The 144179-nt window shown below is 36.7% G+C and overlaps 6 protein-coding genes and 3 long non-coding RNA genes across 14 annotated transcripts in view; 4 read left to right on the forward strand and 5 right to left on the reverse strand.

Moving 5' to 3' along the window:
- Positions 1-7297: 7297 nt before the first annotated feature.
- Positions 7298-9324, forward strand: LOC147509571 (uncharacterized). The gene is made up of 3 exons (XR_015216579.1): positions 7298-7617; positions 8418-8833; positions 8918-9324. It is a non-coding gene; the product is annotated as an uncharacterized LOC147509571 (long non-coding RNA).
- Positions 9325-12326: 3002 nt separating this feature from the next.
- Positions 12327-19627, reverse strand: LOC147509572 (cystinosin homolog). 2 transcript variants are annotated; one of them, XM_086601869.1, is made up of 10 exons: positions 19441-19627; positions 19034-19139; positions 15815-15946; positions 15659-15750; positions 15138-15198; positions 14372-14461; positions 13589-13631; positions 13328-13441; positions 13131-13180; positions 12327-12548 (listed from the first exon to the last, which is right to left on the reverse strand). In XM_086601869.1, the coding sequence occupies exons 2-10, from the start codon at positions 19082-19084 to the stop codon at positions 12507-12509; spliced, it is 675 nt and encodes a 224-aa protein (XP_086457995.1). In that variant the 5' UTR covers positions 19085-19139; positions 19441-19627; the 3' UTR covers positions 12327-12506. The 2 variants fall into 2 exon arrangements, with proteins under 2 accessions (XP_086457995.1, XP_086457996.1); XM_086601870.1 differs by lacking the exons at positions 12327-12548; positions 13131-13180 and adding an exon at positions 14150-14272 and having other exon boundaries at positions 13345-13441; positions 19034-19627.
- A 714-nt stretch (positions 19628-20341) lies between these two features.
- Positions 20342-28087, forward strand: LOC147509573 (uncharacterized). The gene is made up of 2 exons (XR_015218524.1): positions 20342-20873; positions 24162-28087. It is a non-coding gene; the product is annotated as an uncharacterized LOC147509573 (long non-coding RNA).
- A 14561-nt stretch (positions 28088-42648) lies between these two features.
- On the forward strand, positions 42649-48021 carry LOC147509574 (glutamate receptor 2.8-like). The gene is made up of 6 exons (XM_086601871.1): positions 42649-44406; positions 44739-45051; positions 45309-45715; positions 46050-46648; positions 46972-47437; positions 47528-48021. The coding sequence occupies exons 1-4, from the start codon at positions 43552-43554 to the stop codon at positions 46596-46598; spliced, it is 2124 nt and encodes a 707-aa protein (XP_086457997.1). The 5' UTR covers positions 42649-43551; the 3' UTR covers positions 46599-46648; positions 46972-47437; positions 47528-48021.
- A 1363-nt stretch (positions 48022-49384) lies between these two features.
- Positions 49385-53517, reverse strand: LOC147509575 (uncharacterized). Of its 4 annotated transcripts, XR_015218522.1 has the most exons (5): positions 51536-53517; positions 50876-51444; positions 50405-50658; positions 50023-50311; positions 49385-49933 (listed from the first exon to the last, which is right to left on the reverse strand). XR_015218522.1 is itself a non-coding variant. In XM_086601872.1 (3 exons), exons 2-3 carry the CDS (start codon positions 50954-50956, stop codon positions 50087-50089), a joined length of 777 nt encoding a protein of 258 aa, XP_086457998.1. In that variant the 5' UTR covers positions 50957-51444; positions 51536-53517; the 3' UTR covers positions 49952-50086. The 4 variants fall into 3 exon arrangements, 1 of the variants encoding a protein (XP_086457998.1); XR_015218521.1 differs by having other exon boundaries at positions 50405-51444; XM_086601872.1 differs by lacking the exon at positions 49385-49933 and having other exon boundaries at positions 49952-50311; positions 50405-51444.
- Positions 53518-57969: 4452 nt separating this feature from the next.
- EXO84B (exocyst complex component 84B) lies at positions 57970-66445 on the reverse strand. The gene is made up of 7 exons (XM_086601873.1): positions 66018-66445; positions 65852-65949; positions 64721-65765; positions 63562-64077; positions 61002-61190; positions 60772-60908; positions 57970-58535 (listed from the first exon to the last, which is right to left on the reverse strand). The coding sequence occupies exons 1-7, from the start codon at positions 66192-66194 to the stop codon at positions 58373-58375; spliced, it is 2325 nt and encodes a 774-aa protein (XP_086457999.1). The 5' UTR covers positions 66195-66445; the 3' UTR covers positions 57970-58372.
- Positions 66446-83121: 16676 nt separating this feature from the next.
- LOC147509577 (uncharacterized) lies at positions 83122-89539 on the reverse strand. The gene is made up of 3 exons (XR_015216580.1): positions 89316-89539; positions 89150-89222; positions 83122-83225 (listed from the first exon to the last, which is right to left on the reverse strand). It is a non-coding gene; the product is annotated as an uncharacterized LOC147509577 (long non-coding RNA).
- Positions 89540-96964: 7425 nt separating this feature from the next.
- LOC147509578 (uncharacterized) lies at positions 96965-97690 on the forward strand. Its single transcript, XM_086599235.1, has 2 exons — positions 96965-97068; positions 97164-97690. Exons 1-2 carry the CDS (start codon positions 96973-96975, stop codon positions 97536-97538), a joined length of 471 nt encoding a protein of 156 aa, XP_086455361.1. The 5' UTR covers positions 96965-96972; the 3' UTR covers positions 97539-97690.
- A 44503-nt stretch (positions 97691-142193) lies between these two features.
- Positions 142194-144179, reverse strand: part of CLC-C (chloride channel C) — a 10150-nt gene continuing 8164 nt past the window's right edge. For both annotated transcript variants that reach the window (XM_086601874.1, XM_086601876.1), the window contains exons 7-8: positions 142823-143951; positions 142194-142598 (exon numbers count right to left, since the gene is read on the reverse strand). In XM_086601874.1, the coding sequence (XP_086458000.1) occupies positions 142509-142598; positions 142823-143951 (1219 nt within the window). In that variant the 3' untranslated portion in view covers positions 142194-142508. The remainder of the gene's footprint in view (positions 142599-142822; positions 143952-144179) is intronic.

The raw sequence follows: 144179 nt of genomic DNA on the forward strand, positions 1-144179 counted from the left end.
ACGTGTATAAAAGACCTAAACACATAAAAAACAACAACTATTATTAATACACTAATAAAATTACATTTAGAAAATTAAAAAAAAATGAAATCAATGCCTACTCAATCATACCTCTCCCGTAGTAAAAATTTTATTGTATCACTTAAAATTGGTTGACAGTCCGTATCATTCGAGTTTGCAGAGGATCGGTTCCCGGATAGCGGCAAAGAATTCTACATATAGAAGAATAAAACAAGAGTTTCAAACAATTTGCATTTAGTTTCAAAGTCACAAAAAAAAACAAAAACAAAAAAAAAACTTTTAACTAAATTTAGTCCAAACGACCCAGCCATGTAATTTCATAGAGGGTCTAAATGACCCGGCCATGTAGTTCTATATTGTCCCCAAACGACCCGGCCATGTAGTTCTATAGTGTAACCAAACGACCCGGCCATGTCGTTCTATAGTGTTCTCAAACTACACCTCCATGTCGTTCTATAGTGTTCTCAAACTACACTGCCATGTCGTTCTATAGTGTTACCAAACGACCCGGCCATGTAGTTCTATAGTGTAACCAAACGACCCGGCCATGTCGTTCTATAGTGTTCTCAAACTACACCTCCATGTCGTTCTATAGTGTTCTCAAACTACACTGCCATGTCGTTCTATAGTGTTCCCAAACGACCCAGCCATGTCGTTTGGGCTCGGGTTTTGCATTCATTCAAGTGTTTTGCATCCATTCATTCATTCAATCAATCAAGTGTTTTGTATTCATTTTAATCAAGTGTTACCTCATTATTTAGGTTTGCACTTTGTCATCGACGATTTCTCGGCATCTCATTTGCTCGACTTGTTGCATCTTCAAATTCTTCACTTTGACCTTCAACATTTTGTTCCACTTTTTCACTTTCAACATATCTTCTATTTTCTCCTTCTCTAATTTGTTGTTCTTCTCTAATTTGTTGTTGTACCTCAAACATTACCTCAAATGCTTCTTCTTCATCTTCATATTTCATTTAGAGAAACTTAAGTATTCTAATATGTAGAGAAACTTGAGTATGTAGAAAAACTTGAGTATTATATGTAAACCCTAAACTCTAAACTGAGTGAATGAGTATTCTATATATATTTGAAATTTTGATATATTTCGAATAATTGAGTTAAATATATTTATAAACCCTAAACTCTAAACCCCCAAACTAGTTTATTATTCACAATTGAATAAAAAAAAAATGGAAAATAACAAGTTTAGATATAAAACAAATTATTATTTTAGATTTGGATAATTGAGTGAAATATGTTTGAAATTAATTTTTTTTATGTCGATACGAAATTTGTAAACCCTAAACCTTAACCCCAAACCCCAAACCCCAAACCCCCAAACTAGTTTATGATTCAAAATTTGAAAAGAAAATAAAAAATAATAAGTTTATAAATAAAACAAATTATTATTTTGAATAATTAAGTAAAATATGTTAGTACGAAATTTGTAAACAACTCTAAACTCTAAACCCCCAACCTAGTTTATGATTCACAATTTTAAAAATAAAATAAAAAATAACAAGTTTAGATATAAAACAAATTATTATTTCAAATAATTAAGTGAAATATGTTGGTACGAAATTTCTAAACCTTGAACCCTGAACTCTAAACCCCAAACTAGTTTATGATTCACAATTGAAAAAATAGTAATAATAACAAGTTTAGATATAAAACAAATTATTATTTTAGATTTTAGCATGTTTGATTACATGTTTTAACTTGGTTATAAAGATACTATGTCATAACAGATAAAGAGTGCAGAGTGCATGTAGTTTTATTGGTGTAATTGTGTTGTTTCTAACTCAATTTTTTAAATTGGATTTCAATTTTTCTAATTCAATTGGAATCGTTTGAGTGTATTTGAGTGCGTTTGAGTGCGTTTGGAATCGTTTGAGTGCATGTCCACGTCGTTTGAGTGTACACTCAAACTACGTGACCAAGTCGTTTGAGTGTACACTCAAACTACGTGACCATATCGTTTGAGTGTATACTCAAACTACATGGACAAGTCGTTTGAGTGTTACTCACACTAACACTCAAACTACGCGGCCATATCGTTTGAGTGTATACTCGAACGACTTGGTCATGTAGTTTGAGTATACACTTAAACTACATGACCATATCGTTTGAGTGTATACTTAAACTACATGACCAAGTCGTTTGAGTGTATACTCAAACTACATGGACAAGTCGTTTTAGTGTTACTCACACTAACATTCAAACTAAGTGGCCATATCGTTTGAGTGTATACTCAAACGACTTGGTCATGTAGTTTGAGTATGCACTCAAACGATATGGTCACGTAGTTTGATTGTTAGTGTGAGTAACAGTCAAAAGACTTGTCCATATCGTTTGAGTATACACTCAAATGAGTTGGCCATGTAGTTTGAGTGTAACTCAAACTCAAACTAACACTCAAACGATGTGGTCACGTAGTTTGAGTGTACACTCAAACGACGTGGCCATATCGTTTGTGTGTATACTCAAACGACTTGGCCAAGTCGTTTGAGTGTAAGCAAAAACGACCTGTAGGGTTCGTTTTGGCGATACCGGTTGAATTGGTTGTTGGGCTTAGGCTTTGATGGCCAACTTGTAATATGGCAAACTTGTAAAATTTCTTTTTTTTAGGGGTTGCCCAATCCAATTTGATGAGTGCCCAATGGAATCACCAAGGTTTTTTGTTCTTTTTCTTTTGTTTGATATTGTTAGGCGAACAGTTCACAAAAGTGGGCAAGAATTTGTTTTTTTTCCCGAATTATTGGAAAAGTTGACGTGTCAGTCTCAGAGAAAAAAGGGGGCTGACGTGTTTCAATGGGAGCATTCTCGACTGTTCAGTATTAATGGTCTTTGATAATAGCATTCCATTTTCAAGCTCTCTAAGTCTATCCACGTCGGTAAGGGGATTAGGAAAAAGTGGAGAAAAAAACTTCAATAATGTCTCCCACTCAGAATGGAAGGTTAACTAAACCCGCTCAAAAATCCCCATGACTATTCCCCAAAAAAAAAAAAAAAAACCCCATGACTAAAATTAAAAACAACCCTACATATTCTCTTCATACTCATTTATAAATATGGATCTGTCGGGACTGCACCTCAACCGCTCTTCGAACTTGGTAAGAGAAACTCTAAAAGAGTTTTTGTTTTTGTTTTGTTTTGTTTATTTTTCCCCATTCGGAAAGATCAGAAGTTCCACAAAGAAAATGAGTTTTTCTTGGGACGTTGTTTGGAGTTGGAGGAAAAAGGAGCTTGGTCTTAGCAAGAAGACCAAACGCTCATCGATTACATTAACGCTCACGGTGAAGGTTACTGGCGCTCACTACCTCAGCCCGCAGGTATCAATTTAAACAGATTGAAAAAAAAAAAACAGCCATTGCACGCACTGCTCGCTCTTAACTATTTGTCTCTGTGATTAAAATTATATAATTTTATTATTTAGGGATAGTAGTACATTTTCTCATTTAGTTTAATTTAATTTATTGTTCATATATTGTCTTGGTCAGGGTTACGTCGATGCCATAAAAGTTGTAGGTTGAGATGGATAAATTATTTAAGGCCGGACCTTAAACGCGAAAACTTCGTTGAAGATGAAGAAGACCTAATCATTAAGCTTCATGCACTCTTGGGCAATAGGTGCGACATCTTACAAATTACCAAATCGATCTAAGTTCATATATATGTGAGTGAACTTGCTTAGTATATTGATCCCTAATTTACAACACAAGATAGTGTATCATATTATTTGAGATATTATTTATTTTACGTACTGTGGGCTTGGTAATTGCATAAAAATGGGTATGCTTGGTTGGGGGGTATGCTTGGTTGGGTATTTTATTAGGATTTTGTTGCTAGATTGGGTATTCCAAAACATGTGTTGACGTCCATGTTATGCACTCATATCAGTATGCATCCCCTTATTCTCTTTCTTTTCAAATGATTAGTTGTAGATTTTGTTGTTTGGTCATTACCGCTTTAGTTTTGTTCCAATAAATTGTTAGGGTTTACAAATGAAATAGCGAAAAGCCAATTGAATCAGAAATGATTGAATTAAAAACATGGAATAGCATTATGTATTAGAGTTCAATTTCGACTTGGAGTTTTGTACTTTAAATTTAGTAGATGACCCAAGATAATTTTAACCATGCCCAGAAACAGAAACTTGCTCGGGTACTCGACCACTATACCTCTCCAAATCTTTATATATATATAATAGCAATCCCTTTTTCTCATCTCTGAGGGTGTCCACGTCAGCAAATTTTAAGTACCCAGGGGTTTTTACTCAAGCGAAATAAGGAGAAAAAAAAATGTCGATTTTGACTAATAACCCGATAAATCACGTAAAAAAAACACAAAAAAGATTCTTGACATTCCACAAAACTAAGTTAGTTATTTGTTGATCAACATCTTTTAAATCTCTCTCTCTCAAAATCTCTCTGAAGAAAAAGAATATAATGATCTAAAAAATGGCAGAAAAAAAAAGAAGGGTATGATTTTGTTTCTATTGACAGAGATTTGGGTACCATTGTTGTTGCTCAATTTCTGTGATGATTGATTGATTTGAGTACCATTGTTGTTGCTCAAAATTCCATTACTTTCTTTTTTCAGAGCAGTATTTGTTAACCAGTAGTGGTCATGCTTTCATCAACATCACTCGAACAACGAAATCTACATAAGCAAAAGGTACTTTCCCCCTTAATTTTAGCTTTAGTGGTGAAATTATTAATAATATGGTAACTTATTTTGAAGAAGTATCAGTTCCATTTGAATATTTCTGTTGGAAAGTGTAGAAAACTGTTTCGTATGATTTTCAGTTTGTTCAAGTTCATATCAGAATATCTCAAGCTTTACATTAGTATTATGATTTTTGGCTTATATTTAGTTGGTTTTGTATTTGATTTTTTTGGCTTATATTTGGTTGGTTTTGTATTTGATTGTTTTGGCTAGTTTCGTGGATGTTTAGGTGGTTAATTGGAGGTCTGATTTCTTTTGGATAAATGGTATTGTTAATAATTACATTTATAAATAATGTTTTAGTCATTGTGTTAGTCGTAAGCAGGAAACTTTTACCTAATATTAGTACCGTAAACGTCAATCTATGTTAAATGCTATTCAATGGAGTGCACTTATTCTTGCAAGCTAAGGGTTCCTTTGAAAGGGCAATGCATTTTGACAGTGTTTAACTTTTCGTACAGTGTACTTTTGTAGAGAGACTAATAGTTAATCTCACTATCAAATTGTACTTAGAGATAAAATTTGTGATGCTACTTATAAAGGGGGAATGCATATATAATCCCGTTGTAAGGCCTTGAGCCTATGATGATGATGTAATTATAACATCTTAGTATTTTTACCATTTTATTAACATGGTTCATGGGAGAGTAGAGCTCTCTTTCCAACTATTATTTGATTTTTGTTTGATACATAGATTCACAAGCTTGCCTTGAATTTTTTTAAAAAGAAAAAGCTCTCTACAGTGTACCATGGTACTCGAGCTTTTGTCATACTAACGTTGGCGCATGAAAGTATTTTGTTCTTTTGGAACTTAGTCACCCCATTTATATATCTGATGGTTAACCTTTATGATGTTGAATGTTTGTTGATAATTTGATTTTTGTTTGATTTATATATTCACAATCTTTGACAGCTTTTGATTGAAGAGTTTTATGTTCGGTAGCTAACAAAAATTGAGGATTCATTTCTATGATCGATTTCCAGGTTCTTGAGTTCAAGGATATCATTAACGTTGGTCGTACGCATACTCAAGATGCAATACTCTTACTCTTGGGCAAGAGTTCAGTTACTACTCTATGCGAGCGAGTAAGCATAATTTTTTGTTTGCAGTGTGAACATATTATATTTATTAGTATTCTTGGACATTGTATATGATAAGATATTGGTGTCTCCTCAAGCGCCATAACTTCATTTTTGTAAGAAACTGATAATAAAATTATTTCCAGGTAAGCTATGTGGGTGTCAATGTGTCATGTGTACTCTACCCCGGATGGTCAGAAACTCGATTTAAATATTTCGAGTTTTTTTTTCCTCTCCCCTTGTAGTGGCAGGGAATGCATGACATCTTTGTGCTAAGGTATGCACAATATCAACTCATTGTCAATTGCTTATAGTTTGATATTATTGTGGATTGGAATTTGAATTGTTAGGTTCAAAATGCCATTTTGGCATTAAGTCGTGACAACTTGGTTTAGTCTAGACAAACACTCACATGTTTTAAATAAATAAATTCAATCAAGCCACCCATGCTCTTCAAGGGAAGGGCAATCCTCGATTTTGCCAATGAGCTTCGCGAGAAGAAATCGAATCAAGGTTTCTTCATTCTCTTTGAACATATTTTTTCGTAAGTTCAACTAATATCTCAAAACCTAAATAAAATTATGTATTTTATATATTTGTTTTTGTTTCTTCATTCTCTTTGAATGGTTTTTGCATAAGTTTGTCACTTGATTTATTTTACTGATTTCGCACTTGTTTAAAACTTTCATGTGGCTATTTTATCATTGTATGCCATCAGAATGCTTCAAGAGTCATAGGGGCGGATGATATCCATTTTTCTAAGATATATTTTGTAGGTATATACTATCACTTTGCATTTTAATTTGATGTGCGTGTGTATTAAGATTCATAAGCTTGGATGATATGACTCTATTAAGCAGGTACAAGTGATTGTTCATTCAATTCACTATAGAGTTGAGACCAACCATTTTGAGAACGTGATTCATGGAAACTAACCTAGATTCCTAAGTAGATGACGTTACGCAAGAAAGCACCATAGGTGGTAGGTACACTCGAGTTTTCTTATTTGTCGTGGTTATAGTCTTATAGACATTGCTCAGGAATGGATTCATGTAGTCATGTTATTGCAATTTTGTAGTTGGCCAGTTTCTGAGTAGCTTAATCTTTGTACATTGTCTGTTAAATATGTTGGTTTAGTTTTGGAAAGAATTCATCCTGAAAACTATAAAGGCAACAAACACACCCTTAAGCAAAAACACTAACATTATTTATGAGAAGTTCTTTAATAAAATGGTCATATTATAGCAATATAGGTTTTAGTTGGTCATGCTTATGCTAGATTAATACTCCCAAGAAGCCACATCACCACCCCTTTTTTCTCTAATGTGGACACGTTAGCCCCCCTTTTTACTCTAATGTGGACACATCAGATTTAACAAAAGTTCGGTAGGAAAAAAGGAATTCCACTCCCTTTTGTATGCATAAAAAAAACAAAAAACGAAAAACTCAAAAAAGTCTATCATCCTTATTTCTCTTTTCTCCAAAGTAGTAACTCAAGAAACCCTTGATTTCAAATTACAAGAACAACAAAGCAAGAAGAGTAACACTCCAAAGTCAACAATCAACAACAAAACATAAGAGCAACAATCAACAATAAAACAAAACCCAACCTTCGTCAAACACTCCGAAGTCTCTCACAAAAAAAAAAAAAAAAAAAAACACACACACCCCCGATGGCGGCACCTCTCAAATCTCTCTGAAGAAGAAGTAGGATCTGAAAAATGGCTTTGGGGCCATATGTTGTTTTGTCTCACTATGCTACAAAAGTACACTAAACTTAATTATCAGGTATTAAATTTTCCTCTCTTTTTTTGTACCTCTACCTTTTTTGGGTGTTTAATTTATGACAAATTGAAATTGTGATTGGAATTTGGAAATGAGGATATCTATTTGGCTTTAGCATATATATATATATATATATATATATATATATATATATATATATATATATATATATATATATATTATTTAATTTCACAGTTTTTGGCTTATGGAGATTCATTTGAATTTGAGTGAGTAAAAAAATACGTAGACACTCCTGATTACAAAACTCAAAAAAGCACTAAAGAGTAGTGCTAACTCACCTGGATGCGCAAAAAAACAATAAAGCAAGGAATATATGGAGATCAATCAACCTCACCTTAGATTTCCTGGAATTAATGATTCCAATTGGATATTGAGGAAGCAATCCTTTCTAGAGAAATTTTTGAGAGAATAATTGTTAGGCACTTATACGTTATTCTTCCTACTTATTTTGGTACTTCATGTAAATTTTTCTTCTTCGTTCCTACTGATTTTGGTACTTGCATAAATCAATCTACTCAAATTCAAATTATTGTAGGCAAACAATATGCACTTTATATATATATATATATATATAGCAATCCCTTTGCGGGCTCATTGGGGTTGTCCACGTCAGCAGGGGGATTAAACAAAAAATAGGAGAGAAAAACTGCTGAACTAAGAGTCCCAATTAATTATGTTTTCTTTATATACCAAATTTCTTTTTTCAGGAGTCCCAATTAATTATTTTTTCTATTTTCTAATCTATACACTTCGAAACATCTAACGATTTCCTAATCTAACAGCTACACATTCGGTCAATCATCTGGCTTTGAATGACCTCTTCCAGTTATCGTGTACCAAGAAGGATATTGTCGATTATGATATTCAAGTTCAGATGGTTGAATTTATAATGAGCAAGTACGAGACCTTTTAACAGAAGAAGCATCGACAACAAAATATCATTTCTTTTTTGTTTTACTTTTCGTTCTCTTCACAATACAAATTATGATAGTTCAGCCCTACTATGTTTATTGGAGTCCTTAATGATTAACAAGTTAGAGATACGGAGCTGCACAAGCAATGGTGGTTTGAGCCTTCCTGACGCTAAGATGTATGTTGTAAAATCCTCGACAGATGTTCTAAGTTTAATAAAGCTAGGTGAATTGAACCCCTTTGTGAGCTCAATTGCAATGAACATACAAAGCAGTAGATCCCACAGGTATATACCTTTGGTTGTTTGCTTAGATTCTTGATAGATTATTTTTAAAGATGATAATGATGGACTATCCATTCTTACCTGCAGTATGTTGACTGTGCACGGGAATGGTAAAGATACTTCTAGAAGCATACAAGAAGTTGCCTACATCTGGTGGACCTTGTTGGGAGTGAGAGGGTGGATAAGTTTGAAGTTACAGGAGACAAGCATAAGGAAGCACAACATATAAATAAATCGCTCTCATGTTTGGGAGATGTGATCACAGCACTGGCTCAGAAGAACTCTCACATTCCCTACAGAAACAACAAACTTACTGGCTCAGAAGAACTCTCACATTCCTTACAGAAACAACAAACTTACGCAACTCTTACAAGGCTCTTTAGGTTGTAATGTGAAGTCACTGCCGAACTAAAAGTCCCAATTAATTATGTTTTTCTGTTTCCTAATCTATACACTTCGAAACAAAGAATAATAAGAGATTTTCCTATTAATTATTGCTCATCTTCTTATAGCTTCTTTCTTGAACTTCTAATGTTGATTATCCACTCGAGTTCTTCAATTTACAACTATTGTGCTGATTTCAAAAGTTTTCTTCCTAAGTGCATCGAACTAACCTCAAAAAATAATTAATAGGAAATCGGAGACTAGATGCAACCCTGCAATGAACTAACCTCAAAGAATAACTAAAGGGTAACTGGAAATAGGCGACTGGATGCAAATGCATCGAACTAATCTCAAAGAGTTATTAACGCAAAATTGGAAAATCAGATACAAATGCATTGAACCAACGTCAAAGAATATTAATGGGAAATCGGAAACTTGATATAGGAAATCAAAATATTAATTATTGAAGAAATCACAAAGAATAATTAACGGGAAATCAAAAATTGGATACAACATTACATTGAACTAACCTAAAAGAATGATTAATGGGAAATAAAAAACTTGATGGAAATGCATCGAACTAACCTCAAAGATAATTAGTGGAAAATCGGAAACTGGATGCAACTGCATGAATTAACGTCAAAGAAAAGTTAACGAGAAATCAGAAACTGGATAAAAATGCATTGAACTAACTTCAAAAAATAATTAACGGAAAATCGAAAGCTATATGCAACTGCATAAACTAACCTCAAATAAATAATTAACGGGAAATAAAAAACTAGATGCAAATGCATCAAACTATCCTCAAAGAATAATTATCGTGAAATTGGAAATTGGATCCAAATGAATTTAACTAACCTCAAAGAATAATTAACGGGAATTTAGAAATTAGATACAACTGCACTAAACCAAAGAATAATTATCATGACATCGGAAACTAGATGTAAATCCAAATAACTAACCTCAAAGAATAATTAATGGGAAATCGGAAACCGGATGCGAATGCATCGACTAACATCAAAGAATAATTAACTGGAAATCAGAAACTTGATGCAAATGCATTGAACAAACATTAAAAAATAATTAGTGGAACAAAAATTGAAAATTGGATGCAAATGTAACAAACTAACCTCAAAGAATAATTAACAGTAAATCGAAAACTGGATGCAACACTACAATGAACTAACCTCATAAAATAATTAATGGGAAATCGAAAACTGGATGTAACACTGCAATGAACTAACCTCAAAGAATAATTAATAGGAAATCAGGAACTAGATGCAAGTGCATTGAACTAACCTCAAAGAATAATTGACAGACAATCGGAAATTAGATAAAAATGCATTCAACAAACCTCAAAGAATAATTAACGGGAACTCAGAAACAGGATACAAATGCATCAAACTCGTCTCAAAGAATAATTAACGGGTAATTGGAAATAGCATCAAACTGTATCAAGCTAACCCAAAGAAAAATTAACATGAAATTGGAAAGTGGATGCAACTACATCAAACTAACATCAAAGAATAATTAACGGGATATTAAAAATTGGATGCAACACTGCATTGAACTAACCTTAAATAATAATTAACGATAAATCAGAAATTGGATGCAACTGCAAGGAACTAATTTTAAAGAATAATTAACAGGAAATCAGAAACTGGATGCAAATGAATGGAACTAACCTCAAGGAATAATTAACAGTAAATCGGAAACAAGATGCGCATGAAACTAATCTCAAAAAATTATTAAGGTGTAATCAAAAACTGGATGCGAATGCATCAAACTAACATCAAAGAATAATTAACTGAAAATTGAAAACTAGATGCAAATGCATTGAACTAACCTAAAAAATAATTAATAGGAAATTGGAAAACTGGATGCAAACGCATTAATCTAACCTAATAGAGTTATTAACGGGCAATCCAAAACTAGATGCAAATCCATGGAACTAACCTCAAAGAATAATTAACGAAAATTGGAAAACGAGAAATCAGAAACTGGATGTAACTGCATTGAACTAACCTCAAAGATTAATTAACAGGAAATCGAAAACTGGATACTAATGCAATGAACTAATCTAAAAAATTATTTAACGGAAAATCATAAATTAAATGCTAATGCATTGAACTAACCTCAAAACATCGTTGTGTTATGTGTAGTGGGAATGTCTTGACAAGTATATGATTGAGAATGACTTGCTATTCAAGTATATTCAATATGAATTTCGCCTCATTGGACATTCTCACAAAACTTTTATCAAACTTCTATTATTAAATAACAAAAAAAAGTCGAAAGGTTATATAAAAGTGTGTTATTATTATTATTATTATTTTTAGAGTGTGGTTTTCATGTTGTAAGAAATTTAGATGAGTGACCAATATAATATTAATATCTCATAAATAGATATTCATAGTTTAAATATTTTTTAGGATAATTTAATATAACAACATCCGTTTGTAGGACGGGTTCAAAAACTAGTGTCTTTAATAAGAAAAATAGCCTGATTAGTGTTCATATTGTCCATCTATTTTATTGTTCCACAACCCATCCAGTTTGACGACCTAAAATCCACTTCACCTCAACCAATGCATCATGAAGAGTGTTCCTCTACAACCCTCCATCATATTAACACATCAGAAAGAGGAAAACTACCTACAAAGTACTTTTGTTTAAAACTAGGGTATGCCCGTGCCTACGGCCCGTAAGGCGTCGACGTGCCTACGGCGCTACCCCGACACTCGATACACTCAATATTTTAACGTACGACATTACTTAGCTCATCGCGGTGACCGTAAACGTGACATAACATAACCATGAAGGCATGCACCACACGCATCTGCACCCCCCCTTCTTACGGCATAGATACGCACCTTAGGCGCCCCCGACACGCATCCGTCCCGTACTACACACGATATCGCGCGCCGGTGCCCCTGACTCGCGCATCCATACGTACCCGGCGGCGGTTTCGAAAAGACTTACAAACATGTTGGTATTACCATTGGATTGAAAAAATTTGGTAGTGGTTTTTCTCATGGAATGGGTTGCATAGAAAGTGATAGTGATGTATTTACAAGTTATATCAAATATACATAAGGAAGGAACAAATGAGTAGGGCAAATTCAGGCCATTGTATTACATTATTTGTAGTTTTACGCAAAAGAACCGATAAAGCTTTGATTAAGCCTCATTCATTTTCGGATTGCAAGGGTTGGGAGGACTTGATAAGTGGAGCTGTGCTTTCCCAATCAATCTCAGGAGAAACCTTCTCTTTCTTGGATGGATACAGAAATTAATGTTGGACAATGAATAGAAGGTCAAAGAAGATAGACACCTGCAAAAAGATCATCACACAAGCAAACAGTATAAGCTTGAGATGACATTTACTTTTCCGCTTTTTTCACAAATTTTATATTTTTTATATAGTTTCTTCAATATTAAAAGCACCCTTCTTACATAGAAATAGATGTTAAAACACGGTATCAATTTGTCAAATCAGGTGAGCCAAAAGCAACATTTTGGAAGGATGTGTAACTTCGTTTAACGAGGAAAGTGTATACACAAAATTACTAAGCAACAAAGGTGTGGACTCGATCACCGTCTTTTACAACATGGAATTCAGATTCACCCATTTCAATTCACAAAAAATAGTTTTCTTTTATCCACCGGTTCTTTCCTAGCTTTACCTATTGAATGCTATTTTTATCTTAAAACTAACCACAGATTATGTCGAAACTAACTCTCACCGCAGATGAGAATTAGGCAATTAGTAGCAAACATTCCACTATATGATATGGAGGGGGTGATATAAAATTGATTTGTGTTTACCACATGACAAACCATATTAGAACTCGTTTGTGAAAAGTTAGATAAATACATTGCAATCCAGTGAGTGTGAATGGAAAATTATGCATACCAAAGAAAGCAGAGTTTTCCCAATATTTCCATTAAAGTTTACCCATGAACCTGCAAAACAAAAAAAAAAATAAAAAAATAAAAAAAAAAAAAAAAAAAAAAAAATAAAATACAAACAAACAAACAAACATTATAGTGCATGAGCATTATAACACTTCCAAACTGTGATTGTTCTTAAAATAACATTGTGAAGCACACCTTGGTCTATGGACTGCATAGCCATCTGTCGGTAGTTTGTCATGCCTTCAAGTAAATCAAGTAATATGTTACCAATGCTCCATCCTATGGTGCTCTTTCGGGAAACATGATGGCCTAGATGTATGCACCGATATGTAAAAGAACAAACAACATGTAAACTATGTGGAAAGGTTGGAAGATCTAGCCAAAGAAGGTAATAATAGTGCAACATTTTTCCAAATTAAATTTAAAGAGAGAAAAGAAGCTAGAATCGTGTCAAACCTGGGGAATGTATTTGATGACTGTCATGAAGACTTGTATTGTACTGCAAGATCATAAAAATGAATATGATATAAGGACGTCGCAAAAAAATGGATATGTTAGCATTTAAAGCCTAGTATTTTCTTATATTTGTGTGAGAGAAGCTGAAACTAACTAAGGCCGTATAGTTTTTTCTTTCTTCTTCTCCAGACTTTCTTCTTGTTTCTCTTATTCAATAATATAATTTAATATTACTATATATAATGCTAAATAGATTTTAGATCGACTTTTCCCATTTTATTGAGAAGCAAAAAAAAGGGAAGTGCTAAAAACAGTAAGTGAAACACTAATCTTTGCAACATCTCACATGAAAAGATGTTCCAGTATTGAAAGTGTACAAGTCTGCAATAACTATCTACCCTCACTTTGTCAAACAGGAAAAGTAACTTGAGAGATTTGTGGTTCTGCATATCACATAACAACACAAACTATGTTCTTTTACAGTTTTCTATATTTCTTGTTACTAACTACTCTCCCCATTGGCTAACCTGTGATGAGAAACTCAATATCATGAAAACTTACTTAAACACTTAAATTAGCCAAAGCCAAGATTGGGTTGGCAAGGCCACGAACACAGACTGTGGCAAAAATCCACACAACACAAGAGATTGCAATACAAGTCATTGAGACCCGCTGGCTTCCGCGCTAAGCAATTGAAATGAAACTCCATCATATAAGAAAATCAATCAAATTTGAACTGAAAAAGAAAAGTTTAATATATATGATGAAGATAGCATCACTTACATCGTATATGAGAACTGGAATAAGGGTGATTCCTATGAGAAGAATTGCATGTATTGAGAAAGCTACGTCATTTGTAGCTACTGGAATCATCTGCAGCACACACACAACTCTGTCAGAATCTCTCAACAAAACTGATGCAAAATTACCATAAGTGTTTATAGCAAAACGAATAATTTGCTCCATGCGCATTCTGAGAAATGGAGTATAGTATAAACTCCCAAAATAAAAACCTTTGAGAACATGATATCCTTGACACAAAAAGCGTAACTTCACGCTTTGACAAACAATAATCGACCATAAAGAAAAATTTACCACATTATAAAGCATATGAAGTAGCTTGTCTTTTTTGCGATGAGGATCTTTTGGTTGAGGTGGGGACTCGTGTAACAAATGACCTAAAAACTAAATGTAAATCAAGAGAACTTCAAAAACTGGGAAAACATCGTCTTGGTCTACATTTGGGAGTACCATCACTCTCATCAATTCAGGGCTCGGCTACATGGACCGGTAACTTTAGGCCAAAGCACACTCTCCCCCAACATATTTTCATATTCAAGTGCCAACCATGGAACCAACAAATAAAACATACCCCAAATGTCTGGTGATCCAAGAAGGAAAAACGACTTTGGGAAATGAAAGAATAAATAAAAATGGGGAGCAAAAAGAGAATAGGAATTCAAGAGAGGAAGCACGCAACAACTATACCTAAATAATTTAACCAAGCACAAACAAACTGAAACAGTAAAGATTCAAGCGAGTGAACAACATAACCAAGTCGCAGACTCCAATGAGGAGAAAACACAATGCAAGGTTCCTGCCACCTTATTCTGCATACAATCATACATGCGTCAACATTTTGAGGTTAGATACAGTATGTCCCAAAGAGATAACCATCATAATATAAACTGAGTTTCATAATGGCCATTACAGTTGCGTTACAATCCACAATAGATTGCTTAATAAACTATTGAAACATGCCAATTTAAAAGAAATAAACATACTCGGATTTTGGTAAAAGTGGATAGAAAATAAAAAACATAGTTGAGTGAATTGTACACACCTAACTGATAAGGGAAGTGTGATGGAGATTACTACTATTATAAAGTTGCTGACAGAATGAATTGCAATGCAGGAAGAGTGACCAAAAATGAAAGTCAATAAATTTTTTTTTGGATTGTTGATTAATATAAGAGGAGACTAAGCAGTGTTCTTTCAAAGAAGTTCTACTCCAGCATCAGTAAATAACTATCTACTTAAAATTTCAAAAGTCCAGGAAATGGAACTCACAGGAAATCGATCGAATGAATTGCAAGAAATACATGAAGCTTCTTTGCTTTTATAAGCTCCACATGGCAGAATAACACATCACCAGAATAGAGCTGCAAAATCAACGACAAACTTTATAATTCCTCTCCATCAAAAGGTAAAACTTTAAAAGCGAACCTTGTAATAATTTCGATTGTAGTGTCCCTTCAAACAATTACATTTTCTTGGCATTGATTGCATAGCCATTCCGCACACTATGTTGGTGTAAGCTAGTAACTCTTCTGCCACTGTAGAGATCATAAATGGAGCCTACAAAATAAAAGTATGGGGGTATAGTCAGCATAATTAAGTTTTATTGTGAAACACGAGAGAATCCAAGCTTTTCTTTTAGCTCCAAAGGGAAAAAAACTCAGATAGTAAGTGACGTGTTTCTAACCACTTAAATCTTTAATTGTATGTTGAACTTTTAAATGTCTGCCCAAATATTCAATCAACAGCCAAATTTCAATTTAAATAATATAAATTTCTTTTGAAAACATTTATAATTAATAAATGTAGTAATAGATGAAGCAATTTACATGTGAATCAAGATACACAAAAGAAAATAGTGTACCTCCAAATTTGAAGATTTAAAAATAGCGTTGACTGCAATATTTTAGCGTAATTAGAATAGCCTTTAGATTAGCACACATACAAAACCCCATAGATGGGGAGGGAGCCGTACCAGTGATCTGCGATAGAAAGACTGGTTCTGCGGTGTTGAAGACGAAAGAGCAGGAAAGAAAATGATTCTTTCTTTTTTTTACCCTATTTTTTACCCTAAATTAGAGGAGAAGAGATACTCATGGAACCGATATTAGCTTAGAAATGCAGCACAACACCTAGATGAACTTGAAAGTGCCATGTCACAATTTGTGAAATATAATGACATCCATTGGATGCAGACCCTACGGCCCCCACACCATTGCTTTTTATTAGATAGATAAACATCTCACATGGAATTCTTGGTGACGACATTCCAAGCCTTTTTAACCACTTCCAAAGATCTCAAATGTAAACCACCTTCATATATAGGAAAAGCTAAACTAGAAATCGTCTGCATAGACTAAGTGTGTGACGGGGTACAACTTTTTCTAGTTTTGAAATAACCAATTCTTCCAAAACTAAAAATTCATTGAGACCGCGGCTCTAAATCTCTTCACTCAAACTCAAGATAAACCAGAAGGGAGATAAAGGGTCTCCTTGTCGAAGACCCCTCAATGACTGCTCATGTTGGATATTGGGCTTAAGAGCAAGTCCAATGGAAAGCTGCTATATTGAGCTGCTAAAAGATGTCACATAGGCCTTTTAGCTTGCCCAGCCAAATTTGGCACTCTAAAATAAAAAAAACCAATCCAATCATATTTTCTATTTTGAAGTGCTAAATGATACGAGACGACATAGTTTCTGCCATTCATCCATTATTTTGTAACTTAAGTTGAATTTTCTTTGGAAGGACGATACAGTTTATGCCATCCGTCGAAATTTAACACACGGACTTAATAAACTATGTCGTCCGTCTCCCGAACTTATTATAGTAGCTGCTAGCGAAAGTTTTAACTTTGGCTGGGCTTTTTACTCCTTCCAAATTTAAGACCTTTTTAGCAGCCCCATTAGAATGACATTTGTGTGTTTGGGGGTGCTATATTTGCCTTTAGCCACCCATATAGCCTCCATTGGACTTGCTGCTAAGAGATTTGTATATGGAATCGGTTTCAAAACTCATAATTTTAAATTCTGACTCAGCAAGTTGACTTGTGAAAACTTGTCACCCACAAAAGAGTGAAAAGACAGAAGTCTAAAAAATGACTTAATGGTTTTTCCAACGAAATTGCCGCCATGAATCCCATCAACTGAATGATGCGCAAAAAATTCCGACTTTCAGATATCATGTAAAAACGACACTGCATCTCGGAGATACTAAGCTTAGAAAATCATTAGATTCATGTAAAAATGAGTTTTTAACTAACTTTAACATCGGTTAACTACATCAACACTGGAAATTTTCAGAACCATACACCGAATAAAAAAGGAGATCTAAGGGGTTGTTTTTTTTTTTTTTTTAATTCAATATTCAGAACCTCTTAAACTTAAGTTTTAAGCATTCAGAGGCTCAAAACTTTTTTTTTTTAAGTAGTTTAAGCATTCAGTAGTACTTTCAACATTCAGCACCAAAGTTTCTCCTGAATGCTTGAATTCTAATATTTGAAACAATGAAGTCCTTTCTTGCCCTTTCTTAAGAACCCAATCTCAAGAACCCATCTACTTTCTTACCTTGACCTTTATGGCTTCAAAATAGGTTCTTCAAATTTTGATGTTGGTGTCACGGGTTTTTTTCATTTTTTTGGGTGAATGATATCCACTTTGTTAAAAATAAAATTACATATATATTTTCTGAAAGTAAACAAAATATAAAATAAACCGTTAAAATATATTTGTGAAAACATATTTTAAATAAACTTATTTATCATTTCTTTTCTTCGATAATCCATCTCCCCTCCTCAAATATAATATATATTTTGTTTTACAAGAAATCAAGTTAGTGTTTAAAATAGATAGCATGGGTAAAATTGTCCGAATAATTTATATTCAGCCTTCATAGCTAGGTTATTCTAACAGAAAACAAACATGTTTTTCAAAATTCAGCAATCAGCATTAAACATTCAGAGGATGTGTCATTTAGCATCCAACATTCAGTATTCAGAGGCTCAAAAAAACAAACGACCCCTAAGCGTCCAAAGTTGCTAGAAAAATATTTTCGAAAATTTTCGTTTTCAACCTTTTACGGCAATAACCCCACCAAAACTAGAGATCAAAACCAATCATCAACCATTGGATATGATCTTCAGATGATAGAGTATTGGAAATCTTAATTCTTTTATGTATGTAATTAGGATTAGATAATGGTATAGTTATAAATGTAGATTGTGACTAGACTGTCCATATCGATGATGTTGCCTAATTTTTTTTAGAAATAACTATCAACTTAGTAATCAACTTGTAGACATTTTTTTTTTCATTTAGTTTGACTTCTACTTTCAAAAAAGTTCAATTTGGTGATTCTATTAGTTTCAATTTAACATCTGTTAAAGTTTTTCTTATGTGGCATTTATATTTATCGAGTTGGAAATATTAGCACAAATCTCAAAAAAATCAAGGCCAATAGTTAACCCAGCAAGTACATAGCTTCATGACATACATCTAGCAACATATCAAAATGTAGATTCTCTTAGATGCATGAAAAAATGGGGTAAAAAAATATTCCCAGTGGACAATTGTTGATCAAAAGATGCAATTCTCACAGTATTCAACGACACCAATGAATAGATGGAATAAAGTCGACAAACAGTACCATACCAATGAATGTGATGCATCTTCTGAGAAAATGCTAGATTTCTTCGTGTTCATCTTGAATTGGCCGGCAAGAAATCAATGGGAACACCTTACTCTTTCACGAATCAATCTGAAAGGTAAGAATTTAATTGCTTCCAAAGAATAGATGAAAACCTGAAACTGCATTCTTACTTGGGTAGTTTAAGACTTTAAGGTCAATATCAGAGTTAATCATTCTATGAATTTCAAATTCCCCAAATTACACAACTAACACAATGAAAATACAAATAATCAAAAATGGGTGGGACAAACAAACAATAAAGTACAAGTATTAACAGCAACAAAGTATAGAATTAATTATTTGCAACAGAGAACCTAGAACAAAGTGAAGATATTGTTCAAACGAAGGTGATGGAGAATTATTGGCAAACCTCAAAGAAAGATAATGACTTGTTTGGTTTATTTTCATTAAACATTAAGGGGGGAGACGTCTGGGATGTTGAAAATGCGGCGAAGAAGAAGCACCCTTCAACTATAGATTTTTCGGTGGTTTAACTCACTGACAACCAAGTAATGAGTTTTTTCTACCTTAAGTCAATGATTCATTTGTGACCCAAACCTGAGAGGTTGAGATATGAAGATAATAAGACATTATTCAATGCTCCACGCTTTATGGATTACCATATTTTCTATTTTCTATTATTCAAGTTGGTATTTGGATCTTATTTTTTCTTAAAAAAATTAAAACTATTTTTCTAAAAAAATATTTATTCTATAAACAGTTTTTAAATAAATATATTTGGTTGTGATTTTTCTTGAAAAACTATTTTATCAAACCAATAGATTTCCCACGATATTTCTTGACATATTTCAGCATTTAGTACTAAAACATCGTGGCAGTTCATTTGTCTTAAGCCACCAAAGTGAAAAACCCTAAAAAAACAGTTACAAGTTTTTGTGTTATTTATCCTAAAAACATGTTTTTGTTTTGGGTGAAAAACTATTTTTTTAGGAAAATGGAGACTAAATATATTTATTTTTTCAAAAAACTTTTTTTCACTGATAAATATTTATTGACAATAAATAAATAGGATCTTAGTTGGCTTCACACCTTATTATTTCAAATTGGTTGAAATATAATATCAATGCCACTTAAGAAAACAATTGACGCCTGTTAAATTCTAAAGGACAGAATCACCAAATTGAAAGTAAATGAAAATCAATCACCAAATCCAAAAAAGTGGACAAGTTGGACCACTAAGTCGATGGTTAGTTCTTTTGTTTACGTATCAGAATGGAGATTAAACTCGCTCGAGGACAATATTCCAGCAATCTATGATCAAACACCATTGAACTGTTGACTTGGAGAAACTCGAGGACAATATTCCAACAATCTATAATCAAACACCATTGAATTGTTGACTCGGAGAAACTTGGACTGCCACACATTAATGTCTAGATGATTGCCTGCCACCCATTAATTTCTAGTAAGTACTAGAAACTTATGAATTAATTCACTCCTCACAGGGAGAAGGGCTCTACACGTATGAACAAACCTTTATCAAGCTAAAGCATTGACGACCAACATCTTCTGTTCCAATGAAGAAGATAACAGACTATCCTTCACTTTCTTCTTCTATTATCTTTGTGTTAGTATTAGCGTGTGCAATCAAAAGTATAACTAGTGAGATGTCAAGTGTAGATGTAGGGGTGATTCTGAATTTGGATACATGGGTAGGAAAGATGAGCCAAAGCTGCATATCTATGGCGCTCTATGATTACTACTCGATTCGCAATTACACTAGAAAGTTGGTTCTTCATACCCGAGACTCCAACAGTGACATAGTAGGTGCCGCTTCAGCAGGTACGTAAAATTTAACACTGTAACAGTTAAGACCTCCTTGCTATATTGTTTTTCTTTCGTATTTTGAACATGTGGCATTAGGCTTAGCTTGTAACCAGAAAATTTAGAGTACCAAGACAATCCTGACTAGACTAGGGGTGTGTTTCGGTGATATGTTGCGCCGAATCCAATCCGAATCGATCCCATTTTTTTTCCTGAAGTTTCGGAAATCGGATGAAAATCAGAATTCGGAAAAAATTGGGAAATTCCGAAATCAGACAATTCAAATGAAAAATCGGATAATTGGGATAAAAATTAGAAATGATTGAAAATTCAAATATTTTAATATTAAATCTATTTTATAACTTATACAATAAATACTAATTCTAGGGTTTTTAGTTTGATTGTACTATATATTGATTAATTAATACAAGTTAATCGATTGTAAATGAGCAAAAAAATGGGGTTACATTAAAACAATTCTAATTACATTATAATTTTAGATATATTGTATGTAATTCCAAATAATAATTCAATAAAATTGGGTATAATTTGGCAAAATCGGATCATATATGCTTTGGCGGATTCGGATAAAAAAATCAAAATTTCATAAATCATCCGAAGCCAATCCAAATTTAAATCAAATTTTCAGTAATCGGATTTTCGGAAATCAGACGAGTAATATTGATGCCAAATCCGAAAAAAATTCAGACTGAAATTCAAAAAAATCAAAATTTGGATAAAAAGTGGCACCCTTAATCTTGACCATTACAAAATGGTTTTGAGAAGTTCACAAGATCCAAAAGTTTTGGTTTCATTCTTTTGATAGGAAATTGTTTGAAATGTTTTTTTTTTTATTATTATTATTTTTTTTTTTTTACGGTTAAGTGGGATTACAGCATCCCTAGCTTTCATTAATAAATCTCTGATACACAGTACCTAGTCCATCCTCCATTACAATTGTGTTAAGTTTTTCATCAAAAGGAGGATAGAACATCAACACATAACTAGAACTGTTACATTCATTCAAGTACAGGGAGACTAAGTAATCAGCAGCCTTATTAGTCTCCTTATAAACATGTTTGAATTTAACATAATCAAAAGCAGGAACCAAATGAAATATGGATTCTAACACATTCATACAAAATCGGGGAGGTTCCTCCATTCTCTTGATCGCTTCTGCTATAGTTTGAAATGGCTGTTACGTTGTAGTTTTTGCTATAGTTTTGATTCCAAACGCCACAGTATGAATTCAACTAAGAGTTAAGTTCTTAAAGTTATGTTTGTCTTCTATGTTTTTCCTAACTTCTATAATCACTAAAATGTGGCATTATATTGCAAAGAAACGTTAAAAAAACGAGGCCTTTTTTTCCTAAATCCCGTCTATAATCACCACTCAAAAAATTCAGGGTATATTGCAAAGAAATACAATAGAAAAAAAAACACACACACACACAATTTTTATTATAAATTAAGAGCCAAATATCAAGTCGCAAATCAAAGGAAAACGACGAGAACATAACCAAATGAACATCAAAACTATAAGTAAATAAGAAAATAGATTCATATTCAAAAAATAATAATTCAAGTTTCACATATACAAAAAAAAGAACTATGAGTATGAGATGATTAACCGTTAAGAACTCAAAGAGTGAAATAGACAAATGGTTAAATTTGAAATTGGTGAAATAGAATAAGTGAGAGCGAGAATAAATGAGAGAAGTGCAATATCAAAAAATTTAACTAAGAGAAGAAGAAGAAAAAAAAAAAAAAGGCATAGAATGTGGAGATTCTTTCACTAAACGTGGGATTTTGATAAGATGAGAATAGATATTGATATGAAATATTTACTTGATTAATTTCTACAGATTACACAATGATATATATAGAGTTTACAAGTGAGAGAATCACTCTAATTAAGGGTGTGCATAAAACCGGCCTAACCGACAAAATCGGCCGAACCGAACCGGTCGGTTTTGGGTCGGTTATGTTTATGAGTCGGTTTGGTTTAGTTAAATATATTTGTAAACCGATAAAGTCAGTTCGGTCGGTGGTTTAGTCCCAAACCCGACCCTCTATATATAATATATATATTTAATTGATTTAATTTAAAAATATGTAAAAACTGGTCGGTTCGGGTCGGTTAACATCGGATAAATCGTAACCCAATCGGTTTGGTTCAGGTATCGGTTCAACTGAAAATTAGTTCGGTTCGGTTTGGTTAGTATAACACAGCCGGTTCGGTTCAGTTCCATAAAAATATAAACTGATAGGGTCTATTCAGTTTTCGATTTAGACTCAAACCCGATCCGTGCACACCCATAATTCTAAGTGATTCCTAAATCTATGGGATTGATGTCAATCCATATATATTGTTACTATACACGTGAGTGTTACTATGTTAGGCGGGAAGAAATCCATAAACAATCTGTACAAACGGTGGGTACAGTCCATTGTAAGGGAGACACTGAAGGTAATGGCGTGCGCCCCATTACTTCTATCACTCCCCTTCAAGTTGGAGAGTGAATGTCAAGAACACCCAACTTGTGAATTAATCTTAGGAAGGCGTCCTTGCTGAGAGGTTTAGTGAATGTGCTAGCAACCTGATTTGAGGATGGAATGAAGTTAGGAGCTAAGATAATAATTTGGCTTGTATCTTTTCGCGTAGAAAATGATAGTCCAATTCGATATGCTTCGTTCTTTCATGGAAAATCAGATTTTGAGAGATATGAAGGGATGCTTGATTGTCGCAGAACATGGTCATTAAAGATGAGTGAGATATGCCTTATAAGTCATTCAGAAGATACTTCAACCATTGAAGTTCACAGGCAAGGATCGTCATTGATTTATTAGAGCCATAGATATTAGTGAATAGAGAATAAACAAATTTGGACTGAGTGAACCTTGCGGTGATAAGGGTGATACAGAGTTTGGAAAACCATTGCCGACAAGCTTGCTCGAGTCTATATAAGGACTTATTGAGGCGACATACCCTGTGCTCCCCCTGTTTGGCGAATCAGATCATGTTAGAGAGCCATTGTCTAATATAAGGACTTTCAAAAATCACTCTTTTACTCATGTCAGAAAGCCATTGTCTTTGTTCCTCTTGTCGACGTCTTTTTTTTTTTTTTTTGGAATCTACAATAATTCTCTTGACAATCTGTTGAACATACATTTGTTCTTCAGCAACTCTTTGTACATACATCTGTTCTTTAGCAATTATTTGTGCATAAATTTGTTGTTGTCTAATACTTTCTTGACAATGAAATTCATAATCTTGAAGTGCTTAAAAATATTTTTTATGAGCAGCTTGTAAACGAGACAACTTGTAAGAACAATCAAGACAGTCTTTTCCATGCCATAAACGAGCATAGTAATCATGGTGAGGAGATTTATAATACTCAAAATCAATATCTAGAAGATCGTTTTGTAACTCACATATTTATGTTTTGATAGCACAAATCTGAGCATGAAGTTGTTGTGGATTTAAGTGAGAAATTTTCATACATTTGTTTTTCTTCAAAATTCGGAATTTTGTTAAAATCTGATAGGCTGGATGAACATTAAAGTATTTATCTCTAGAAAATTCCAAACGAGAAATTGTCAGTTGCTTTGGAAAGTAGATTCCATAAGCTTCGTAATGATATATAACACACAATCTAAATCCCAGTATTGCGATATGTAGAAGCTCAGCAAGATGGCATTGTTTCTAGTCTATTTTTCAGTACCTTTGTTTTTTGGGTGGTGGTGGTGGTTTAATGAAAACAATGGTGGGTAAAGATCGTTGGTGGTAGGGTGATGGGGGGTGGAAGGTGAAAAATGTGGATGGCAAAAATCAAACCTAAAGATGTGGAGGTTGCACTATAGTTGGTGTGTTGGAATTGATTGAAAATTCCTACCTTTGCCTTATTGTTGTGATCTTCAATGAGGAAAGATTGTATTAACACTATGGGTGGTGAGACACAAATCATTCAATAAAAATCTTCAATCCAAGGATACTAGTATTTATTACGTCCTAGGAACATTCTTCAACTTCAAACTGGATATCAACCCTAAAACACCGTTAGAATCTGATACCAATTGACGTAGCGGAAGTGATATAAATTGTTCATTAGAACACAAAAGAGATAAATTAAAACATAAGTTTATTGATAATATTGAAGAGTTGATTACAACTTTCGTCTATGGAGCTCTTTATATAGAGAACTCCATCAAATCATCTTAGAAACCTACTGAAACAATAAAAAAAAACACTTTCCTAATCTATCTAAATCATAATATGAACCTTCTAAGACTATTAGAACTCATAAACTAGACTTCTAGACACTTCTAAATTGTACTTAAATAATAAAAGAGAAAATAATTAACTTGTTTTTAGTAAATTTGGATTACTAAAAACAATTAGACAATAATCATAGACTCTATGTTCTACATCAGTTCCAAGCAGCATCAATAACATGTTTACAAGTATTATCATGCAACCACATATCAAAAAACTTAAAAGGCCTAAGGAGCTTCTCTTCTCTACAACTAAGATTTATAAGAGACAGATGATCAGAAGTGACATGGGCCATTGTTCTAACATGAACATAAGGAAAAAAGTCAACCAATCTGGATTGGCTAAAACACGATCTAGCTAGCCTTTCAAGAATATGGTAATTAGGTTTTCTGTTATTACTCAAAGTGAATTTGGGGCCCTTATAACCCAAATCCACAATACCTAAATCACTAATCAACTCATTAAACTCTATCATGTTTTTAGTAAATCTACTTCTACCACCAATCTTTTCAGTAAGATAAGTTATAGCATTAAAATCTCCAAACATGCACAATGACCTGGAACCAAGGGAGCAAAATCATGCAATTCATCCCAAACTTTGAGACATTGGTGAGAAACAAGGTTACCGTACACAAACAGAAAAAACCCATACTTATGAAGAAAAGTAGTTAGAAAATTTATATGTCAATTTGTTCTGAAAAGCCCAAAAGATTTCCAGGTCCACTCCATCCTTCCAAAGGATAGCCAGACCACCACTAAACCCCATGACCGGAACAACAAAGCAACCAGTAAACTTAATAGCTCTATTTAAGCAACTAATACTATCACTACTAGCCTTTGTTTCTAAGAAACACATAACATCAATATCGTACTTCCCAATTATGTCTTTTAGTTGTTGAATTATCTTGGTGGTACCGATCCCTCGACAATTCTAGTTGTGTATCATCATGGAGACGAAGGCGGCTGTGTTGGGACAGCCATCGCGAACCTTTCAACTGAACCTTGTGAGCCAGAACCGTTTGTGTTTGAACCATGATAACCACTTGACCTTAATCAGAGCTTTGATAATCCAACCTACTAATTAAGTTCTTGTTGCCATAGTCTTTCATTCCTAGCCACTTGTTCCCCAAACTCTAACATTCGTGTCACAGATGATTGAACAAAAGAGTCGTCATAATCTAGGGGAGGAGGCCGTGTAATACTATCTTCAGAAGTAGAATCTGCCAGTTCCAGAGCATTGTTATGCCATTGTTGGTGTTGATATGGAACTATAGGGCATTTCTAACTTTTCCATTCCCTTCATTAGAATCACTAGAGATGGAGATGATTGGTGCATTTCTAGGAATGAGTTTGTGGCTCTTTCCTTTCCTCCTCATTTCTTCAGCATAGATCTTTGTTATTTTAGATCTATTCTTTGTATTTCTCACTCCTTCCCAGCAGTAGTTCCTCATCATCAAATCTGTCAGCCATATATCTGAAGAATTTGAAGCAGCGTTCCTCTTATTATTGTGATCAGGTTTATCCAAAGAAAATCCCACTTTAGTGTTTGAGTTAACTGGTCTTGTATAGGGGGCAGACTGTGAGATAGGCCTACGGGTTTTCCTCGAGTTTCTTGCAACCAATTGTTTGTAAGCTTTTCCATGCTTTTTTATTAGAACTACGTGTTGACAGTGTGTGGTCTGATCAACCAAGGAATCCGTTTCACTTTGCTTCCCATGAGTTCCAACGCAAGTAGTGAATGAGGTTAAGTGGTGTTATGTTTCCAAAGAAGCATGAGTTGGGGAATATGGTATCAATCTGGTGTTTCCTTGAGAATCCGGATCACTATTGGAGAAAGAAGTAACTAGATGGGCTTAACAGAGCAACTCTGAAGGTAACTGTTTTGATGCCCACCTTAGAAAGGTTAGTCTTTGTTTGGGCCATATTTGTGTTCCTATTATGTGGCCTAGTGTTAGATCCTAACCCTGAACCTGATGTTACCTGTCTGCTTGGCCCACTCATACATGGGCCCTCATATCTGTGTCCAACTGCAGTTCCAGATCCATGTGTGTTAAGAACCAGGTCCACAATCATCTAAACTGCTCTATTTTTCAACCGATACTGTTTATGTTTCTGAACGTGTTGTTAACCGGTTTATAATGCCCGTATTTAAAATAAGTATTTATTTATTAATTAATTAATTTAATTATTTATTTAAAATTCACTAGATTGGATTTGGGATATGTGGGCCTGATTTTTGGGCCCGAGTCTGTATTGGGCTTAAGTTTCGAACCCAAGTATATATTCATATTTTTCTAGAGAATAGGGTTTAGAGATAAAAATAAATAAATAAATAAAAAAAAATGGAGGCGGAGATAAAAGCTCGTTGGCTAGAGCGTTGGAACGCGACGATTCGGACTAGAAGGAATTTGTCGAGCTGTTAATTAAGGTGGGTAATTATGTTTTTCTTTTTCATAAAAACTAGAGTTTTAGAATAAAACATTTACTGTCATAGTTTTGTTCTCGCTCAGTTTCTGTTTTTCCTATATGTCGGGGGTTATATGTTTGATGGTTGGGTGGGTGTTGTCGGAAGACTTGAAGAAGTCGTTAATGGAGGCCCGAACCTCCTCCTTTGTCCTATAAATGTGTCTTGTAAATTTTTGAATTGAAATACTGTGATACTGTGGGGGGTTGATACATTCTGTTGAAGCTTTGACAAAAAGCTTGAAGACTCGTCAATGGAGGTCGAGTTTTCTGTACGTGGTGAATGAGGTAAGGAATCAAGTTTTTTGTATAGTATAGTGTTGGGTTTTGCTGGGGATCAAAACCCAACTGTTTCGATGGGTAGTAAGGTGCTGTTGAAGCTTGGAGTTCCATTAATGGCGTCAAAACTCGATGTTGGAGGAGTGATGGAATTTCAATTGGGTGGCATCGACAGTTTGGGTTTTTCAGGAGGAGTCAAACCGATATGATAAAATTGGAGGAGGAGGAGAAATAAGGTGGTGGCTGGTGGTGGAAGTGGCGCTGGTGCGCTAGTGCGCTGGTGGAGGTGAGGGGAATCGAGTTGGAGGGTATCGAAATGTTGGGTTTTTATGGGGTTGCATAACCGAGTTGGTTCGGTTTGGGTTGGAGTGCCGGTGAGTGGTGGATGGTGGCTGGAAGTGGTGGAGGAGAGAGCTGCTGGAGGGAGAAGACGACCTGTTTGGTCAGTTGGGTTTGGGCTTGGGTTGGTTTCTTTGGGCCCGATGTTATTTTGTTTCGGTTGGGCTGGTTTTGTTTAAGTTGTTTGGGCCAACATTTCATTTGTTTTCTTTGGGCCGGAAATTAGATTGTTTTGTTTGGGCCCGGTTTAGTTTAAGTTGTTGGGCCAGTTTAGTTTAATTATTTGGGGCAAGTCCATAGGACTTAACATAGATCCAAATTGGGTCTTTAAATATTTAGACTTTTGGGTTCTAAGGTTTGGGTTTGGGTTTGGGCTTGGCTAGTTGGGTCCGAACCATTACCTTAGTCATGAGCCCATGATCCATGCACCTTGACTTTAGCCATGAACCAGGGCTATGACCCTGAACCTGTTGAACATGGAAACGACAGTTTGACTTTGACAATGACATGTTGACTTTGACTTTGACCGTTGACTCTTGACCATTGACCGTTGACTGTAGAATGTTGATTTTTCCAGATTTTCACATATTTAAGAATATGGACAAATATAGTAATAAAATATTGTCGAAAATTGTATAACTTTGTTTGTTATTATCTAATTAAGATTTGGTGTGAGTAGTGTGTAAATTATATTAATATTGGCACGTAATTAGAAGAGAATTCTTATAAGACTTAGATATATATGTTTTTATGAGAATTAAATTATATACAGACTTAGATTCATGGACTTTAGTATTAGGCTTTGATGGTGTATTGAGTTCACATAAATATATGGAACGAATACATTACATGATTGATTATTATTATGAGTTACTACTTAAATGAATTGTAGTATGTATGAAGGCTTGATTCCATATGGTGTAGTGCAATATATAATGGGCATGTGAAATAATAAGTTTCGAGATTTGATATAGAGATATTTGGATATCGTGCAATGAATAGTATTAGCACGTGATAATGGGGGTTGTATTATAACGAGAAACGTTGAGCTTCAATACAATTAAGTATACTGGCATGAGATAGAATAAGAATTATTCTGGGATATAAATGTATGACACCGAATAAATTACGAACAAAAATCCTAGAACCCAAGCTACCATAACTCATGTGATTTGGCCCTAGTGATGGTATGTGATGTGATTGGCCTTTTGGCGTTTGATGAATCTGAATGGCCCCGGTAAGTAATCATCTACTACAACAAATATAACATATGACATCACTAATTTTACATCACTTTCAGTGAGTGATGTCATCTAAAAACTATGACATCACTTTTCTTAGCATGTGATGTAATAATTATCACATTTTTTAATATCATCACTTATTTTAGAAACTGATGTAATAGAGTTATACAACATCATTTTAATAAGTGATGTCAAATGATAAATGATGTAATAACACTTTTTTACGCCATTAGCTGTGTCACTTATAAAGTGATGTAATATCTATGTGTTCAACATCACTTTAAAGGTGTTGTCACTCACCATGTCACTTATAAAATGATGTAATATCTATGTATTCAACATCACTTTAAAAGTGACTTTGCCAAGTTTTCAAAATCACTTATAATGTGACTTCCAAAAATGTTATTATTAACATATCTCTTCTTAATTAAATTAATTAGTTAGAAAAAGACCATGTAAAAAAAATTAGGCTAAACAGAAATGAAACATCGATGCTTGGCTTGCTAGACTAGCTACCCTTAAACAAAAATAGAAAATAAAAACCTCTTGACTCTTTTCTTGCACCAAAAAATAGCCCAACCCAAAACAAACCGAAAAACTGGTTATGCTCTTCATCCGATTTCAATCCGACCTCCAACTTCAAACCGACCAATCGAGCCTTCTTCCTTCAATTAAGCACTAATACAAGTTCCATATTTTGTTTCCATAGTTATTGTATTACTTGGATATGCTCCAAAGATTTTCACCGATTGCTTTTGCAAAAGGAGTCCTTCACAATCTTAGAAGCAATTGCAAAGTCGAGTTTTCACACCCGCATTCACATTGATTTTTGTTTCTGAAATCGGGGCCAAGACATTTTTATTGTGCATTGTTAGCTATCGCAAATGAGAAAGGGCTATCTTGTTAAGAATATGAAAGCTTCTCAAAGCTTATGACTATCTTGTCCGGTAATTAATTGGAAGAATATATATTTCATTCGGTTCTGCCGCAGTTTGAGATAACTTTACCTCTTGGTGAATATGCTTTCGCAACTCTTCTTATGTTCTTTGGTCTCAAATCATTAAAACCGTGTGGGATCTGACGAAAATGTCGTTAAGGTTGATGAAAAAGCCCCGAACTTGGAGAATATGTTGAAGGTGAGGAACTTGTGAAGAAAAAGATGGCAAAGTGGCTAACAAATCCACTTGAAATCATATGGAAGTCTTTCAACCTTGTGTTCTTTGCTGAATGAGGGACCGATCTATGTCCGCAACAATTTGTAGGTGTTGTGTTGTATAGTCTCCTTAGGGTGTGGCTAGCGAGATAATTGCAACTTTGTGGCTATTCCGGGAGGAGCGTTTCTTGCCGTTGATTGAGACACTTCCTTTAGAACAACGATTGGCCTCATACTTGCCTCGAGGTAGGATTGTTAAATTCAAATTCCTCAACGCGTTTAAAATTTTAATATGACTTCCCAAAATGCACACGGGGTGAGTTGGAAGGTTAATTTCAAGAAGTATGGCATGTGTCTATGTGCTACTAGGTTTTATTTATTCACTATTGTTGTGGATCGACCAAATGTGAGGACACATGGTTTTGGATTGTTGGGAGCTTGTTGCCCAACTTGACTCTAGTTAGTGTAGGGACCCAGAAGGACCCGTGACCGGATACTTTTTTTTTTTTTTTTTTGATGACTCGAGGATCCGTTGGAGTTGTTGCAGTCCTCCTTTTAACAACAAGTAGAAGCATTTACCTATGTGAGAATATTGTACTATTCTTTTTCATTAACCGGGAATTTCCTTATTGAATAATTAAGTTTGGACTAAGATACCAATCTTTTTTTTTAGGTCTTTGCATTAGATTTGTCTCAGGAATTGACCCAAGTAAATGTAAATAACGAGCAATCTTTGGTCTTCGAGTCGAGGAGTATTGACTGCAATTAGATTTTATTGTGGATATCAATTATTTTTCATTTCGCAATTCTTTTGTCCGTCCGTTTATTGCGCGTTTTTTGGACCAAATTTTTTTTTTTTTTTTTTTTTTTTTTTTTTTTTTTTTTAAATGTTTTCGATAGCTCGACACCCTGCATTGCCTTGGGTCTTTTGAACTGTTTATTAAAAGATACGCCGATATAACTTTTTATTTGGTCAAAGCTAAGTGTACTATCCTTCCTTGAGGCTCTAGACGATTCCACGAGGTGGTGGTCGCTATTCCAAATTAAAGGAGAGTCATCTATGCTTCCAGATTAATTGGAGCCTTTGTTTACATGGTCGAGATCCAGCCCCGGCGAGCGTGCACTTGGTGGCATTTATGGTGTTTTGAATAAGAAACGTGGGCATGTCTTTGAGAAGATGTAGAGGCCAGTACTCCATTATATAACATCAAAGTGTACTTGCCCGGTCATTGAGTAATTTGGGTTCTCCGGTCAACTTAGAGCTGCAACATCCGGACGTGCCTTCCTTCAAGATGTGTTTGATCAATGGGACATGATGTCCTCGATCCTTTGAGGTTTTTGCAGTGACTCTTTGTGTCGAGATTAAGTAGGAGGAAAGGGCTTGAAGGAGCAAATGACACCTCTCTCCGAATTGAGGACAAGTTATAAGGTGTTAATTATCAAGTTGGGGTTTTCCCATCGTACTTTTAGGGCACATCATGTGATATGTTCTTATTATGATTTTGACACTCTATTGACTACACACTTATGTTTATGACTTTCATTTTTAAGGTTTACTTGTGGTTATTTGGATTCGGTTATTTCAAGGTTTACCTCATAATTGTTTAAATGTGATTTTGAAGATAATTTCATTTTTATTTGATGATAAGTGACCAGGAAAATGGTATTATATTGAGATGATATTGCTAATTTTGTTTTTTTTTATTATTATATTTTTTTTATTAATTTATTTTTATTCTTTTGATAAATGGGACATCACTTTTAAAGTGATTTATAGAGTTATTTTACATCACTTTACAAGTAATTTGAAATCTGAATGGAAAGTGATGTTAAACGTTATAACATCACTTGTGGACATCGATTAAAAAGTGATGCAAAGTTATAATATCACTTGTGGACATCAATTAAAAAGTGATGTGAAGTAACATCACTTGTGGACATCGTTTAAAAAGTGATGTGGAAAACCCTGACTTTTCACGTCGCCACCATTCACATCACTCTCAAAAGTGATGTCTTATACTTTTGACATCACTTTTTAAGTGATGGGAAATGCCATTTATGTTGTAGTGAATGTGATTGGCCCTTCTGGTGTAAGTAATGTGATTGGCCCTTCTGGCGTTTCGGTGAATCTGAATGGCCCTTCTGGCATAGCCAAATAATGGCTTGATTATTCCGTTCGCAAAATTAGAACAAGATGCGCGATATTTTATGCCGTATAATGGCAGTACTTACATAATGACTTTCGTGTGAAGGTTACCTGGTGTGCGACATCCCGCTCAGGGTAGTTACGCACGGAGTGGTTCATTATGTGAGGCCGGGGAGACATGTAGATGTACATGTTCGGCGTTGGGAAGCGATTGTGGTAGCCAGGGAAACTAGGTAAAACATAGATACGACGTGATTTTAGGAACACACAAAGAAAGCCTTAATTAATATAATTATGGTAATATGTTGATTAATGATATATCTTTAGATAGATGATTGTATATGGTTTTGCGAGAAGGGTGGGTCAAACTAATTACTTGTGCAGAGACGACCCACTCTGTAATTGAGCATGAAATGCGGTAAGTATAGAATATGTTTGGCTAGTTATTAGTTTAGTTAGAACCTAAAGCGCCTCATGGAGGAACTAAATGCCTTTTTATTATGCGTATGGTTTGTTGTGTAGTTAGTGGGAAGTTAAGGCGCCTCAGTGGAGGAACTACCTGCTTTACTTATTGTAGTTAAGAATGTCGTATTAGTTGTTGGAAGTTAAGGCGCCTCGGGGGAGGAACTAACTGCCTTATGGATTGTGTATGTATATGTATAAGTATATGTTATATTTTAGAGCTACTCACACCAGCATTTTTATAATGCTGACCCGATTTGCATGTTTGCTTATCGGGTGTGTTCATTAAATAAACATAGTTAATAAGTCTTGACAGGTTTAGTGTTGAAGAAGGTTGGTTGTTTCTTGTGGTTTGCGTTAGCGTTGTATTTCAAGATAGGTTTTGTTTTCCCTTGAGGTGATATAGATTTTCAGTTGAGACAATGTTATTTGTATTCTCATTTGTAATTTTAAATAAAGAGTTATTGAAAAGAGATTTGTAATCTAATCTTATTTGTGAATTTTTGTAATGAAGAGGACTTTTGTTTAATTGAAATTTGTTATTGGTTTTTAATTATCCGCATATTTAAACTGTTTATGAGTTTTTGGGAGTTGAGAGTGCGTCACACCTCAAAGATCGAAGAGTCGGGAACAAATAATGTTTTCCGAGTCTTGTCTTGAGCTTGTTATCGGTGATCTATCTGGAGATACTTTGCTACCAAGTCCAGAAGCCAAAATTTCATCAAATCTTGGCTTCTGTGGCGTCCCCGATATGGTAATAGATTTCTTTCCTTTATATGCAATGCCATTGAAGAAAAGGTTAGCTCTCGCTGATCATGCTCGTGAAATTTGGCTTGATGTTCTTTACATTGAAGCATATCAGATCATGTATATATTGTGCTCTAATGCTACAAGTGTAGCTAGTGATCATGCCTAATAACTCCACACAAATAGCATAACACCTCCAACTTTTCATATTGAAATTTAACATAGAACATAGCTCTAGTTTCTAGATGTATCTCCAAGTCTTTTGTTAAGTGCTCCTTGATATCCATTTCTATTCTCACTCGCGCAACAGGTTTGTTGAAATCTGGGGAACATGACAAATCTTCAATGAGAACCGTCCCAAGTTCAGCACCAATCTTCTTAACATTGGCCTTATTGATTCTCTCTCTTAGCAGTCCCCAAATTTGGACCCAGAATTGCACAGTATCAAAATGATAATCTTCTATATCAACCACCTGTTTCCATTTCTTAGAGATAATCCACTGACCATTTTCAAGGACATGGTTATATTTTAATTTGCTTCCTCCTCAAATCTGAATTTGAGGTGTTCTTTGGAGATGAGCTCAAGGAGAATCTTACCCTGAGTTTGCCATGAGCGACGTAGGTCCTCCCCAATGTCAATAAGAATTAGCGGATGTCCTCCAAACATCTTGCCCATGACTGTGAATTTCTCAGTGATAACCTCTTCAACATTAAAACAAGGGTGAACTAGTATCCCCCCCCAATACACACAAAAAAAACACGATCAACCCAATTTGAGTTTTTTATTTTTTTTTTGTATTTAGGGGGGAGACCCTAATTTCCCATCTAGTGGGGGAAAATCCTAATTTGCTGGGGGGGGGGGGTTAATATTGGTTAACCCTTAAAACAATCTAGGACGACCGCTTAATTTTTAAATTGTGCATTTTTTTCTTGTAGCATATCTAGTTTGTTGTTATTAGAGGTCGAGGATTCTCCAATGAGAAGAGGGGTTCTTATAGCCATACTAGGTATTGAAACAAATAGAGGAGGAGGGAGAAGGTAGTGGAGACGAAATGAATCAAAGAGAAAAGTTGAGAGAGAAGCTCGGAGTTGGAAGTTTGAAGTAGATCTAGCAAGTGAGACTCGAAAAGAGTGAAGTACTTTAGAATTTAAAAGAGAAAAGAAGTAGTTCAGCTTGAGATTTAAATTTAAATTAGAAAGTAGACCCGTGCATACGCACCGGCTTTTTTAAAAACTTATTCAACAATCATAACTATACATATAAAAATTTTCTAACAAATTATGATTCTTGTTTTCATCGCTAACCCGTTTTAATTTCCTAACAAATTGTTTTAATCAAGTCTTAAAAACCAGTTTTAATTTCTCAACAAATTATTTTAATTAAATTTTAAAAACTCATTTTTTAATTGGATGAGGGATCCCGTTTTAATTTAGAAGTTTGATTCTCATTTTTAATAGGAGAAGGATTTATGTTTTAATTAGAAGTGTTGAGACTTTTCTTTTTTCAATAGGAAAAGAATTCACATTATAATAGGAGAAGGATTCCCATTTTAATTGGAGTTAATGACATGGAATTTTAAGAGAGCTAGAAAAATAACTTTGTGGGAGCTTTAATATATAGATTGATTTGAAATTCAAATTCAAAACTAGTGAGGGGGAAAAAGAGAGAGAAATTAAAGCTACTATAGCCCGCAGGAGAGGGCATCCAGTAAATATGGTCCTTAAATCAAAGTCTATGTCTTTTGGCAAATTAAAGAATACAATAACATAAGATTGTTGACTAAGATTAACTAGTCCACCTCAACAAAATATCAGGATTAACTAGTTCAAATCCTGATGAAATGAAATCATTATATTACACCGGAAAAACCTACAAAACCTCAAAGTCCTCTCAACAAAGCAATCTGACTTATGAGTTTGTGACTTATTTGAGGACCAGACAGCAGGATGAACAAAACTTATTGCTGAATAATTCCAATTCATTGCACTTTCTCCCATCATAGGAGTAGGAAACCATAAGAAATGCTATAAATTAGATCACTAATTTCTACTTCCCAATTCAATCACTCACAAGTCACACAATTCTGCAACTGAATGAAGATCCAAAGCTAGCACGAAGTTCCACCCTGCCATATTTCTTGGCACCAACCGACCACCAACCAAGCCGGCCATTTTTGGAACGAAAACTCTATCTTTTTAGATTTTTTTTGAAAAGTTTCTAGGGTTCAGGCAGAAACCTTTTTTTTTTTTTTTGGCAAAATGGGTAATTGTATTAATAGCAAAAGGAAAAAAAAAACATTTGTATCAGTTGAGTGTCTTGTGTAGACATCTCCAAATTTACACTAAGATTGAATCTCACTAGGTTACTACATGAATCTGTAGTACGTCTGGTTGTTTAGGCAGACCCCTACCTCTACCTGTAGCATGAAACAACAAAAGTTACATACTCCCTAAGAGTATGATCATTAAAGGGATCAAAGTCTCACAACAAAACACTAGGCTACTAGCCATACAATCATGAATCTCATGAATAGAAACCCACTTGGTCTGGGTATAGTACACGCAACAAAGAGAGCCTTCTATCGCCTCGCCCAAACATGAGTTTATCCCTCAAGACAAGATGATCCTTCCTAAGGTGCATTTGTACTTTCTCAAAATCATAGAAAAAGCACGCACATTCGCAACAACCATATGTTAAACCAAGAGTAACATTGATCTGAGATCTCTTTAATATAACCATCAAGTTTTTTACCTTTATATTTCGCCTTAGCCATTTGCTTCATCATAGCCGTAGTAGGATTCGTTATTTCACCAGGTGAGTGAGAGGCCACACTTGGAGATAGCTCTTTCGTTTGTTTCTTTGCTCACCGTAGGCAACTCCTCAAAAGTCGAGGAAGAAGAAACCGAAGAAGATCGAGGACTTCTCTCTTGACGACATAACTTCTTTCTCCTTCTTAAGTACAATCACTAGTTCTTGAGATTTGGTAATGTAGAGAAAACGATGTTTTTTTTTTCTATCTGGTGTGAAGGGCACGACCCGCGCTCAGTTTTCACTTGGGCAAGGCGCGACCTGCACTCATGAGGTTTTAACCTCCAGTGATTTAAGCGCGACCCGCGTTCCACTTTGCATAGTCGAGGCCGCGACCCGCGCTCATGAGTTATTTTAGCACGAATTTGCCCTTTTTCGGAAGTTTTATGAAATTGTATAAATATAGTTTTTTTCTATAGAAACCTAACTTTTCCAAAACCAAGAAAGAGAGAGATTATAAGAGAGCAATTCTTTGTGAGTTGAGTGTTCATTCTTTGTGAGTGGATTGAAAGACTTGTAATATGTTACTCTGGACATCTAGTAAAGCTTGGAACTCGCAGTGTGGAAGTAGACAAATTGCCGAACCATGATATATCTCATCTTGTGGTTTGTTCTTCTTTTACATTAATTATTTTACTTTATATGCTTGTTATTTGATATTAAGAAGTGTTGGGATATTGCTTGGAGGGTGTTGAAGTCTTGTCTAATAAGAAGGATTGATCCTTGTGTAGGATTGATCTATTGTAGTGGATAACGTTGTTTCGCAAGTGTTATATTCACAACAATTGGTATCAGAGCGTAGGTTTACGACCTAGGATTTTGATTTTAGTGCTCGAAATTTGTGTAAACAAGGTGTTCGATTAAATTCCGAAGTGAAATTATTTTTTGGTTATTGTGTGTAACTTGAAAAATGGCTCCCAAGATGTCAAACGCAAGGTTTGAAGTAGAGAAGTTTAATGAGAAGAATAACTTTGGGATTTGGCAAGCTCAAGTAAAGGACATCCTCATCCAACAAGGTTTGCACAAGGCTTTAAAGGGGACTAAATCTAAGGCGGCGAATATGAGTAATGATGATTGGGAAGAGTTCGATCTTCAGGCTTCTTCATTAATCCGGTTATGTCTTGCTAATGAGGTCATGTATAGTGTGATGGGAAAAAACACCGCTGCCGATATTTGGCTCAAACTAGAGTCTATATATATGACCAAGAGCATGATGAACAGGATGTACCTTAAGAAGTGTCTTTATTGGTACATGATGGTCGATGGTTCAACTATGCAAGAGCACGTTAGTGAGTTCTGTCGACGTCTAGCGGATTATTTGAATGTTGGTATGAAGATGGATGATGAAGATCAAGCGGCATGTTTGATATTCTCCTTGCCAGAAAGCTATGAACATCTAATGACTACATTTATGAACAGAGAAGTCATCGATCTTGACGAAGTTCAGAGTGCACTTCTTTCTTATGAGTTGATGAAGAAGACACGTGTAGAGAATAACATTGATGCAGGTCAGGAGTTAGTGGCAAGAGGAAATTCGTATGAACAGAATTCTACAAGTAATGAGAATTCTAGGTCCAAGTCAAAGAAGCCTTTAAACCATGTATAGTGCTACAATTGCAATGAAAAGGGGCATTACACAAGTAATTGCCCTCACCCGAAGAAAGAGAACAAAAGAGATGGTCAGAAGAAAGGTAAGGCAAAAATTGAGGCAAGTTATGCTTCAGGCTCTGAAGAGGATGAGTTCAGTCTCTGTGTGTCCACACAAGACTATATGACCGAAAGGTGGATTCTTGATTCCGGATGTTCCTATCATATGTGCCTGAATAGAAAGTGGTTTACTTCTTATGAGAGCATTGATGGTGGTTCCGTTTTGATGGGTAATGACGTTGCTTGTAAGACGGTAGGAATTGGAACTATACGGGTCAAGATGTATGATGGTGTAATAAGGACTTTAACCGATGTGAGACATGTTCCTGAGCTAAAGAAAAGTCTTATTTTTCTTGGTACCTTGGATTCCAAAGGCCACAAGTTTGTGGGCGAAAGTGGAGTCCTAAATACTATTAATGGCTCTTTAGTTGTTATGAAGGGGTCAAAACATGGAACCTTGTATACTACGATAGGTAGTAATGCGGTGATAGGCGATGTAGCAATGGGTGCATGTAGTAATGATTCCGAAAGTACACTAAGATATGGCATATGCGTTTAGGGTATATGAGTGAAAAGGGTTTGTCTGAGTTGTGCAAGCGAGGGTTCTTGAAGAATTTGAAGAAGCCAAGTATGGGGTTCTGTGAGCATTGCGTCTATGGGAAGCAATGCAGAGTCAAGTTCAAGTCAAGCAAGCACACGTACGACAACAGGCATCCTTGACTATGTGCATACAGATGTTTGGGGACCCTCCAGGGTGGCTTCAAAGGGAGGTAACCGCTATTATGTTTCATTCATTAATGATCATACTCGCTATGTGTGGGTGTATATGATGAAATCAAAAGATGAAGTGTTTGAGATATTTAAGAAGTGGAAGGCAAGGGTTGAGAATCACACAGATAGGAAGGTAAAGACATTATGGTATGACAATGGTACTGAGTATACCTATGGACCTTTCCAAGAGTTTTGTGCACAAGAGGGAATTTCCAGACACTTTACTGTCAGGGGCACGCCACAGTAGAATGGAATGGCAAAGATGATGAATAGAACCTTGCTTGAAAGAGCGAGATGTTTGTTGTCTAATGCCAGTCTAGGAAAAGAGTATTGGGTAGATGTAGTGTCCATGGCGTGTTACGTGTACAATAGGTCATCAGTACCAGCTATAGATTGCAGGACACCTTATGAGGTGTGGTCAAGTAACCCAGCTGATTATAGTATTTTGCGAGTGTTTAGATCGACAGCTTACTACCATGTGAGAGAAAGCAAACTAGATCCTAGAGCTAAGAAGGCCATATTCTTAGGCTTCACAAATGGGGTAAAGGGATATAGATTGTGGTGTCTAGAAGACCACAAGTTCCTAGTCAGCAGAGATGTTACCTTTGATGAGACTTCCGTGTTATCATTTAGTAAACCGGAAGTACCTGGGCAGAATGGTGAGTCTATAGAAGTTCAAGCTACTGAGCTTGAGTTGTCTGATGTAGCAGATGACTGGTTAGATCATGATGAGGTACCAAATCATGCAACCACACAGCAACAAGAAGAAGAGCAAGAGCATCCGCAACTTGTAGTGGCTGACCCTAGTCCAAAGAGACAAGTTAAAGAAGTACACAAGTATGGGCACGAGAAGCCGGTGAAACACTATGGTCAGGTGGATTTAGTGGCATATGCACTGAATATCGAAGATGATGAGCCAGATAGCTTCAAGGAAGCTGTCAAAGATGCTCATTACAAAGATTGGTTGGTAGCTATGCAAGCAGAGATGGAATCTCTTGATAAAAATCACATATGGGACCTAGTTTTATTGCCAAAGGGCAAAAGGACTATCGACAGTAAATGGGTGTTCAGAAAGAAAGAGGTCCTTCCTAAGTCCGACAGTACTGGGTACAAGGCAAGAGTTAACATTGTAGCAAAGGGTTTTTCACAGAAGGAAGGAGTCGACTACAATGAGGTATTTTCTCCGATGGTCAAGCATACGTCTATTCGTGTATTATTGAGTTTAGTTGCTCACTTCGACTTGGAGTTAGAGCAACTTGATGTGAAAACTGCTTTCTTGCATGGGGACTTGGAGGAAGAGATCTATATGAGACAACCTGAAGGGTTTGTCGTTGCTGAGAAAGAAGATCATGTATGCAAATTGAATCGGTCAATGTACGGGTTAAAGCAATCACCTTAACAATGGTACAAGCGCTTTGACACGTTCATGATGCAACATGAGTACACCCGAAGTAAGTATGATTGTTGTGTTTACTTTCATAGGCTTCGTGGTAATGACTTCATCTATCTCCTACTTTATGTGGATGACATGCTTATTGCTTCCAAAAACATGGTGGAGATAGACAAGTTGAAATCTCAACTTAGCTCTGAGTTTGAGATGAAAGACTTAGGTGGAGCCAAGAAGATACTGGGCATGGAGATTGACAGAGACAAGCAGAATCGATGGATAGTTGTATCTCAGAAGAAATACCTTCAGAAAGTCCTTTCGCGTTTTGGTATGGGGAATGCAAAGTCGTTTTCTACGCCTTTGGCTGGGCATTTTAGGCTTTCAGCTAAGTTCTCTCCTAGTTCGGTGGAGGAACAAAAGCATATGGCACATGTTCCTTATGCTAATGCAGTGGGCAATTTGATGTATGCTATGGTGTGCACACACCCAGACATTTCACAGGCCGTTAGTGTTGTAAGCAAGTATATGGCTAATCCTGGGAAGCAACATTGGGAGGTAGTGAAATAGGTATTAAGGTACTTGACGGGTACCTCGGGTACCTTGGATGTGGGATTAGTTTATGGTGGAGGCACTTGTTATGTCAGTGGATATGTGGATTCAGATTATGCAGGTGATCTAGATAGACGACGATCGACTACTAGTTATGTATTTATGATGCATGGTGCACCGGTTAGTTGGAGGTCTATGCTACAGGCTACAATTGCTCTATCTACTACCGGGCGAGTATATGGCAGCGGCGGTGCAAAAGAAAAGAGCCATTATGGCTTCGAGGTCTTCTGGATAATATGGGTATTGAGCAGAACAATGTTGCTTTGCATTGTGATAGTCAGAGTGCTATTCATTTGGCGAAAAACCAGGTTTATCATGCTCGGACCAAGCCTATTAATGCCCGTTATCACTTTATACGGGATGTCGTTGAGGATGGTGATGTTGCACTTGAGAAAGTGGACACCCATGACAATCCTGCTGATATGCTGACTAAGGTTGTCACCGGAGTTAAGTTCCAACACTGTTTGGACTTGCTCCAAATCCTACATGCTTGATAGAGCCCTTTTTGGGCATGGCCCTTAGGGGCGGATGGACTGCGAGTTTCTGGATGGATGTGTTCTTGCTTGATGTGTTCGGCTCGGTTTTATGTGTTAAAATCCTCACCGAGGTGGAGAATTGTAGAGAAAACGATGTTTTTTTTCTATCTGGTGTGAAGGGCGCGACCCGCGCTTAGTTTTCACTTGGGCAAGGTGCGACCCGTGCTCATGAGGTTTTGACCTCCAGTGATTTAAGTGCGACCCGCGCTCCACTTTGCCTAGTCGAGGGTGCGACCCGCGCTTCATGAGTTATTTCAGCACGAATTTGCCCTTTTTCGGAAGTTTTCTAAAATAGTATAAATATATGTTTTTTCTATAGAAACCTAACTTTTCCAAAACCAAGAAAGAGAGAGATTATAAGAGAGCAATTCTTTGTGAGTGGATTGAGAGACTTGTAATCTGTTACTCTGGACATCTAGTAAAGCTTGGAACTTGCAGTGTGGAAGTAGGCAAATTGCCGAACCATAATATATCTCGTCTTGTGGTTTGTTCTTCTTTTGCATTAATTGTTTTACTTTATATGCTTATTATTTGATATTGAGAAGTGTTGGGATATTGCTTGGAGGGTGTTAAAGTCTTGTCTAGTAAGAAGGATTGATCCTTGTGTAGAATTGATCTATTGTAGTGGGTAACGTTGTTTCCGCAGTGTTATATTCACAACAGGTAACTAGTCGAGTATCAATTTGTGTAGTCTTACGAGTTTTAGAAGAGGACTTATCTTTTCATATTTTCTAGGCCTAGCTTGTTCTTCATTGTGATGTGGCCAAATTCACTTTCCTGAGAGATCTCAGCAAAGATGAGCTTTTCTTCTTGCCTCTAATTGGTTTCTTGACTTTTTCTATATCACCAGGTAAGAAAAAGACAAACCAGTTTAGACTAGTATACTGCATGGCAGTGGGGAGTGAGCGGAGCTGCGGGGAGAGAGAGAGTTGGGTGAAGGAGAAAGGGTATTTGGGGCGAAGAAAAAATGAGAGAAGTTGAAGACAGACAAACAGAAACCAACCAACTTGGTTTTTGTCCGCATACCCCCCTTCTGCCAAGATCGTTCGCTCCGCTCACTCGAATATATGCGATCAAAGAGACTCACTCATTCACCCCTCCAAAGACCAAGTACTCAAATATGTTTTTCTTTCAAGTTACAAGTGAAGTTTATTTGCGGCAACATTGACATTTTATCCTATTGAAGTATAGAATTCATAGTGCTACTCTATTGTCACAAAACTGATGGCTTTACTTGATGTGTTGCTAGTCTGGTTTAACAGGTAGATTGGTAGAAACCTCTGTTCTTATAACAGGTTACTACCAATACAAATACAGTAAATCACAAAAACTAATTAAGTGGTTTCTTTGGTCATTGTACCAATAAAGAATGTTCAAGTGCAAGCCATCCTAGGACCTCAAACATCCTCCGAGGCCGTGTTTGTGGTTGATATCGGTAACAAAACTGAAGTGCCCATCATTTCTTTCTCAGCAACCAGTCCTTCCATCTCCTTCACCAAAACCTCATATTTCATCAGAACAACTCTAAATGATTCCACACAAGTGAAAGCTATTGCTGCAATTATTGAATACTTTGGATGGAGGGAAGTGGTCCCAATATATGAAGACACTGACTATGGAAAGGACATGATACCGTATCTAATTGATGCCATCCAAGATGTCAACTCACATGTTCCATACCGGAGTGTTTTATGTTCTTCACCAACTGATGTACAGATTCGCGGTGAACTGTACAAGTTGATGACCAAGCAGACCAGGGTTTTCGTGGTGCACATGAGGACATCGATCTCTTGGCTCACGCCTTTTTTCCATAGCAAATGAACTCAGAATGATGAGTAAAGGGTATGTGTGGATCATCACAGATGGGCTTACGGATCTCTTGAGTTCCATGAATAGCTCTATTGTTGAGTCAATGCAAGGTGTACTAGGAATAAAAGCTCATGTGCCAAGATCTGAAAAGGTTGACAACTTTAAAAGAAGTTGGAAACGAAATTTTTTTCAAAAATATTCTGACATTGACGAAGCTGAGCTGAATATAATTGGCCTATGGGCGTATGACAGTATCTGGGCATTGGCAACTGCTGTTGAGAGACTTAATACTGTCAGTCCTCGGTATAAGAAACTAGACAACGGAACAAACACTACAGACCTGGAAAATCTTGGGATCTCTGAAAACGGTCCTAAGCTTCGGGATTCAATCTTGCTAACCAAGTTTCAAGGGTTGAGTGGAGAATTCTGGCTCAAAGATGGACAATTGCAGTCATGGACTTTCAAAATAATCAATATAATTGGGAAAGGAGAAAGAGAAATCGGATTCTGGAGTCCAACACATGGACTTTCAGGGAACTCGGACTTGACAACGAAAACATCATCCCAGACTAATCTTGGAGCCATTATCTGGCCTGGTGAGACAACTGTGGTTCCAAAGGGTTGGGAGACGCCAGCAAGCGAGAAGAAGTTGAAGATTGGAGTTCCAATAAAAGATGGGTTTAGTAATTTTGTTAAAGTTGAAAAGGATCGAGAGACTAATGCCACATTGGCCACTGGGTTTTGCATAGATGTATTCAAGGCTGCGGTTGACTCAATGAAATATGCCCTACCCTATGAATTTGTACCTTTCGAGAAGGCAGACGGCGAGAGCGCGGGAGATTACAATGAACTTGTATACCAAGTCTATCTCCAGGTCAGTTAAAGTATCCGCAATCATCTGTTAATCTGGATATATAAGAGAATGGTTCGTTGGTCATATATCTAAGACACCTTGCACCTGCAAAGATTGTCGGACCCTCTTCTCCTCCATCCACACCTGGCAAGGTTCCTACATCATGAAATGTCAGTGACCATCTAACAATACAAGTTTTAGTACCTTTTCACTCAGAACGACCACATTACAATGCCGACCTTTAGTTTTTAATTCTTGAACTTTGCATTTTTCCTTCAGTTCTTGATCATTTACTTCTCTGAATTAAGCCGGAAGTATTTCTTTATTCTTACTACATTTTAACATATTCGCAGAAGTATGACGTGGTTGTGGGAGATGTAACAATTCTTGCCAACAGATCCAACTATGTGGATTTTACCGTGCCAATTACGGAATCCGGGGTATCAATTGTAGTGCCAGTCAAGGAAGATGTTAGGAAGAATGCGTGGATTTTCTTGAAGCCTCTAACCATGGAGCTCTGGTTAACAACTGGGGCATTTTTCATCTACACTGGCTTCGTGATCTGGGTTCTAGAGCATGGTATAAACAAAGATTTTAGAGGCAAACCTTCGCAACAAGTGGGCACGATCTTCTATTTCACCTTCTCGACGTTTGTGTTTGCCCATAGTAATTTCCTTCCTCATTTTCTTACACAAAATCTACCACTTTGCTGCGTTAAATAAACTAATTAATATATATGTCAACTCACACTCTACCACTTTTGGAATGATTTAGTGGTAGAAAATTAAATGTGATAACGCTTCCCTGACCAAAGAATTAACTATCTTTATATAGATTGAGAACCACTTGTATTGCAATCTCAAGTGTTGAGAACCCAGCTTATTTGATGAGAGTAAACGAATAATTTTGTTGCTATTTTGCAGAGGAAAGGATGATAAGCAACTTCGCAAGGTTTGTGATGATTATATGGGTTTTCGTAGTCCTCATTCTGACATCAAGTTATACGGCTAGCTTAACTTCATTGTTAACAGTACAGCAACTCCAACCCACCATCAAAGACATCAGCGATCTCAAAAAGACCGGAGATTATGTAGGTTATCTCTCAGGTTCCTTTGTTTACGAACTTGCTCAAAGCTTGGGCATTCATTCATCGAAGTTGAGGCCCTACCGCAATGTAGAAGCGTTCCACGAGGCTTTGTCAAAAGGAAGTCAAGATGGTGGAGTCTCCGCTATTATTGATGAGATCCCTTATATGAAGGTCCTCCTTGCAAAATACTGCACAAAATACAAGATGGTTGGACCAACACACAGGACTGCTGGCTTTGGCTTTGTAAGTAACCCTTTTACTCGTCGTTACCTGAGAGCAACTCTGTCACCTATTAGTAGGCAACATGAAACCACTAGATACGTCACTCTGCATATTTACAAACACCGTCTGTCATACCACTTATTGATTCCAACAATCATTAAGGGCTGAAATATAACTTATCAGTTGCATGTCCCATTACAGTAGCAGTATGTAATGGTAAATATAACTTATCAGCCACAATTATACTTTAGGAAGTAATGGTTGTCGGTTGTATCTCGACAATTTGCACTATTAAGTGTTAAAAACAACTCCATTTTTCTAACTTGACAATTTTGCTCCTAAACATTTTGCTCAGGTTTTTCCAAAGGGTTCTCCTCTAGTACCTGATATTTCGAGGGCTATCTTAAATGTGACAGAGGGAGACAAAATGGAGGCAATCAATCGCGAATGGTTTGGGCAGCAGGTTTCATGTCAAGAGCAAGGGACTACTACCTCCGAAAGCCTCTCCTTCGATAGCTTTAAGGGTCTCTTTATCATTTCCAGAGTTGCTTCTGCCACTGCTGTTCTCGTATCCATAATAATTTTCCTATATGAACATAGGAACATTATTACTTCTGAATGTTCTGTTTCCCAAAAAATTTCTGCTATGGCTGTCCAATTTGATAAGGAGAAAGATATATTTTCTAAAGGATCCAAGAAGATTGATTTTCTATGTGCAAGGACGACTGATGGAAGAGAAAGTTGTGTTGCAGAATGCAATGCAAGTACACCTCAAATACCAGCATCAAGTGTTTCTGTGCACGAAGATACAGTCTACTCCACAGAGGGAAGCATTCCCAGTACCAATCACTGCACACCAATTCAAGACCCCCCAGGTGTAATAGAGATAACTTCAGTAAACTGATTAGTTTATGTGATACCCTGCAATCTTTTTTTAGACTTACGTCCCCACCAGCTAGGGCAGGGATCGGGTCGGGTTCGGGTCGGATATGGCTATATCCGAATCCGAATCCGAATAGTTTTATAATATCCGAAACCGAATCCGAACCCGATTATATTCGAAATTTAATATCCAAACCGACCCGAACCCGTTATATCCGACTAACCCGATCGGATAACACTAAAAATTTAAAAAGCCCAAAAATATATCCGAATAGAACCCGAACCCGAACCGAATAAATAAACGGATACAAAAAGCAACCCGAACCCGAACTATTCGGATTCGGATCGGGTCGGGTTCGGGTCAAACCCGACCCGATTCCCTGCCCTACCACCAGCTTATTGAATTAGATTTCTGTCCCCAGTTCTTTGCATATTAGACTTACCCAATTTAACAGCTGACTCAACTGATTCCGTTTTGTGCATGTGTAAAGACACATATACCCCTGAGCAGGCAAAATGACGAATATGCTCATTGACTCTATCAAGACCAAAAGCTTGCAAATTGATAGGTGGCATCATCCCTCTCATTTAATCCAACGAACCAAAATATTTTCCCTAAATGACACCCGATACCTTTGCTAACTTGAATTGACCAAACTACCCTCAATCATTTTCCCTCATTTGCCACGTGTCAGCATCCTGTGAAGTGAAATCAACGGTTCATAATTTGGTTCAATAAGTTGGTTCATGCAGAATCAAACCGTTAGATTTTAACGTTAGGCTCTTCCCTCTATAAGTAGGAGAAGTTTCTCTTAAATGGAAATGGATGCAATTGACTCGTCCAAAGCACAAATGGAGAAGGTATTTCCTCAACTTTGTACCTTAATTCAGGTAATTCAGGTGGCAATGGAAAACTAATTAAAGTAGGAAAACTAATTGTTGAAATTTCAGGCTCGTGCTTGCTTCTCATGTGGAAAGCTTGATCATTGGTATGATAGATGCCCTTGGATTGGCTCTCCTTGCAAGAGATGCAATACAGTTCGTTTTGTGAAAACTTCACAACAACCTCATTCATGGGATCAAAAGTTTTTAAGTTGCCCAAAATGTCAAAGTTTTCAATGGATGAAGGATGCTCTGAAGGAGTCAATGCCCGAGCAAAAGCCTAGTCAGTTGTCTTCTCAAGTTGGGGGGAGCTCGTCTGTAGGGAGTTCTAATGGGAAGTCCAAAGTTTGTGTTCAAATTGAAGTGGATAATTTGTGTGAAGGATTTGAAGCACAAGTGACTGTGAAAGGGAGTTTAATCATCAGTAGTGTAGTTTGAAGTTCAATTTGAAGTTTGAAGGTGAAGTTGAAGTTGAAGTTGAAGTTGTAACTAACTGTTGTAACTTTCATGTTTGAAGTTGTAAGCTTCATGTTTGAAATCTAATTGAAAGAGTTGCAGTACTATTGTTGTTGTTCAAAACACTCTAAACAAAAAACACTTGAATCATTGAAGCAACATAGAACAGAGACTCTAAATAGAGACTCTAACATAGAACACAGACTCTAAACAGAGACTCTAACATAGAACAGAGACTCTCTAAACAGAGACTCTAACATAGAACACAGACTCTAAACAGAGACTCTAACATAGAACAAAGACTCTAACATTCAAACTACTTCAAACTAACACAAACATCAAACTTAGACACATAAAACAAATAGTACACTAGACCATGACACATTACACATTAGTCCTCTTGTTCTTGTTCTTCTTGTTGCTCATGCACACTCCAACTGCTGCTAATGCCAATACAATTTTTTTAGTTTCACGTGGTGGTGATTGTGATTGACCAAGTTGTGATGGTCCTGGAAGTGGAATGTGTAATCTTGCTGATTTCCTGGGTGAAGGAGAGGTTGATGCTGCTTGTGGTGGTGGTGGAGGGACTTGTTGTGGTTGTGGTGGTGGTGGTGGAGGGACTGCTGCTGGTTGTGGTGCTGGTGGAAGGACTGGTGTTGGTTGTGGTTTAGCTTTTGGAGCAAATTTCATATCGAATCCTTTTGCTGGTGATGGAGGAGCAAAACCTGGTGGAGGATATGGTGATGCTGCTTCTTCTGCTAGACATTGCCTTATGGTATCAGTCAACTCTAAATAACACATATTGTTGCAGACCTTGAAAGTCATTTGGCCCTCATTTTCCATGAACTCTAAAAACAGCCGCTTATCTTTCTTTTATTTTAACAATGCTTTGATCTGCTCAAAAGAATCATCAACTTTCTTTTTATCAAGCTGAATTTTTGCTATTCTTCCTACAACCATGACTTCCAACTGTTGCAACTTGAGATGAGAATAGAGTTGAGAGATGAGAATAGAGTTAAGAAATGAGAAAAAATTGATGTGAGATGTGTTGGGGGGTGTAGTCTGATTTTATAGAAAGTGAATAGGGTGTTTGGATGATTCACGAGGCATTGACTGAAATGAATCTGCTAATACAAGCCAGCCTAGTAAAATGAATCTGTCACCCTATGCATAGTCTAAACACTGCAAGTAAATATCTCACACTTGAATCACCAAAACTGCAGACATTTTCTGATTTTCTGCCACCCTATGCATAGTCTAAAAACAGGACATAAACTGCAAGTAAATATCTCATACTTGAATCACCAAAACTGCAAACATTTTCTTAATCAAATTTAACATAATATTTAATGCAATTTAAATAGAAAATACGCCATATAAATACTGCAAAAGAAATCACTGAAAAGAAATAGAACATTCTATATACACATTGCAAAAGAAATAGTCCAACTCTGTACACATATATTCCAAAAGAAATCTTTCCAAATTAAACCAGTTGTACATGAATATCAAAAGCAAATATTTTGGTACTTTGAAAGGAGCTATAACATATATTCATCCAAGTTTCTTTTTATCGGCTTCACAAGTGTTGGTGCTTTGATAGACAGGAGTTGTAACACTTGCTTGTGCTTTATTTCTTGTTGTTCCTTTCACAACTGCTGGTGCTTTGAAAGGAGCTGTAACACTTGCAAAAGTTGCTCTTGCTCCCTTCACAACTTGTCTTGTAGCAACTAGCACACTTGCACTATTCTTTTTTCCCTCTCCTTGCTTTCTAATCAAGTCACCCATAGTATGTCTGTGCTCTGGTGCTTTGAATAATGTTGGTCCATAGTTTTGGCTCTTTTTAGGGTGTTCATGTCTCACTAGTGCCACTCTTACTGGTTATGATATGGACTCACTTGGAGGAGCATTGCTTGGTGGTTCTGCTATGGACTCACTTGAGGAGCATCACTTCCACTTTGCAAACCACTCTGTTTTTTTGCCTTCCTAATGCCACCCTGTGTCTTTCTTACAATCTTTCTGCCAAGGTTTACAAAGTATAAACTAAGTAGTAAAAACATTTTAGTATAAACAAAGTAGCTGAACAAATATTAATAAACTTAACTTACTTTGCCCTATCCATGCAAGTGGACTCTCCTGTGACAGTTCTAGACCTTGTCCAAGGTTTAGGTTTCAATCTTGGTGGTTTATTCTTTGCATTGCTTGCATTATTTCTGATGCAAAAAGACCCTTACATGACCTTGCATTATGCCCTTCTCCTTTACATTTGCTACAAGTCATTTTCCTCTTTTTTTGCACATGACCATTCTCATTTTCATCCTTAGCACGCATTCTCTGCTTTTTAGGCCTTCCAATACCCCTCACCAAAGGAGGTGGTTTGACAAGTTTGGTTGGATCCTAAGAAAATTTAAGATTAATAAAAGATTAGTTACTACAATTTAGTGTAAATAACATAAGCATATTAAACCAGACAAATATATAAACACTTACAGGTTTAGGCCAGTCTTTGACATCTTTCATGGGTTTCACATTACTCATGTAAGCTAGGTTATACTCTGAGACCAAGAAGTAAGAATTGCAGTACTCAACCCACTCAACTCTTCTTGGTAACAGCACTCTCACAGCATAAACACACACAATTCCAGTCATCTGCCATACCCTACATTCACAAGTGTGGTCCACAATATTGACCCTCCACCTATCACCATGGTAATTCTTCACAACAAAAAGATCATCATTTGAACCTTCAAAGATGTAGGATGGACATATTTCTATCATCTTGGCTATGTGCTTATTCACTCTAAGGACCAATCCATTTTGATCCCATCCTTTACAAGCATGTTTCCTCTTGTACCTCAAACTCATTAACAGAAGGTGATATTGGTCTAGTAAACTGACAATTGGAAGGTCTCTGAGCTCTAAGATCCAACTATTGAAAGACTCTGAGAAATTGTTGCATACCTGTTCAACTTTAAGTTCCTTAGAAAAGTGAGATCTAGCCCATGTTTCATATCCCTCTTTTTTGCAGCCACTTCCATGCATTCTTTATCACTTCCATCCACCTTTCAAAGTCTTCCATATGCCTTTGATGCAGCCCAGGACAAGTTGTTCCATATAGTCACCCTTGAAAAGCTTTTTGAAGTTCTTATACATATACCTGAAACAAAACCTATGTTGTGCTCTAGGGAATAGAGCCTTAACATCTTGAATCAAACAACAGGCCAAGGGTGCAGTTCTAGCTTTTCAGCCATGATACTCAAAAATTCACACCATGATTGCTTACACTCAGATCTACAAATGTATATAGCCAAAGGAAATAGACAATTATTTCCATCTAAAGCAACCATGCTAAGCACCTGCCCTCCATATCTCCCTTTAAGAAAACAACCATCCAACCCCACTAATGGCTTATAATCAACTGTAAAACCCTGAATACAAGCATCAAATGCAATACAGACTCCTTCAAACTGAAGTGTGTTAGCATCTCTTGAGACTTTTGCAATTGTAGAAAGACCATTACTCTTATGAATCTACAAACAACCATCAAACATACAATCAATTTGATTGTTGAAATCATACAAAAAGATATATAAATTATGAAAACAATTCAAAAGTGTATACCATGTTACATAGCACTGGGATCATGTTGTAGTTTTCCCCCCATAATCCCCATAAATTTGTTGCAGACACTTGAATCTTGCATTCCAAACTGTCCAGTAACTTCTATTGACATGAAAAACCCTCATGACTTCTCCCTTTATGAAAATAGGAGTCATGGTTTTGAAATGAACCTTGGATAAAACAATATAAAAGTTACTACATTAGTACAATTTAAACTCTTATAGTGATACTATCAAAAAAAAAAAAAAAACTCTTATAGTGAACTCCAAACCACTTATAATGAACTGATCTTCATTTGATCTTCAATTTTTCTAACAACCCAATTTGCATTGGCCATTCTGTTGAACATATCACAATCAGCCTTACAAGTATGTACTGCCTTCAGTGTATTCAGTCTCATTGTGAATCCATCATCTTGTCTCCTGAAATAAGCTACCCATGGACATTGTACATTCTTTTTGTCTTCCCCAAAACATTTTAATCTAATTTTTAATAGGTCATTCTTCACTAAGTCACCAGAAAACCTATTTACTACACAAAAATCAATTATATCTTGTCTTAACACATCAATATTTGACCACTTCATTCCTACCTCCCAAACTGTTGGTTTATTCACAGACTGTTGACTTCCCTCATCTCCATCTTCCATATTATCAGTGACTGCAATGAAGTTAACAAAGTCCACTCTTTCTGCAATTACATGGTCCTCCTCATCCTCGGAAGAATGTGTACTCCTATACCCCTCATCATCCTCAATATCATCTATGGGTCTTGGTGCTGGTGGTTGTGGTGGAGGTGAAAACTGTGTTAGTAGAGCTGACTTGTTTGGTGATGTGGACTTTGAAATGTGTGGAGAAGATGCATTGGCTATAGGTGGTGCTGGAGGTAAAGTCTCAGGATCATGACATGTTGCTGAAATGATAGGTGCTATTGGTGGTGGATTTGAAATATCAACTGGAGTTGAACTATTAGGTGCTATTGGTGGTAAATCATCATTCCAGTCTTCCTCTTCCTCATAATCATCTAGTGTACCAAAACACTTATTTGTATAAAAATCATCAGTATCTTTGATGATTGAATTCTTCTTCTTCATACTTCTTATTTTATTCTTCTTCTTCTTCACATTCTTTCTAGGCTTTGGAGTTGAAACTTGTGGAGTTGGTACAATCATAGTTTCCACCAACTCAATAGTTCCCCTTCAAATTCAACAAATACATGACTCCACCCACTTATATCTTCCTCCATGTTAGCCCACATTTGCATCAAATCACTATCATTCTTAACATATACCTTCTCACCATTACAAAGGTACAATACTTCAAACACTGCACTAATATCAAACAAATAGTTTTCCTTAAGATCATCTACAAAGTTCATATAATTTATCATATCCCCGTCCACATTCCTCATCTTCTCCATAACACCACCTCTATAATTATCATGGGCATATAGTGAACCATCAGGTGCCTCTTGAAATGCCCCATGATAATAGAGCATTAAGTTTCTCTTAGCCAAACAATCCCTTTCCATCTGTGTTTAATACATATTAATTACAGTTAAGTTAGAACAAAACAAACAAAATGCTAAAGTTTCTCCTGGAATACAAAATGTTAAATATTTTACATTTCTTACTTAACATACTTGAAACCACCTAAAAACATGTTCAAACATTAAAGGTTCGAAATTTAAGTAACTTACCTTGAGCTCAAATTTGGATCACGTGTAAGTAACTACCACTAAGCTATCTACTTTAGCTTAAAGGTATCTTCTTTGCGTTTTTTTTGTTAGATAGTGTAGTGTTTGTCTGCTAAACCAAAATGCAAAACATTTTGGCTACCACCAAGCTAGATAGTGTAGTGAAGAAGATAGCAAATTTGAGTGATCTTTTGGTTAAGAAAATGTGCTCTTACAGAGCTGATGAAACATGTTCTGCATGAACCATTATGAACCGTTGATTTCACTTCACAAGATGCTGACACGTGGCAAATGAGGGAAAATGATTGAGGATAGTTTGGTCAATTTAAGTTAGCAAGAGTATTGGGTGTCATTTAGGGAAAATATTTTGGTTCGTTGGATTAAATGAGAGGGATGACACCACGTGTCAATTTGCAAGCTTTATTCGTCATTTTGCCTGCTCAGGGGTAAATGTGTCTTTACACATGCACAAAACGGAATCAGTTGAGTCAGCTATGAAATTGGGGACGTAAATCTAATATACAAAGAACTGGGGACGGAAGTCTAATTCAATAAGCTGGTGGGGACCTAAGTCTAAAAAACTGTATATGAAATACTGATCGACTCCTCAACTGCTTAAGTTCTCCTTTGAGTTTCAAATTCCTTACAGTTAGTCTTAGAATAGTAAAGTCAATTACTGAAAGGTGAAAGTGACTACCGTCTCATATCTGTGTACAGTACTGGTACTCAGTCTTGAAAAGCTGTTTCGTTCTTTTAAAGTTTTTCTCCTCAATAAATTTTACAAATAATGGATTTTCGCCGTCCTCATTCGGACCTCAATAACATAACCAACCGGCACATTAATGATCTAAAGCATAGGACTGGTAAATCAGCCGAGCTGCTAGGTTTGCTCAGGGATCGACTCGTTTGCCTCGCTCAAGCTCGTTCCGCTTGCAGTGTGAGCCAAGCCTTTGACTGGCTCGTCTCTACTCTTTAGTAGTTTAGTACCATCCATATTTAACAGAGCTACTCGGGGCGCTACTCGTGGCTCGATCCACATTTGACACGCTCTGCTTGCACTATGAGTTTAGCCTGAAGTCCTGAACAGATTTAAGCCCCATTTAAAACATAAGCCTGAGCCTGAACCAGGGCCGGCTCAAGCCAAAATGTGGCCTTAGGCGAGAGCTTTATTTGCGAGGCCTTTATTTCCTAGGCCATCTATAATCACAAAAAAAAAATCGCTATATATTCACAATTTTATTATAAATTAAGAGCGAAAATCTAGTATTATAACTCAAATCGAATGAAAAACGTACAAAAACATCCATACATCAAAACTATAAATAAATAAAAGAATAGATTCATATTGAAATAAATAAATAAAATCAAATAATAAAAATAATAAAAATCAAATTTCACAAAAACTGTGAGTACTAAATGATGAATTGATGATTAACCATTTAGAACTCAAAAGTGAAGACAAATGGTTAAACTTGAAATTAGTGAAATAGAACAAGTGAGAGAGAAAATTTTAATGAGAGAAGTGTAATGACAATTTCTTTAATTAAGACAATTTAATTAAGAGAGAGAATAAGAAAATGCATAGAATGTGGAGATTGTTTCACTAAATGTGGGATTTTCCGATTTGTTTTTATTCTTCCAATGAAACAATTTGATTAAATGAGCACACTGCATATTAATATTAATACATCGAGATGTCATTTGTCTTGTTCCTGAGCCAAATTGAATCATATCCTTTTTTAGCATTTTTTTTTCTTTATAAAATTAGGTAAAAAACAAATATGTGGATAAATTAGGAAATATGAGGGCCTTCTAAATTTGAGGCCTAAGCTCCACTCGCCAGTCCTCCTGAACAAACCACTCGCTCGGTATACCAGTCCTCCTCAAACGTAGGGATATTATGCAAGTTGTCAAAACTGTTCCTTCGTTTTAGGACTTGTTGAAAGCTTGGGGGCGTTAGATTACGTCCTGCCACAATGTGGAAAACTATCATGGGGCCTTATCAAGGGAGAGTCGAGATGGTATTTTCTTCATTTATTAATGCATTACTAATGACATCCCTTTCATCAAGCAATTCCTTGCAAGATGCAGCACAATAAACAGCATGGTCGTACCAACATGCGGTCCTGCTAGCTCTGGCTTCATGATTCACCCTCTCTCAAATTTATTTGAAGATAAATATCACACAGTGAACAATACACTGGTCTTGCCTATTAAAACCAACTGCTAGTTAAGTGTAATTGCTGAATTCAACAATTCTGTAAAGGTGTGTTTTGGTTTTTCTTTACATACAATGGAAGAGAGGAGGATGGGTTTGGGTTTTGGAGAGACCGAGTTCGCTCCTGAGCGAGCTGCACTGGTCTTGCCTATTAAAACCAACTGCTAGTTAAGTGTACTTGCTGATTTCAACAATTCTGTAAAGGTGTGTTTTGGTTTTTCTTTACATACAATAGAAGAGAGGAGGATGGGTTTGGGTTTTGGAGAGACCGAGTTCGGCTCCCTCGAAAGAAGAGTCACCCACGATATCTCTCTTGATTTTTAGGGGAGAGAAAAATCAGGTCTCACGTAGTTCAAATAGGTGGTATTTATAGGCCTAAGGGAGTGTTGATCCTTGAGACACGTGTACCCTCTTGTACATATGTAGGTGGAGATTATGAAAGTGTGTTAGGTTGGTTTTAGTAGGAGTTGTGTGCTGATTGGAAGTTGGCGCGGTAGTCCCTATTTTCCGGTGGTGGGAAGTACAAGTACGATTTTGATAATGATTACACCTGGTGGTGTTTTTATCTGAGGCGTTCTGTCTCCAGTCGTTTATTCATCCTGAGATATCCTTGAACGAACTTAAGCGTACCACCTACATGAAGGGAACTGCTCACAGATCGGTCTTGGAGGTCGATGTCCTGGTTCGCTTATGCTTCGCGCGTATGCAATATTCCTTAATGAGGATATTACTCCCCTACATATTCCAAGAGCTTGAGGTATACGCCATCCACGCACTGAATATTTTAATAACATATGTATGGCTTGACATTAAGTTAGAATCGACATTTTTATGTTCGAAGATCAACAAATACATTGATACACAGGCGCTGCTGACGTGCACCTGCACTTTTATCGTTCCTCATACCCTCAACCTACTTTACCCAGGATCAATTCAATGAACAGTGATAGCTGAGTCACAAGTATCGTTCTGGAGCAAGGCTGCAAGGCAATGAAAGAAGGGAAGGAACCCTCAGCCATAAAGGAGGTCCTCCTTTGAGATCGGTCTTATTTGGGATGCTGAATCCTCAAGTCCTTCATCGAAAAAAAAATCCTCAAGTCCTTTTTCCGTTGATTTCAAAATATAAACATAGGTTTCCAGTCTCCACTTACTTGGAACAAATATATACAGTCCAAAAGTCCAACTAAGACGTCTTGAGTTTAGAACAGGGAATGATCAAATGGGTGCAGCTAAAAATCGATGACTAAATGCACTTGGTTTCAGTAATGCCAAACGGAGCCTAAATAAATGACCTACATCACAAATTTGAACGACCTCATTTAAATTTCACATTTTCAAATTGGAATTGGAATTGCAAGTTGCACGTCAATAGACAGTATTAATGTCAAACAGCTCCGTCTAATCTAGCCTACGTTGATGAACTTGATGGCCATATAAAATGTGCGGAGGAGAGTGAATGGTTTGGCCACTAAGGTTCCTGTCCATAGCAAGGAGCCTAGGAGGTAGCACTATCACCTCAGACATGCCCTGATAATTTAAGATCTCTTCCTCATTGCTGGTGTTGCCTCCACCACTGCCTTCCTCCTTCAACTCTTATTTATATTCTTACTTTTTTTTTGACAAAGAAACATTCTGTGAACTTCCGAAGGCTCTCACAAAAAATTTGTCATGGCCATACAATTTCTTGAGAAAGATATATTTTTCTTGTGGGTCCACGAAGATAGATTTACGTAATACACAAACAACAGTCAAATGAAGAAGTGGAGCAACTGCATACAACGTAAGTACTCCAGCAACAATTGCTCCTCTGCGCCATGAAGAATATCCCACCCGTATAAAATTACGTATACTTAAGGTAGCACGCTAATTCAAGATCCCTCGGCAGTAATAGAAATCTCTTCAGTAAACTGATTAGTTTCAGTGAATAACCCTGTAGTATCAGTCTCATAAAAAAACACACCCAATATGTTTCTTTTGGTTAACAAACAGTTTCACATGGAAAAGTGCAAATATTATCAAGAGGCTAGTCTATGAAGCCACAACGAGAAAAGGTTCTTCGCACTCCTGACAAGGAAGACACATCTAAAGAGGAAGAAGCCTCTTCATGAGTTGTCCACAAGGAACAGTATGGGTCTCTGTAAAGTTACTCAAACATCCACACTGCAACAGAAAAAAGACATCCACGAGTAGGATGAGACCATCAAACTTCTACTGAACCAAGATGGCCTTCGCCACTCCTCTTCCCATGTCTCTGAAACAAGGCTTTCCACCAATACAGCTGATTCTTGAGTAATCTATGGAAATCTTTGTGCATGGGGAACCTCAATAACTTCTATCATAGTATCATGACATTATTAACTTTTTTAAGGGTGTCTTTATGTGGAAATGTAGACTGCCAGAAGAAAGTTCAACATTTAAAGGATATGTGGAAAAAACTGTTTAATGCTTTGTGTGGTTAGATATAATGGAATGTGAACGGGGTGTAACTACTTCTCCCAACCATATTATGCACCCTATCGAGTTTTATTGATTAAGGGTGTTTTATTGAATTTCACGAAAAATTAAAATAAGAAATTACAGGCCCATGAGCCACAAAGCAGTGAAAGAATGATACAGCACAGGGGTAGGACCAAATAAGGTATCACCAACATTTACATGTTCAGACCTCGGCTAGAGAATGGATGCAAAGAATTCCTAAACTTAGGACCAAGCTATTATAAACCTACAGAAATTCAAGATTTTCACTAACATAATTTTTTTTTTTAAAAATGTTGAAATCTTACTATTTATACAGTGCTGAGCACAGCAACCACCAGGAGGACCATAGAATCGTGAGAAGATTGTTGTAGGCTGATCAGGTAGTGCACTGTAACTCCAAAGTGCTGTTTGGCTCTTAAATGTACAAGAGCAAGAAACTTTGTAAGCTAGGAACTTCCATGAGATCTAACTGATGAAGTTGATTGTGCTGAGACAGAAGCAGTGGGACTGTTGAGATCTCTTTCTCCATTGACTGCTTTGGTTTTCCCAGTCAGCTTCTCAATGGCTTCCTGACAAATGTCGATAAACCATTCATCTTCTGGGAGTACACTGCCAACATACTTAAATATCAGCTTCTAGAAAACCAAGAGATTTAAAGTTGACAGAATTTAGATGTTCAACTATATTAAGGGTGTGCTTGTTTCCCTCTACAAATTTGGGAAACTTTTCCATATAGAAAGTGTGCAAAAACTTGGTAGGAATTCCACTCGTAAAATCATTCCAAAAAAAATACAAATTTCGATGGAATTTGCACTTTTGAAATGTAAGTAAAAATTTCACTGCATTTACATCCTTTTTAGTAGGATTTTGGTAGTGTAAATCTATGCCAAGTCCATATTGCCCTGTCAGTTCAGTAGTTCACAGTACATATGAAAAAAATCTCAAATTTGCAGGGAAAACAAGCACAACAGAAGTTATAATAAACAAAAACACAAAGAATTCCTGAAAAAAGAACATGGAGAAAAAAAGCTGCTACCCACATTGTCTGTAGAGGTGCCAACAATGCGGTTTTGTCCTTACAAGTTCTGTTCCAATGCGAATTACAGAAAAATAATAACCATAACAAGGAAACAGGGTGGACTTTTATCATTTTCGCTTCCATCCACGGTTCTCAGGACCATACATATTATGAAACTAAATTAATACTTAAGTTGCAGATATGCATACTTAGTAGAAAAACATAACAGCTGCTGATTATTTGAAGATGCATGGAGAAAGACAGATGCACCATGGATGTATATAATTCTCTGAAGAGGTGAGGAAGAACCTTCTACAACATTATGGTGTTTGGGTTCTAGACGATATGGACGGCTTTTATCTGGTTACTCAAATTAAACTACATATTTGTCCTCTCTTTTATCACTGAAAGTACATAAGTAAGAATCTAGTAATTCACAAGGTCAATGGAGACAGATTTAGCTGCGATTATCCACTAGTAATTTCCATCCAATCTTAATTTAATTGGTTCCAAATGGATACTATAATCAACGATCCAAGTCTTAATGTATACAGCACTTGTGTTTACTCAGGCCTCTGGCCCTTCCCATATTTCAATCCAGCCCAAGCAACCTTTTAGACCTTAAGAGTTGAGTGGATGTAATTGAAAAAACCCGACATTTAGAAGCTAAATAGCAGACTAGTCCCATATTGTTTGATTTGCCATGTTATAACTTATAATATCTATGACCACACGAGAACGGTTAGATAAAGGGGCAGTGGACCCCACACTACCCTCCATATTATATAGATTTTTACAGCCTAACCGTCTTAAATGGTTCTGGGTCAGTTCTGGTTCCGATTACTTCAAAACAAATTGACACCCCTAAATGCTCGGTACTCTGATGAGCCGGCACATCTCTAATTTTATAGCTAGAAATAGTATGGAACTGAGACATCAAACGGCCAAAGCAAGACCAAAATACAACCTAGAAATACTAGTCTCTCCACGCCCAGGCTGGTACAAAATGGTAATGAGATGCCTAGGTCTAATTACAGAGAAAAATTACAAATAGAAGAAATCACAGAAGATAGATCCTTTGTGCCTTATCTGGTCCTCAATGTGGACTTGAGAGTAAGAAAAGCCGTTATGGAAGAAAATAATAAAGAGCGCCAGTCAGGTGGTTAGCAGGGATGTAAAACAAACTTGTGCACAATTTATGTGTTAGACTATCTGATGGCTCAAGTTTGGGGTCAACTTTGAGATTCATGCAGATGCAAATCTACAGTCAAATATAAACCAATCTCCCTGTATTACGAAATTCCAAGGGGGAAGCTCAACTTCTTTCATCCAACTTATATATAGATCCGCAATAAAAAAACAAACTCCCAGCTGCTTAGAAGTAACACTGAGGAGGAAATGAGCAGTGCGGAGTTCGCAGGAATATGGGGTTAAAGAAGGGTAACAGAAGCAAGAAGGTTGGATCACCCATAACTCCTCAGACCAAGCGACAAATGACAGGGAGAACAGGATGAACGATATTCTTCTATAGCTGCCAACTATGATGTAATAGGAAAATTATACTAACGACCATCGGGTGTTTCCATCACTAATTTGCAGCACGGAGCGAGTCTACAGCTAACACACACTTAGAAGGAGGTTTTCATACGCAGAATGACTGAATGAGTCTTTCCAGTTTTCTTAAGAATTTACTAATAATAATTAAAATAAATGACTAAATTTGTAACCAAGTTTGTGTATGCACCATACCTTGTAGGTCGGAAAGTAGAAACAAATGATAAAGAAGACATAATCAACAACTTTGACACTCGGTTTTTAAAACCATACCTGTCTGGATCCATCCCAGTCGAAGAAAATACTGCCATAGCTCTGGATATTATATCATTGATAACTTGATGCAAGTGTCGCGATGAATAACGCCTTTGAGATGAAAAATGATAGACAAATTTCATATCCAAATAGAACTGCACATGAATCCAACATGTTCAGAAGAAAGGTCAAACTATTTGCCAAAAAGGAAATTGGAAAAGAACAACTGAATAACAATTTTAAAATACCTGTTGAAGTCCAAGAGGGCCCAATGGCCTTTGACCATCCTCAATATCTTCCCAGAAGCTCTGATCATTAGAAAGATATAGGATAACGGTCTCTGTAAGCCTCATCAATAGAAGAGTCACAAATCGTTCCCTACCTACAAACATATCTGCTGCTATGCTCGCCATTCTGTTCAATTTTGTAAAAAGTTCCTGAATGGCCAAAAAGAAAAAAGAAAAATAATAGTAAGAAACAATCAGAACTTTACATGAAAGATATTGTGTAGAGGGCAATACTACCAATAACAACAATGATAACAAAACACAGGTTGTTGTAAATGTTAGATTACTACGGAACGCCCAATATTATTGTCAACAAGTGTGTTGTGTTCTAAGGAGGAGGAAACTATTCAACACTTGTTCCTGGATTGTGATGTGGCGCAAGTAGTATGAGATTAGTTCATGCAGTCTCTTAAGTGTCATGGTCTATGATGCACGGATACGGGTATGGGTACTGATACGGTGACACCGGTACGGGGTACTGATACAGCGATACGGGTACGGCCTATGGGTACGGCTAATTAATATGAATATTTTAAAATGTGTATTCTGAAAATTATGTTAGTAGTTTTTTGAGTAAAGTTAGTCAGGAACATGTGAAAAACTATTATAACACATGTCAAAGTCAATACAACTTGAAGCCTCACGAACAATTTACATTTCAATAGAGTAGAACAATTGGATCAGGCCTATTTCAGAGATTCTAGTACCCTAGAAGTATCCAGTACCCGTATCGGTATCGTACCTGACCGATACGGGTGCAATGGCATTTTAGGAGTATCCGTGCATCATAGGTCATGGTGACACACTGACACATCCCAAGGTCTAATGGGACGGTTCAACTGTAAGCCAGATAGTTTGATTTCCACCACTGGTCGCATATTGGCAAAGATTGTAGCTCACGCAGTTACATGGTCTATATGGCTGGAACATAATCGTCGAACTTTCCATGATGAGTCTACAAATGTCGAGCAGTGTAAAACACTTATGCGGGATTGGGTGTCTTTCATACACAATGTTTGGGGTTTGGAATTGGAAGATCTCAAAATTAGATGGGATGCTTTGGTTGAGGCTTAGCCTGTGTACGTATGTTTGTACTATATTGGTAGTGTGAATCTCTCACACTGCATCATCATTATCAACACTATAATATATTGTTTAGCTGATAAAAAAAATATATATTGGCTGTGCCAGTCAAGCACAGTCCAAAAGCGGCTAGATCCAGATGGGGAGCACACGTCCACTCAAGCAGGAAAAAAGCTTGAAATACAGACTGAAAACAGACAGTTGGAGGAAAATAGGTGCTAGAGGTAACCAAAGAAAGTGACATGACTTCGACAATCTGAATTCAGAAGATAAAGATGATGATAAAGATCATCTTGACTTCAGTTGATTTTAGGAGGTGGGAAGCAAAGGAGACCTTTGGGGGCTGATAGGCCTTGGTAAATTGGGTTTTCTTTCTGTGTTCTTTTCCTTTTTGCTTGGTTTGCTTTTGTTTCTTTTCTTTTAATCTGTGAATAAACTACAGTCAACGAGATCAGTTACTATCTGCATGACATAATTTGCATGCATAACGACACCTTACACAAAACCTGATACACTTAACTATTGTTTTAATCACTTTACTTAAGCGTACACTGACATCTTAGATTTTAGAATATAAGAAGTCAAATTCTCATCACAATTATGTATTATTTGTGTAAATATCTTATCAGAGCATCTTAGCTAGTAGTACATCTGTACATAAGGTCTGTTACTCTGTCACATAAAAAAGAAATCACAATATGCAATGTAAAAGTGAGGCAATGAATAAACCCACTACAATAGATACTAAGTCTCCCCTCCAAAAAAATATACATATATTTTTGAATTAGTAGCTCATTTTTTTATTTTTGAAACATAAAAGAGATACCTCGTTAGTTTTATTAAGAAATGCCATTACAGTAAGGGTAAACCCAACTTGGTTTACAATACAATACAATCCCAGCTGATGATAAAGTCTTGGAACCTCAATTATCCCCACCCACTCCCCTAAACCAATCAAATAAAGTCCTTGACTTTGACATAATTAATAAACCACTACTGTAGATACTTAATCCCCCATATAGTTCAACTGGCAAAAGGCACATGCTACACACGTTTTCAAATGTGCAGCCGTTATAATTGACCGAATTTTATGATGGAATATAGTAAAAGAACAGGGCAAATTCATAAATGCACAAAAGCAAGAGGCAAGATAAACGGGGCAAATCCGTAAATACAAAAGGTGTAGGGGAAAAACAGTCAAGAGAAAAAGTGACCAAGAGGCAAGAGATACATAAAAAAAAAAAAAAAAAAAAAAAAAAACTACTATTGCAGAACTGTAGATGAGTCTGCAATTTTTAAAATAGTAAAGATTATTAGTTCACAAGAGAATAGCATGCACAACAAATACGAAGTATTTTTTAAAATAAGACTATAAGAGTCACTTGTTCTACTGTCAAGTGTGACAAGGAATACAGAGTAAGAGTCGAAATAGAAATACCTGAAATACTGGAGAAGGAAACCACTCAGGCTCCTCCGTGTTTTCGTCCATGTTTATATACATGTCTGCACAAAGAGGTGTATCACTGTCTTCTGTAAAAATAAGATCTAGAGCATGCTGTTGACAAAAACTATCTCGCAATCTATCAACAGAGCGTTGGAGTCGCCTTCTCCATTCTCTCTGCTCAGGATGGCGACTTTGCCTATCTGTAGGTTTTTTACGGGGATCATCCTTAATATTAGCCTGGTTAATTGGGGAAAGCTTCATGGCTGCACGAGGGAGTAGCTCATCTGCTAATAAAGACGCGTTTGCTAGCAAAGCTATTTGCTGAGTCTCAGTCTCAGCCAGACGAACAATTTTGTTTCCAGAACCTTCCAAGTTGCCTTCGTCTTCTATTGAACCAGGTAACGCCTTAATGAGAAGGTTCACATATGAATTAAATACTTGAAAAAGACCTTCCAGTGTAGGACCTCCCAGCTGCATACTCAAGAGTGGTCCTACGTCCTCAAAAAAATCCTGCATTAACCATGTAATGAGAAGGCTTCAAGAAAACATGCTGACGGTATGAAAGAGAGATCATAGCTAATAACAAACCAAAAGGCTTCATATTATAACGAGAAGGCTTCAAGCTACATGAACTCAAACATTCCAATATTCAGAGGGAATCAGGTATAGAGAAACACCTCAATGGAGGAAACATCAGTTATTTAGTACGACTTTAAAATCTTTGGAGTGTGCATAATCTTGTAACTCGGTATCTTGCTAAGTGGGAAACTACAAATTATCTTGATCACAATCTTTTATCTTTTATTGGAATGAATGAACTATAGATACAGAGAGAGAGAGAGAGAGAGAGAGAGAGAGAGAGAGAGAGAGAGTAGGACTTCAAAAAAAAAACTTAAAGGCAAGTCGGAGAGGACATGTTCTAAACTCTCAGTCGACAGACAGCATTAAGACAAACATGTACTTTTCAGTCATTTCAAAAGAAGAAAAAGGTCCGAAATGATATGTTATTTGTATCCTTCAAACCATTGAACAATCATTGGGATCAAGGGGTAATACGACAAAAAGAAAAAGAAAAAAAAAAGAAGGGATGTTTCAAAGACTTTGATATAACATAGGGTCAGATAAGGAAAAGCTAAGGGAACAGATTATTCACCTGTACCATTGAATTGAACCGGTGGGCACTGCTTGAAAGTTTATGCTGGAAAGTCACCACACTACCTGAAGATCTACCAGATTGGCGAGCAACACTAGGAGGATATGTGAGCACCCAATTATCAGCAGCTGCTAATGCAGCAGAGCTCTCTTCAATTCTTTTCAAATTTGCGTCTAGTGCTTGCTCAACACTAGGTCTAAAGAGTTTCAAAAGGACAGGGCAAAGCGCTAAGCCACGAGCTTCCAACAAGGAACAATGACCTAAGGCTATTTGAACACACTCAGCAGCAGCCCTCAAGCCTCCAGCAGCAGCTGACGAAGCTAATGCATGTCTCTTTGCAAGAAGGGCAAAAGCCTCTGTCTGTTTGGTGGCCCACACCACAAGCTCAGAGGTATATGCTGGCTCCTTGCCGAAAACAGCAACAGAATCACTAGCAGCTTGAGCAATAGCAGAGAAAACAAGTTGTGAAAGGGCAGCAGTGTATGCTCCTCCATATGAAGTGCTTGATGGACGAAGGCTCCGCATGTTATACAGAAACCTCTGGTAATGGGCATTGAGAAGTAAACTATGAGCACGGGGACCATCTCCAAGTCTTTTGAGGGCTGAAACAGCTGCACGAAGCTCAATACCGCGGGTTGAGGGTTGGCAAGCAGCTTCAGCTAGCTGATCAGCCAATTTTTGTTTGTGTTCAGTAATCGCAGTCTGTAGAGAAAGGAGTGCATCTTGGCTTAAAGTTTTATTTTCTTTCGCCTCGGCTGCCAGTCTTTCCCCTTCATCAAGGGAAGCCAGAGCCTCATCTATTCTTCTTTCAGCTAACAATACATCCAACAGATCAGGAAACTCCAACGTCCATTTCTCAATGTTGGAAGTTTCTCGATCCTCATATTTAAATATTTGGTGTACTTTAGAACCTTGAGATGTTGTGGTAGTCATGGAATGTATATTTACTCCTTCAGACAAACCATGAATTAGAGCTGCCTGTGTCGAAAGCAGATTTCTAATAGAAAGGAGTTCCCCTTCTAAGTCAGATATCTCTTTTGACGTGCTGCATATATACAAATTTTCATTATCTTTTTCAACATATTTAATGGTCTCATATGTAAAAATGGATATATGTGTCAAGTGAGTCACCGTATAAAAGCTGAATAGTTGGCATAAACACTTCTACGCATCTCCTCAGCCGAAGCCTTTTTTAAGTCCAGAAGAGAATTGCATAACTGCCTTATTTCCTGAAAACAAAAAAAAAATTATTTCCAGATAACAGAAATATTTGCAAGAGAGGTTAATAAGAATGAACCTTTTCATTTAAAGAGTGACACTTGGACTGAACAAAAGCATCAGGATCAAACCCATCTGACTTGAATATATTCAACTTATCTTCAAGCTGAGACCCATTTAATCCTAAGCCTAAGCCGCCGTTGGCCGTTACTGAGGATCCCCTTGACCGTGAAGACTTTACTGATGCTGCTGCCATAATAATCCCCCGATCTAGTTTGGGGCCTCTCTTTTTTTTAAGTGGGTTTGATTGGATTGATAAAGTGGTGCATCGTTAATTAGCTAAAAAAGAATGAATTCTAAGGTTCGAAGTAGAAGAAAGAAAAGAAGAAAAAGTAGCTGTCAGTGTGATGATGAGGTGGCAACTGTTTTTGGAAATTAATTTTGACCAGAAACACGAGTGAAATAAAAGGGAAGACTTGTGTCGCTTTTTTTTGCCACCGAACGACCTATTATGAGGTCACTGATTTTGACTTTTAATCAAAGATTTTGTTTTAAACGAGTCGAAGATTTGGATTTGGTAATGATAAGAATCGGGTTTTTAGACGTCATGATGATCTTATTACAAGATTTATTTGTTTGCCATGAATGTCCAAATGGGATCGAATTACTGTTATCTTAAAATGGAAATAAAATCTTGGTTGAATTTTTGTCACTTTTTTAATTAGAGTTATGTCATTATTATTTTTCTTTTACCATATAGTTACCATATAGATAACTATGTTTTGATTTTCAATAATATATAATAAGTAACTCTCTACACAACTCTAATTTCTAGCTGATTGGTCTCTATGCGACTATGTAAAAGTCTTTACTCTTTACATTTACATCTTTGAGCACTTAATGGATAAGATTTGAGGAATTTCTGATTATTATGACTAGTGACGTAAAAATTTATTTTTATTTTTCTTTATTCTTATTGGAGTGATGAAATTATACAATCATTTCTTCATAACAATAAATTGCACTAAGTTTACAATTTAATCAGTCTGCAACTTTGGTTGAATTGGGTCGATTCTTCAGTTATCTTATGTCTGGGTGGTAATGTCAACAGTTGGGAGAACTTCCAACTCACAACATCGCAAAGATTCTGAACCATATCAATCATTGTCTTTGCCGTACCAGCTTTATAAAATGAGAATTTAGCTGGTACAACTGCCACAGCTAACAATTGGCACTGGATTCAGATCTATTCTAGCTCCATTACCGGCTCACTGAAACTAATTGATAAGTTAACATTGTTGTTTGGATGATCTTAGTTTTGTTATTAACTGAATTGAAATATATTCCAGGTTTCAAGAAAGCCTAAGTGCACGAAGAACTTGAGAAGTATGACAGACTGGGTGGTTGAACCTCTCACTTGTATGTTTGTAAAATAAAGGAAGTGTGGTAGACGGAAAAATAAAGAATTTGGGATTTTTTACAGTCTTAGAAACCATCAAGATCTAACTGTCTAGTTCCTGCAAATATACTGTCAAGTTCATGCAAATATATATAAACGCGTTATTGCATATAAAGTTGGTGATTACTTGTCCTATATGTGTACTTAACTTTAAACAATGAACTAATCGGTTTTATTAGTACACCTGTTCTGATGGCTAAAATCTTGTGATCTCACTAAAATGTATAATATTTGTATGTTGGAGTTTATGTAATATACTACTGGCAATCTGGCATCTACTCCAGGGCTTTACATGAATGACAAAGATATGGGGAGAACTCTGTAGAAACTAACCCTGAGATGTAAATTTGAGTATATAATAGTAAAGATGCAATGGAGTTTTTCCAACTTATTAACACCCAACTTACATTGGATCCAAAAGGTTCTAGAACTGCAACTCTTCGGGCTCACCCGAAAGTACAGCTGCTTGGTTTTGTTTAGGGGCCATTTGTTTTTGCATGTTATAAGTCTTATAACCTCTTATAAGATGTGGCCCATTAATTTTGGACATTTTTTTGGTTTGTTTTTTGCCTCTTATAAGAGGCATTCTACTATAAATATCTTATAAGAGGCTCCAATTCTTTTTTTTGGTGCAATGAAGAGGCTCCAATTCTATAAGTACCAAAATTGGATCTATTTAAATTCTATAAGTCTTATAACTTGAAAAATAACTCAAACACCCCCGTCCATATACCCCTAAATTTCATTTCTCTCTTCTTCCTTTTCATTATCTTATTCTCCAAATAACTTCATTGCCCTAGCCACCACCGGCTACCACCACCACCACCACTACCACCACTACCATCACCACCACCACCACCACCACCATCATCACCTCCACCACCACTACCACCGTACTATTAAGACTATCACCACCACCACCACCACCACCGTGCTATTAAAATCACCATCACTTCCACTACCACCACCACCACCATCACTACGACCGTGTTATTAAGACCAATATCATCACCTCCACTACTATTATCATTACTACCGTACTATTAAGATTATCACCACCACCACCACCGCGCTATTAAAACCAATATCATCACCTCCACAGCTCCACTACTACCACCACCACTGCCAATTAAGATAGTTTTTTAAAATCGATATTCTAATTATCAAAATTGATTTGAAACCGAAAATCAAACTATACGTTTGTTTCAAATTAATCTATTCAAGTTAAATGTGATGTAAAGTAGGGTTATATTTGTCAAATAAACATCTATAAGATGTCATGTATTTGTTTTTTCTATTTTTATAAGTGCTTATAAGAGGAACTTAAAATGAAAAACAAACCACTTTATAAGACCATCTTATAAGACCCTCTTATAACTTAACCTAAAAACAAATAGCCCCTTAGGCTATATACATATTTAGTTACTAGCTTTCGAACCCGTCCTACGAACGAGTGTCGTTATATTAAATTATTTTAAAAAATATTAGCAACTATTTATAGCTATGAGTTATGAAAATTATATTAATCACTTGTTTAAATTTCTTGCACCACTCTCTATCAAAAGAAAGCACCAAATCTTAGTAAAACCCATCGATTTATTTTTGTTGTTATGTTTAATAATAGAAATTTGATTGAAATTTTGTAAGAATGCTCAATGTGGCGAAGATGATATTGAAGCTACTTAAATAGCAAAGCATACTTAAATAGCAAGGCATTCCCAATTATAATAAAATAATTATAATAAACACTACTTAAAATGCAAAACTATACTTGTCGAGATATTATATTCTCCTTATATATAATACAATTATGTTTCGAGGTTAGTTTGCATTTGCATCAAGTTTTCAATTTTACATTAATTATTCTTTGAGGCTAGTTCAATGTATGTAGTTGGATCTAGTTTCTGATTTCCCACTAATTATTCTTTGAGGTTAATTCAATATAGTTGTTTCAAGTTTTTGATTTCCCGTTAATTATTATTTGAGGTTAGTTTAGTGCAGTTGCACCAAGTTTATGATTTCCTGTTAGTTATTCATTAAAGTTAATTCAGTGCAGTTCCATCTAGTTTTCAATGTTTCGTTAATTACTCTTTGAGATTAGTTAATTGCATTTGCATCAAGATTCTAATTTTTTGTTAATTACTCTTTGAGGTTAGTTTAATACATCTGCATTTAGTTTATGATTTCCCATTAATTATTTTTCGAAGTTAGTTCGCATCTAGCTTCCAATCAATTTTCGGTTATTTATGCTTTGAGAGTAGTTCGTTGTAGTTACATCCGGTTTTCGATTTCTAGTTAACTATTCTTTAAGGTTATTTCAATGTATTTGCATTCAATTTCTGATTTTCCGTACGTTAAATATTCATCAGGGATATTGCATCTAATTTCTGATTTCCCGGCCTGTTAGTTAATATATGATTTTTGTTTAATGCAGTTACATTCAGTTTTCGATTTTTCGTTAATTATTATTTAAGGTTAGTTCAATACAATTGCATCCAATTTCTGATTTTCCATTAATTATTTTTTGAGATTAGTTTAATGCATTTGCAGCAAGTTTTCGATTTCCCGTTAATTATTTTTTGAGGTTTGTTCAATGCAGTTGCATCAAATTTATGATTTCCCGTTAATTATTCATTGAGGTTAGTTCAGTACATTTGCATCCATTTTTTTTATGTTTCTATATTCGTTAATTAGTCTTTAGATTAGTTCATTACATTTGCATCCAGTTTTCAATTTTTCATTAATAACTCTTTGAGGTTAGTTCAATACATCTGCATCTAGTTTATGATTTATGATTATTTATGCTTTGAGGTTTTAATTAGTTCGATGCAATTTCATCCGGTTTCTGATTTCCCATTAACTATTCTTTGAGGTTATTTTAATGTATTTGCATGTAGTTCATGATTTCCCGTCAATTATTATATGAGGTTAGTTCAATGTAGTTGCATTTGGTTTTTGATTTTATGTTAATTATATTTTGAGGTTAGTTCAATGCATTTGCATCCAGTTTTTTATTCATCGTTAATTATTATTTGAGGTTTGTTTGATGTATTTTTGCATACCGATTCCAATTTACCGTTAAATATTTTTCAAGGATTTGTATCCAATTTCTAATTTTCCATTAGTTATTCTCTGACGTTAGTTTAATACAATTGCATCCAGTTTCCGATTTCTAGTTAATTACTTTTTGAGTTTAGTTTATTGCATTTGCATAAAGTTTTCGATTTTCCCATTAATTACTATTTGAGCTCAGTTCAATGTATTTGAATCCAGATTTTAATTTCCTTTTAATTATTTAATCTGGTGTGTAATACTAACTTTCTACTTATCCATCTAGTGTCCTTGCAAACATGACATAAAAATAAATTATGCTTGATTTACTATATTAGATCATCAAAGATTATCTAGTTCCCGATTTTCCATTAATTATTCTTTAAATTATATACCTGACTCACTATATGGGATCTTCAAAGATTATCTACGAATGGGTCCCCTCATATTAATTATTCTGAAAAATATATGCAACTATATATGCATAACTATTATATATAGATATTATATTGCTCACTCATCCAAATTTCTTATAACATGAAAACCTCACGCACTCTCTATTAAAAAAAAATAACTCACCATTGATAAAACCCTTCAACTTTATTTGTTGTTTAATAATAGAAGTTTGATTGAAGTTTTGTAAAATTATCTAATAAAATGAAGTTCATATTGAAGCTACTTGAATAACAAGGTGTTCCCAATTATATGAAAAAAGATAAGATAAACACCGTTTTAAATGCAAAACTATACTTATCGAGACATTCCAACAATATATAACACAACTATATTTTAAGATTAGTTCAATGCATTTGCATTCAGTTTCTGATTTTCTGTTATTTATTTTTTGATGTTAGTTCAATGCAGTTGCATCCAGTTTCCGATTTCTTATTAATTATTCTTTGATGTAGTTTAATGTATTTGCATCCAATTTCCAATTTCCTGCTAATTATTCTTCGAGCTCAGTTCAATGCATTTGCATCCAGTTTTCGATTTCCCGTTAATCATTTTTTGAGATTAGTTTAATACATTTGCATCCGGCCAGTTTCCGATTTCTCGTTTATTATTCGATGAGGTTGTATTTGCATTTAGTTTTTGATTTCTCGTTAATTATTGTTTGAGGTTAGTTCAATAAATTTGCATCCAATTTTTTATTTTCCGTTAATTATTTATTGAGGTTAGTTCAATGCATTTGCATCAAATTTATTTTTTGAAATTAGTTCAGTGTAGTTGCATCCGGTTTTCGATTTTCCGTTAATTATTTGTAAAGATTAGTTTCACGCATTTGCATCCTGTTTCCAATTTATAGTTATTTTTTTTAGGTTAGTTCAATACAGTTGCATCCAGTTTCCAATTTCCTAGTAATTTAATCTCTGAGGGTTAGTTCAATGCATTTGCATCTAGTTTCCGATTTTTCGACAATTATTTGTTGGTGTTAGTTTGATATATTTGCATTCAAGTTTTGATTTTCCGTTAATTATTCTTTGAAGTTAGTTTAATGCAGTTGTATCAATATTCTGATTGTCCATTAATTAATTTTTAAGATTAGTTTAATACTTGCATGTGCATCCAATTTCTGATTCCCGTTAAATATTATTTGAGGTTAGTTCGATGCATTTGCATCTAGTTTTTTGTTTCTCGTTAATTGTTATTTGATGTTAGTTTCATGTAGTATTATATATATTTGAAAATATTTGTTATTATTTAGGTTTTTTTTTAATTTGCTATTATATATTTTGTGATGTTATTTTTTGTATAATTTAATTTTCCATATGTAATTTGTTTTGGTTTGGGTTGGTATATAATTTATTTAAGCCCAACGTCTACTTTAACTAAATCAATAGTTATATAATTTATTTAAGCCAACGTCCGTTTTAATTGAATCTCGTTATTCCACTAAAATTAGAAATTATAAAATTCATAAATTTAATTAGAATATGTCGTAATTATTGTGGCATGTGGTTTTTGAAATCCTTAACTATGACTAAATTTTACACCTCAAATTGATTCAACTTTATTTGTTAGGCCCATATATATAGTACATACAATACAATTTTATTTGTTTTTGGTGTATACTATTACTTATTTTATGATTAGTTTACTTTTTTTTTCTTTTTTTCTCAGTCACGTGTGGTTAACAAATGCATAAAGTAAATGTTCAAGCAACTCAATTCATTTTTTCATTTGTTCATTTGTAGTTTTATTATCATTTTCTAGAAAAAAACTTTATTATGTTAAACTTCACTTGAGATTAGTATGAAAACTATTCTTTGTGGCGTAAGGGTTTTAGGAAAATTGTTTTTGGTTGAAAATATTATTTTTTGCAATTTAGTTATTTTTTTAGGTTAATTTAATATAGTTGCATCCAGTTTTCGATTTTCCGGTAATTTAATCTCTGAGGGTTAGTTCAATGCATTTGCATCCAGTTTTCGATTTCCCGACAATTATTTGTTGGTGTTAGTTTGATGTATTTGCATCCAAGTTTTGATTTTCCGTTAATTATTTTTTGAGGTTAGTTTAATGCAGTTGTATTAATATTCTGATTGTTCATTAATTAATTTTTAAGATTAGTTTAATGCATGCATGTGCATCCAATTTCCAATTTCCTGTTAAATATTATTTGAGGTTAGTTCGATGCATTTGCATCTAGTTTTCTGTTTCTCGTTAATTGTTCTTTGACGTTAGTTTCATGCAGTATTATATATATTTGAAAATATTTGTTATTATTGATTTTTTTTTTTTTTTTCCAATTGCTATTATATATTTGGTGATGTCATTTTTTGTATAATTTAATTTTCCACATGTAATTTGTTTTGGTTTGGTTTGGTATATAATTTATTTAAGCCAACGTCCATTTTAACTGAATCTCGTTATTCTGCTAAAATTGGAAATTATAAAATTCATAAATTTAATTAGAATATGTCATAATTATTGTGGCATGTGGTTTTTGAAATCCTTAACTATGACTAAATTTTACACCTCAAATTGATTCAACTTTATTTGTTATGCCCATATATATAGTGCATACAATACAATTTTATTTGTTTTTGGTATACACTATTACTTATTTTATGATTAGTTTATTTTTTTTCTCTTTTTCCCAGTCATATGTGTGGTTAACAAATGCATAAAGTAAATGTTCAAGCAACTTAATTCATTTTTTCTTTTGTTCTTTCATAGTTTCATTATCATTTTCTAGAAAGAAACTTTGTTATGTTAAACTTCGTCTAAGATTAGTGTTGAAACTATTCTTTGTGGCGTAAGGGTTTTAGGAAAATCATTTTTGGTTGAAAATATTATTTTTTGCAATTTAGTTTTTTTTTTTCGTAATTAGCTATATTGTTTAGGAAAAGTTAGACATTCTGTAAAACTCTAGATGAGATTGTTTATTTATTTATATCTTACTTTTTCATAATTAGTAATAGAGTTTAGAAAAAATTGGAGTCTCTGAAGTGCTCCAAAAAATAGATTGGCGAGGGTATAACTATAATATATAGAGGACGTCTAGGGTGCGTCGGGTGCACCCAAATTTCGCGTGCGCAGGATTTTCAGCCACATATTTTGAAGGGTAAAACCGAATAACCGGGTGAAGAAGTTTCAATTGGGTCACTAAGCTACCCATTAAACCACTAGTTGCAGCATACTTTAGTTAAACTACTGCATATAGCATATACGTTAGTATCGAACAATAAATGACATATTGAATCTAGTGAACGAGATTAGGCACAGCTGGAAAAGGAGATAGTATTGATGGAAAATTCAGTGGGACAATTGGAGCTTCAGGAAGTACTTGTGACCTATTAGCTCGAAACATAGTTGCATGTGGCCTTTTGAAGGGTGCGGTGAAGTGTTGGGGTTTATGCCAATACCAATCGATTTCCCCACTACACAGATAACTTGTATTTGAACACAATTCCACTCCAGACAAATATCAACTACAACTGCCCAACTCACTAAACAACTATTAACAACAGATAATTATGTAAAGTAGAATTAAACGCATACCACAACACAAAGATATACTGTGGTTCGGCCAATGATGTCTACTTCCACAAGAGCTAGTCTTTTTATAAAGTGGGAAGGAATATTACAATCTCTCCTTTTAGTCTCTCACTTTACTAGATCACTCTTATATTTTTATAGGGTTGTCTCTTTATAAAGGTTATCTCTCAATCTTGATAGCTTTCAAGATTGGGTTTTCTCTGACTTTTGTGATGTCTCTCGTGGGTTTGACGCGCTCAGAATTGTACTACAACGGCGCAGGGTGCGCTATTGCCTTAAACGATGCCCAAGCGTTTGAGCGCTGGGTGTGCTCTAGATTTGCCTATGGAGGGCGGGGGGTGCGCTCATGCCTTGGACGATGTCCAGGCTCTTGAGCGCAGGGTGCGCTTCAGAATAACTTGTGGAGGGCGCGGGGCGCGCTCTGTCTTCTCCACACAAGCTGAAAATGAATTTCTCTCCTCTCCTCATGTGAGAGATAACTCTAACATGAAGCACTGTGTTGACTATTGTAGAGAGTCCATGCTCGTTGTCCTTTTATAGCTCATTGTCCTTCCTCTATAGAAGCAAAACTTTCGTGCAAAGTATTAGGAAACCCCGTTACTTGCTTGTGGGTTTCAAACCATGTCCTATATAAACCCAAGATTAGGTACTTCTGTAATATGATACTTTTACTCACATAGTCAGTTATATGGTACTCAACATTACATATACTTCGATAGTATGATACTATAAATCACATATTCCATAATATGATACTATGCATTACATATATTGCAGGAATATGATACTATAAAGCACATAATACTTCAATAATATGATACTCTTAGTCACAAATTCAATAATAGGTTACTTGAGTTACATATACTTCAATAGTATGATACTATTAATCCCATATTCAATAATATGATACTAGTAGTTTCATATATTTCAGGAATATGATACTATCAATCGCATGATACTTCAATAATATGCTACACTTAGTCACATTTTTCATAATATGATACTCGAAGTTATATATAATTCAATAGTATGATACTCTAAGTTTGATATACATTTAAGTACTACAAAATTGGTGTTGAGATTGCGTCTAATCATATGATAAAAGTTTGTGTTTAATCATATGATAAAACTATTGTATCTCAAACTATTTTTCCTAAAAAGTCGGCATACTACCTGAGATTGCGTTTAGTTAGTGCAACTTTGTTTTGTATGTCATTACATTATAGATTCCAAATAGTAAAGAAGATTTATGTTAAAAAGAAACCGGTTATGGAGTTCTGACAGGTTATTTTCATACTTGTCATGTGTTCATATTGCAAACGTGTTACATCAGATTGTATCTTAACTGCTAGCATGGCTAAACAGACATAACAAAATGGGCTATTACCGAAAAAGTTACAGCAAAATGAGCAAAAAGACACAGATAAGTGCTTCAGTTTAAAAAAGTTGTCAAAGCTTGTCGAAAGTGCTTCGATACATATATCATGAGCATTATAGAGTTGCAATCATAAAAATGTCGTTTACATCTTACCAAGTTAAAACTTGCAATCGAGAAAAGAGAGAAAAATGTTAGAATACCTTACAAGGAGCCATCTTACAAAGCTATAACTGTGCGAGAAGTTCAAAGTTGAACTTTGCATTACACATTATATTTTTCAATTTATTTTTAGGTTTGAGAATTCGACATGAGTCATTTTCGATTAAACAATGGGTTCCATGCGATCAAAGTGGTTGTTCTCTTTCTTGATACCATCTTCATTGCATCACGAAGCCATTGAAATCCCCTCGCTCTTCTTGCATTTCAAATACCTTTCTCCAATATTTAATCCATACTTGGTAGTCTTAACAGTCCTCCTCCCCTTACAGTCTTTTGTATTGCATTCACAGTTTACCTAAGGGCACTCGTTCATCCAATGGCCTGGCTGACCACACTTAAAGCATTCGTTTGTTGATGAGCTTGATCCAGAAAGTTGATCAGAAACAACTTCATCTAACCATTGCAAATAACTTCAACATGAATCATGCTAGCACTTCAAGTACTTCCTTCCTGGATTACTTGTTGTTTGCGATTTGCCCAACAATCGGATCCCATCACATGTAGCTTCTTTACAGCGAGAGTACATAAATTGGCACTCAATAGCGGAGTGTCCAAGTTGATCACATACCTGACATTCAACCTGTGGTAAACGAAACATGTACTTCTCAATTTGAAACTCATGAAGATAGCGACAATGAACAAATGTCTCAATCAGCAACTAATACAGAAATTAAACTTCTTAATAGGCTACTTCAGACCAATAGCTCAACCAAGTTCAATTATTCAAGAATTAGTAATCCATGAAGGAAGGAAAACCTTCACACAACCAACAAATTTTTTCATGCTCTTTATACTTGATAAATTAAAATTTATCTCTCTTAACATTTCAAAGATCAAATTCTTCGTGCTCTTTATACTTGATAAAATTTGAAGTGAATAATGACACTCAATAACTCAAAATTTTCTCTTATTTACCCCTAAAACTTAAACTTAATCAAACTCATGAATTTAAAGGGAACTTACCTTCATTTTTGCAAAATTAACATGCTCTTATGCTTGCTTCATGCTTCTTATGCTTGATTAGATCTTATGCAGTTGCAATAACTGAGATTTTTTTTAAAAAAAAAAGGTAAAAACCCTAGATGTTTATATAAGAGAAAGGTAAAAGGAGGGATGGGTTATACTGTTGGAGCATACGGAAGGAACAAATGCATTGACTAACTTATATTAAAACAGTATATGTAGCACACTACAATTAAGCCACTAGATGTAGCATACTACTATTAAATTACTATCTGTATCATACTCCTATTAAACTACTATATGTAGCATACTCCCATTAAATCACTATATTGGATTTAATAAGTATTGCGAGAGATTGCAAAGTGGTAGACCTATATTGGAATAAGAGTCTTTTCCAATGCGTACATCATAATGAAATATGCATGTCGACGATAATTTGAACGCAGAAACTTAGCTATAATTTGAATGTGAACACTCAAGTACCACACATACCTGTAATTTGAATGTGAACACTTAAGTACCAAATATATTCGTAATTTCATTTAAAAACATAGCCGTGATTCAAAAACCAAACCACAATGTTTAGGCATTGAAACACAAACTTAAACACTTAAGTGCAACCCAAGAGTGAAACACCAAACTACGTTACAACCAGTCAACCATAATTCTCATATGCTATTTATTATATCATAGACACATGCTATAATGATTGAAAGAAGATGAGGGCTTCTCACATTGTGTTTTTCTGCATTTTGATTTACATTTCTTTTCATAATTACTTGTCCTACTTTCTACTATATGAGGCCCTAGTATATATGCTATTATTTGATACTAGGACTACCAAATGGCATTGCCTGTAGTAGCCTAATTACAATTTAGTAGAAAGTCCATTCTCTTTTCTCTTATTTTATGGCTGTCTCCATCAAATGAAGTCCAAATGTATGTTAATTACCAATAAGAAAATAAAACAATACAAGTTTACAATTTGATATTATAAAGGTCAGCTATACAATACATAATATTTATGTTCTACCTAATCTAACATGAGCAGAATACTTATGCTGTCATTTTCTTTTCATGTGCAAAGTACTTATGTTGTGTCTAATCTAACTTAAGCAGCCATCTAACTTCTTTAAAAAAATAAAGTAAATCAAAATAAAAACAAAGGCTCCATCAATAAACACGCCCCAAATCTGAAACAATTATATACCTAAGATACGTGACTTTTCTAGAAAAATTTCTCCTCTGTATTTTCAACATTTCATAAATATAAAAGACCTGTCATAACCTAAAAATTAAAATAATGTACTTCTCAGTCATTAACCCAGCTACTTAACCGTCTCAAGGAATGCCAAAGCAGTTAAATAACCAGTTGACAAAAATGAGATCACTGCAATAGAAGGACTTAGTACGCCAAAGAACTTAAATGTCTCAACTAATTACAGATCATCCAAGTACCTCGTACAAAGCCATTACCGAAAACACAAATTAAATATATACTTCTGCGTCCGATAGCTATCAAAAGGTTTACATCACTATACCAGAATAGTCAATTCCTAACAGACCATTTTTTTCATTTCTAATGGATATATCTGTACCAATTTCCTTACGGATATCCATTACTTCTTAAGTTTTTTGTTAGTATATATCCCAATTTATTTTTTTGACCCAACTTTTTATATGCTTTACCGAGAAAAAAAGGAAAAAATCGAGAAAAAGAAAATAAAACAAAAGCCTAAAAGCCAAAAGTTAGAAGAAAGTAAAGTCCAACTATCTCGCCTCTCCACTCTCAGAAACAATATCGTTCAAAAGCCATTTTTATTAACCTCGCACCAAACTTAGAAACAATCTTCATTACCCATTTCAACTCCACAACAGTTCAACAACTACTCTGGGTTTTCAGGTACGTTTTTTTTACTTTACTTGTATTAGGACTTTTAAGAAAGGCGATAGTTTTCTTCTTAAGTTTGGTGAATTTATGTGTCTAAACAGCCATCGATTTATTAGAAATTGATGGTTGTCATCAGTTTGGGGTGGCAATGGTTTTCACCAGATAGCTAAAAAGAACAACCACCAGTTTTTAGAAATAAAAACGTTCTGACACCTATCTGATGCATGATATTTGTTTGTTGAAATGCTTCGTAAAGTTTGGTCAATCTCGTTGCAAAAGATGGCATTTATTAGACTAAAAAATGAGATGGGCATATTAGTGAACAACTTGTGCATGTCTAGAAGATGGAATCATGTGGCTACTGTTGTTCCTGCACCATTGGGTACTTTAATGATGAGTCATGGGAATGTATTTTTATTGCCTGAGAATGATAAAAAATTGGAAATGCCCAGTTTTGAGTTTGGTAATAATATTGGGTCTATGGAACTCATGGTTGTTCCTAAAAGAAAGGTAATCTTGTTTTTGAGTAAAAAAAGTTGGTTCCTTTTCCTGGATTTTGGGTGTGTATAAATGGGTGATGGTTGTTTGTGCTTTTGGTGATTTATGTTCATACATTAATTAGTATTGCTTTGCTAGGATTTCCATTTCGATAATGTCTTTGAATGCTTTTTCGCGTTGTAGTTCAAACGGAAATGATTTGAAGATTGGATGACCTTTACCTAATTTGAAATGATTGTCTAATTCGTGTTTTTGCATAATTATTCATCTTTTACTGCTTTATGTTTGATCAATAATATGTGTCAAATGTTATAGATAAACATTGTTTGGTATGAAAGCTATAGTTACTTTGTTAAAGGTATGAAGAGTTTTCATTTCAGTCAAGTAGTTCTAAATATCTTAGAATGCACGATTTGATTGAGAATTCACTGGAAAATACTAATTGATTGTATGTTAATCTATTCATAGCATCCTCAATTTGTTGTTGTCTGTGATTTGTAAGTGGGAGTAGTGCATACTAGGCAGTTGGCTTAGAAAAACAACTGTAAGATAGAATTTTCTGAAAATGTTGGTGTATGACACTTATCCATTGTGTAGCTGTTTTTTCTCATACTTGATATGTTTCTTTTTTGAAGGATTGACTGATTTTCTCAAAAGTTTCACTTGTTGCAGCTAAGTCTAATTTTGAGGTAAAATATTAATCTATATTGGTTTAATAGATGTGGTTATAAAAGTTTGCTTCTTTGTTGGTTATGATGTACATAGCTCCTGGATTACATACTACTTGAAATGCGATAATTAGTTGTTGAGGACATAAGAATATAACTAGGCTAGACCTTTTCTTTTAGGTTGGTGCATATTTAATTTCATTAGTTGCCTTGCACTAGAATAAATCAAATCAATAGGTAGTGCTAAAGTAGCATCTGTACTCACAAATACAATTTCCTAGTGGCTCTTTCATTCTGAAAAAATATGGGCGCATGACATATATTCATAGTATTTGTTAGTTTTAAGTTGTAGATATGGTGGAAATTATATGTTGCATTAAGCGACGAGCTATACACTTGCAAAATTTAGTGTTCTAACTGTTGCTGCCCTTATGGATTGAAAACAATGTTACCTGCATTTGAATCTTATGATGCCATTTGTTTCTTGCTTTTTGGTTGTACTTGGATAGCAAGTTGTCTGTTATTTATGTTGATCATTATTTCCCTTGGTGTCTAAATATAGTATAGAATGTTTGAACCAATAAACAAAGAATGGATGAGTGAAAAGGAAAGAGGCGGCATAGTCTATTCTATGGGAGTCGAGGTTTTTCTTAAATTTGCAAAGTGAAAGTTGGGTGGGAAGAAGTGTCCTTGCCCGTGCAAGAAGTGTTGAAATAGGTATTGGTTGACTTATAAAGATGTTAAGCACCATTTAGTCTCAAACGGTATAGAGAAGTCCTATTGTGTATGGACTTTACATGGTGAGGACTTATCTAACATTGTCGTTCATCCTCCAGTGGTTACAAATATTGGAGAAACAACCATTGGTGATGTTGCTATTGAGATGGAAGACATCGAGGAAAAAACTATTGGGGAGGTTGGGATTGGGATAGGAAACTTTGTTGACTCTTCTTTTGGATTGCATGAAAGAGTTGTGGGTGATGGTAGTCTGGGACTGGAGTTTGATGAGCCTTATGTTCCTAAACCAGACTTAGGAAAGAGGTATTATGAATATAAGAAAAAGGCAACTGAAAAATTGTATCCTGCATGTGAGGGTCCCGAGACAACTCTCTCTGCACTTGTAGAAGTTCACAATGTAAAGAAGCAATTTAGTTGGTCTGGAACTGGTATGATAGTACTCTTATCCTTGTTGAGGTGATGGTTGCCTAAAGGTAACACACTCCTAGAGAAGTATCCAGTAATGAAGGAGATGTTGAAAGACTTAGGGATGAAGGCTACGTGCATTCATGCGTGCGAGAACAACTGTATCTTATATTGGAAGACAGAGAAAGATTTGACAGAATTCCAAGGTGCCTAACAAAGTACTGAGACATTTTCCTTTAATTCCAAGACTTAAGCGGTTGTATAGTATACCCTGGATAGCACATGAGATGACATAGCATGCACGAGCAGAGACTTCCATGGCTTATATGCGTCATCCAATTGATTCGGGTCAATGGAAAATTTGTAAAGAAAAGTGGCCAGACTTTGCTAATGAGCAACGTAATGTTTGGCTTGTAATTGTAACCGATGGGTTTAATCCGCGTGGCATTCAGTCTACTAGTTATAGTTGTTGGCTTGTCATCACTGTGCCTTACAATCTCCCCCCTTCCATGTGCATGAAATCAGAGTTTCAAATGTTATCTTTGCTTATACCGGGTCCCAAGGCACCAAAAGGAGACATTGATGTTTTTCTTGAACCTTTGTATGACGAGTTGAAAGAGTTGTGGGAAGGAGTGCCAGCTTATGACATGAACAAAAAAGAAGACTTCACTTTGAAAGCTATACTAATGTGGGGGATCCATGATTTGCCCACATATGGAAACTTAGCGGGCTGCGTAACACATGGTTACAAAGCTTGTCCTATTTGCGGTGACAACACTTCTTCCATATATTTGAAGTCTAGCAGGAAGAATGTTGTAGACACCCCATTTTTGCACCCCAAGCATAATTCATTCATGATTTTGCCTTGAATTAAATTTGATTATATAAGGTGATTTGCTTTCTAGAGTCTTCATTTCTATATCAAACTTCTTTCTTTTCATCTTCTTTTAGCGTCTTTAGACTCTCCTCATCATGTTCTAGCTATGGCTGAAGTTTCGTTGCTTTCTGAGTTTTGAGCTGAAAATGACCAAAATGCCCACGTAACCTTTTGGAGCCCAAATCTCGTTTTTTCCACTCTTTCTTTGGATGAGATTATTTCATATTTGAATTCCCCTTGAAAAATCCTTCGAAATGAGTACAAGCTTGCCTAGGTTCCTTTTGGATTTCGGAAACCCTAATCTTGCCCTATCCCGTTTCAGCTCGTTATGCGCACTGTTGAGTGCAACGATTTTTTGGAGTAAGATTTCGACCCAAGGGTATTTTTAAGAGTTCATGGACCTTCCTAATGGATTAATTAACAATTTTTGTGAAGAAGAGTTTGCCTAATTTTGATCCGGTCAAAGGGAATTTGCAGCATTGAAAATATGGTCAAAATGGGCCTTTTTTGTGGATTTTGGACTTGTTCTCATGGGCTGTGGATCCAGCCCGAGTTGGACCTTTTCATTAGGGTTTCTAGCCCATTTTCAAGCCTCTAAAAACCTAGAGAACCTTCCTTAATTGTTTGATTTGATTTGATCCCTAAAATCAAGAATATTCTAGAGAATATGCCATTTTGGAGCCAAGTTTGGAAACCCTGGATTATGGGCTCATTAAGGACGTGTAGGGCTTGATTTTTTGCCCTAATCCATCTGAAATATCCAAAGATAAAGGGCCAAGATCGCACCCCTTATCCCACCTCTTGAATCAAGGGCCGATTTAGGAGGTGCAACGAAAAAAAGAGATCAAGCCATTGGATTTTCTTCATCAATACTCGACCATTGGATCAAACTCATTACCATATTGAAATCCATCCCAAAAGCTATAAATATGGGTCTCATTCACCCATAAAAAAAAATATCTAGAGCAAGCTAGAGCTAGGAATTCGGAGTTAATAATCGGACCTAGTTATTGAGCTAATAGCCTTCTTCTTTTAGTGTTCTTCATTTTTTCTTCTAGTTCTTCATTTTATCCTTCTTTTCTTCTTGTCGATCTTGAGTAGAAACTTCTTTTCACCAAAAGTTGTTTTTTCCTCAAATCACCTGTTTCAATCAAAATCACAGTTGTCAATTCAAGATCAAGTTTATCATCAATCAATCAATCAATCTACAATCAAGTATGAGGCAACATTCCAAACCAGTGACATCTTTCCTTTTTCTTTTATTTCCTTTAGCATTGCATATTAGGTTATTTTTTAGTTTTATTATAGCATATAGTTATTAGTTTTTTATAATTTAGTGAGGATCATCCAACTTGATAGATTAATTTTTCAAGCTTTCTTCGATGCGCCTATCTTAACACGTTACACCTCAATAGAAGTAAAATTTTGGTTTTACCAGGCGATTGTGGGTGCCTAACACCTTCCCACATCGTACCTTGACTCCCCGAACCCAATAATCATCCAGTTTGAGGGCTAGTCCTTCACAGAGGTTTTTTACTCAACTTTTCCTTAATAAAGTTAGTGGCGACTCTAAAATCAATTGCATAGACTTAGGTACACATTTTTGTGCTTACAGGTTTTTTGGCGACTCTGCTGGGGACATCCCTAGAGAGTCAGACTTACATTTTCTTTGAGGTGTTTCAGTTAAGATAGGAAAGAAGAAGGCTTATCCAGAAGCTAGTTGGAATAGAAGACCAGGGTTAAGGTTATCTCGTGCAACCATTAACTTCGGCCGATTCAAATGGAGAATCTACGGGACGGTTCTTCTCAAGAGTTATCGCTGCCACCTATATCTTCATCCGCGGATGTATGTGCCACAAGGAAGTTCTCCACCAGCACCTCCATCTGAGGGACAAATTTTATCAGCAAACATTCGAAGTCCACATACAAGTAATTCTGGTGAATCGTCAATCCCTACCAGTCAAGAGGAATTGATGGAGAAGGCGATGGAAAAGATGTTTCTCAAAATGATGTCAAAGTTTGCAATAACTCCAAGTCTGGGTCAACCACAACAACCAGGTATCACACTACCTCCCATGGTTAGTCCTAACCCTACCATTCTACCAACCTCATTACCTACTCCATATGCGACACATAGATCAACCCAATTGCATGTTCCCATGTCAACCCATACTTCGTCCCAATTTTTTCCTCAGGATAACACAACCTACATGTCTCAACCGTTCACTCATCAAACTTTTCAAAGCCCAAACCAAATTCCAACTACAACCATGATGTCCAACCCATTTATGTTACCAACCCCAACCTATTTTCCACAAACTCCACAACCACTGTTCTACACGAACCCCCAATACCAAGTGCAAAACCCAATCCAACCACCGCTTGACCCCATAATGGAGGAGATTAAGAAATTGAAAGAAGCAATGACCAAGATGAAAGGTGAAGACCTGGACCTTGATAATCTGTGTCCATATCCACAGATCAGAGTACCACATGGATTCGAATTTCCAAAGATGGAGCTGATATGAGGGAACCGGTCATTCAAAAAGGCCCACATTCGTATGTATGCAAGTTATCTACAACCGATGGGAATCGGGCGGGAACTAATGGTTCAACTATTCCGAGGAGGAGTCTTAAAGGTGCGACCTTTACTGGTGGATGAATCTTGAAGCGCAAAAATCAAGACTTGGCCTGAACTGGTAAATGCTTTCCGTGGCTCACTTCTCTTACAACACTGACATCCAAATGGGCCGAAGGCAACTTGAAGCTTTGAAGCAAGGTCCGAATGAAAGTTTTACAGAGTACATTACAAGATGGAGGACAAAAGCGGCCCAAATCATTGATAGGCCCACGGAACAGGAGCAAATTAGGATGGTTATGAAGAGTTTGAACCAAGAGTATGCGACCAGGCTAAGTGCTAGTTATCATCCGACATATCAAGCCTTAGTTGCCGCTGGATCACAAATAGAAGATGGGTTATCATCTGGCAATATTTCTCCCATCAGCTCAATGTCTACAGGATCTAACCCGCAGAAGAAGAAGCCTCCCACTGTAACGGTGAACAACAAAGAAGCCAACGCCAAGTTGCCACACAAATCTGATCCTCAACCACACGCGCGATCCAAGAAGAGGTGACAGCTCATCCTTCTTCCCAATCAGATTGCATATCTTCCAAGACAACAAGGATACCAAAATAGAGGGTTCCCTAAGCCACAGAGGCAGTTCACAGAGCTACCGTACCCATTGTCGGTCATTCTCAAGGCTTTGATCCAGCAAGGCCTAGTTACACCATTGCAGCCTAGGCCTCCTCCGAATCCACCACCATATTGGTATGATCCTTCTAAACATTGTGATTTCCATCAGTCTATTGGACATCCTACAGAAAAGTGTGGAGCTCTTAAGCATGCGATACAAGATTTGATCGAATCAGGGAGAATTGATGTATCACATCTCGGTGCTCCAAATGTTGTGACAAATCCATTACCGTACTATAATGGAGAAGTTCACACATTAGAGCCTGTCAAGAAAAGTCTGGCCTCATTCATTACCCCACTCGAGCAAGCATCCAAGGTTAATGCCATGTCGCTCTTCAAGCCGTTCAATTTTCAAGATGCAATTAAAGATTACAAGGCACAAAAACAAGCAAGGCCCAAGGCCAAGGCTATATCGTTGGATGAAAAAGTGGCACCCCTGTTTGCTGAATCACCAACTAAGAAGACACCATTATCGGCTCCACCTTTGTTGCATGTTCTAGATAAGGAGTTTGATAAGCCCAAAGATAAGGTATATGCTTCACCATCTTCTTTACGACAGTTGAAGGTTTGTGAGCCAAGTTTGTTAGAAGACCAAGAGGTCCAAGAAGTGGTACTTGAGAAGTCTACCAAGTCTATGTTTGAACCGGTTGACCAAGATTCTCAAAACATATCCCCGATAGATGATTCAGAAGATTATGGTATCGAGCTCTTTGACATGTTCTGTCCTATTTTTTATGAAGAAAAAGATTCCATTTCTGCAATCAAGATCACTTCACTAGAATGCAAGGAAGAGGACTATAATGATGCTTTTGCAATACTTGTCTCTGAAGACCAGTTTATAATGGCTAAGTCGGATTCCAATGATAGGCATTTTGGGCGTCTTACTACTAGTCTCAAAGACTTGACATCTTCCTCACACTTGGAAGATCAGATGCCGAGCTCAAGAAAATCAAAGTCATTTGCCATTGCAATATTCTGGCAGGTTATTCTTTTAATGACCTTATTGGTATTTGGTGAACGGGACTACTCTATGTTTGTCTCTTCAAGATCTAGCTGCCATCAAACCCAAAGTAAGTTGACAATGGAGAGGTTGGGAAACACCACCAACCATGATCATATGAAATGGCCATTCAACCACCACAATCACTTTCAAGCTAGGGGCACGTCTAAGCACTCATGTGTTTTTGATGACATTCATGCACTAGACCCAGGATGGAAACTTGACTTCTCAGGGGGTATGGCGTACAAATCACATAGCGTCACGAAGTTTGATATGTTGCTCATGGAGAAACCACATCATTCAGAAAATTCATCACTCATGCATGGAGCTACAACATTGGTTGATGGGTTCCGAATCAATTTCTCTCCTATATTTGATCCCGGTCCGCTGCTTAGCACAGATAAGTTTTCTACTCTCAATTAGTTTGTTTTATTCTTTTATGAAAAAAAATTAAAAAAAAAAAAAAAATTAGATATTTCAAAAATCCAAAAAAAATCCAGATATTTCAAAAAAACAAAAAAAAAAAAAAAAATTAAAAATTTTCAAAAAATACAAAAAAATCAAAAAAAAAGTTTTCAAAATCCCACAGAATATAATTTACCCACTTGCCTTAGTGCAAGATGATTGAATGACTTGTGCAGATTATTATGATCCCCTCCCCCCGACTATGAAGAAGGAATGGATAATGAAGGCTGCTGAGTCCATTCTTTTCTCATGAGCAATCGAGGATTATTGACAGACGCTAGTCATTGTGGAGACAAAGACCATCAACCTTGGCACCACGGATGAACCACATTATGTGCAGATTGGTATAACCTTGATCCCCTTTGAAATAAAGCCCCGATCAAATTCTTCAAGGAATCCATAGAAGTGTTGATCATACCTGTGACAATCTATTATCTTAGGGTGGTGCATGATTTTCATTGTTCAAGATGAGAGAATCACTTTCACCGAAGGAGAAATTGAGGAGGAAGAAAGTTCAGCGGTTATGTTTGAGAAGATTTTTCAAATGTCTAAGATCACCAACATCAACATCAGCATTCAGCATTATGCATTTACCCTTGTGGAGAGGACAAAGCTCCACAACATCATTTGATCAACTATCCTACTGAAAAAGGGAAATATTCTGCATTCCATCAATCAACGGCTACTTAGCCAATCATCCAATCGGTTACCTTACCGTGGAGAGGGTAAACTCCATAGTGCATCATTAGCATCCATTTGCATCCATCGAAGACATGAGAGCTATCTATCGAAGAAGTCAGCTGACTCGAATCTGACCACATCAACGAGCGGAATGCTAAGAGGTGTTCATCTACGATCAACATTTTTGAGAGCCGAGATATATAAAGGAGAGCATTGATGTTCTACTTGGACTTAGATACCAATGGAGACATATTGTTGCAAGTAAAGCTGAGCAAGCAAATCCAGACTAGAGTGGAATCAATGAACCAGAAAGTTCGAACCTAACAGTGAATGTCCATTCACTATGAAGATTCTACATGGAAAATCCTACCAATGCCGACCAATTAAAGAGGTACTACTTTGTACCCAACTTTGGTTATTTTAAGACGAAGAGTATAGTGGAAATCTTGGAGAGACGATGGAACAGGCCATCTTTGATCTTTTTGTTTTTAGCCTTATAAGCCCACCTAATGTCGTATGCTACCATTAGAAGCCCATTTGAGCCTTAGCCTATTCTTTTATTTCCCACAATACAAGCCCATATCTTTTAGGAAGCCTAATAAATCTTTAGCCTACTCATAGATTACCCATACCTATTTTTATAGAACTTGTCATATTCCAGGGGCATCATTCCATCCATCTTTGATTACGAAACAATTATCCCCATGTTATTTATCCCAAGAAGGTGTCGAAAAAAAAAGAAGAAGAAAAAACTCCTAGTGCAAGGGGTTAAAAAAAAAAAAAAAAAAAAAAAAACCGTTATAGCTCAAAATGCTTAGAGTTGTACAAAATGATCGACACTAGTCCAAAATGGGAAACCTAAACAAGGGGCAGCGTCATTTGAGATTTGGGATCCGTATCATCATCTCACTACTATCATTCCAATTACTCCTCCCTTTATATGACAAGTTCTACTCCAAAAATAATTTTTTGATCCTATCCTTTCTTTCTGAGCCCATCACCTAAGCCTACATTATAGTCCTATGAAAGTCCACTCTTGATCTCTAAGTCCACTATATCTCCTAGTTGAGAAGTACTCAAGGCAAAAAAAAAAAAAAAAAAAAAAAAAAAAATCATCTATTTTGGAAGAAAGTTTGGGTGTCGTTCAGTACGTTGTGAAGGTCAAGCAATCAAAGGGACAAGAATATCATTTACTTCATAGGTGCCAAGTTTGATCGTACTTCTATCCTATGGTCGTCTTCATGCTCATCTTCTTGTCGGTAATTCATTTCCCCACCTTCACTTGTTATTTAATCATTTGTGGTATTTTTTATTCTGTGAAAAAAAATTTGTTTTGTTTTCCATTGGTTTTCAAAATTGTTTTCAAAATGAATTTAAAAAAAAAAAAAAAAAAAAATGATTTGTTTTCAAAAACTTGGTTTGCTTTGGATGACTTATGATGAAAAATCTAGGATTTCAAGCACATAGAAAATTCTGAAGCCAATATATCGTAACTGAACCATGTACTTTTTGTACTAACATAGCATTCAAATAATTTGGTCTGCACATCCATCATAATCTAACCACTCATGCATATTCACGCTAATATGGTTGCATTTGTCTTCATGCATATCATGTATATTTCACTCCATTGTAATATGTGTAGTGAGAAATAAATTGTCTAACCTTTGCCGAGAAAGTGTCTCCAAGATTTACAGTTGCTAAATGCCAAGAACACGTGAGAGCAAGGCTGCCAAGGCTGCCATTGATGAATAAGGTAAGTGAGATTCCATTATAGGTTGCCCCAAAGAATCACTGTTAGTTCGAAAGGAAAAAGAAAAAAATGCGTTACCATAGCATGGCGTGGTTTGTACTGGTGTGGCGTGCCATCGCTTCTTCTCTCCTGGACATCTAAGGTACGGCTCTCCCATCACTTTATTCTTCACTGGACGGTGGCAAGGTATGTTTATTCCTCCTTTGGTCCTGTTTATATAGGTTTGGTTGGACCATCCAATAAGAAATAACATGTGATCTTGTTTGTTTAAGAAGTCGGTGGATTTTGTTTACAAAAAGTGAAACTGTTCGTTTTGTCCGCATTTGGTTTACTAAGTAGAAATGTTTGTTTTTGGAAAAAGACAAAGTTGTTTGACCGTATAAAGATTCCTTCCCTTTTTTGAAACAGCTTTTCTAAATCAAATGATTCGGTGCAAGCATCAGAATTGGAAGTCGGTGCCCCTTACCTTTTTCATCATTCGGTCCTGTTCAACCAGTTTTGGACCCGTTTGATCCGGTTGGCCCAGGTTGACCCGGTTGGTCTAGACTGACCCGGGTTTGAACTGTTTGACCCGGTTCTCACCAGTTGACCCGATTTTGACCAGTTTTGACAGTTGACCAAGTTTGAAAAAAAAAAACCAAAAACCAAAAACTTTTCAAAAATAAAAAAATGATAAATATTAGTACCATGGGGTTCTTACCCTCCAGTATGAGAAAATATTCATCAAACCTCTTTTTTTCCACTGCACTATTGGCAACCACTTGATCATTAATATCATTTCGGTAATTCCATTTGTGCAACATTAAAATTGTTCGCGAGAACAATGTTAGTTTTTACTGACAGCCTCACGGATGGATCAGCCTGAACTCATAGTGACAGTCTTTTCCAACCCAAGTGTACTTGAACGTAATTGATTGATTGATTGATTAAATTTGAATATCATCATCCCCAAAGATCCATCTTTCATCTCCAAAGACATCTCTTTATCTTCCCGGTGATCTTTTGTTTGTGTCTTTCTTCATCTTTAGAATCTCCTATCCCGAGTGGATCTTCCCCTTCTCCCCAAAGAGTCTTTTCGTCGGTGTTTGGTTATCACAATTATATGAGAATCTTTAATCTAAGTCAAAATCATGAATGAATTGATCTATTCATTTGATTTCACCAGTTTTCCAAAATGAATTTGAAAAATATCAGATTTCAAAAAATTTGTCCCTTGATTTCAAAAAGTTGTTCATCCTTATCCATCATCATTTTTGGCCTAAGTGCCTGGCCTGAGCGCCATTATCCTAGTACACACTGATGTAATGTAAGACGTAAAATACACGCATTAGAAGGTGTGATACTTTGGTTGATCTTCTTGAAAAATTGTAAGACGTAAAACACGCATTTGTAAAGTACGATACCATCCTCTCTTGAGTGACAACCATTTTAAACTGTGCTTTCACAAACAACTTGAAAAAAAATTGAGGATTTCAAATATCCAGGGAAATGCCCTCTTTTAAAAAATATTTTTTCAAATGAATTTTCAAAAATTGCATGAGATCTTTTGGCTGGAGCTTGACAAAAATGGTTTGTCTCCATGGCTTTGCCCGTTCGGTTTCAAGCAACCTCCTCCCAAAAGGGGCAACTCGTAGACACCCCATTTTGCACCCCAAGCATAATTCATTCATGATTTTGCCTTGAATTAAATTTGATTATATAAGGTGATTTGCTTTCTAGAGTCTTCATTTCTATATCAAACTTCTTTCTTTTCATCTTCTTTTAGCGTCTTTAGACTCTCCTCATCATGTTCTAGCTATGGCTGAAGTTTCGTTGCTTTCTGAGTTTTGAGCTGAAAATGACCAAAATGCCCACGTAACCTTTTGGAGCCCAAATCTCGTTTTTTCCACTCTTTCTTTGGATGAGATTATTTCATATTTGAATTCCCCTTGAAAAATCCTTCGAAATGAGTACAAGCTTGCCTAGGTTCCTTTTGGATTTCGGAAACCCTAATCTTGCCTCTATCCCGTTTATTTCGTTATCGCCTTTGTTGAGTGCAACGATTTTTTGGAGTAAGATTTCGACCCAAGGGTATTTTTAAGAGTTCATGGACCTTCCTAATGGATTAATTAACAATTTTTGTGAAGAAGAGTTTGCCTAATTTTGATCCGGTCAAAGGGAATTTGCAGCATTGAAAATATGGTCAAAATGGGCCTTTTTTGTGGATTTTGGACTTGTTCTCATGGGCTGTGGATCCAGCCCGAGTTGGACCTTTTCATTAGGGTTTCTAGCCCATTTTCAAGCCTCTAAAAACCTAGAGAACCTTCCTTAATTGTTTGATTTGATTTGATCCCTAAAATCAAGAATATTCTAGAGAATATGCCATTTTGGAGCCAAGTTTGGAAACCCTGGATTATGGGCTCATTAAGGACGTGTAGGGCTTGATTTTTTGCCCTAATCCATCTGAAATATCCAAAGATCAAGGGCCAAGATCGCACCCCTTATCCCACCTCTTGAATCAAGGGCGGATTTAGGGAGGTGCAACCCGAAAAAAGATCAAGCCATTGGATTTTTCTTCATCAATACTCGACCATTGGATCAAACTCATTACCATATTGAAATCCATCCCAAAAGCTATAAATATGGGTCTCATTCACCCATAAAAAAATAATCTAGAGCAAGCTAGAGCTAGGAATTGAGTTAATAATCTGGACCTAGTTATTGAGCTAATAGCCTTCTTCTTTTAGTGTTCTTCATTTTTTCTTCTAGTTCTTCATTTTATCCTTCTTTTCTTCTTGTCGATCTTGAGTAGAAACTTCTTTTCACCAAAAGTTGTTTTTTTCCTTAAATCACTGTTTCAATCCAAAATCACAGTTGTCAATTCAAGATCAAGTTTATCATCAATCAATCAATCAATCTACAATCAAGTATGAGGCAACATTCCAAACCCGTGTGACATCTTTCCTTTTTTCTTTTTATTTCCTTTAGCATTGCATATTAGGTTATTTTTTAGTTTTATTATAGCATATAGTTATTAGTTTTTTTATAATTTGGTGAGGATCATCCAACTTGATAGATTAATTTTTCAAGCTTTCTTCGTCACCTATCTTAACACGTTACACCTCAATAGAAGTAAAATTTGGTTTTACCAAGGCGATTGTGGGTGCCTAACACCTTCCCACATCGTACCTTGACTCCCGAACCCAATAATCATCCAGTTTCGAGGGCTAGTCCTTCACAGAGGTTTTACTCAACTTTTCCTTAATAAAGTTAGTGGCGACTCTAAAATCAATTGCATAGACTTAGGTACACATTTTTGTGCTTACAAATGTATACCTTAATTACCGTATATTCCTTAAGGCTTTGTTTGGTAGTATGGATTGGGTGACCTGTAGAATGAATAAGACCTTTTATATGGTATTTGGTTGTTTGGTCCGGTCCATTTTTAGTATATGGGCCACAACTTATGAATAAGGGAAACAAAAAAGGACCCATAACCGGTATAATGGTATCTGTTGGAATAGCTGCGATTACGTTATTCTTTGGTGTTAATCACTTTACAGACCGAGGAAATAAAAAAGAAAATCATGATCGAGAGATAAGAAAAAAAAAAAAACTTTGTTCGTCTTCTTCATCTTTCCCACCCTGGTCCTCTAGAATTTCCATAATAGCCAAGTAATTTCTCCTCTCTCTCTCTCTCTCTCTCTCTCTCTCTCTCTCTCTCTCTCATTATAGATCTTCTTCATTAAATTGAGAGAATTCTAAAGGTTCGTCTCCTTTTTCTTCTTCTCTTTAAAATTGAGGATTTATTGTATTGAGGATTTATTTGTTTGTGTTTCTTGGTGGGTTTGACGAAGAATTTGTTTGAGCTTATGAATCAACTCTGTGTGACAAATATATTGTATACAAATAAATTTCAATAACTTTTTTGAGGATTTTTGTGGATTTTAAATTGGATTTTGAGTTTCGGTAACTTCAGTAATCTAACTTTTGACAAATATATATGAATGAGAATGTGGACCAAACATCTACCAAAGTAGCCAACTTCCTGTGTATCTGCTACTTGACTTGAATACTCTAAATTTGGTTGAGTACCACATTATACAGCGTAAGTAGCTACTGCCAATCAGAGCCTAAAGGTAATCATCCGTTCAGGAGCGGTAAGTACTTGGGACTATTGGGTAGCAAGAAAGAGGAGCGTAGAACTCCTCCACAACGATTAAATGGTGATGCACTTTTGCAAACGTTGAGTTATGTGAAGTATAAACCTAGTAAAAAGCGGAAGAGAGGCGGTCAAAATGTGGTTAACGACAATGAGGGTAATGAAGTTACATTGGCATGGTACAGAAAGTCCATATTGTTTTTCCTTGTTTACTGGATTCATCATAAAGTTCGTCATGTTATTGATGTGATGCACACTGAAAAGAATGTTGCAGAGCACATACTCGACATGATCTTTAGTAAGAAAGACAAATCAAAGGATACTGACCAGGCACGAGAGGATATGAGGGAACATACACCGAAATCAGTGGATGCAAACTGACCCTGCAAGTGGAAAACAAGTTAAACCTACAACACCATTCATTCTAGATAAACCGGAGAAGATGAATTTTCTTAAAACTTTAAAATTTTTGAAGCTCCCATCAAGTTTTTCATCTAATCTGAGTAACATTGTCAGTCTTGATCCACCTTGTTTGCTCGTAATGAAATCACATGATTATCATGTGATTATGCAATATCTTTTGCCCGTGCTACTTCAACATGCTTTTCCATCTCATCCTGATTTGCGGAGAGCTCTTCACCAGATAAGATTATTTTTTAACATATTGTGTTCGAAAGTTGTAATTCGAAAAGAAATCCAAGATGCCAAATACATGGTTGCAGAGGCCTTGTGCGTGTTGGAAAAGTACTTTCCACCATCATTTTTTGATATTAGCATCCACCTTGTTATGCATCTAGCTGACAAGGCAGTGATGTGTGGACCAGCTAGAGATCGTTGGATGTATCCGTTTGAGAGGTAAATTATGCTTCTTTCAATCCCCATTGTTTTTGTCTCGATTTTAAATAAAATTAATAAATGTATTCATGGGTTTATCGCTTAAATAGGTTGATGAAGGAGTGCAAAAATATAACTAGTAACAAACGATTTGTTGAAGGATCGATTGCAGAGTCGTATCTTGTCTCTGAGTCTATTAAGTATGCAATCGAGTACATTCCAAATCCACAGCGCAAAAATCACAAAAGCACTACTGGTGAAGTGTTTCTAGATGAAAATGATGAATATATTGATGAAGGGCCTGTGCTTGAAGGTAAAGATGTGATTTTGTCATCGGAGCAATTTGTACAAATCCGTAGATGGCTACTTTTTCGGTTGGAAGTCGATGGACTTGACGATCATTACAGGTGTTAGTTCTTCACATGTGTGTCTATTTCCCCATAATAAATTGACAGATATATACTAACTTTTTTGGTTAAATTGTAGTGAGTATCGCGAGTCTTTGCAATCTAGTTCTTGAGGCAGTAGGAAAGGGATAACAAAGACAGAAGTAGAGATACAAACAGATTTTATCGACTGGTTATATAATAAGGTATTACTTAATGGGGATAGGAAGATACGATTTTTATATTATTTACCCTTTTTGAATTGTATTATGTTTTATTTGTGTAGTTGCTGGAGAATGATGACACTTCATCTAAATTGTGGTTCTTTGCTAGAGGGCCATTGTTCAAAGCTAAAACTTTTCAAAAGTATCATGTTAATGGTTATTTATTTTCTACTAAGTCTCACGATGAGACCGTTCTTACGCAAGACAGTGGTGTTTGCATGAATGCAATTACTACATTCACATCAAGTAGGAAAGATAAAAATCCTATCAATGCATCTGCTATGTGGTATGGGATCATCAAACAAATATTAGAGGTGGATTACACAAATTTCAAGGAAATGGTGTTTTATTGTGACTTGGGTTAGGGTGGAAGATAAGACCAATGGCTGTAAGCTATGCCCAGACTCTAACTTATTGATGGTAAATTTTAATCGGCTCAAGAGCTCTTACAAAATGTTAGATGAGCCGGCCATTTGCGCCAAAGAAGTCCATCAAGTGTTCTATTCAAGAGATCTGAAAAATCCTGATTGGTGGGTGGTCATACATTCACCAAGGCGAATTACTAGTCAAGTGGACCAACTAGAAGTACCAGAAGACTTTCAATCTACTCTTGCACAACAACCTAATTTGAGATCATTGTTAGAACCACGTCGATGATTGTAGTGTGTGTAGTTGTAATTTTGAAAACATGTTCAAAATACTAGTTTTCTCTTTTGATGATTATGTACTACATTTGGGTGCTAATTTTTTGATATCCTGGTTAATCTGATAGTGCTCTTCCTTTACTTTTTCTTATTTTCTTTTTACTTTATCTATTCTACATTTTAAAGATCTTAAATAATTGTTTGTTATATGTCATATTTGAAGCATTATGAAATCCTTGATAATATGTTTTCAATTGTTGGGAATTGTTAGGTTGTTTTTTAATAATGGAGTCAGGTAATACAAATGCACACTGCAGCGCATCAGATGCATCTTCTCCCATAGGCGAATGTAGTTCTTGGTCATCCAAAACGGCACAATTAAGAGGTCCCTCTGGGAAGTTGCTTGTTGAGGTGTGGTCTAATGGCCAAATTGTTGGACCAAATGCAAGCAACTTCAAGACTGCAATAGGGAATGAAGTGAGGCTTCATATCCCGATCAACACTAAAGATTGGTGACTAGTGAAAGATAGCTTTAAGGATGCTATTTGGAAAGCCTTGACAATATTTTTTTTTGTATTGTTTTTGGTCAGCTCTACCTTTCTTTCATCTCTATCTCACTATATTTTTTCTTATCAATCACTTTACTCATGACAGAAGGAATATGAATTTAATGTATCTAATTTTGTTGCTCGTCCATGGGTTGAGACGAATTATCCTCAAAAACTTAGGACTGTGAAAAGCGACATATCGGTCAAAGTTCTTGGCAAACTCTGAAAGCATTGAAGCAGCTAAGGCAAACTGCCCACCTAGTGTTAATCCAACTCTTTGGGTTGATTTTGTTGACTATGAGCTTCAACCTAAAGTAAAGGACAGAAATGCAAAAAATGCAAACAATAGGGCAATGAATGATATTGGTACTACTAATGGGAGGAAAACCTTCTCCCAAATACATAAAGAGCTGGTACGTATCACTTTTGAAATAAAAATGTCGTTTGATCATGTATAAAATTTGCAAAACAATTAACTATGCTAGCTGACTAATATATTTTCTTTTAGTTGTCTTTCTTTTAGCACTATTACTAAGCATTGATTATTTGCTTGTAGCAAGAACAAAACCCTCAAGCAAAAAGGACTCGGGTAGATGACTGGTGGAAGGGCCGTGAACGCCGTGATGGTTCAGTTTTGCCAAGTGCTCGGGAAAAATATGTGAGTAGAAATTTTGTTTCTTTCTATTAACTAACTGTAGTTTTTTTTATTGCTATCGGATATATTTTTAGATATTTGATTTGATTTTTTTTTTTAAAATATATTGTAGGATCAAGTGAAAGCAGTTCAGAAAAGAAGACTAGCGAGTGGAGAGACTGACACTGAAGACATCGACTCTGATGCGTTGACTGAAGTACTTGGCAAGGAAAAGAAGAACCTAATCGTGTCCGTGGAGTTGGTTCTAATATTACTAGAAAGCAGCTACAACATGCTGCTGTGGCAAATGATTAAATCAACCAAATGGCCACTACATCAGTTGCAAAGGTCGAGGCCGACATAGCTTCATTTAAATCAAAGGTCGATGGAGACATGTCTGAGGTCAAATCAATGCTCAAGGTCAATCTTTTCTTTGCAATTAGTGGTAATGGTTAGAGTTGTTAATACTTGATCCACACATAAAAAATATCCTTGCATCATCTACTCCATCGCAGGTTCTCATTCAACAACAACTATGCAATAATAATGTGACAGCCAATGCCGAAGCACATATGGGTGTAACTACACCTAGAACTAAACTTGGTTCAAATTCTACTCAACGCCATTCTCCAGCAACTCCTCAGAACTTGACCCCTGCTTTTGGGTCGCTTGAACAACCTAGAGTCACATTACTAGATAAGTTTGGTGCAGAAGTTGCTAAGGGGTCTGTTGATGTTGGTGCAACAATTTGTCATGGCAGAATTCTAGTTGGTGGAGAGAGAAGAGTGTATATTGATGAAGTATTGGTTCCCGATGCTGCTGTTTATGACGGTCCACAAGATGGTAATGCAACTTTGAACGCGTGGGTTGAAGGAGGGTATATAGCTTAGCTTGATGGGCGATTGAAGTATGATTGATGTTTGTAGGCTTTAGATCTTTTTTGGATTGCTCTACTTTTTGGTTTTTGTGCTTTAGTTTGGAAACTTAAGAAACAAATATGGGGTTAAACTTTGATGTGGTTGTGGTTGCCAGGACTTGGAACTGTTAGTGTTATCATAACTTAGAATCTTAATTGTACATAGATGTCAATTCTTTTTATTAGTTTTATGTCTTGACTTGCCTTGTTGTAAAGAAATCAAGGCCTTTCGTGTATTTAAGTTTCTGGTGTAGATGGCAACGTGGATAGAGATGACGAGATGCTTGGAGCAATTAGTAGTCAGCCGGGGGATGCGTAAGCCCCTGGTTAGTTTTTTTTCCCTTCTTCTTTCCATTAGCTATTTTAATTTGAAGTTTTTACTTTTATTTGTCACTAATGATTGTGTAATTGTTTGATGCATGCGAGGTTCATAATGTTGGAACTCCATTGTTGCTACTTGTGATTATGTGCAACATACTGGTACATACTATCCTTCTATCTGTTTTTCTTTTTATTATTATTTTGGCTTTTCTAGTATATGAAAATAGTAATGCGAACTAGTACATACCCTCCTTCCTTTTTCGGTTCGCGAGATCGAAATCTGCAAGAATGAACTAATGAACACGCCAGAAGAAACATGTACAAGCTTAATATCTTGTTCTTATAGCTTATTTACAACTTCCTTTATTGTGCGTGTTACTTCCTAATCTGTGTTTGATATTTTGGTTATGTAATCATCTTATAATGGTGTTCTCGCTTTCGATACAACAATAAGGAAGATGCTTGCCACACTAGATGATCCTTTCACTTTCGCTTTCTTGAGAGACAGAAAAAGTTTAAGAGTTTGCGGGTACATTTACTTTTCTTATCTATCCAAGATTTCTCGCTAAGCAGGTGCTTTGGATTATCTATGACTTTGGTTATGAAATCCCCATCAATTGTTTACACTTATTCCTAAAGTATGATGTTATTTTCTTTGAAGGCACCGGTACTCAAGGTGCTCTTATTGGTGTAGGGTTGTCCATTGGTTATCCCACAAGAATTGATGAATCATCAACGGGCTTGTTGTTATATCTTCTACTCTCGAACCCCTACAAGTAGGGTTGGCATTGCAAAAGATCCGTAAGCTTAATGATATATTCCTTAGAAACAAATCTTAGCTTCCATGCATGTGTTGTGTATGTATACATGAACTTTAATGCATGCGGTCTTAGAACCATAGTTTTTTTTTCATATTCATTTTCATTTTCTTGTACTTTTCCATTTTTGTTTTACAAATTCAGGTTAAAGAAAGGAGTCATTGTGTATATCTGTGATAGTTGTGGTGTTCAAGATATATATGAACCAGATGGCAGTGATGCAATTGCAACATCTGAACCTCTAGGAGTTCTGGTATGCTTTCTTATAGAGATCTGGCTATTGCATTCTCCAAAATTAGGAAGTTCATCTTGCTTGGGAATTGCTGTCTCAGTCACTCCTCCAGCACCAGCTCCCCACAAGCTTCACATGGTCTGATCCCGCCCGTTTTTAAGTAGTTCCTGCTTCTTTCCAGTTCATGGTAAGAGTTGGACATTTGTCATAGATCAAGCTGGCAATGAGATCATCAACATCTAGTTGAGGTATAAACATAGTGAAAGAATTGGAATTGCATTTGGGGGTAAGATTCTAAATGGTGATTTCTTTATAGATGGCGAGCAAAGTCGTTATGCTTCAGGAACAGATATGGGGCACAAAGGGTTATGGTCTACAGTTGATGGGAAGGACCCGCAGATTGCCAGGTTATCCATCTGTTGATATGGGAAAAGGCATGAAGCTTGTGACTAAATGCACAAAGATCTCCAGTAAATTTAGCCTTATTTAATCCAAGTTGATTTTAATTTTAGCTTATTGCTTTACACAGTCACTGAACCAAAGGCGCCAGGATTTTCGAGCATGTGGTTCACTGGTTCAGCTAGTCATTTGTTTACCACGCCACCCACGTTTTCAATACCTTGAAAGTTTTGTTTCTGGAATTTGCTTTTTTTAACAAACACATTGTCCTTTACTAAGATAACTGTAGCTCCTAAGGGGTTCACTTTTGTTGGTTTTCGTAGTATCCCCATCGACATTATATTTACCTTCCTCTCTTAATTATAGATTCTTTTACTTGCTTAGAGCTCACATTTAGTCTCGACTTTATGTCTCAGGCTGACCATGTTGTGCCTACATTTTAGACCCATGTGGACACACTTTCACATGATAGGAGTGTGTTAGGTTACTGTAGGTCAACATGTCGGAGGCGTTGTAAAAGTTGGACACTGGATCAGGTTGTGTCATGTTTATTTTTATATTGTTTACAAGTCATTTATCCATAGTTCAGTTTGAATTCGTCATAGTTACCACCTTGTAGATATGTATGTGAGAGTTTACATCATATCCTAGTACTTGACTCTTATATGTTCTTCTAAAATCGTAGAAAAATGAACAATGCATGTAATTTATTGATCTCTAAGTGTCCAGAACTGTTTTTCTTTGAGTAGAAATGAATAGTTCACGACTCATATTTCATATATGCAGCCTACGACTTTGTAATTAAATATAAATTGCATCTTACTCTTGGATATACCACACATATAACTGAATACTTTTGGAATTTAAGTATGGACATTCTATTGATAGTAATTGGCTTATTATTCTTGATAATTGACATAAACTTTTGTGGTGTGACAGTTTATTGGTGCATCTCTCGCACCATATATGCTAATAGTCACGGATCCGATGAAAGGTGGTTCACTTAAAAAGTATCTGTGGGACATGCGTCCAAGCTGTCCAGATTTGCCCCCTCTCTAAACTTTGCATTAGATATTGCTCGAGTGATGGAATATAATGCTTACATTCTAATGGCATCATTCATCGTGACCTGAAGCCTGGTAAAGTTCTTTCCTGATTTTGCGAGGTTAACAAATTTAAAACTTTCATAGTTTATCCGTGTATTGCTCCTCTTCTATTTCGACTTGAATTTTAAATATAATAATCAAATATGGCTCAAGTTTATGCAAGTGAGCAATTCTATTGCTAAATGATTGTTGTTTTACAGTGTCTTGTGTCTGTTAATGTAAGACCAAACAAAGGTTAAAATTTGGGCTGACTTTGGGCTAGCTTCGGAAGGAGACGATTCTTGAAGCAATGTCTATCGAGATTGGTACTTATAGATGGATAGCCCCTGAGGTATCTCCTCTGCCGACTACTTGTTTGCTTTTGAAACTTGAAATAAATATGCTGTCACAAAGCATATTATGCTCAACCTTCTCCATTTTAATCAGTTGTGTAGCACAACCCCACTTCTACATGGAGAGAAGAAACACTATGATCATAAGGTTAACATCTACAGCTTCTCCATAGTTTTGTGGGAACTACTCACTAATCTTACATCGTTCAAGGGGATGATCAGCATACAAGCTACATATGATGTAGCTTCTAGGCTATGCACTTTTGTCTTGTTTCCAGAGAAACTCATTGCAAGAGATATAGGAAAACAGATATGGGAAATGATTTATTGAGTTACAGATCTGTTGTCATTGTAAGAGATGTTTATGAAAATGTGAGAGAGTAACAAGTATATGATGATGAGTATGGCTGGAAATGGAGGAATGAATGGTAGTAATATTGGGAATGTTAGAAATGGAGGGGCAGCTTCAATTAGTGCAGCAGCTAATGCTATTGACCATGCTAGATTTCCTCACCGAAGAGAACTGGTAATTGTTTTATGTTTGCATTATGTTAAATGTTATGTGTTTACTTAGATCTAGTGGAGAATGGAGAGTAATGAGGTTGGTATTTATAATAATTTTAATAGTGAAGGTTATAATGTTAAAGGGTGAGCTGAAATTCAGATGACTTTGAGCTTTTCAGATCTATGTAGAATTCGGAAGAAGCGTCTATGGTGAAGGAGAGGGTCCAGTAATCAATTTGCTTCTCCATAGTCTCCTGACTTAGGCCATTCACGTCCACCACTCTTGAAGGCTTTGGGAGCTCCTTTCTCTGCCCAGCCTTGGTGAAAATTTTGTACTCATCATATCATTGCATATAAGTATGAGAAGTCAGTCACATAGTTCTGCTTCTGCTCATCTGACATTATTTGACCAAATTTGTATTGGATATTATTTGACCCAGGATTTTTTTTTTTGGCTCTAGTTTACTAATGGATATATCCGTTACAGACAATAGTTAGTAAACAAGTGACCACATCCATTACTAACGGTTATATCCGTGACAAACAAATTATTTTCCCGCTAGAAATTGAAGCGCGCCAAACTTGACTAACACTTATATCCGTTACAAATGACAAATTTATCGGGCCATGGGTTGTTGGCTATCTGTTACAAATAATTTTAGTAACGGATATAACCGTTACTGATAATATTATCAGTAACGGTTATATCTGTTACAAAAGTTGGCCTAAGTGAGAGTGACGCCCTAGAACTAACGGATATAACCATTAGTAAAAATATTGGTAACGGATATAACCGTTAGTAAATGATAAGCACCCAAAACTGTAATATGAAACCCCATTGAGACATATAAATTTGGTTAATTATGTGTTTGATAATCATAAAATAAATATATTTTCGTACTTTAGCAGGTATTCGCAGTAAACATCAAAATATTGGTTAAACTTGCGTTAAAGCAAGGGGAACGACGTATATATGAATTCTTCCAAATCAGCTATGTAAAGCCCAACAAATCCGTACAGAAGCATCAAACTTTCGAAGCTCTTACCTCTTGAACCAGGATTCAAAATGCGACAAGTGAGCTGCTCAGACAATCATCTCAGATGAACTCTACGTATAGGCGGGAAGTTGTAAAATTGCCAAAAGACCGGACCGCCACTGGACTGCACGTGGACCCACTATACGGGCCTGCAAGATTTGATGAGTCATCAATCATGGAGCATGTCAAGACAAAAATGCCAAATTATTGGTGCAAAGTTGACACCTTGCATGTAATTAATTAGATTAGGTGTTAATAATGAAAAAAAGGCAAGGTGTCACTTTGTTTTAGTGTGGTGGATAAAAAGGAAGTAAATGTGGTTTGATGTTTCACGTGGGAGGAAATGAGATTTCTCTCAAATGGAGAAGAAAACAAAACAAGGGGGGACACTCCATTTACTCCCTTGACTTATTTTCCTTTACCATGTATTTTTTAGTTCCTTAGTTTTTAGATAGTTTTAGTTTTTGGTTTTGAAACAAAAAAGCTTGTAATAGTTTTAATGGAGGAAACCTTGAGTTCCTCTTGAAAAATTCTCACTTCTTCATGCAAGTGAGTGTATAAATATATATTTTCTTCTTCTTTTAGTTCTCTCTTTTTTTACATTCCACACTTGTTTTAGTTTTAGCCCAAGGATCATAAGCTAAACCTTCCCTTTGTGGGGAGTTAATAACACTCATGTGAGGGAAAAGTCTTGTTATTTGGTTTAGTAAGTGTTTAGGAAGAACAACTAGGCCTACATCCTATCCCAAAATGATAGTTGGTATAGAGTCTAGTTAGAGATCAAGTGATGAGCCTAGAGATAAGTCATTGCTTGGTTCCACATGTTAGCGTGTATGAGCTTAGAGATGAGTCATATTTGTTAGGGATCAAGTTTTCTTTTAGTAGAACTTGTCTATGAGTTATAGGAAGATTTTAATGTACTTATAAAAATCAAACAACAAAAGTAATCTTCACATGAGGAGAATTAACTCTCCATTTTTGTTTTAGTAAAATTTTATTGTGTCTTAGTTGCATGATTTCGTAACTTAATGCTTTTAATTTTTGTGTAGTAAAGAAACCAAATATTTAGTATTAATATAATCATATTTAAACTTACTCACTAGTTCCCTAAAAGAGTAAAAACCAAGTTGTAAGTGGTCCTAGAATTTAGGTTGGTTCAAATCATTACTCCAAACTATATGAACACGAAGATCGTGAGTAAGGAAAATCTTTGAATTCGCACTTTCGCCAAAAAAAGAGATTCAAATCTCTAATGTAACAAAAGGTGAATATCAGTAAACGTCTTTTCTGGTGTAGTGCATCATTAACAAATGGTACTTACTATACAACTTTCTAAAAGAGAAACAAAAGAGGTCCAAAGATAATACCTAGGGACCTTCTGAGTTCTGATGGTACTTACATCAGAACCTTCCAATTGGTTTGTATAACACACATGTTATGGATACTAAAAAACATACTCCATCTAAGAACTAATACACGATATCCAACCTGCAACATTACAATTAATATGTCGAAAGTAACCTTTAACAAAAAGAAAAAGTTTCCTATTTTTACCTAGAACTCTACCCCACATTACCTACAATGGTACCACATCAACTATCCAACATTGCACCTCCATTACACAACGTACACAGATTTGGACATAAGTTATAAAGTTGTATCATACAAAAACAAGTTTTATTCCCAAGCTTAGCAACCTAGCTCTCATTCCTATAACAATTGCCTCTTTGACCTAGTTACTCTGACAGGTGCTTGTTCTTTTACATCCTGCTACACTGGTACTGCTTCCTCCTGCTGTACTAGTATTGGTTCACGGGATCCCAGCACTGCTACTATGTCAGAGACTAATGGAAGCATAGCACCTAAGGGAGCAAGACATGGAGGCATAGTCAGAGACCTAATGTGAACTAGTATAATGTGTTATACAGCTGAAGCTAGGTCGTACAAGAACAATCTTACATAAGGAATTACAAGTTATTCTTAATGGCTTGAAATTGTGTATACTACCAGGTAGGTTATAAGAAGATAGAGATTGCAACTAACTCAAGATTCTTAACAAGAAAGAAACCATGCCATGGTTTGTTAAAAATGAGGTGATAAAGATTTGAGAGTTAATGCAACAGCTTAAGTTGCATGACTTGCCTCGGTGAACTCTACTTGTTCCTCCCCAGTACAGTCAGACGTACACCAAATTTCCCAGTCTGTGCATATTTCTTTGGACAGCTTTCGGGATTTAGGATCATCTCTCCACCTAGGAGGTGGATCCGGTATGTGTTGCTTCCACCCAAACTACCTCATGCACCTTTCTGGTATATACCTCTCTACAATGTCGAAGTGTATAAGCCATGTCAATATGGGCTTCATATATGAAGCGTTCAAAGCAAACTGGGGAGCATTCACCCAGGCGTCCCATGGCTGCCATATTATCTAAAATAGCAAACATCATACCAAGATTAGCATATACACTTCTTTGGCATTCACATTCACACATAAATAAGTAGTGATCAGCTCCAAACAACCTAATTGCACTGGTTTTTTTCGACATGGCTAATTTGTTTATGCATGACAGATATCAAGTATAAATGCATATCGCTAATACCTAAATATCTACTTAAGACAACCATTGCACGACTAACCTTATCCGCACGTAGTGTGTCCACCTTTGCACTTATATACTCATACGTGAGCTTTGAAGGTCTATATTTGACGTGTTTCCACTAGCAAGCAGCTGGGAATTTAACAAAAGCAGGACACCTTGGCTTACACATACGAATCCTTTCGTAAAACCATGCCTAGAAGCAAACATCCACAATTACAATCCAACACATAGTTAATTAATAAAGAACAACCCATAAAAAAATTTGAAGCTACAGTGTTACAACACTTACCAACAGTAGAGTTGAAGAGCCACAAATGTTCAAAACAAAATTATAGTCACTTTTTTGGCCTTTGTTATTTTCTTTACGACGAAGTGATGCTCGCATGAGTGACCTGAATAGGAACGCAAGCACAGCAGTACCCCAAGCATACGAGGCACAATTCTCCGTATCGGCTAGGAATGGTAGATACTTCGTATGCACATGATAACCTCGTGGCTCTGAAAAAATTGTGCTTCCAATGAGGGATAACACAAACACAATCACGCGTTGTGCTTCGCTCACACCTGCTCGTCGGCGTGCGAAGGTAGTTTGTAGCCAGCACAATTTCACTGATTTCCCTCTTACCTCGACGACTCGAGGACTTAGGCCCAAATATTTCTTACATGCTTCATGAGCGTCCAATTTTGAGTTGCCCACAATTGGTTTCCCAATTACATTTACGCCTAGAATATAGGCAACATCCTCTAGTGTAATTGTTGCTTCAAAAGTTGGAAAGTGGAATGAATTAGTCTCTGGTCGCCAACGGTCAACCAAAGCAGATATCAAGCCCCGTCCCCATGGAACTCGTCTATTATTTTTCTCAGTGCTTGAAGCCCAAACACGACCATTTTCTTTTGGGCTTTAGATAATATCCAATCATTTACTTTTTGATTGTGCTCATGTATAATGCGGACCAATCGGGTCGAACCTCGTTACTCATTTAGACAAGTTATTGAATGTTAATTAATAGAACCAAACTGAAAACTTATAATTAATAAATAGTTGAAGATAGCTAGTTACCTCTCCATCCATGAGCAAAGATGATATATGATCATCTTGTAAGTATAAATGCTGCATAATTTGTAGTCTGTTGTCCATGCTGCAGGGTGTAGTAGGAAGTAGATTAGTAGAAAAAAGTTAGAGCCGAAATAATTAAACTAGAACAGTTCATACAAGAGATAAGAGATTAAACAAATTGCACGTTACATGGATTGAATATCTTATGATAAGGTAGTTAAAATTAATGAAGGGAAAGTAATGGCCATATTACATATCGAAAACAATCTTAGGCAAAGGAATTGAATTTTCTTATTAATTGAACATTTAATAGTTGCAACATAATTTAACAGAGTTTGCGCAGATGACTTCTGCAGCTGATTAGCAAAATGCACCCCCAATTTGAAAATGAATAAAGACATCACAGAATACAAGCAACGAGAGCATGGCAGCTTCTCAAATACTTCTTAGTAAGTTTCACATTAAATTGAATATAATAAAGGTGTTAATTAGTCGATGCATTTTGCATGTTGTATAGGGAGAAAGTAAAAGTAATCTACACAGTTAAAAGGTTACGCAGCTCACAGTTTAGGAGAGCTCTTCTTGTACTCCAAATGCTCAGAATATACCCACGCTACATATATTGGGATAATCCCAATGAAGAATGATACTTGCAATAAATACATATTTCCAAAACCATATCAGTTACAGACTAGCATATAATAAGAAAAAATGTGACAACTGGTAAAGAAAGGTATTGATAGAGGACTAGACGCATACACACACCCACAAAGATAGAGCATTAAAAATAATTATCATACTTATTATGTGAGAAAAGATATGTTGCAAGATCAAAATGTACACGATCTGAGAGTTATTAATGGTCTCATAATTCTTCATAAGTAAACCTGCCGACAGAGAAGGCAAATAGTCATCTTCCTCGATATTCTTTTATTATTTACCAATCAAGGCAGTCATGACTTCATGGGAGTTGGGGCTACTTTGGATGTATTTTAGGTCCATAATTTGGATTTCTTACTTCCCTCAATCTAGAGTACTCTCCTCATCACTAGTCTGAAAAATGATGCAAGAGTAGACCAATGGGAAGAAAACGTTACTGTAAGTACTTTTTACTCAATTTTTCTATTTTTTGGTTTGATTAAAGGAGTAGTAGCTACTCTATATATCAATGAGGATGAGATATCGTACAGTACAAAATAGACACACGATACACAAAAGTAAGACATCAACAGGACAACCCACACAAACAACAAAATACGCCCAGAAGGTACAATACTTCAAGCTATATATCAAAGATATACAACTGGGAAAAAAAATATTAAAAATGGATATCTCTCTCAACCTATGTTGCATAAGTTCGGCGTGGACACAACATATCTACCCTCAAAATGCATTGACAACTCTCTAATCGTCTTCTCATATGACTTAGTCGTTCCCTGAAAATGCAATGACAGAGCTCTAATCGTCTTCTCATATGACTTAGCCGTTCCCTCAAAATGCAATGACAGAGCTCTAATCGTTTTCTCATATGACATTTCCCTTCCCTCAAAATGACCTAACAGAGCTCTAATAGTCTTCTCATATGACATTGCCCTTCCCTCAAAATGCAATGAGAGCTTTAATTGTCTTCTCGACACAACATGGCCGAATATGGCAATGCTTCATAAACCAGTGCCCCTCTAAGGAAAGTATTCGCTGGAACCAAGCAAGAAACTATAACTCCTTTACCAATCCAGGGACTTCCAAATGAACCTCAAACAGAGAGCAAAATGACACCAAATATGCCAAGAAAATGGAGATTGAATGAGAGTGACTGGCACACTCCCCATTCGACATACACAAAAGCCTAAAGCTCACTATCAGTTTTCTCCTCCCAAAAAGGATATATCTAGTACGGATATTATTCTTGGTGGTACAACCAAGTAAGAAACGAGAATCAGGAAAGGACTTACCATGCACAAATATGTGCTTCTTAGTTCTTATGGACAGATAAGGCATGCACAACCTTCTCAAATGACGGAAGACTCTCCTCTGAAAATCTAGCCCTCGCCCATTCTCAAACCTATATGTGAACTCCCGCGAAAAGATCTTAAGACCTTGGCGAATACCTCATCCATAAGGATCAAGTGATGACCTATTAATATCTCGTTTCTATCTCTCTCCAATTCATCATTAACCAAAGCAGATATCAAGTCCCGGTCCCCATGGAACTGGTATATTTGGGTACTAATCATCCAAACAAACATTAAATAGATTGCCCAGGACCAAGGCAATTGTTAAATATATTGCCCTGACTAAATCATCAACTAATTGACCGAGTCAAAATCGACTTGACGAGTAAGGAAAATAATTTGTTTTAGTAATTGAAACAATGAAACAATGAAACAAAACAAGCTTATAATGAGCATATAATTTCTTTTTAAAACAAGCTTATTTGTGATACGTACAATTTAATAATATCTTTCACTCCACACTTCTTTGTACATTGAGGACACTATAAATTACCCACACGAGTTAGTAGTACAAGTACAAAATAAGATTTATAATCCACATACCACTTCTACACAAAAAACAACAGTACAAACCCATCGACCTCAAAGCTTTAATGCATTTTTCAGAAGATTGTTAACCAAGACAATACGAGTTTCTCAAAACAGATATATATATATATGCTCTTAGACGGACGTCCGTTTATGGACTTTACTTAAAAACTGAAATTTCAAAATACTAAATATAGTCTCACGAAGGGTTTTCTCATGACTCACTCATTTTCTCTCCGAAGTCCAAACTTACGTTACAATTTCCCTCCATCCTGGTACTCTCTTTCTCTCTCTCATGGGGTTCCTCTTCTCTCAAATTCAAGGCCTTGACCCCTGACCGCTTTGTTTGTACCATGTATTTGAGTGTTTGGCTACTTGGAAATAACCGACTTATCCATGTCTAGTAGGCTCTCTAGGCTCTTATTGGTGTCCGTCTGAACAAACTGTGCCATTTCTTGCACTGTGTAAATTTTTATGTGCAAATCTTGGCAAGATTGTTGTTTCGGTGGGAGTTGATCTATTTATGTAAATTTGATACTAGAAAAAATAATCTTGGCATGTTGTCGAGGTTGACGACAATTGGAATAAGGGAATTAGAGAGAGGGGGATGGTCAGAATGAGAGACTCTTCTTTGTGTTTGATGTTGGTTTGCTTTGGTTTTGCAGGAACCAAGTCTGACATTTTTATATCTGTCTGCACAAGAGACATCACACAGCACTACAGTAGTGACCTTTTCATTTTTTTTTCCACAATCCAGCTAGTGCTCTTTTAGGGCCTTTGCTTTCCGAGAACAACATGTATATTTCAAATCGCTTTCCACAAAGAAATCTATAAGTACATTAAAACACTTTAATAACTCGTCTCACATTTAACAATATAAATTCATCTTTAGTAAATCCACAAATGCTTTGCTCCAACATTTTATCTAGGTTGGTAACTTGATCTAAATCGAACTAAAGTGAAGTACCAATCTGTGAACTAGTATGAATTACAAAATAGATTGGGTCGATTGGGATGAAGCAGCAAGTTAAAGATGCATTTTGTTTGTTCTTGGGCGGAGTTTTGTTCTCATCTACGATCTAATTTCCATGTTACGCAGAGGGAACCATTTAGCTACTAGAACTTAGATCCTTTAAATCGCAATACAGATAGGTGGAATCAAGAATCCAAGTTAAACTAATTACACATGCTTCCAAGAGACATTCTCTGAGGTTTAAGTAGTTGAGGATGAAGTACACTCCTCCACTAGCAACAAGTTAATTCTGTCTTAAAACCAATGAGCTCTAAGCTACCTTCAAAAAAGCACATTGTTGTCACAAGCACCAAAAATAAGAGGAAATAAAGAAGGCTGAAGAAACTCAAAAACCAGGGAATTGCCAACTCAGTTGAAATGATGTTAATACATGATGTTCACTAAGACTAATATTTGCTAATTTTTCTTGGATGAGAAGTGAAGAGGATTGGTCAGATCTCGCTATTACATTCCACATGAGAGATATTTTGGCTGGTTCAGCAGAAACATAAAACCTTGGGCCTTGCATGAAGAGCAGAAGTGAGCTAGATAGCAGATTTATGGAATCTACTGCTACATGAGGCACTATATTAAGATTCACGAAGTTGAGGAATGGCGAGGAGATATTACTAGCTTCTTCCATTAAGAACAAGAATAGACATACTGTCCTCGTATAATTGCTCGAGATTCCACCTAGCAATCATTAGTTCCTTAACAGAGTAATGCTCAAACAAGAACATGAGATTGAATCAAAAGCATTATTCCTAATGTGAAGAACCAACACTATTCCCCATGAGAGAGAGAAAGAGAGTACCAGGAGGGAGGGAAATAGTCACGTAAGTTTGGACTACAGAGAGAGAAGGAGCGAGTCATGAGAAAACCCTTCGTGAGACTATATTTAGTATTTTGAAATTTCGGCTTTTAAGTAAAGTCCATAAACGGACGTCCGTCTAAGAGCGGGCCTGATATATATATATTTGGAGTACAATCTCTAATTGTTTCCACAGCTAATTCAAAGCTAAAAACACAAAAATCAAAACAAACTAAACTTAAACCAATAAAACTCAAACCTCTGACCTGAAAACTGAAACATTCAGTGAAACTCCCTATACCAAACTCATCCAAATTAGTGTTCCCAAAAACAATCCCACCACATTCCCTCACTTTCTTAACAGCCGTGGCATCAAAAGTCGTGACTCCCCATCCTTAAAACACTATTTTTTGGTGGAATGGAGATAGAGGGTGGATGCACCATTGGACTCAGCCTAAGAGAATGTTTTTATCCTCTTTTTTTTACAATACACATATTTTAAAATATTCCTCATGAGAGACCATATCCAAATCCTTTAAGGTTTGGAATCAAGCCTTACGTATCTCTTAATTCATTTCTAGAATTATTCCTCTTTCTAGGTTTTCTAGGCAACTTGTCAAAGTAATAACTTTCCCTTCATTCATCCCAATGGTACACCAATTGTTAGCATACCAGTTTTAACAGGTATTGGAAATTCAGAATAAATTATTAGAAGATACTAGTAATTACAGGTAACTTCTTAAGAATATAGTCAGGAGATCCTGAGTAATATATCCTTTACCAGAAATACCTGTACCTAGTATCTTCTTATAATTTAACAATAAGTTAGCCGTTCTTAGAAGATCCCAGTAACAGGTATTTCTGGTAAAGTATATTAGATTCAGGATGGCTATATCATCCAGAAGTTACCTGTAACAAGTAACTTATGGAGAATACAGCCACCCGAGTCAAATATAATTAACTAGAAATACTTGTTACTGTTTCCTCTTAAGAATATAGCCATCTTGAGTTTTCTATTATCCTTTACCAGAAATACCTATAACATGCATATTACACTGCGAGAGGAATAGCCTGAACCCATACCTGATAAAAAACATAATCATCTTCTAAAACCAAGCCTTTGTAACGTAATCACCAACGAGTTTTGGCTTCGAACAATCCAAACTATGATAACTCGTTGGTGATTACGCTACAAAGGCTTGGTTTGAAAAGATGAAGACGTTTTTTAACAGCAAGGGTGCAGACTACTCCTCTCGCAATGTGATCATTGGTGAAGCCTACAAAAGGGTAAATGAAAGTTGTCTGCCATTCCAAATTGCCCAAAGGATTACCTTAACATGCCAATTTTAACAGGTATTGGAAATTTAGAATAAATTATTAGAAGATACTAGTAATTACAGGTAACTTCTTAAGAACATAGTCAGGAGATCCTGAGTAATATATCCTTTACCAGAAATACCTGTAACTAGTATCTTCTTATAATTTAACAAGAAGTTAGCCGTTCTTAGAAGATCCCAGTAACAGGTATTTTTTGTAAAGTATATTAGACTCAGGGTGGCTATATTCTTGAAGTTACTGATATCCTTCGAGTTACCCGTAACGAATCCTTCTCGAAGAATATAGCCACCCTGAGTCAAATATAATTAACTAGAAATACCTGTTACTGTTTCCTCTTAAGAATATAGCCATCCTGAGTTTTCTATTATCCTTTACCAGAAATACCTGTAACATGCATATCACATTGCGAGAGGAATAGCCTGAACCCATACCTGATAAAAAAACATCATCATCTTCTCAAACCAAGCCTTTGTAACGTAGTCACCAATAAGTTTTGGCTTTGAACAATCCAAACTACGATAACTCGTTGGTGATTACCCTACGAAGGCCTGGTTTGAAAAGATGAAGACGTTTTTTAACAGCAAGGGTTCAGGCTACTCCTCTCGCAATGTGATCATTGGTGAAGCCTACAAAAGGGTAAATGAAAGTAGATCTCCACTCTAAATTGCCCAAAGGATTACCTTAGCATGCCAATTTTAACATGTATTGGAAATTAAGAATAAATTATTAGAAGATACCAGTAATTACAGGTAACTTCTTAAGAATATAGTCAGGAGATCCTGAGTAATATATCCTTTACCAGAAATACCTGTAACTAGTATCTTCTTATAATTTAACAAGAAGTTAGCCGTTCTTAGAAAATCCCAGTAACAGGTATTTCTGGTAAAGTATATTAGACTCAGGATGGCTATATCCTTCAGAAGTTACTGAAGAATATAGCCACCCTGAGTCAAATATAATTAACCAGAAATACCTGTTACTGTTTCCTCTTAAGAATATAGTCATCTTGAGTTTTCTATTATCCTTTAGCAAAAAAAAAAAAAAAAAAAAAACATCATCATCTTCTCAAACCTGTTTCTCTTGTAACGCAATCACCAACGAGTTTTGGCTTCGAACAATCCAAACTACGATAACTCATTGGTGATTACTCTATAAAAGCTTGGTTTTATCCTAGATGAAAAGGTTTTTTAACATCAAGGGTTCAAGCTAGGGGTGTGCATGGGTCGGTTCAGGTCGGTTTGGGCTAAAACCGACCACCGAACCGACCCTAAATCGACCCGACCAGATTATCTCCTAACCGATACATGACCAAAACCGACTGTCGTTCGGTTTAACCGATTATAACCGACCCGAACCCCAAATTCTGATAACTTTTTTTTTTCGCTAATCCCAAATTCTAATAACTTGTATGTGCTTCTACGTTCTACCAACAATGGATCTACCAACAATCGCAAAAATTTGTGGTCTCTGATGTCGTCGACATCTTGGAATTAAGACTTCTCAACCTGTGGTGATCTTGAATCGGCAATTTTGGTTTTTGAGAAGATTGCTCACCCTGATAACGTTTCTTGGAATGCCAGAAGGTGACGACACATCTGCAACTTCTCCATTTCCCGAATTTCCTTTACAGAACGATGGACTAATGGCTTTAAACGACCACAATTTTAACTGGGAGGCACTGATGGAAACTCATGGACTAATAGATCACCATTAGAGTATAGAGGCCATAGGAGTGCCGATGGTGACCTACATGAGATAGGGTACTCGACTTCTATATGGAACTTCGATGGCATCCGCTGTTTTGAAGAGTAGGAGCTACATGGAGTAGACAAGTAGAAAGTAATACTACGTAGAAACTATCTTTAGTCGGGTAAGTTAGCGAGTACTTATTTATAGACATTTACGTCCTTGAAGTAGTAGTCGATGATCGGTGGTTGGACTCATGAAGGACATTCTTCTTTTTCCGAGCTAGCGGGAAGAGTCTAATTGTAGCACTTGCAAGAGGTTTTAGCTTCTACATTTCAGTTTCTTTTGTTCTATATGAGGTGTCACAGAACTTGTTTCTGAATATCCTTTTGTGCCTATGGCAAACCAAAGTGCCGTAAACGAGGAAGTGGTAACCTAAGTATTACATCAATTGAAGACCATCAATAACATTACATCAATAAAACACCATCAAAACAATTAGTAAGATTTGCGCGATTAAAGCAATGAAAGTGAGAAGTAACAAACTAAAGGTTGGGATCAGAACGTTGCAATTCCAACTACATTTATTCTAATCTTTAGGTTAATTAATGCACACTAGCACAAACAAGTGAGATAAGAGACATCCATCAACCTAAAATTCTCCGGAAATAATCAAATGAGATCATAGGAAATATCTCCATCATTTTTCTAAAATTTGGTCGAGGAGATTCAAAGAATCGGTAATACTAGGTGCTCATCAATTCGCGAAGCATCTAAAACTAAAGTTTTTCTACATTGAGCAAAGAGAGCCATCCCGACAAACAACCGGGTTGGTGAAGCGAAGATAGAACTTTCTTGATGAAGATTAAATTGCAAAGATCTATATGTTGAATCGCTACATTACGATTCATTCATTCCCATACTCGACGACACACTTAAATACTCACCATTTTCCTCAAAATGCTCAATCAATCGCTTCAAGAAACCATCACTACTCACGGTCTGCGTACCCGCATACAAGACAACAACGCCTCATTGCTCTTTGTCACATACCACGCTCACAAAATCGTTAATTCGAGGTGTACCAATGGCAGGGATGAAATTTTGGAGCAAGCGTGGCAGTTGCTTGAGGATGTCCAACATGTCTAGTATTTGAGAGGGATGAGATACTGGAAGCCTGTTTCTCAGAGTCGAGTTCAAGCCAAGCTCAAACTCAAGGTCGAGCTCCACTTTGTGCTCAAACTCGACTTGTTTTGAATTACAATTAGCTCGAGCTCGAGCTTCACTCGAGCTTGAAACTCGTAGCTCATGAGCTTGCAATCCTTGCATCTGGAAACAGTGGCATATCCGCATATATACTCAAAATTGTTGAATAAACCCCATTTTTGTATGATTTAAGTACAAAAGTTCCAAAAAAAAACATTACGAACATTTCAGTTTTCACAATGTAGGAAGCACAAAATAAACCCTAATTCCTGAAAACACCCCTCCCACCTTTAAATACCTTTCTTCTTCCCTTCCTGGAAACAACTGAGAGCGAGAGAAAGAAAAGAGAGAGCAGCTAAGGTAGCTACTCGAAAACTCCGCAACCCCTTAACGGGTTCGGTTCGGAAGTTTACTTCAAACCCATGTCTGAATCTCAACGTGCTCAACCACCTTTATACAAACAACATTCTTTATCATCCGACAAGTATCGAGATGAAGCATGGTTAAGAAGAAGACAAAACAGCAAAAATAGAAGAAGCAAAAGTGTTACAGATGATGATCTAGATGAACTTAAAACATGTATGGAGTTGGGTTTCGGATTTGATTCACCAGATTTAGAACGGAAGTTATCTGATACTTTTCCAGCTTTAGAGTTTTACTTTGCTATTAACACACAGTATAATAACAGCGTGTCTAAAATCCCATCTCCACGCCGTTTTTACCTTGTGGGTTCATAAACATTACATTTCAGTTTACCTTCCATTTTTACCTTGTGGATTCATAAACATTACATTTCAGTTTACCTTGTGGTTTAATATGTTTATGGGCCTGGGTATTTTTCTGGATCATATATGATATATAGAAAAAAAAAATTAATAAAATAACGAGTAGAACTAAGCTCATATTTGACTCATATTTTTTCATGAGCGAGCACGAGCCGATCTCAAAATGAGTCGAGCACCGAGTCTCAGGACCAGCCCTACGCTTAGTACTTCTCCATGTAAGAAAACAAAGTTTTAGTTTCGCTGCGTATCTTTTTACGTCCGTTATTTCTGCTGGATAAGGGTAAACGTCGTCTAATGAACCCTTCTAGGAATCCTTAAGACAAGAAAACAATTTTTTTTGTTCCAGTCCAAGATAGACTCTACCTGCAACCGCCTACTCCTCAACAACCTACTTCATTGGTTATGTAATTCGGTAACTCTCACTAACTTCCAACTCTTTCAGATAAAGCTTTTTTTTTCTTTGTGTATATACTTTGTAAAGACAGATTACTCTTGGTTTTAAATGGGAGATATTATTGCCATTTGACATGACACTTCTTTAACTATTAACCTACTAGGAGAACCTTAGCATTCACCTCCCTCACTTCTAAATGTTTCCGGGTAACTATGTATGTAAACTCATAGTCTTAGAATTAATTTTTTGCATTTAGTTTACATCGGTTTATACTCATGTTCCTAGATGGTATTTTTTTGAATATTCTCTTCCTAAATACATGGCCCTCCACACCCATGTATGAAAATTAAACTCAAGTGCTGCTTGTGTGTGTTGTACTTTTTTCGAGGAAGAAAATATAGGGCCTAGAACACCCAGGTGGTGCCTAGAGTGAGACTAGAATCCAGATTTATTTTCTCTGTTAGCTGGCCCTAAGATTGTGGGGACTCTAGGCCAACTCTTATATCGGGGCCTTGTAAAACCCAAAAAAGTCCAAGATGAAAATCATTATCACGAGATCTTTTTTAGAACATTAAATAATTTTATATCTCTTCTACCCCGTCGAACATGGTAACCTTATGTTTTCATAGCTCCAGCCCCAAGTTCGACTCCTACTCTTCAGGCATTTTGCCACACAAATAACAAAGTGAAAACACAGGTCGGAAAGCTAGCTAAATGGTAAGTGCAACTATCGAATATGATATACGCCCGTGCACAAAATCTCAAAAAGGGTCGGGGCACTAGCCCGAGTTCTTGGGAGATTTCCCAATAACCTCAGGGGTATGATTTAACCACCCAGTTCGATGATGGCATCTGCTGAATCTCAAACTCTGTCGAACCTATGGGAGTCCGAGCTCGGATGGCGGCTGTTTGTGGATGGATCTTCAAATGGCGAGGTGCAGTTGGAGCTATGTTAGTTACTCGACGACAATATCATTTGGAGAAATCCATCCGATTAGGTTAACGCCTCTTACAATGAGGTATGAAGGCGACACTTGTTAGCCTCACAATGGCCTCGACTGGGGCCTAACACGCCCTCATAGTTTTTAGTGACTCACATTTTGGTTGTGTTCCAAGTTGATAGGTATATGAGGCTAAGGACTGAGCGAATGGCCAAATACCTAGAAACGGTAGGAGTCTTCAAGGAAAGTTTGAGAACATTCAGTTCTATCGGCTGCCTCGATCAAAAAATGGAAACCGGATGCTTTAGCATATGTTGCCTCAATCTTTGGGCAACGGTTGAGTCCGCGTTCCATCCTATAGATTTCCGGGAGAAATCTAGCATTCAAATCAGTTACAATAGTTTGTGTTGTTCCAGCCATTACTCCAAGTTGGATGGATCCATATGAATCCTACCTCAAAGGCGGAACACTCAGTGAGGATAAGAATGTAGCGATGCCTTGCAAAGATACAAAGATTCACCCTCATTGGAGCGATCTATACAAGAAGTCTTTTCTGGGACCTCATCTCGGATGTCTCTCCCACACCCGCTGAAGCGGGTTATGCGAGAAGTTCATGAAGGAATTTGTGGCAACCATCTTAGGGCAAAACACTAGCTCTCGAGATCTAAAAGGCAAGAGTACTTTTGGCCTTATATGCAAAAGGATGCACAGGTTTTTGTCCGTAAATGTGAAAAATGTTAATGATATGCTCCAGCAACAGAACTGCACCCATTGGCCAGTCCATGGCCATTTGCATAGTGGAGAACTGACATCGTAGGACCTCTACCACCTACTCTAGCCCATGTCCAATTTCTACTAGTTGCGGACGGATTACTTCACCAAGTAGATAGAAGCAATTCCCCTTGTCTTCATTCGAGAACATGATGTTAAAAAAGTTCATTTGGAACAACATTGTCTGTAGGTTTGGCATGCCCAAAGTTATCATCTCAGATAATGGCAGCGGTTCATTTGGAGGATTGGTATTTGAACTCTGTGAGTTTCACATTACCCATCTGTTCTCAACTCCAAGGTCTTGATAAATGTCAATGAGAGATTTCTGAGGGAATTTATACTCACTGATATGAATTCAAATAACAAGATCTGAATAACAAAATGACAAATTGCTAAGAGTTGAATCTAGATAAATAATTAGGGGAATTTGATTCCACCTTGAATCAACTTAATAAACTAAGTAGATTTGTTGTAAACCAATTCTTACGTTCTCACGCGGTAGAATTGGTCATTCTAATCCCCTAATTATACATGGCATTTCTACCAATTCATAACTAGTATGTGAGGTCGTCCACCCATTCTCATGGCGAATCAACAACCTTCTGGAGTGGAATAGATTCTTACAACGATTCTATACTACACAATCAAGTTTTGATCAAGGCTTTATCAAACCCCTCTAATGGAGGTTTAGCCTTGATTCATAAAACTATCATTTCCCATTGAATTAAAACTAGACATAATATAAAGATTTAAACTTTACTAATTTTAACTAACAATACTTCAAATCTAATTAATACTAAGAATGGAATAATGACCAGAATTGAACTTAGATCTACAAATTTAAATGGCAAAATCGAAATGATCAAGAACTACTATTTTATTTATCTAATCAATGAAGAACAATGATTCAAAGAATTAATCTAAAACAAGGAATGAAACTAATTAATTTAACTAATTGAATTCAAAAACTAGATCTACAAGCTATTTTTAATGGCTACTTTCCATTCTAAGCTATCTAACTATATCTTTTTTTCAGAGCTAAGTCTTGTTTTATGTCAAGAAGGAGACCAGATCCACAATTTCGTGCATAGGCTGAGGTCTCATGTTTTGGGCCAGAAAATCGAGCCCAAAGCCCAATTTCTTCAGTCCACAGAGCCCGTTTCAGCTGGCTTTGACTTTAATAGACTTTTCATCCACTTCTGCTCCTTTGATTGGGCCAAGGCTTCGACCATTGGAAATCTCTTTCCAACCTGGTCGTTTTGACATAAGGTAGGCCCAAATCTAAGGCCTGAGTCCAAAGATATGGTCTTCAGAAGTTCTGCTGACTTGTGCACTATTTCTACCCATGTTGACTTTTTCAGCTTTGACCCGGGCTTCATAAAGGCTTTGTCTCCATGAATCTTGGCCTTTATCTAGAACTTCTTAGCAACCAACTCTTTGCTCCTTTATATCGCCAAAGTGACGCATTTCTGCACATAATTGAGTTTCATGCATGAAATACATAAAAGCACGTAATTAGCATTAACTCTTATTTGTTACTTTCGATAATTGATCTAAAAGTAGTATTATTAAAGGGTTAAAACTACAGTTTTGGGCTCTTATCAAACCACCCCAAACAGCATTTTGTTTTGTCCTTAAGCAAATATGATAAATTAGCATAAGTGACTAAAAAATGGAGTTCTAACTAATCTCTCGTTTCACCGAGAGATTGGATTTGACCATATATGCAACAAGGCCTTAAACTACTAGGAATTCCCTAGTGGATGAGTTATAGCCTCGCGAGAGTTTTCAAGTAAAGATACTCACAAACTACATCTATACTACAACGACTCAGAAATAAAACTATTGTTTCCTTATCTATGTCTCACTTACCCTTACATCTCACTTAGCAAATGAATACAGAATAATCAAGTCGAAACCTAAGCTAATATATGCATAATAATCTATTATCTACGAATAAACATATTTGCATTGAGTAATACTATGAGATGAACTAGCAGGTCTATTTCTGAAAACTCGAAATAGCGTCCTTAAGTAGGTCCTCACATAAATGTCAAGACAAAGACCACTCTAATTTTTACGCTCAAGTTTCGCTACTCCAGTGTGTAGTGGTCACACTTTACCTTACAAACTCAATGACACACAAGGAAGCTGGAGTCGATCAAAAACATCTGCCACTTACTATCACACTAACCTATTCCTAATTGAGTTAGAGGTCTTTATTAGGTGTTGTGGGGATTAAGAGATGGTTTAAGAAGGAAGGAAATGGATATTCAAAGAGAACAAGTCTGAGATAATAGAGTCTTCATATTATGTAACTAGAGAAAAAACCTTATTCTTTACTTTTGCTTCTACACTTTGTTTCCATCTTTAGCCATATATTTTTTCTTTTTCTTTTTCTTTGGCTTTTGACTCCTTGATTCTATTTTTGGAGTTCTAACTCTTTTTTTTTTTTTTTTATTATTATTATTATTTTGGATGGAAACTTACTTTTCTCTTCTGAAGCGACTAACGAATTCTTGATTTCAAAGGTTATTCTCTTTTCTATTCTTCATCTCTATTCCCAAACTTATTCAAAGAATTGGGTAGGTTGATTTTTTATTTTGTTTTGTTTTGTAACAGGGTAAAGGATTTGTGGTTTATGAAAGGCTAAAGAAAGGCTCAGACGGGCAACTAGCGGAAAATAATTCATAGGTTGGAATTTCTGGCTATATCGATCCAAAGAGGGCCTGAATTCTCGCTTAGGATATGGTATAGTGATCAAGCAAGTGGACGTGTGATTTCTCTATCCGGATTTTACTTCTCCCTTGTGTCATTTCTCAAGTGTTCACTCATATAGGGCTTTAGGCTATATTCTCATAGGATTTGTAGAATAAGTACTCTAGCCTAGATTTCAGAAACTTACTGCCAACAATCATAGATACTCATGTAACATATTTATAGATAGATGCAAGGATTATTGCCTACATATTAGCCTAAGTTTCTAAAAACTATTCTAATGCAAAAGCTACGTGAGACTTCTAGATTATTGAGAGCATAGAGAAAGAAAACAATATCAATATTCCTAAGTGTATAGCATACTTTTTATTTATATTTTTTTAAAATTTTTGAATTTTTTTTTAGCTAGAAAACAAGTGCATATTATACATATCTATATCTTAACAGATGTCTTAATTACACGTGTTTCTATGCCCCCAAACAAGAAGTATGTTTTGTCCTCAAAGTATTTTAAATAAAGAGGGTAGGAAAATACCATTGAAACACGTGAAATTCCGAAACATCTGCAAAACAAGATTATAACATACTAATATAGAAAAGAAATCTGACTCAACTCTATAAGAGTTCCACCCATTATGGGGTTAATGAGAAAAAGATTGATTGGGACATAAGCAGACACTAACTGAAACTAACACTTACCTGCACTCCCGTTTAAACATTGTCCTCCTCATTTCCCTCTTCATCCTTAATAAAGAAATGAGGTTCCTTCGCATCCTGCCATACCATGGTAATTTTCCAGGCTTCACGCCACTTACCGTCAACTATAGCTAACCTGTCAAGTGCCACTTGGTCGGATGGGGTGTAAGGCGTAACCTAATGAGGTTGTATCCTCCACCCTTGCCAAGTCATTGCACGGAACGATCGAATAATACAATTGGTGGGTCTCACAATATCGACCCCAACCGATCCGTGAAAGCGGGCACAAAAAACAAGGAAGAAACATAGCATTATATGACAAATTAAAAAAGGGCATAAGAAGGTACTCATGCCTCTTGCCATGGCCCGGGCTAAACTAGACATTAGGTCTGGGGAATATCATAGAGTGTGTCGTCCCCGGTTAAAGCAAGGAAAATATCACAAGTTTTGTCATTCACAGAAAAATAACGCCATTCCCCTCTAATGTTGAGCATAATCCAAAATATAACAGTGCCCACGTTCATAGACAGGCTACCAAGGGCGACATTATAATCCCCTTGGTCCTCTATCCTAAAGATTCCTGCCCCATAATACTCATGTAAATTATCATAGTTATACATGTACATATTATCTACCAAATAGGCCCATGAGTCTTGTATTTCGGCCGGCATAGCAAGTCCAAGCACAAAGGCTATCAAGAACCTGGAAATTTCCATTAGTTCATCCCCGATAGTGATGGAGAACAAGTGTTCTCCATCTGGTCTATCAAAAAACTTACAGTTATCATAAAAATAAGATGTAAGTGCGGGAGAATAAAGTTCATCAGGACTTACCAATAGTGGCTCCCATCCTGCTAGAATGATCACTTCGCGAAACCACGCACCATAGGTGTCACTTTGGAATAAATATTCAAATGACTGTTCCGGTATGATACGAGGGAATGTCATCCCCAATAAACTTGCTGGAAATGATGTGAAGGATCCTGGAACAACCCTCGGAAAACTGGAAATTTTTGGTGCCCACAGGGGTCAGGGCGCATAGTGCGCTCAAGCTATGCCTGGGATGGGCACGAGTGGCGATTTGGTGATATTTGAGGTCTAGGCACTTGGGCGCAAGGTGCACTCACTGTTAGCCTGGGATGGGCGCGGGTGGCGCTCCAGATGAAAACTGGAATTCCAGTGTTTTAGGTGCGAGGTAAGCGTCTTTGGTTTGGAGTAGTAGGCGCAAGAATGGCGCTCAAGGTAGGATTTCTCTGACAAGCTTAGGGTGCAGGTGAAACACCGGGCAGAGACGCAGTGCGCTTGGAGGTGATAGGCGAAGTCTGCGAAGGAAAAATAAGGTAAAGTGGGAGTGAAGCGTGAGAGATGAATGTGAGATGTAGTTGGGGTTGTGAGTGTAGAATGAATACAGTTTTATAGGTTTTAAATTGCTAAAGCGAATCGGAAGTTGCCAAAAGCTTTAAGGCAATTGCGGAAATAATAAAATATCCAAACCGAAAGCGGAAATAACTCATATTCTTGATTCTAAGACAGCCCTAATATCTTTTAGGTTGAATTTAGGATAGAAACTGCCTAACTCATCGAGATTTCATCCTACCACAATATCTATTCATAGCGATGCCCATATCGGTCATATTCTCAACCCTCACTCCAAAACAAAATCTAAAATAGACGAACATATAAGCGAATTATGCTAAGCTATTTAATACCACCCCAAACAATTCCGGGAAGGTGGGATTAATGATAACAAAACCTGGTCGAAAATAACCAAATTTTATTAAATTTTAATTCAAACAACATAAAACAACCAAATTCAAATTTAATTACTTAACTAATATCCAACTAATAAAACAATAAAACAACTAAATAACAACGAAAGGAAACAAAATTATTGAAACACCTAGCCATGTCTTTGAAGGGGCCGAGGATGGAGATTGGGCTGGGATGAAGAAGGACCCGAGCCATCCGTTTTTGGCGGCGGCGTTCATGCCTCTCCGGACTCATCTCGAAGCGAGAACCCTCTAAGGGTGGCATGCATCGTAGAATCTCTACTCATAACAAGTCATTTGTGTTTCCATAACAAGATATCTTCGACCGCTTTTCGAAAGTACTTCTAAACTCGATCGCACGAAGGTTCGTTTGTTTATTTCGAACTATAATTTGCCTATCTATATCTTCACAAATAGCATAAATGCCTTGCGACGCTAGTGTGCAACAATGACATCGTTCCGAATCGGGCGCATTACCTCTCCAAGGCATCTTCATCCAAACATGTCATGTCCTCCATTTCCTCATCGAATCCACCACCCTATCCTCCGACAACATCCAAGTCTTTTTGGATACAATCTTTATCTTGGTTTCATTTGCATGCAATTTCAACATTCTCATTTCGGTTTTGGTTTATTCCCCAAGATAACATTATCTTAAGTAATTAAAGCAGAAAATGGTCGCGATACTCTTCCCAACTCCTCTAATCATATTTAGCAAAACTTCGAGGATCTGAGAATTCATACCTCTTTTCTTGCAATATCCAAAGAATGTGCATACATGTGAACCGATTTCGCTCACTTTCTCCTTCCCAATGACATTCCTACCAATCCACTAAGCTACACCCAGCTGGTTCGTTCGGAGAGATGACTGTCGAGCACAATGATAAGTCATATTATATTGACCCTCCATGAGGGTGTCGTTCATCATCAATGCGGGAACACGGTATCTTTTGGGATTCTGCGCGGTGGCTTCTATGTGGCGCCCAGGTAATGCCTAAAATTTCAACCAACTTCTCTTTCGATAATTCTCTCCGAGTCCCAGCCACTTTCATGGAAATTTTCTGACCAGTCAACTCTCTCTCTTCTTGTAGAACTGTTCGACCAAGTCAGAGTGGTAGAAATCATCTGTCAAGTACCACAACCGATTCCAACCCCTGCTAATCATCTCATCACCGTAAAATGGCGCAAAGCGGTTGGCCGTAAATGCTTGTTCCGGCAACAACCTTCGTCTTTGAGCCATTGATATCTTAGAACGATTTGGGGTTTAAAAAGACTGTAGGAATGGAGTTTGAGACTCCCTTACTAACAAAACAGTAGTGGTGGCACGGGGGGTGGCGCGGCAGTTCGAGTTTCGTTTGGTTTTGGGTGATTTTCGGTGGTAGAAATTTTTGGGATTGGTGGAAGAGTGTTTTGGAAAAGATTGAAGTTGGAATTGTATTGTGAAAAGTGGGTGTATTGAGGTTTATTTTTATTTTTTATTTTTGGTTAGGTTTTTGAATTTGGAAATGGCGAAATTGGAAAGAATCGCGATTCTGTTTGTTTTGGAGGAAAGAGACGCACGCTCGTGTGTTGGGCCCAAGCCCAAAATGATTTTTCGATTTTTGTCGATTTTTTTAGCGCAACTTCAAACTAAAATTCCCACTTCGTTACCGGTCCGATTTATGCGAATGAGATATGAAAATGATCAGGAGAGAATTTCCAATCTAATGATTCATAAAACACTCTATTTTGACTGTGGGTGACATATAAGAAGATGGAAAATACCTCGAAGTGCGTGCATGACGTAAGTTATGCGAACAAATAAAATCTAACTTAATAGAAAATGTCAACCCGAATCGAAATACAATTAAACGGTCTAAACAACATGTATGGAAAGTTTGACCATCAATGAAAGAAACCCGAACACACCATCTCCAAACAAATTTTAGACAACAGAGTTTAGAAAATTTGTTTTAACAATGGGTCTTTTAAAGTCAGATTCCCGAGACCTTTAACAATTAATTGGATATACTAATATCTATACCATGTAGTTTTCCATATATTAACAACCTAAAGAGTTGTGAGTCTTTCCATAAATAATTACCATGGAATGCACCCCCAAACAGAATCAAGCACCAAGATTCTTTACGATGCAACTTATTGACATGAAAGCGAAGTCTAATGGATCTAGAATGTAACCGCGCATGTACCTTCTTTTTCGCCTTTGAACGAAAGGGTTTCCAACTGAATGATCGTGAGAAAATGGATGTTTGTGGAAGATATGGTGGATATGGAGGAATTTTAGATGTAAGGAATGGAAGAAATGAGAATGTAGGTTTGGTACAAAACTCATTCATGGTGTAGGTGGGAACTGTCTCAATTCTGAAAATGAAGGTGTCAAGTGCCTTTCCCATGGGAATTATTTCGGTATTAAGAGGATTTAGAAAATCATTAAGTATAGAAGAAACAAAAGGGTCAAGCGCAAACTCTAGGTTCCTTTGAAAGGGTGGAAGGTGGGGAATATTAGTGAGGGAAGATAAATGAGTGTCAGCTAGAGCTCTCCGGTCTAGATCATTAGAAGCCTTGAGATATGCCAGACATTCCTCAATAGGTGGGTCAAAAGAATCACTGGGATAGAGGGTGAAAAATTCATCTTTCGTTATAGCGTCAAGGGATAAAGGGATGTTGGTAGGATGGGACTCGCGAGGGGGCAGGGAAGAGTTGCAAAAAAGTTGAAGGAAATCTTCCTCAATTTTCTCTACGTCCAAGGAGTATTTGTTGAAGTTGGAACTTCCAAAGGAAAGGAATTTGTGCATCTGGTCATTCGGAAACGTGGTTTTGAAATAATCATGAGCTAAGCTCTCGATCATGCTAACCTATCCATCAATATTTGTATAAGGCAACTGTTTGGTCATCTTAAAAATGTTAACTGCAACGGAAAGATGGGCAAAAGACAAGGACATCGAACCATCGCGGCAGTTTATAAGTGCGTTGGCAGTTGCCAAGAAATGGCGTCCTAAAATGATTGGAACAAAATCATTAGTGACTTTTGTATCTAGGATAACAAAATCCGCTGGATAGTAGAAATCCTGGACCTTAACTAGCACGTTTTCCACTACACCCTTAGGATACTTGATGGACCTATCAACTAGTTGCAACGTCATTGTTGTAGGTTGCATTTCATGTAGACCTATTTGTTTATATAAATAATAAGGGAGTAAATTAACACTTTCCGGAGGTCTAATAAAGGCGATGGTCGTAGGTGTGAGTATCCCCTAAGGTGCATTAGACGATGGGACTGACCGGGGTCCTTGTACTTAACTATTCCATTATGTTCTGTTAAAGTTGGAAACTATTCTGTTAAAAAGGCGTCCTTAGGAATCTTTGTCTTACGCCTAGTAGTGCACAACTCTTTAAGAAACTTAGCATGGTGAGGTAACTTTTTAATCACTTCAAAGAAAGGTAAGTTTATCGTTAGATTTTTAAAAACTTCCCTAATCTCGTCAAAATTTGTATCCTTGTTTAACATAGCTAATTTCTTAGGAAACGATGGTTTCTCTCTATATTTAGTGTATGAGTCAACTGGATGTCTAACCTTTGCTTTCTGTTTCTTAAGTTGTGGTTTAATTGGTACCTCTACAGGGGTATGATCTTCAGTCTCTGTTTCGGTATCTAGTATAATATCTAGTGTAGGGACTACTGGTGGGGTAACTATAGACATAGTTACTTTGTTATCCACCACTCTACCTGAACGGAGAGTGGTGATGGAATTTATCTCCCTACGTTTGCAGTTTTGTTACTAGTATTACCATTTACCTCAAAGGCTGTGTTTGGTGTTTTCGGATTAGGTATCGCTTGTCCTGGAAACACACCTTTGGGTTGCACTTTCTCTTGAGCTAACTGCTGTAAGGAAAGTTGGATGGCTTGTAAAATCTGTTGTTGAGATTGCATAAAGGTATCAAAACCGATCGGTTGTGGAGTAGTATTTGCTACTGGTTGTGTGACAGGAACTATGTCACGTTGATTATTAATGGGTGGATTTTGGTAGTTATTATTTATCGGAACGATGCCTCTATTAGCATTATAATTATTATTGTTATAATTATTATAATTACCCTAACCTTGTGCTTGACCTTTTCGTGGTTGCGCTTGGTTGTTATAATTATAATTACCCTGACCTTGTCCTTGTCGTGGTTGAGCTTGGTTATAATTGTTTGCTTGCCTAACATTTGGGTTAAACAACCTTGGAGGTTGTTGATTATTCCATGACGAAGTTGGGGTTTTGTCGCCAAGCCGCGTTAGGTTCGCTATTAATGGAACAAACTTTATCTTGTTGTGATTGTTGTTGCTCATGTTTGAAAGGACAATAGGAGTCGAGGGAAGCTCACGGACTCAAACAGAAATTACATGGATTGGAGTTGACATTCATGGCGAGGGATAGGCGTTTGTTGAGCAGAAATAGCCTCTACCTTTTCAGTTAGAGATTCGATTAAATTTTTAAGTTCGGATCGGGTTTCAACTCAAACATACCGGCGGCTTTATCGTTGTTGTAGGCGAACTAAGCGTTAAGGAGATATAAATCACTACCCCCAATTATTATTATGCTTTTGTCGATCTTCTAAAAATTTATAAGCCTTTGAGGCTCCTTTACTTAAGAAACTACCCCATTCATTATGTCAAGGACTTCTTTATGGTGGTGTAGAAGTCCTTGAAAAAGCAACGAACTAAGCGTGTCTTTCGCGAGGTTATGATGTGGACACTCTATAAGTAGATCGGTGAAATGATTCCAAGCCTCGAAAATGATTCATGAGGATTACGGTCAAAAAAAGAAATGAATCTTGGAAAGCATTTCATTGGTCTTGATGGTGGGTAAAATGTTCCATGAATACTTGAACAAGTTTAGCCCACGAAGTTCCTGAAAATTAGCTTGGGCGAGTTAACAAGACACCGCCTTTATCGGCTAAAGTGAAGGGAAATACCCTTAGTTTAATTTGTTCAGCACCAACCGTAGGATGGTGGAATGTAGTAAGAACTTGGTCAATCCTACGCATCTGCTGATAAGGTTTTTCATGGTCTAACCCATGAAAAACGGGTAACAAATTAAATATATTTGGGGGAATTCGGAAATCCCCCACTGGGTCTGATAGAACGATGCAAGATTTAGGGCTATCGTTCAAGGCTCTGTAAAAGTCAGTGAGAGGAGACTCTCTTTCTTCAGCCATTACTTCAGGTGGTGTGTGTGGTATGCTAGCTAGAGGTGTAGTGAGTGGTATACTAGAAAGACTTGTTTGTTGCCATTGTAGGTTAATTACGTTAGGCATTTTTCTTCGGCCTGACCTTAATCTCATGAAAGGCTAAGACCAATCTTAATGAAGCACAACAACACTCCAACTCTAACAGAAGATGCGAGGTGTGGAAGAAAAGAGTACCTGAAAGCCTCCTTGCTTCGCTTATGAATAGCGTCTTGTTTACGCATGCTCAGTGTATATAACAAGTTAGAAACGAAAACTTTGAAGAAATGGAAGTTCAAACAAACCTGTGGAAAATCGGGCGGTTTCAAGAGAGAGGGCACGAGTCTTGCTTCGAGAATAGGCCTAGGCCAGGTAGGGAGCAGTCGCTTTAGGCAAAAGTTAGGATTCCAGTGCAGGGCGCAGGTGGCTCCAAGTTGGCCTTGGTAGTAGGCGCAGTGGTAATTTCGAGGCAAAAGTTGGAATTCAGCGTGTGTGGGTGCGCTTCGTGTTTTGCCTTCTTTGGTGATGCGGTGATGCTTTCGGTCGAAAGATGGAATTCCAGGTGGTTGGGCGCACACGGGCACACTCCGAGTAATTTTTTCCGATAAAAAATTTAAGTGCTGAAACAGACAACCACAGTGAGAATCAAACAAGGGTGGGTGGGTTATGGGACTTTAAAAAACTATCAAATCTAAAGAAAACAATACTAAAGAGTACTAAGATGGCAGCGGCGCCATTTGATAAATGTAAAAAGATAGTCTTACTCACAAATGAATAAAGCGATGAACTCTAAACGCAAGTAAAACTATAAACTGAACTGTTACTTATCAAAATATTTGTTTTCTACTCTCGAATCTATTGACGTAGAGTTGGAATAGAAGATTCGTTCCACTCCTAGTCCTTTAGCATTCAAGTCTTCTACAATTGATGGTCTATCCAAAGTCAATGAGAGATTTACGAGGGAATTTATACTACGATATAAATTCAAATAACAAGATACGAATAACGAAATGACAAATTGCTAAGAGTTGAATCTAGATAAATAATTAGGGGAATTTGATTCCACCTTGAATCCAACTTAATAAACTAGTGTAGATTTGTTGTAAACCAATTATTACGTTCTCACGGTAAGAATTGGTCGTTCTAATCCCTAATTATACATGGCATTTCTACCAATTCATAACTAGTATGTGAGGTCGTCCACCCATTCTCATGGCGAATCAACAACCTCCTAGAGTGGAATAGATTCTTACAACGATTCTATACTACACAATCAAGTTTTCATCAAGGCTTTATCAAACCCCTCTAATGGAGGTTTAGCCTTGATTCATCAAACTATCATTTCCCATTGAATTAAAACTAGACATAATATAAAGATTTGAACTTTACTAATTTTAACTAACAATACTTCAAATCTAATTAATACTAAGAATGGAATAACAACCAGAATTGAACTTAGATCTACAAATTTAAATGGCAAAATCGAAATGATCAAGAACTACTATTTTATTTATCTAATCAATGAAGAACAATGATTCAAAGAATTAATCTAAAACAAGGAATGAAACTAATTAATTTAACTAATTGAATTCAAAAACTAGATCTACAAGCTATTTTTAATGGCTACTTTCCATTCTAAGCTATCTAACTATATCTTTTTTTCAGAGCTAAGTCTTGTTTTATGTAAAGAAGGAGACCAGATCCACAATTTCGTGCATGGGCTGAGGTCTCATGTTTTGGGCCGGAAAATCGAGCCCAAAGCCCAATTTCTTCAGTCCACAGAGCCTATTTCAGCTGGCTTTGACTTCAATAGACTTTTCATCCACTTCTGCTCTTCTGATTGGGTCAAGGCTTAGACTATTTGAAAGCTCTTTCCGAGCCGGTCGTTTTGAGGTAAGGTAGGCCCAAATTCGAGGCCTAAGTCCAAAGATATGGTCTTCGTAAGTTCTGTTGATTTGTGCACTGTTTCTACCCGTGCTGACTTTTCAACTTTTGACTGGGATTCATAAAGGCTTTGTCTCCTTGAATCTTGGCCTTTATCACAGAACTTCTTAGCAACCAACCCTTTGCTCCTTTATATCGCCAAAGTGGCGTATTTCTGCACATAATTAAGTTCCATGCCTGAAATACATAAAAGCACGTAATTAGCATTAACTCTTATTTATTACTCGCATAATTGGTCTAAAAGTAGTATTATTAAGGGGTTAAAACTACAGTTTTGGGCTCTTATCAGGTACCCACAAGGCAATGGCTAGGATGAAGCCTCTAACAAAGTCATCTTGGATAACATGAAGCATAAATTAGACGACGCAAAAGGTTTATAGATTGAGGAACTACCTAAAGTTCTATGGGCATACCGAACTACACCAAGACGGTCAACTGGTGAATCCCCATTTTCACTAACCTACGGAATTGAGGCTGTCATACCTTCAGAACTGGTAGCTCCCACTCAAAAGTCAGATGTTGTGCACACTCTGGATAATGAGGAGTTGTTGTGTAGAGATATAGATCTCCTAGATGAAAAACGAAAAGGTGTCGCACTTCGCTTAGCTACCAACCAACAAATTCTGAAGAGATTATACGACAAGAGAGTCCGGATTCAATCTTTCAAATCTGGAGATCTAGTTTTGTGCGAGATCCCAGAGCCCAACGGCAAGCTTGGACCCAATTGAGAAGGACCTTACATCGTCGACAAGGTTTGTCGAATTGGTTTTTATTATCTCCACACTATTGAAAGGGACGTTCTTGTCAAACCATGGAACGCGTAATACCTTCGCAAGTACTATCAGTAAATTGTTATTCTATGCTTTTCTATGCATTGTTCACTCCTCTCCAATTCATCAATAAAGTGCTCCATATTGCCATCGAATTTATTTCTTGCATTAATTCTTTATTTATGATCCACAATGGACTAAGCCTTTAGGGAATTATCTTCTCACTATCTATTCAAGAATATTGTATACTAATTTGCTTTAGAACCAGTGATACTGAGTATGGAAAAGTTGAACTGTATGCCAGATCCTTTCCCATTCCCACTCAACTAGAACTGTACGAATATCCTCAACTAGAACTGTTCAGTAAATTGTATGTCAGTTTGACTTAGAGCAAGAGATAGTATTCTTGAGAGCCTGAACTGTATGCCAGTTCCTGGCGCTCTCGAAACATCAACATAGGAGTTGCTGGGAAAACCTGGGTTGGATCCAGATCCTAGCACGCAAATCATGGGCCTGGAACAATATCGGCATGATGGCGCTGAGGAAGACTCCCCCACTGCTATTCTGGCGATAACCTATTTATTTTTTAAAATAAATAGGACCTATCGTTATTCAACACAGTGTCGTGCTCATGGCACCAAGTTACTTTCACAAAGACATGTGACTCTATTGCGATCGAACTCCTAATTACAGTTAACTTGAATGGCTCCCATGATATCCTGATCAGATTCCGGTCATGCCTTATTTTAATCTATTTAGCCTACTAGGGTCACCTATAGTTGTTCCAAATGAACTTTGAGGGCATCAGGGGTAGAGTATGCATAGTAACACATATCATATAACATAAAGTGCTTCTAATGTATACATAAACTAGAAGAGCTACAGAGCTCAGTAAGTAAATAGTACGCATGCATAAAATAGAAGAGATGCAGAGCTTAGTAAGTAAATTATATATGAGCTACATAGCTCAATATTATAGATCCATAGAATAATTGTTTAAAAATAATTGTTTATGTGAATCATCAATTGAAAAGCTTATGAAGTAGGGGTAGAATCAAACTTCTGAAACTGGTAGAAAAGGAAGTTGAACGGGAGGCATATCATCATCGGTATCTTCTTTAGAGGATGAGGAGGCATCAGGCATAAGTTCTTCCTGGATAGCTGAGATACTGATATCTAGATCAGGAAACAAGATGAAAGAGTTGGTCACTCGCCCTTGAGCATCCAACTGAGAGACATAGCCAATAGTCTCAATAGCCTCCTCAAACTTAACTTGTCTGGAAGCATCGAACGACTCTCGAGAAACATTAAGTACTCGCAGAGAAAAATGGATGACATTTTTAGCTGACCACTTCTTCACCTCCTTCACCACTTGAGAATATAACTCAGAGGTCTCCGCCAAGAGGTCTGATAAGAGCCCAAAATTGTAGTTTTAACCTCTTAACAATATAGTTGTTAGACCAATTATGTGATTATAATAATATAGGTTTATCACTAATTACGTATTTTTGAGTATTTCAGGCTTCGGAGTTGAATAAATATAAATTTATTACTAATTAGGCGCTAAAAGGAGCTAAAGTGATTGCTATGAAAGTTCTATGAAGAAATCCCAAGTTTCATGGAGAAAAAGCCCTTAAAAAGCCCAAGTCAAGCTGTTAAGTGAAAGTCAAAGCGGATTAGAAAGTTGAAGAAAAGTCAACAGAACTTCGAAAGGCCATATCTTTGGGCTCAGACCTCAGATTTGGGCCCATTTTATATCAAAATGACCGGCTCAGAAAGCTCTTTCCAATGGTTTAAACCTTGACTCGATCAGAGTAGTATAAATTGATGAAACCTCGTGCTACAGTAACACGACCAGAATTAGAAGTCTTAGATTCAACAAATTGGATTTTGGGCTCGATTTTTGGCCCAAAACATGGTTCCTCAGCCCATGCACGAATTTGGGGATCTAGCTCTTCTATATCAAGAGACAAAAGCTTAGCTCTTAAGCTATCTAGATCTAAACCTAGTTCTAGTTCATAAAATTTAGTTTTTGTAATATAGAATTAGTTTTAATTCATTAAATTAGTTTATATAGATTAATCTAGTTAGTTGTCAAATTTATTAGTTGTTAGAACAAGGTTTGAATCTTAGAATAAAATACTTAGTTTATATTTCAATCTTTAATTTCGAATTCAATCTTGCATTCATAGATTTAGTTGTTTTAAATTGAAAATTAGTATTCATAATCTTAGTTCTAAATTAGTTTAAATTTCAATTGTAATCCATTTTTTAATCTTAGATTATTGTTAAGTTAGATTAAGAAAGTTTAATTAGTTATTCAATAATGACTTCTGTTTACTGTTCTTAGTTTAGAAATTATAGTATGATGATTCATGGCTAAAACCTCCATTAGAGGGGTTTGAGGAAACCTTGATGAAAACTTAATTTTTGTTAGCTTAGAAATCGTCGTGATAATCTATTCAATTCTAGAAAATAATTAGTTCACCATGAGAATGGGTTTGATTGCTTCACATGCTAGTAATTAATTGGTACAGATTGTCATGAATAATTAGGGATTAGATTTACCAGTTTGTTATGCGAAAGCATTAAAATATTTGCATTGCGACATTTCTTTGTTAGTTGATTAAGTCGAGTTAAGGTGGAATCAATCCCCCCTAAGTCCTTATTATATTATCAATTTAGTATTCCGTAGTTAAATTATCATATCTTGTTAGTATAATTCACATCGTAGTATAATTTCCACATTACTCTCATTGACTATGGATAGACTGATAATCTTAGGAAACGTTAATTCTAAAGAACTAGGAGTGGAACGAATCTTCTACTCCAACTCTATTGCGATAGCATTCGAGAATAGAAAACTTTGATAATATCACACCTAAAGTCCAGTTTTAGTTTTACTTGCGTTGAGTTTTTGTAACTTATGCATAGGTAAAACTAACATTTTACTTATATCAAGGTCATCAGCCTTCTTATCAGAGCGAAGACGTTTCTCTTTTAGAGCCCTCTCATAGCCTGACATAACCTCATTTGCATGGGCAATGGCTTGCCCTACGGTCCTCATCTCGGTGTTTCTACGGTTAAGTTCTCCTTGGATTTGGTCATGTTTTGCTTTCAAGGTAGTGAAGTGGGCACGCAGTTCCAAGAACTTCACTTTCCAAGTGGCAGCATCAGTGGCTCCTTTTTGTTCTTTCTCCATAGATCTCCGAAGGTTGGAGATAGTGTCTCTCATATTCTTGAAGCCAGTATTAGATTTATTCTCTTTCGCCAAGAGCTGGTCAACTTGGATCTGCAGTTCCGCAGTTCTCTTCTCAGCAGCCTCTTTCACCCAGATCAACTCACCGATAGCCATGGCATTAGTGGATGAATCGGCGGAGGCCACAAAGATGGGTTTTTTCATAGCCAGAAAGTTATTCACTAACTAGAGAAGAATATAGGATGTGTAAGAAACACAATGAGAGAAACCAAACACTGAATAGAAAAAAAGTCTTACCTTGGCAAGGTGAACAGCAAATCGGCAAAAGGACAGGTCCAAGGTCCCAGCTATGTTGGTTTCAGCCTTGTCAACAGAAAGTCGCGCAGGTTCCAGAACTCCAAGTGTGATATCAACATCTTTAACAGAGTGCTTGTTGGTAACATGTAGTTCATTAGTTCATCCCCAACGCCTCATCTCCACAATCATCTCCCTCTCAAGGGAATCTGAAGATTTTGGCAAAAAGGGAATGTCGTCACTCACCCCTTTCCTATCACTGGATCTAGGAGGAGGGAAAGCGACAGTTACAGCAATGGTTTCAGCAATACCCTTCCCTTGCAATTATCAGGGAGGGGAGGGTCAACAGTCAGAATGACATTATCACCAGTTTATTCAGAACCTGTAGAAGGAACTAGAACTGGTGGGGGTATAGCTACATTCTTACAAGGCTTAACAGGTGGGGGAATACTAACAGGAACCTTAAAAAGTGTGTCTTCACTAATAGAGAGAAGGCAAAACTTCGTTTTCTTACCAGAGGGAGCAACATCAGAAGTGGTATCATACCTCTTCAATTTAAAACGGTCAGACACACGCACTCCCTTTTTAAAATTGCAGTTCATGAGGCAATTCAGAGCCCCTCCTACCAATGATCACACAATCATCACTAACAGCAGGCTCCTGAACTGAACCCTACATCGCAACATCACTGGAGACGGCCTTTGAACTCTTCTCCTTGCGGTTTCCTCTTCTTCTAGTAATCAAAGAGGATTCATCCTGAACTGGAAGAGGAAGAAGTCCGGCATCCTGATCAACAGGAGGAGAAAGTGTTGGGCGCCCAGAATTCACAGTATTTATCCCAAAGGGGGAAAAGCCAGGAACAAATTGCAGCAATTCTTCAGTAAACATGTTGAAATATTCAAAAAGATGGGTGGGATCAGGAACTATCACCCAAGGCATCCTCTATTCCTTAGGGATCTTCTTGATAATGTCCACCGTAGCAGCATCAGTTGCAGTTAGTTGATTCCAGGGGGAAGAGTCCTCTAAGGAATAATAGCAAAAGATATTCAGGCGAAAGACTCTTATATCAAGTTATAAAATACCTGAGTAGGAAGACTTACTGGTTGGAACATGGGTGTGTTTTCTGGGAACATGAATTCCCATTGGCTCACCATTAGCATCGGAGGGGCGAACGTCCCACGCATCACCCAACATATGAAGGTGGTGATCCACCCAGCCTTCGTCACTTTGCTTCCTCTCAAAAAAGACTATCGGAGAGTTTTTGTCTCTAGTCATGAGGTAATAGTACGACTGGTCTCGAATACACCGAACCTCATAAAAGTAACCAAACACCCAACGGTTTAGAGCAAACCCATGTCTCTTGGGAAGAAGGGCAGAGTACATAACAGTTCTATAAAACAGGAGTGCTAGCTACCTGACCAAGAGCAAGATTGAAGTAAATCAGACACTCTCTTAGCAATGGGTGGAGGGGAAAAGTGAGTCCGCCCTAAGCTGACCAATGGTGATGAGTGCCACTTCCTTGTAGGTTAACTCATCAGATAACCTCCCCACTCCAGGCTGATATCTTTAGGAATATGAAATTTCTCATGGATCAATTCGGGGAGGAAAGATCTCGAAGTTTACAAGTGACGGTTAGGATTCATAATCGAGAAAGAGGAAAAGTTTCAAGCTTTGGTTAAACCCTAATGGGAGATCAAAAGGTTCAGTATGCAGAAAAAGGTAGCAGAAGAGATAATGAAAGTTCTCTCACCAGATCCTTTATATACAGATAAGATGAACGGTTAGGATGAGCCCAAGCGGTGCGTCTTTTCGGGATAGAACTGCCATCATTACCTTTTTCAGCAAACGGTGTGTCTATTCGAGCTGTCTTTTCATAACCTTAATTAGTTGGGCACATCAGCAGTTCCAACAAACAGTTTTGGAAAAGGATTCTCGCACCAAAAGCAGCGTTGCTTCAAGCGCCCCCGTGCTAGCTGGCACGAGCAGGGGCATCTATAGGGGGATTTCCCGTCACTGAATAGATGACACGTGTATGGGAAATAACCTAAGACTATATATGTCTAGAATGAGAAAAGGACCATCGGATCAGTTCTATGGATAAGTGATCTCATGCTCAGCACAAGTATTTAGTGGACATGTGTCAAGCACATGACTGACCGCCTTCAAGCATAACAGTTACCCCAGTCGTTAGGAACTGATATAGACAGTTCCTGAACATAAGGAAACTGAAGATGGCAATCTTTGATGATAAAGAAGGAATCATGATAACATATCTTAGGAGTTACCTTTTAGATATAATCTTCCCATACACGATAGGACATTATGATCAACAAGGAAACCTACCTCTCATAAGTTATGGTCTAGATTCAGACTTCCATAAGAAGAGGAATCCTAATAGGAAGGCAGAGTCCAAAGATGGAAGGAAACTCACAAGCGGTGAAGACAGCCCTAACCCTAGGACTCTCGTAGCCCTTCCTATATAAACCAGAGGGATTCGCTCTTAGGAACTACGCAAAATAGGGTTTGATTCTCCAATAGAACAAAGGAGATATGTAGGCAGCCGTCAGACGGTTCAACCCTAAACTCACCATCATCTCATCCCTTCTCTATTCAACAAAGGATTCCATATCACAAGGCACAGAGGAAGATCAGGGAATTCTTGGAATTTCCCCTACAATTTTATTTGTTACTTCTGCTTGCCCATTACCCTGAGCATAATACGGCGCAGACGTGAAATGATTCACCTTGTATGATACCAAGAAAGCTTGTACATTTCCTCCCTCAAATTGTGGCCCATTATCCGATATAATGGCATATGGCAACCCATATCGACATATTACTCTTTCAAAAAGAAAATTTATCACATCTTGCTCCTTTATGTGCTGTAAGGCTATGGCCTCTACCCATTTGGTGAAATAGTCTGTGACCGCAAGCATGAATCGCCTTTTCCCTCTTCTAGGTGCTAGAGGTCCGACAATGTCCATTCCCTATAGTGCAAAAGGCCATGGGTTCGATACACAGTACAACTTTTCAGCTGGAACGTGTATAGACTTTCCATGTATTTGGCATTGCATACATTTTTTTAGCATAACGAAGAGAATCCTTTCGCATTTGAGGCCAAAAATATCTTTGCCTCATGATTTTATTCGCCAATGATCTTCCAGCTGAATGGTTCCCACACTCTCTTTCGTGTAATTCTGTAATGATTAAATGTGCCTCTTCAGGTGATATGCATTTGAGGTGTGGACCACCAGAATTCTTTCGATATAGCTCATTATCATTCAATACATATCTTTGTGCTCCATATTTGATTCTTCTAGCCTCATTTTTGTCTTCAGGCACTTTTCCCTCAGATAAGTATGATAGATATGCTTCCATCCATGACGCCCCCAGTGTATCGATTTCCATAACCTCTGGTTTGTCAACATTGATGCTTGCCCTTTCCTGGACACCGATGTACAAAATGCGATCCTCGGCATTTTCTAGCATCGCTACCACATAAGCTAGGGCGTCTAAATTCTTGTTTTTATTTCTATTAAGGTGTTGAAGCCTTATTTTTCTGAAGTCCTTCAACTTAGTTTTTATAAAACTCAAGTAATCTACCATGTTATCACATCTTGCCGAATATCCTCCATTAATCTGACTGACCACAAGCATCGAGTCACTGAAAATTGATAATTCTTTCACCTTTAGCGATTTGGCCATCTCCAGTCCGACGATTAAAGCTTCTTACTCATCCTCGTTGTTTGTTGCATGGAAGCCTAACGTTACTACTGTTTCGAGCCTTTGATTTTCGGGTGTAACCAATACAACCCTGATACCACATCCCTTACTCCTAGATGATCCATCTACAAATAACTTCCAACCATTTGTTCCAGCCCATGGATCATTTGAATCGATAATATCCTTAGGCTCTTGCAGCGTTGAGAACTCCTCTTCTATGCCCCAACTAGCATCCTCACATGGAAAATCAGCCAAGAAATCAGCCAGTACCTGACTTTTCTCTGATACTCGGTTTCGGTATTCGACATCAAATTCGTTTATTAGTACTAACCATTTCGACATTCTTCCGGATTTGGCAGTTTTTGCCAGAGTCTACTTTAATGGGAGATTCATCATCACAATCACAAAGTGTGATTGGAAATATGGCTTCAGCCTCTGAGATGAGAATAAAAGTGCCAAAGCGTATTTCTCCAGTGTCGAATACCATGTTTCTGCCTCGAGCATTGTTTTACTTTGAAAATACACGGGTCTTTCAACACCATTTTCAACTTTTACCAACACTAAACTTATAGCAAATTCTGATACAGCCAAATAGAGAAGCAAACTTTCTCCCTCATCTGGCTTAGTAAGCGTCGGCATTTCTTGTAGATATTTCTTTAATTCAGAAAATGTTTCTTCACATTCTTCATTCCAACAAAATTTTATATTCTTTTTAAGCAACTTAAAAAGTGGCTTACATCTATCTGAAGTTCTGGAGATGAATCTGTTGAGCGCAGCAATTCTTCCAGTCAGTCTTTGTATCTGCTTTCTAGTCGTTGGTGATGGCATTTGCTAAAGCGCTCATATCTGATCAGGATTTGCATCGATGCCTTGCTTTGTAATAATATATCCCAAAAATTTGCCAGAGCTGACCCAGAAAGTACATTTGTCTGGGTTAAGCTTCATATTAAACTCTCGAAATATTTGGAATACAGTGTCAAGGTCCTTCACATGATCTTCATCTTTCATAGACTTTATGACCATATCGTCGATATAGACCTCGACAATTTGCTTGATGAGCTTCTTAAACATCTTTTCCACTAACCTTTGATAAGTGGCTCTAGCATTTTTCAATCCAAATGGCATTCTGATGAAATAGTATATACCTCCATTAACGACGAATGCCGATTTTAATTGGTTTATAATAGCCATTAGAATCTGAAAATATCCTGAATACCCATCGCAAAAACTGATTAATTTGAAACCAGCTGTTCGATCAACTAACTCATCTATCCTTGGAATCGGATAATGATCTTTAGGACACTTCTTATTTACATCGATAAAATTGACACAAATTCGGACTCTACCATCTTTCTTGGGCACCACTACTATGTTTGTCACTTCTCTGATTATGCCATTATTTAACATCTTCTGTATCTCGACTTGCACCGCTTCCTCATACATCGGTCTAACCTTTCGATGCTTTTGATATACTGAACTTGCATTTTCTTCCATATTAAGCTTGTGTGAACAAATAGCTAGATTGATATCGGTTAGATCCGACATTGACCAAGCAAAAACATCTTGATTCTCTTTTAAAAAGACCATCAACTCATTTCTTATTATAGCCTGCATTTATGTACCAATTAACGTATGACATTCACTTTCTCCTGTACCAATATCAATTTTCTCCACCGCCTCTATTGTTTTTCTTTCCCAAGGGATTTCTTCAATTTGTTTTAGCTCTTGTGTGAACTTTACCTACTCATGTATATGCATATCGGTGTCAACAGGTAAAGCTTGTTATAACTGCTATTTAGAGCTTTCCAAGTCGCCCCCAGTGTCTTGGCTTTTTCCTTTCATCATTGCCTTCACCGTGACGAAATTACACTTTTCTGACTCGACTGATCCCCCCTAATTTCATGCAAGCCATACACTGTGGGAAATCTGAGTACCTGATAAAATGTACTTGGAACAGCACGCATATCGTGTATCCACTTTCTGCCCAGTATTGCATTGTGGTCAAAGTGATGCTTTATGACCACAAACTTTGTTATTACTGTCTAGGGTCCTGCTCGAACTAGCAATTTTATTTTCCCCACTGGCTTGGTAGAGCTTCCATTAAAATCGAACAAACTGAATTGTGGTGGCTTTAGATGAGTCTCATCAAGACCCATGCCTATGAATGCTTTCCAAAATAAAATATTGATAGAACTACCACAATCCACAAGTATCTTTTGCACATCATATCCATAAACACACAAAGTGATTAATAATGCATTATCATGTGGTAACATCACCTTGGACAGGTCATCTGGCATGAACATAATTGCTCCTGGGATGCTAGCCAATACCAGACTTTGACTTACTGGAACAAGCTCGACATTGACCTAGAGCACCTCTTTTACTGTTGAAATCTTTCTTATTTTATCACGAAGGATTTTTTTTCTATGGAATCTCCCACTTGTATATCATATTTATAACTCCAAGTGGCTTCTCGTGGATGGTTGCCGTTTTTGCAGGTCTGACGTCAGCCCTGAATTCTCGCAATTTCCCATCCTTCATCAGCCTATCAATCTCCTTCAATAGCTGTAAGCACCTATTAGTCTCATGGTTTTCAATCTTGTGGCATTGACAGTAAGGCCTGCCCTTCACCTCCCTGAGAGTGTATTTTGGTCAGGTCACGAAATCTTCTTTCGCTATCCTCCTTAGTATATCTTCTGCTGTAATATTGATGGCGATGAAGTTACTGGGCTCTAACTCTTCTTTCAATGTTCTCTCATATTTCCTTCTTTGTTGTGGCTGATTATCTCGGTTTGTATAATGCTCCTGAGGTCTTTCCTTATCTGACCTCGAGGAGTCTCGATTCTCATGTTGATCACCACTATCTTTATCTCTCTTCCTTATGTCGGAGACTTGCAATACTGCTTGCACAGTGGCTGCTTTCAACCCCTCTTCTACTCTGATATCTCTGTCAGCCTTATCATACAATTCTTGCAAATTTTTAACTTCCTTCCTCAAAAGGTATTTATGCATAAAAGATCCAGGTATCACACCTGTTTGGAAAGCCATGACTGATGTTATCTCAGACTCGTCTAGCCTTTCCACTGATTGAGTTTCGGCCTTGAACCTGGCCAAGAAATCCTTCAATGATTCCTTCTTTCCTTGTTTCAACTGAAATAAGACTGACACCTGTTTTGGCTTCACCCTCTGGTGACCGTAGTTGGTGAGGAATCTTTCTTCAATTTCACGAAAACACGAAATGGTTCCCTCAAGAATTGTACAGAACCATTTCAGTTCTTTGCCTTTAAGGCTCGAAGAAAACGATCGACATAGTACATAATCCCAATACTCGGTACCTTGATATATCGAGAACTGGTGTCGATAGCTAAAACGATGGTCCATGGGATCAGTAGTCCCGTCGTACTGATTGAACTTTAGATTCTTGAACTTTGGAGGTAATGGCACCCTCTCTATATCCTTTTTCAATGGGTTTCAACTCACATCATCTGCTAACTTACGTATCGAGGCTGATACCTTTTCCAGCAACTGGTCCCCAAATTGCCTCTGCATCATCTCCTTTGTGATTGGTGCTTTTACCTCTTTCTCTTGTACTGTCTTTGGCGTTGGTTTCGCTACCGATTGCACCTCTTCATGGTGGCTTTTCCTCATTTTCTCAACATGACTCTTCCTCATCACTGGAGTGCCTGAACTCGACGCCTCTCCATCTTTCTCATATATTGCGTCTTCTGCATGCTTCTCATTCTCTTCTCTCACAGCTTTACTTTCAGTCATTAAAATTTTATTTTGTTTTTCCAAATCCTCCAACCTTCTCAACAAAGCTTTCAAAGACACATCTTCTTCATGTATCTCCTCTACTTCTTCCATCACTCTACTTGCTGATCGTCTTGTTCTCTCTCTATTTTGCTCTGGGTTTACAGTTTTTTGATAATGAATCCAATTGATTTTATCTTCTTCCATCTAGTCTTTATATAGTGTTTCAGCTGTAGTCTCTTGCCCAATCATTTTCTGCCACGTGTCCCTTCTCTTCTTCCTCCTCCTTTTCCCGCTTTCATCCTACAACATATGAACTCAAGTGCGAGATATCAACATTTATGTGATATTTCAAATTTAATTACGATATATTGGCTAGAATATCGGGTTGACGATATTTCCCCATAACAAATTCCATATTAACTGTAGTTTATTTTTAGACTTGGAATTTGGTGGATGGACTGACAAAATAGTCAATAGAAGAATCATTTATCTTCTAATAAACTTGTTATTCTTCATGAGCATCCCAGAAAAAATAGAATTTGATTAGATCTTTATGGTTTCTTTTAAACGGTGAAACTTAACGCTGTATGGTATTTTCACCAAATAATGAACATAATAAGTAGTACATATCGAATGCCTACATGTTACAAAAAAATTGAGGATTAGAGCTTTCAAAACACAACATCATTAGCAAGAACAACATACAACATAAGATTGTGATATGTTATGCAATAAACAAAACCATCACTCCAGTGGATATTTGTATACATATATTGACTACTACGGTTATTACAAATATATATATGCTCAAGGCAGCCATATTCGTTTAACACAGATTCCCCGTTAGTTCCCAGAGAAGGTATGAAAAAACCCATTGAGATGCGCGTATCACTGTTGTCCCACTAAGATTAGACAATTGTTATTGCACACAGGACATTGGTGTTGTAAGATCTACAGGAAGTTTTGCTGTTATTGTTCTACTTGTGGTGACTGAAATGAGGGTAGAGTGCCGTTATGTGCTCAGGCATGAAGTCATGCCGTGTCAGAATACCAACAACAGGTAGCCTCTGCAAAAATGGAGAAAAAGTTAGCTTTCCCAATCATCAAAACACTGGTGTCCATTCAAATACTTCAGAACATTCAGTGGTATACTTCAAATCCTCCACGAATTGTTGGGCAAAAAAACCATTAAACACATTGTTGAAATGGGAAACAGTACACGGGACTGGTGAGGTTTAAATATAACAGCTGACACATTTAAAAACTGTCAGTTGAGAGAGAGAGAGCATACCCCTGGAGTCTTTGGTATCACACACAAGTGCCTTAGTCCAAGCTCCCGGAAGAGCACAGCAGCTTTTGCCAGTGACATTGTCTCCACAACAGTGTACGGTGATGCATTAGTGAAGGGATGGAGGTCCACATACATTTCCATCTCTTCTTCCTCAATTTCTACATCGTCCAACTTCAACCCTTTGCCTGATCCTGGCTTGGCAAAATCAAATGCGCCAAACGTCTGCAGGATCGCTTCCCCAATTACTACTTTCTCCTTTGAGAATCTCTTCCCCTTGAGCAACACAAGTAAATGTGATCTCAGGACAACCCCAAACAATTCGGGTGCAACTGAGAAAGGTGGTTCATCGACTACTGGGAAACCATTATGTCTTGTCATCTTCAAAGCATGTAATATGTTCGCCACCTTCTCAACACCAGAAAAACTGACCAATGGACCTGACACAACATCCCTTGCAACCAAGTTTCGCATATAAGGCTCTGCATGGGCCTCCATGTAAGGCAATCCCTTCATCTTCACTATTTGATCATATACACCTTTATTGAAGCTGTCTGCTACAGTTTTTGAAACAAGAAGAACCAGCATCACCAGGGGAAGCATTAAGAGATCATTGGTGAGCTCAAGTAGAATGACACACATAGAGACAGTCATTCTCATGGTGCCACCAAGGAAGGAGGCTGCTCCAAGAAGTGCAAAAAGACCTACGTCAAGGTCAGTAATTGGCCCAAGGATGGTCCCAACAAATCGCCCATAGGACGCTCCAGCCAGAATCACTGGGATGAAGAGCCCAGAAGGGATGGCAATGCCGTAAGTAATAATGCCAAGGCAATAAATAGCAGCGAAAAATATTAATAAGGTGGATATGTAGAACTCATCCTCTGTGCCAGAGCTGAAGAGGTTGCGGATTGCATCATCATTAGTGTTGAGAAAGAGGGAAGCCAGGTCATTGTAGTGTCCTGGCTGGCATTGGAAGTTCTTGAAATTCCCAGACCGACCTATGGTGGGGCATGGCTCTTTCAAATTTGCTGGGCAGGGGGTGCACTTGCCTAACCATGGGAGACCGTAAGAGCAACATGAAGTCAGAAGGGAGATGATAATAACAAGGAGAACTTTAAATGCCGCCCCTTTCCTGCAGTTTTTAAACATCATTAAGCTTAGAAGCACCATTAACAACAAATCGTGGTGATTAAGTTAGAAGACAATGCTCTCAGAGGGTTTCCAACATAAACTGCTGATTTCTCATGTTATGATATTTCAATTTGCTAATCCAAGGTGTGCTTCTGTTGCAGAATCACTCAGAATAGTAGCCAGCAGGCTGGCAAAAGTATATTAAGAAAGCATGTTACAAGTCTCTGAT

The sequence above is a fragment of the Coptis chinensis genome, chromosome 3 (assembly GCF_015680905.1).
Source record: "Coptis chinensis isolate HL-2020 chromosome 3, ASM1568090v1, whole genome shotgun sequence".
NCBI classification, from domain to species: Eukaryota; Viridiplantae; Streptophyta; class Magnoliopsida; order Ranunculales; family Ranunculaceae; genus Coptis; species Coptis chinensis.

What these genes read in the sequence shown, in the direction of transcription:
- LOC147509572 (XM_086601869.1), bottom strand. Translation starts at nt 19,084, where the DNA reads ATGAACACGAAGAAATCTAGCATTTTCTCAGAAGATGCATCACATTCA. An exon ending in AAGATGCATCACATTCATTG is followed by an intron (nt 15,947 to 19,033) that starts GTATGGTACTGT and finishes TTTATTTTGTAG; the next exon opens with GCTCCATTTATGATCTCTAC. An exon ending in ACAATCGAAATTATTACAAG is followed by an intron (nt 15,751 to 15,814) that starts GTTCGCTTTTAA and finishes TTGATTTTGCAG; the next exon opens with CTCTATTCTGGTGATGTGTT.
- LOC147509574 (XM_086601871.1), top strand. Translation starts at nt 43,552, where the DNA reads ATGATGAGTAAAGGGTATGTGTGGATCATCACAGATGGGCTTACGGAT. An exon ending in TATACCAAGTCTATCTCCAG is followed by an intron (nt 44,407 to 44,738) that starts GTCAGTTAAAGT and finishes ACATATTCGCAG; the next exon opens with AAGTATGACGTGGTTGTGGG. An exon ending in GACGTTTGTGTTTGCCCATA is followed by an intron (nt 45,052 to 45,308) that starts GTAATTTCCTTC and finishes GCTATTTTGCAG; the next exon opens with AGGAAAGGATGATAAGCAAC.
- LOC147509575 (XM_086601872.1), bottom strand. Translation starts at nt 50,956, where the DNA reads ATGCATGGAAGTGGCTGCAAAAAAGAGGGATATGAAACATGGGCTAGA. An exon ending in TCAAAGACTGGCCTAAACCT is followed by an intron (nt 50,312 to 50,404) that starts GTAAGTGTTTAT and finishes AAATTTTCTTAG; the next exon opens with GATCCAACCAAACTTGTCAA.
- EXO84B (XM_086601873.1), bottom strand. Translation starts at nt 66,194, where the DNA reads ATGGCAGCAGCATCAGTAAAGTCTTCACGGTCAAGGGGATCCTCAGTA. An exon ending in GTCACTCTTTAAATGAAAAG is followed by an intron (nt 65,950 to 66,017) that starts GTTCATTCTTAT and finishes TTTTGTTTTCAG; the next exon opens with GAAATAAGGCAGTTATGCAA. An exon ending in GGTTCAATTCAATGGTACAG is followed by an intron (nt 64,078 to 64,720) that starts GTGAATAATCTG and finishes TGGTTAATGCAG; the next exon opens with GATTTTTTTGAGGACGTAGG.
- LOC147509578 (XM_086599235.1), top strand. Translation starts at nt 96,973, where the DNA reads ATGGCCACTACATCAGTTGCAAAGGTCGAGGCCGACATAGCTTCATTT. An exon ending in AGGTCAAATCAATGCTCAAG is followed by an intron (nt 97,069 to 97,163) that starts GTCAATCTTTTC and finishes ACTCCATCGCAG; the next exon opens with GTTCTCATTCAACAACAACT.